This window comes from Eublepharis macularius, chromosome 7 (genome assembly GCF_028583425.1).
Source record: "Eublepharis macularius isolate TG4126 chromosome 7, MPM_Emac_v1.0, whole genome shotgun sequence".
NCBI classification, from domain to species: Eukaryota; Metazoa; Chordata; class Lepidosauria; order Squamata; family Eublepharidae; genus Eublepharis; species Eublepharis macularius.
The window spans coordinates 63,166,947-63,311,125 of NC_072796.1; positions in this window are offsets into that span (position 1 = coordinate 63,166,947).

Genomic DNA, 144,179 nt, shown 5'->3' on the forward strand with positions numbered 1-144,179 from the left:
AAATACTAAATCAAGAGTGTAGAAATGTACAGAACCAGTTATTACCTGAGTCAGATCCATAGTTGTCATGGAGGCCATGAAACCCTGATTTGTTCCTGACAAGACAGCTTTCAGCCTAAATGTTAAAGTCACCCAGAAAATCCAGCCTATGGGTCCTCAACATCTCCCCCGAGACCACCTCTGTCAGCTCAGACAGGGAGAATGTTAGGAAGTCAGGTGAGCAGTACACTAACAGAAACTTAATCATGTCTCTCAGTCCCAACACCAGGTACACACCCTCAAAACTGAAACTGTCTCATCATGCTAGGGTGACATCGTCTTTATAGATTAATTTGACACCACTGTAGACATAGTTGGGTAAGACTGACCCCCCCCCTTCCCCAGGCAAATCTCAGTGATATATATATATATATATATACATGTGCAAGCTAACATGAATATCATGAACTTAAAACACCAAATGATAACACTTTTTTTAAAAAATACGGTTCTTATTTATAATCACTGTCTGATTGACTTGCTCACTATTTATATGATTGACTTCCAAGCTGTGTGCAGTGATGACAGGTTTGTGAGGGAGGAGTAAAGTAAACCTCCTATAAGGCTGATAACGTGCATGGGTAAACCATTGCTAATTGCACTGTACTGAACAAATATGTGAAAGTAATCTGGCCAAGAGGTCTGAACTGTCTGCAAACTGCTGAAGAGATTGTTGAACAATCAGCTTCCTATTCACAACTAGCAAACAGACAGTGAGCCAAACCACTGCGCATCTGAGCATCCCTATATCTTTCTGCAGCTTCATTAGCCTCTCTAAAAGCCACTACTGAGGGTTAGGTACTCTTGGTGATCACAGTGTGGAGAACTGTAGTGAGAAGGTGGGTTTCTGCATAACCCCCTCACAATCATGCATGCTTGTTGCATAACTTGCTATGTTGTTCACACAAGAGATCACACAAGAGATTATGCAGCCTATTGCAGCTCCCAAGCTGGTATACTATATCATATCCTATATTCTGAAATGTTTACACTTGATAGTAAATCCAGATTTAATGCTGTGTAAGATGTAAAATAACCTCTATGTTAAAAATTGAAAATAATAAATCAGTCCCACTGTATGGAAAGCAATGCATAGGCCTCGGTAATGGATTTGTGGTCACTTGTGTCTCTTTCTGTATGTACATTCAATGTAAATTCTTAGTGAAGAGCACTGAAGTATCTAGGAAAAAATGAATGCAATATTTTGAAAAGGTTTTGTTTAATTTGGAGAGCCTCTTTTATAAGCTCTTGATAAATATTCATGCAACCTGTATCTGAATTGTCCTGCTTACTTGAGCAGTACAAAATCAACTCAGAAACCAGTCTTCCTGAGAAGTCTTGGACCCAGGAATAGTTGTGGTATGGTGAATTGAATTGCATTTCACTACCTAATTTGCAATATAGCAGTGTCATTCTGAATAAAAAATAACTCTCAACTATTGCATCAGTATCAGATCTAACTTTCTCCATTCTTGCTATCTTTACTCTCTTATTCTGAGTTTCCATGGTACCTCGTAACAGTTAAAGTGCCTGAAGATGGTCATTTCCTAAGTGATTAAGAAGAGTTTCATACCAGTTTACATAGATATGTGTGAAATTGTTTATTTGCTGTCTCCCAAGGGTTAACTGTCTTACCATTAGTATAATCTTGAGGAATATAGCAATTACACATGGGAAAATCACCATACCCTGGGGTTAAAATTGCAGAAGCATAGTATGTGTTCAAAGCTAGAAATATACTTCCACAGTTCAAGGTGAAATTCAAGCGAGGAGAACATAAGCAATTATCTTTTTCTAAAATTCATTTGATCTCCAAGGCTACATCATTATGTTACATATCCACACACATCAGCTATTGAAATCAATAGAAAATATGAGGACAAACATCCCCATAAGTTGTATGCAGGTGCTACCTAAAGCTGACCTATTCCTTCAGTTTTGTTTTTCATTGGGCTTCATAATAACTATGCTACAATATCATCCTTTAATAATAGATCAATTGATCTTGTGGAAACTGGTAGAGTAGGGGGAAAGCTAAGACCAAAGAAAGCCTGGGTCACCTCCTGGTAAGCTGTGCCTGAGTGGGATTCTGGAATGATACACTGCAGATCTTCTTCCCACTGGGGCCATTTTCCTTTATCACCTTTGAGGGATTGGTGATACAGCAGGGGCTAGAAATCTTAATTGCATGAAATGGGCTGTCTAATCTGCATTCAAAGTCTTTAATATCCTTTCCAATATATTTTTAGATCTTTGGTTGAAACCCATTATTAAGGAGTCGAATCTTCCAGTCTATTTTGTGGATGTTAATTCTTGTCTCCACAGTTCAGCTCTATTTCCAGTGATTTCCCCCCCCTCTCTGTTAAATGGCTACATTTCAATATAACATTTTGATGATTAACTGATTCTGGTATGTATATTTCCACCCATCACTATGAGTAGCACCAATTACAGTTACTCATAAAAGATTCGGGAGGAAGCTTCAGTTCACCAACTAATCTTGTCACAATTTTATGCTAAACTAAGAATGATATACAATAAAAGAATTCTGATGTATGCATCATAATGTTATGTTCAGAGATAACTGAACTTTCTACTTCAGCATCTGCAATGAGTGTTTTCAAAATAAACTTACAGGTAGAAATGTATTTTAATTAAGGTAACCTTTAAAAAAATATCATGCATAAATCTCCACAGACAGGAGAGGAATTATTGTTGAACGCATGCTTTGTAGAAATATCATCCAAACTTTAATAAATGCATGTTTAAGCTGGTGTTGAGGATTGGGACTTGCATCTCTTTACTTTCTGTTTTAAAAAATAATTAGAAGTATACTTAAAAAAAGAATAGCCTTTTCATGGTAAACTCATGGATTTTGCAACAACTTACTTAAAAATTAGTTGGACAAAAATAAAAGATACCATCATCCACTGGACAGATACTTTTCACAGGAGCTGAAGAGGGATAGTGTTTTCATTTCCTCTATGTATAAATCATAGTTTATGGTTTTGCAAGGATCTGCTGAGATAAAATATAAACAAACCATAACAAGCCAGCCAGTTACGCACCCACATCTCCATTTAGTGGTTTTCTGATTTGTGACTTCAGTTTGCATATGCAATGCTGAAGTTATCAAAAACGAGACATTGCAGTAGCATCCTCTGCTTTGTGCTTTAATATACTGAGCTCCTGTGCTAAAAAAGTTTTTCTAATAAGCACTTCTTACCTATATAGTACATTATTATCCTGTCCTTTATCAAAGAAACTCAAGCATCATAATGGTTGTTCTTTATTCTCACAATAACCCTGTGAGGTAGGTGATGACAAGATTGAGTGACTGATCCCAGGTCACCCTGGGAGCTTCATGGCTGAGAAGGGACTTGATCATGAGTCCTCTTCATCTGAGTCAGATACTACAGATACCACTACATCACACTGACAGGACTTCCAAGTCAGAAGGCACTCAGTTGGCTACTGGGGAAGAACAGAGGACAAGTACAATGGGTTACTGTTAGGACAGAATACGGGGAAGGAACATTCATTAATTCAATTTTCCCTAGCCCTACATCAAAGCAAATGGGACACGAGACGTTACTGGGTGAGGGCTAAAGGGTCTCAGCCAATTAGGGGAAGTCAACAGAAAGCTATTTGCTTACCTTTGTCTTCTCCCCGGCAGGCATTTTGCCATTGTGACTGACCCACCCTCCCTCCCAAGGTATAGCATGGGACTATCTAGTCACCATTATGGGACTGAGCAGGAATTTTGTCAGTGGGGGAGGACATCAGATTGGCATTGGTGTAGCCTTTTTTTTCACCTGCTCCATGCTGCAGCATGGGTTGGAAGTCATTTCAAATAGGCCTGGTTGAAATAGTGGTTAGGCCACAACTAGTTGGCTAGAATAGGGCAGGTTGCTCAGGGTAGGTAGGGTTAATTGGCAAACACTCTGAGGCATCACAGTGATGGGGGGGTCAGAACAGACCATCACATGTGGGGTGGCTGGGTGGCACTGTGAAGGAGCACCCCAGAGGCTGAGTGGCGTCTCTCGAACCTGGTAGGTGCCTTGTGGCCCATAATGTGAAGTGGATGCAGCTGGGCACCTCTTGGCACAGAATGGCTGTGTAGGCTGGGATAAACAAGGCCAGCGATAATTGCTGGATGAGTTTGGAGCCAGGGAACACCTGTTTACTGTGTGCCCCAAGCAGTTCCCTAGTACAGCCCCACCTCAAAATGGTTGGCTTATTTAAATAAGGAGTGATGTAGATCGGCCATTTAAATGCATTTAAATAAATGAGCAAAACTAGTTGAACCACACTCAATTTGTTTTTTACTTTATTGTCTCGTATTTGAGGGTGCCAGGGCAAACAAAATAATTTCCAGTTGACAAAAATGTCAATCAAGTATATCTCCCTATCTTTTCAACATTTATGCAGAAAATATCGTAAGGAAAGCAAGATTAGATTTAGATGAAGGCGGAGTGAAAGTTGGTGAAAAGAATATTAATAATTTATGCAGTATCACCACATTACTGGCAGAAAATAGTGACGTTTTAAAATGACTACTGATGAAGGTTTTAGGAGAAATTGCCAAATCAGGCTAACAGCTGAAAATCAAGATGACAGAAGTAATGACTACCAAGGCATTACAGTTTTAAGGTTGGCAATGAAGAAACTAAAATGTTATTCTATTCCTTGGCTCAATCATCATCCAAATGGGAGTCTGCAATCAAGAAATCAGAAAGGGATCGAGACATGGGGCAGCCATGGATCTAGAAAAGATCCTCAAGTATAAGAATGTGTTGTTGAGGACTAAGACAGTTCATACTATGGTATTCCCCATTACTATGTATGGATGTGAAAGTTGGACAATGAAGAAAGCTGACAGGAAGAAAGTTGATTCATTTGAAATGTGGTGCTGAATGATATCATGGTATTAAACTGCCTTGTTTTTATACAGTTAAGGGGTAGAAATGTTATAACACATAGAAATAAGGAGGAAAAGAGACTCAAAACTCCTTTTTCAAGCAAGTTTGTTCCAGTCATTTGGGTCAGAAGTCTTAATTTTCAGGCTGAGGCAAGTCAAGAATGATATGGCTAAAACTGAAGCATTTTATAGTTGTCACAATAAACAACATGAATGATTTGACTATTCATTAAAGGAAAAGTGTGAAAAAAGTCTTTTGCCACGTTAACTCACTAGTAAGTAGCTGCAAAGATCAATGCACTTGATTACAGTTGGTGCATTCATATCACAAACTCCATTTGACATAGTTAATGAGAAAAGCCTGAATTTGCTCACTTAAGAAAAGCAATCTCTTAAGACCCCCCCCCACACACACACACACACGCACACCCCCTTTGTTTGCTTCTTAAGTGCAATAGTCTTTCCTATGAACACATTCTCTGGGAGCCAGGAAACTCAGCAACACTTACCTAGTGTTACTCTGCACACGCTTCTCTCCAAGAGTGTATCTTTCTTTATTAATGTAGTGCAAAAGCTGCAACTCACTGATGGGGGGAAATATGTGGGAATACCATTGCTAATAAGATACTAAGGGTCAATCTCTATTTAGCATATTAACTTTTCACAAAGAGAAGTATTTCCATACTTCCCATTGAATGTATTAATACAAACAGAGCCATTTATCTTATTATTGCCTGACTGGCCCTAGCTTTCCACAGACTCAGAAGAAGATAATTCCTGTTCTCTGAAATCCTTTAACTGGAAATGCTAGGGACTGAACCTAGGATTTGAGAATGCAAAGCAGCTACTATACCAGTGAGCTATAGCCCTTTTCACATAAATGCTTCTTTTCTCTATAAGCAGTGTATATGGTTCCACTCCTCCATTTTGTCTTCATATGAACACTGTAAAGTTAGGCTGAAAAGGTGCGAGTAAACCAATATTGCTCACTAACCTTCATCTCTGGGAATTTGGATCCAGGTTGCCAAATTCTGATGTATACAGCAAAATACGTATGGAGAATTAGTACCAATTCATCCAATTTCCTTAAAGATATCTTATGCTAGCATAATCAAATACTGTATGTCATAAGAAGGGCCGGCACGCCCATTGAGGCCAGGTAGGTGGTGGCCTCAGGATGCAAGGACACCGGAGAAGTGCCGGAGGGGGTGTTGGGGGCAGAGGCGTGCGCCGCAGAGCTGGTGTGGCTGGCCCACAGCTGCTACCACCAGCCAGCCCCATGCCACTGCCGCTGCCACCGCCACATACCCCCAGCTGGACGCAGCAGCCATGAGCTACTGCCAGGGCAGTGTGCGGAGTGCGGAGCAGCCTCCGCGCACCACCCCAGCCATCCGCCAGCGAATGCCCTCAGCTTGCGCTGCGTGATGACGTCATCGCCTGATGACATCATCCTGCAGTTCATGGCGCGTGCACACTGCGCGCATGGGGGGGTTGCCAAGGGTGCCAGAAACCCTGGCGCCGGCAGTGGTCATAAGGTTATTAGATAATGCACCAAACAATCTTCCGTTCAGATCTTCTGGTTATATGCCACTTGCTATCAAACTTTCCCTTCATTTGGTATTGTTGTCTGAAGAAGGAAACTTTGGCCCACCAAAATGATAGCTAGGGCAAATAAATTAGTTCATGATCTCCTTGACAATACTGGATGAGCCTTTGTATCCAAGAACTTCTTCTCCAGCTTTTTCCCTCATGCTTCACTACTTAGCTGCATCACTGTTTTCCGTGCATAGCCTACACATTTTAGGAGAAGTATATCCTTTTTCTTTTGACCTTCAAAAGTTTTATATATGGGAACAAAGAAAAGCTATGTATTATCTGTTTATCATCCACAAATTGATATGTAACTGTTTTGTATTACAGACAATTTTTTAAAAAAATCTGGAATTTTAATTTTGCTGTTAACTGTGGAGATATGTTTCTTGAGGGTCTTTTTTCCCTAGCCATTTCCCCCTCCTTCCCATCTGTAGTGCAACATATCTCAGAACATTTCAGCCAGGAGGGCTGGAGAACAGCTGTCTCTACAGTGAAAGCCTGTGGTCTGCCAGCAGGGCATGCTTCTGCATGGTTTCATTGGTTACTTCTTCCATTTGCTTGGGTTTGACATTCTTTCTATGTTATATATAGTCTTAGACTGAGACTCATATAATTATGTCTTCCTGGTAACCTGGTAACGACAGTTGTCTTTATGACAATAATAATGTAGTAAAAATGTGTGAATTTAAAATATATATATATAAGTTATAATTTCCCAAATGTACAAATGGCCTGATATGAACCCTGTTAAACCAACTGGCTGTAATTCAACTGCAATTTAGTGCTGCTAAAGCCAGATATTCATGTCCTACATGCTTCACAGATTTGTGGCTCAGGCTGGAGACTGAATGAATCAAAAGGGGCAAGAGAATATATTTGAATTTTTTCTTGACTTTTCTTGACTATAGGCTAAAGGGAGTCAAATTAAAACAATAAATTTAATTTTTTTTTTAAAAAAAACCTAGCCAAGTGTTTCCATGGGCACAAGGATTACTGCCCAGAGAGCACAGATTTCTTGGCTTGTACAGCAGTCTGAAATGTCATCTGAAGACCTGCTGAAGTCCCTGAAAGTCCTCAAAAAGAAAATCTGAAGAGAATTTTGGGCTGCTGTGGGAGCTGAGAAAATCATGCTCCATGGAGAGAAGTCCTTGTGCTCACAGAAGGGCTGTACTGGATCCAATTTCTACTAATTAGAACGCCCACCCAGCTGCATCAATCAAAGCTCAAATTCCATAAAAGTCCTAGCAAGTAAGGCTTACTTCACATTTTCAGAGGATGAAAATGGCTGTTGTTGAGTGCCAACCCCAACCTTCTGGCTCAAATGGGGATATACACCAGCAGGGTCAATAGTGTACCTTTTTCTGCTTTGACATATTTGAGGAAAAGTATAAGATTAGTTCAAATCCAGCAATCAGACTAACCAAAAGGTACTTTAGCCCTATTTTTGAAAGTCTTTGTTCAGTTTTACATAATCTGTAGTCATTGTGATTGTGAACCCATGTTATCAATGCAAAAATCTTTGCACATCAAAATACCATTTCTATGGTGATGCCATTTATTTCATTTACTCAAGACTTTCCTTAGTTCAAGTCTGTAATCAGTAGTGAGGCAGGAATTCCATCCATTTCGACAGGCAACTTGCTTGATTAAGGGGGACTTTGGATAAACACTGCTGATTTTAACTCCCATGTTTCATATTTGTTTTTCTGTGCTATTTCTTTGCAATATGATTCTGCATCTGTTGTCCCATGCTCACATATGTTCCCTTCTCATGAAGGTCCAGTGGAATGGCCTAAAGAAAAGAAGGAAAAACAAGGACTCAACCATAAGTTATTATAGTAACACAAATCAATGTCATCTTCCATTTTTCATTCTGAGAGGCTACAAGACGGTGTATATCCTACATAGGTCTCAGTGAATTGTCCTCAAATGCCTTTGTAGTCTACAAGCTAATTTCTGACCTTTCCAATGACCTTTTCATTATTGGCAAGTTCTCCAGTGCAGCTACAACCATGATTTCTTGATGTCTGGACATTTCCCCATCAACTCTTCAATTCAGCCTCCTATCTCAGATTTACATCTGATTTTTCCACATTTTTCTGTAAAAGCACCATGATCTAGCAAAAGGAAACACTTTAAATACATATCAGCTTGCAAGGGAGAGAGAAGGTTATACATATGCTTTAGTTTCCCACGACAATCAGTGGAACAACGCACTCACCAGTTGGAAGACAGCCAGGGGAGGGAGGGGGGAGGGGGTGTTCTGTAACCATGGGCACTCCAAACATTTTTTGATTTTTTAAAAAATGGGGCTTTGTAGGAGGAGTGGCTGTTTTTCTGTCTGTCACTCTGTTTTAACCTGCTTTTAAAACACTGTATTCTGTCCCTGCTTTTTTTAAAAAGCTGGCTGAAACATGTTGACGGGGTGTCTCTCTCTCTCTCTATTTGGAGAGGCAGGGACGGGTTAAAAACTTTTCCCCCCCTCTGCTCTAAGTGTGTGTGTGTGTGTGTGTGTGTGTGTGTGTGTGTGTGTGTGTGTGTGTGTGAATGTCCCCTCCCTAAGGGGAGGCCGCTTGTCGCCGAGTTAAAAGCTGCCCCCCTCTGCTCTAAGTGTGTGTGTGTGTGTGTGTGTGTGTGTGTGTGTGTGTGTGTGTGTGTGTGTGTGTGTGTGTGTGTGAACGTCCCTCCCCATGTTCGCCAGACCTCGTGGTCGCTGCCACCACCCACCTTCCCACATAGCTGGGAACAGTGGGGCACCCCTCTGCTTTGGCCTCCCCGATCCCTGATCCCCAATCCACGGATCGGAAACGGGAGATGACCGGTGTGGATCGGTGATTTGGGGTCGTCGCCGGCACCGATCCTCAATCAGCTTGATCGGTAATTTTTTGGGGATCGTGCCCACCTCTACATACAGCGATGAAAAAAATTAAATATTGCCTTTCTTTCTAAGAGTAATGGTTAGATTTTATACTTCTTTCATTTTCTCCAAAGCTATCAATTTATAAAATTTTAAAACTAATTGGAAACATTAGTCAGACAACATTAACCATCACTATTAACCATCCCTACTCCTCCACTTGAAGCCAGCTGAGTGATCTTGGGCTCATCACAGTTCTCTGGAGCTCTCTCAGCCCCACTCACCTCACAGGGTGTTTTGTTGTGAGGATAATAGTAACATACTTTGTAAACCACTCTGTGTGGACATTAAGTTGTCCTGAAGGGTGGTATATAAATCGAATGTTATTGCTATTGCTATTGCTATTGCTATTGCAATACAATTATTAAAATAGTATTGTGTTACCTTTAGGTTAATGTTGATGATATACATATTAAAAGTTGAGTATTAATTCTTTGGAAAGATTCTAATAATTATTAAATCTCTCTAACATAAAGAACAGCATAAGAAGCCAAAATATGGAACAAGTCCACTATAGCTTCCAAAACAATGTATTTTAGAGTAGTCATCAGTCAGATGAGGTTCTAATGAAGACTTCGATATATATTTGTATATACCAGAAATATTTGATCATATTTTCTTCTAGTTTCCAGATCTGTCTTTATGTCCCTATCAGGTTACCCTATCAGTATTCCAGGTAACCTGACCAGATGTCTCAGTTTGACTGCTCAAACTCCAATTTTTAATGGACTGGACAAGTACCCAACAATTTATGCAGAAACAGTCTATTGTTGTTCTGCCACAGATACACTCTTGGTAGAGAAATGGCTGACTCACAGCCTTTGTTCCTCCCACACTGTATGTTGTCTCTCTCGTGAACAATTAAATGGTCATCAACACATGGAAAAAGCTCTGCTTTGTACCTGCAAAACATTTTAGATGCAAATGTTTAATGTCTCTTGGCAGTACTGGTCTTCTGGAGGAAGCCAAATGTTGTTGTAAGCCAAGAATTTATTCAACAAGATCTCTGTCCTGAAGCAATTTTATGCGGATATGAGGATGAGGCATAAAGCTTGCTTGCTTGATCTCCCTTCTTGTTTCAGCTGGCATCCATTTATCCATTGCCACATATGCGTATTCATAGCTCAACTCATCCTTTCCTTTTCTGCTTCCAAATCTTACCAGATGGAAAGGTTGGTCTCATTTTTTATCTCCACATTAAGGAAAAGAGGATCAGGGAAGAGGAAGTGTCTACTACATCTAGATTGTTTTTCTTTTTTCACAGGTATTACACTTCAAATAAAAATTGCTCATATTGGGATTATTCTCAATTGTTCAAATTGCCATTAGGTGGAGGTGCAGTGGGATAGGGTGAAGCCAATCAGATACCATTTTGTTCTTCACTTCTGATTTTACAGGGATCATCATCAACTAAAAGAGATTTCAAATAGGACAATAGTGTGATCAAGGACAAGCATTTTGACATTTAGAGTGGCTCAGTACCTAAAAATTGTATCAAGTAGTGAAATCTTCTACTCTCAGTACATAATTCTATGTGCAGGTCATAGATATAAACTGAATTCTAACCACAGATGAACCTTTATAACCATCTTTGCTTCTTTTTGATTACATGTAATAATTGTCATCTGTTTCATCAGTTTCAGTCTTTTTTCCTTTTTTTCTCAGTGATTAGTCTCTTTTTCTTTTATACCATATAAGCATCATGTATATGAAGATATAATTTTACACATTTTATGTGCAATTTATATGCATTTGATGCAGAAATGATATTAGAAATGCCTACTTCTTTAAGAGTGAAATGATGCAAGGGAAGAGAAACTGGTCCAGATTCAAGGGAAAACCAAAATCAAAGTTGCAGGTTCGTGAAAATCATTCTCATGCCTAATTCTAGCACCCTTTATTTCCTCTGACCCTGTGGATTTTTACTGTCTGCTCCAAAGAGGAGGATACAAACACAGTGCAAAATCTCTGCTGACATAAGGGATTTCCATTAGCTTGGCATGACTCCTTCACCCACACTCCTGCTGTAGCCCAAAATGCCCCCCCCCAATGTTGCTACTGAGGAATGGGGAGCTCCCTGGAAAAGCATGAGAGGTGAGCTGGAGATCTGTCAAAAGTTGAGAGAATCAGAGTCTCTCTATACGTTACTAAGTACCTAGTGCAGGATTGTATGTCTACTCCTCAATTTATGCTGAGGCTGTTCTTGCTCAATGCACATGAATTCCATGGAAGCTCCCTTTGTGTGACTGCATCTGCAAGTTATTCTGGAGGGCAAAGCGCGAATTCAGCTCTGTTTTCCCTGGGAGAACAAGTATTGTAGACGCCTTTGAACTGCCAGTTTGCATTTCTTTAAGATGTGAGAAAGTGTCAAGATCTGCATTTCAATAAAAGGATGTGGGAGAAACAGATACTTTTAGCATTTGAAGAGGAACTGATCAAACATATGACATGGAGCAAATTGAAGTATGACTGTGTGCTCAACTGCATGGAAAGTTGGAGGGGGGGCATGGAGAATGAGGTTCACTTGAGTGTCTCTAGGTACTTAGTAACATGTAGAGAGACTCTCAGTACCCTCCCCTTCAATAAGAAGAAATTTGTGGCCAAGAGCTTCCCCTTGGTACAGAATTTTTCTATGACTACTAGTCCATAATGAAATAGTTTTTTTAAAAAATACTGTTTCCGTATTTCTTTTAAAGAAAAAACATGCTGGGGGATATGGGAGGTAGGACTGTTCTATTTTGTGTTTGAATTCTAGATTTAATTGTTTTTTTTATTCTTCTAGCTCTGTGATTCTAACACCACAAATGTATACAGAGTTACCCCATTGTGTGTAAATGTCTGTAATGCTTCTTCCATAATTTATTTCAATGAACTTATTCCTATGTAATGTGTTGAGGCTCAAATGTACCTAGACATTGGAAGTTTTAAAAGTTCCAATGAAAACTGGGGGAACTTATATTTATGTAATATATTGAGAAACAGAATGTTAATCAAGTGTTGCCCAGTTCGAATAAATAGACTTACTCTCTAGGCAAGATGCTTAAGAATAGCATCTAACTGTAGATTTAGGATTGATTTACACCCCTCCTCCCTGAAAAAAATGATTAACATTTATACTCTAATTGTATATGGATACTGTTTATTATTTTTAATAAAAAAGAGAAAAATAATATAACTAATCTGGGAACATGATTTTGAACTTTTCTTTTGGTAGGACTGGCACAAAAACAAACAGCTTGATAGATTTCTCTTTCAATGTTTAAGATAGGGCGATAAAGCAAAATATAATTCAGCATTTCTAGGAAACATCTGTCCTCTCTTCATTGAAAAGAAGGAAGAAGTTACAAAACTCATACACTCCACAGACTGTAGGGACATGCACCATTAAGAAAAAGTCATGACATCAACCCTTAGGCTGAGAGCTACCCTGTGCACGCCCTAAAGCTGTAACTGATATTATAGCCACTGAAGTGAAAGTTAACGCTATTTCTGTAACCCCATGCTGAACAAACATTTTGATCTGTCCGCAGACACATGCATGGATGGATGGTGAGGAGCAAAAGAGAAGAGACTCAAAATTGTGTTCAAGAAACAGCTAGCAGGCTGGCAGAATGCATTTCCAGTTCCCCGTTATAAAATCCCAAAAGGCTAATTTTGGATCTATAAAAAGGTGAGTTAGGAAATCATGCAAAAGCATCATTCTATCTGACCGTTGAAATATAATTCAGCATTATCTACATCTTGCACATTCTATTTGCATTTCTCGTGTATTACCAGTAACATCAATGAAGTTTTGTTACCCCATGTCAAAACACCATGCTATCCAGGAACACTTTCAAACCTGTTTATTAGCAATCTAATATTACATAGAAATATATGTTACACATGCAACTACTCTGAACCCCCTCCTATTACATTGTTCAATAACAATAGTATTTTTAGAGAGTAGCTATATTACTCCCAAATATTCAACTTTACTAATATTTTTGTCGGTTCCACTTATTTATCCAGTCTGCTGTTGTCTCTGTGCCATTTTCCACCTCCTGACAGCATTTTCTTCTTCCTGGATCAGGGATAAATAGGTACGGCCTTTTGGATTTCTTCTTTATTTCATATATTATTATTTCACCCATTTTCACTACTAATGTCTCTAATTTATTTCATATAATTTTTGCATCATGGTTATATTTTATATTTTATATATTATAAATTTCAGTAGCAGGTTTTTCTGTTGAATTGGATCAAACTCACAAGTTACACATCAAAGCAGAAGTTAAAGTCAGGAATTGGACCCTATGTAAGCAATGGCTATGGGAAAATATCCCTAGCAGCAAATGAAATCAATTTAGAATGAAGGCCTGATAGTTCAGTCACCTGAGTGATTCTAGCCAATCTTAGATGATGTATTACATGAGATGGTATCAAAACAATATGTAGCTAATTAGATTTGATTATATGCGGATACCCCACAAAGTCAACTCATGATGAGGCAAATGCTTTCTTAATAGGTCAACACTGTCAAACAAATCACTGAAAAATCACAGAATGGAGTGGTATTGTTCAATTTTGGTGAAAATATTTATGAAAACAATGAGTAGTTTTTAGAAGATCACTAATTATATTCTAGGAACTGCATATTTTCTGACATTTATTTTGTGCTATAGCTAGCTGATCTTGGGTTAGAAGTCCAGTGACAGATGGCAATTTTAATAGTTTGACCTAATTTCTTATCAGGGTTATCTTCAGTAGAATAAAACCTTCCTGATAAACTATTCAATCATATGACAACAACAGGAGGAAAGGCTAAATATACAGCACAGTAGCATTTGATGGTGTCAGCTTAATCTCTAATGCACAGCTGTACCCCAGAACTATTATATACCATTAGGAAAAATTGTTAGTATGAGACAGGGAGGAGGAGCAATTTCCCTAAAAATGGGTCATTAATATAAATTATTCTTGGCTGCCAAGGCTCTGTTTCTTTAAAAAATGGTACTGTGTCAATTCTGAGTAGGGGTTTCTTTAATAACCAGAAGTCATTTTGTTTTTGTATACTAGTCCTGTGACTCACCTTACCATGTGACAAGATCAGAAACACCATGCTACTCTTCCGTTCCTCTGCCCTCTTTATTAGATGGGGAAGTTGTGTTTTTGCCATGCCATATGTGGGCCAACTAATCGGACGAAAGTACACTGTCAGTTTGGGCATAACATGAAAGCATGGCTCATTTTAGCAAGGTTTAGCAAAACTAGAATTTGGTTTGGAGATAATCACTGAATCTTGGTTTGCCTTAATAAATCCTCTGTGTTGCTTTTTCCTGCTACCTCCCTTCCTGATGGCAAATCCTTGCCTTATAACCAACTTGTTTACCATTGGCTGCTGGCACCACAAAAGCAGGAAATCTTCACTTGGGAGACTTTGGCTGCTCTCAGAATGGCAAACAGCCACTACGCCATACAGCCTCTATTTACAGGTTATGTGTTATATATGCCATCAAGTCAAATGTTATGCGAATTAGTGACTTCCAAAACATTCTATTGGTTAACATTTTCACTCAGACTGAAGGCCCTGACTTGCATTATTGAGTCAATCCATCTGATGTTGGTCTTTCTCTTCTCTTATGGCCTTCAAGTTTGCCTAGCTTTATTGTCTTTTCCAGTTAGTCTTGTCTTCTCATGATGTGACCAAAGTACAATAGCCACAGTTTTGTCATTTTAGCTTCTAGGGAGAATTCAGGCTTGATTTGGTCTAGAATCTACTTATTTATCTTTTTGGCAGTCCATGGTTTCTGTAAACCTCTCCTCCAGCATTTCATTCTTCATTGTCAACCTTAAAGTTGCATAATTCCTGGATAATCTTTATTTTTGTCTTCTTGATGTTCATCTGTAATCCTGATTTGGCACTTTCTCCTTTAGTCTTCATCAATAGTTGTTTCTTCCAGTAATGTGTTGTCACATGCATATCTCAAATTGTTAATCTTTGTTCCACCAGTTCTCCCTCCACTTCCTTCTAATCCAGCTTTTCTTATCTGTTCTATATATATTCATTGAACAGATATGGAGATACATAATTGTCTGACACCTCTGCCAGTTGGAATCCATTTCGTTTTTTCCATGTTCTGTCCTAACTGATAGAGCACAGGTTGTGCATTAAGACAGTAAGATGTCGTGGCATAGGTTTTAAAGATCCACACAGTCAAAAGTTTTTCTGTAACACACTAAAACACATACTGATTTTCTTCTGAAATCCTCTTGTATGCTCCAGTAACCAATGTAAATTTGCAAGATGATCTCTTGTACATCTTCCTTTCCTGAATCCAATTTGAACATATGCCATTTCTCCTTACATATATAATAAGAGTCTTTGTTGTAAAAAATTAAACATCACTGTAATATTTTTTCTGTTTTAACCTTGCCTTGGAATTTTACTACAGTTCTTCCTTACATTACCTTAAACTTTTACCTCAAGAAGGTTCTGGTCACAACCAACACTTCTTTTTTCTCCACATACAGAACTTCAGGTGTTCTCTACCTAGGCTTTTTACATTGAGAACACCTTCCCTTTGAGGTTTGAATCACACAACATTAACAACAGAAATAAAGCACACAAACTTATTTGTATGTAAAACATTGGTCTTACAGACCCTCTAGTCCAATCCCCTGCCCAATGCAGGAACAGCTCAAAGCTTCCCCAAGAAGTTTTCATCCAGCTGCTCCTTGAAGACTGCCAATGAGGGGGAACCCACCATATCCCTAGGTAGCCAATTCCACTGCAATCACAGTGCTTGCATGGGTCTGGCTTGCAATGGTCTGGTAGTTGTTGCAATTTTGGCATCTCCTATTATTGGAACTGAAATGTAGATTGAGCAGTTCTAGTCTGTGGACTGTTACTTTATTTTCTATTTGTTGACATATTCTTGTTAAGATTATGATGGACTCACTTTTTGTAGTTTGAAATAGCTCTTGATATCTCATCTACTACTGGTAATTTGTTTCTCCCAATTGCTTTGAATGCAGCTTTCACTTCACTTTCTAAAATGGCCTGTGGCCATGTCTGCCCCTGTTGCAGCCCACTGTAGCTTCCAAAATAATATATTTTAGGGGTCTTGGGCAATGTGAGGGTTAATGGTCTCAGATACACTGATAGCTTCTTCACTTCTCAGAAACTGTTTATGTTAGGTGGGGGAGATCTACAGCTGCACAAAATGGAGACTCTGTCCCCGACTGTGACTGTAGCATGTCTCAGCTAACTTGGGGCTCAGAAAGCAAGCAAAGATTGGGATAATCTTCAAGAAGCAAGTCATTACTTGACTGACAGTTGTTGTGTGTTCCACAGTGTTTCATGGAGTGGGGAGGGGGACACCAGCCATGTCTCTATATCATAGCGTTATTCTCTGATGATCACTGTACTCGCTTGCCCCTTATTAATCACTTGCAAATAATTGAAGGAGAAAGTTGCCATGGCACAAAACGGGTGTTCAGCTTCAGGTACAACAAATGGAATGGTAACTTATTAAAACTGTTGACACGTCCTAGCAAACCCTGATCATCTCAATCTTTCCTCATCCCATGGGAATGTCAGAAGTCATTATGCCGCATCAGGAATCAACATAGGACAGAGGTTTGGGGGTCTTCAATAAACAGCTATCCCATGAAACACCATGATTCAACACTACAAGGGCTGCCCTAGTGTACTGTTCCTTCCAACCACCTTTTCAGCCTGATAGACTGTGCATCATGCAAAGCCGCTTCTTGAAATACAGATCAATGGGATAATTGGCAGACCCATATTCCCACGTCAAGGAGAAACCTAATAACCACCTTACTGGTAGCTGCAAAGAGTACAATAGCTACACTTTGGAAATCTAAGGCTATCCCCTCAATTGACAACTGGCAAAAAAAAATTGGGACCATTATATATCGGAAAAGTTGTATGATAAAATCTATCAAGTAGAACACTTCCCAAGAACAACTAATTTTATGGAGAAATGGTTTCCATTTTTTGAATATCTGGAATATAACAGCTCCGTACCCGGCCTAAAAATTTTTTCATACATATGCAAATATATAACATATCTCTTAGTTTCATTGAATATCTGGTGTACTTTGTAAGAATTCTCTCTCTTTACTAGATCAACTATAATTCCTTATACTGTAATAAGCATTACTTAGTATAATTACTACTCATTATTAACAGACTTCTTATGAGTTATAAATCTTTGTATATTTAATTGTTACTTATTACTTGCTTTGACTTTATGCATGTTTTTAAATTTTGTGTGCTTATTATTTAACAGTTTATAGTTGTGTTTTACAGTTTTAATAAAATTGTATTTAAAAAAAAGAAAAAGAAAAGAAATACAGACTCTGACAACATCTAGTATTACCTCAAGGAGAGTAATATTTTTATCTGAAACTTATTCTTCTTTCCATTTGCCAGCACATATTCATGAAGACCCTGCCAGGTTCTGGCATAGGCGTCACCCTGCGAGGCGCCGACATACCTGACTTCAGCCTTAGGGTACTGTCAGAGACTGTTGGATTCCACTCTGTGGAAGGAGGGGGGTATACCTCACCCTCACATCCTCTCAGTCCAGTCACAGGTCCATTCAACCTGACATAATCCCAGCTGTTTTTCACACCAGCTGGCCTCTTCCAGCCTCCAGACTTATTCCTCCTCTTCACCCTCATCTTCTTTCCTACTCCTAGCTGCTCTCTCTCTCTCTATTTCTCCTCCACTCCACCACACTCCCACACAACCCACCACACCCAGTGGGTGGACTTCCCTTATATCCCTTCACTCCTTCCTGGCTCCAACTGCCAGCCATGCTCCTCCTTTGCTCTCTAACCATGGCCCTGGCTGCCTCAAGCAGCTGCACCTAGAGTAGTTAGACTGTCTGCCTTGGGCAGCCCCACCTGTGCTTCCTTGTCTGGCTGCCAAGCCTCCTCTGCTCAGTGCTTCAGGTAGCCTCAGCTGGCCTCTGTTATTCCCTTCTATCCAGCGTGCAGGCTGGGGTGTGGCCCTGTGTTGCCCTAGCTTCCTTCCCTCCCATGCTGGTAAGGTTGCTGGCTGGCTTACTGGCTCACTACCCTTGCTTTCTGAGCCTTCTCCCTTGGGGCTGTTCCCTTCCTGGTGGTCCTCACTCTCCTGGCCTGTCCCTTGGGTCTCCCACTGGAGGGTGGGGCTAGCTGGCTTGTAAGGCATGTAAGGCATGTAGACTAGCTTTTCTAGTTGAGTGATTTCTTTGTCAAGCACCCTGAAAATCATATTGGTCTTTAAGGTGTCATTAAACTCAAACCTTATAGATCTCCATGTCTTTCTCTATTACCAGTGCTTGTAAAAATGAAATCAGAGAGTGAAGTACCAGAATAAATGGTCAGATCATAAGGTTTCTGGCCATATTAAATTGCTGGAAATAATATTTTTCATTAAATGTTATCTAGAACTCTGAAGTTCTGATTGAGGAATGCCAAGTTCTATATGATCTTGAAAATAAACAGTTGGTAGTAATGCAGTAGTGCTATTTATATTTTGACAACACCTTGGGTGCAATCACATTTTTTCAATACCAATTCGCTACTAAATTAGCCCTTGATTCACTTTCACAAGGGCTACTCTGAAAATAACACAAAGTTGCCACTTTGTGCAAAGATCTCAAACAAATGTTGATGGTAGTATCTTTTTCACAATGCAAACAATGCCTTCAATAGATTGGTAATAGTAGATAATTTAATTCATATAACATGTGCTTAACAATCCATGACCTGTGATTGGAAGACTGTTAATATCCTTATTAACACTATAACAAAGTTTGCAACTCTCTATAAGCACTAATAGAGAGAGCAATACTCTGATTATGCTTTATCTGACCAACATGAAAGCATCAAATATGAGGTTTATGATCTAATAGAACATTATAAAACTGAGAAGATTTTACTGTACTTTTAGGATCCTATTGACATCTTTGAAAGATGCTTGTAATTCATAGTTATTGAGGAATATAGTTATATAATACCAGTTTGCTACTTCCTTTGTCTGGATCAGTAATTGCCATCCAGTGTCATATTTGTTTTTTCCTTATGGAAAGTTAAAATTATCTAGGGATCGTATAATGTCTTTCTTTATAGGTAAAACACTAGAAAAACCAGTGAAACATATTGCTGCGAATAGAGATGTGCATACATTTTCCGTTTCATATTCAATTTATTTTAGGTTCATAAAATTTGATTTTCATTTCCAGAACTTCTCTGTTCTGGAACTGCCTTTGAAAACAACACAGAAACGTCAACTGGTCCAGAATGCAGCTGCTCAGCTGTTGTCTGGGGCTAGTCATAGGTAACATATATTGCCTAATTTGAAGCAACTACATTGATTGCCAGTCTGCTTCTGAGCTCAGTTCAAGGTACTGGTTACAATCTTTAAAGCCCTTCACAATCTGGAACCCACATATTCGAAGGACCATCTCCTTGCATATGTCCTTTTGTATCAACTATGGTATTCAAGCAGCCACCTGGAAGTGATTCCCAGCTCTTACGTTGGCTCATCTGGCATTGACCAGAGCCTGGGTCTTTTCCATTGTGCCCCCCTGCTCTGAAGAATGGGCTCCCTGAAGAGATAAGCAGAGCTCTCAGTTTGGAGATCTTCAGGAGGTGCTGCAAGGCCTGTCTGTTTGCCAGAGCTTTTTTTTTTTTTATATAAAATTTTTATTGGATTAGATTATATAGTCATAAAATACAAACATTCCCCCTTTATTAATATCTGCTTCTAACCCCCTCCCTTTCCTCCCCCCTTTTATTTGACTTCCAACAGTTTTCCAACCCTTTATCTATCTTATTGCTTACTTACATAATACCTCATGTAATCTATTAAACATACACTTAAACTCTCTTCTAAGCTTGTTGTTCTTTTTTTTTAAAAAAAAACCACAGAGCTACCATTAACCCCTCCTTTACTAAATCTTATATTCTAAATAACACATTGCTAGCATATATTAATAACCTTTATATTATTAGTATAACATTTTATCCATTTTCTATTCCCTTAATCTCTTTACTCTCCGTCATATAAGTTAATCAATTTAACTTATAGTCTATATATTTCTTTAAACATTTCTTATTCTTATTCTCAATCTATTTTAATTATATAAAATATCTGTTATACTAAGAACTTAACTACAATAAAAAATACCTAGCTAGCATGCTCATATATATTCATAATATCTATTCATAATAATACGTCTGCTATTTGGTACTGTGTGTAATAAAACAAAATTTTCATCTTAACCCTAATAATAGCTTAGAATTTGATATTTAAATCCCCCTTTCCCGATAAAGCCACTTCTCTCTTCTTTTATAAAGTCTCAGTAATTTTCAAACTGCCACAGTTTCCCTTCCACATCCCATTTTTTCTCCAAATATTGCTTCAGTTTCTCCCAATCCATATTAAACTGTCCTGGATCAAGGTCTCTGAGCTTCCTTGTCATTTTGTCCATCTCAGCCATGTACAGCAATTTATTAATTGTTTGCCAGAGCTTTTGAAGGGCGTTGAATGACAAGTGTTTTTTAAGGGAAGAGGGAGGGATTTAGGGCTTGTTATTTTAATGTTAACCCTAAATGTTTTTTATCTACTATTGTAAGTTGCCCTACCCATGAGAGAAGGTGGGGTAAAATGTTATAATCAATAGAATAATAAATAATTTTAAAACAGCCTGTCCTATACCATATAGGCCATTTCACATTTATGATTAAACCACCATTTATGAGCATTTGCTGCTATTACAATGACTTCAGCATGGCATCCCCATGTTCCACACTGTTCAAGGCAGTTTTGATTTGGCATCTTGCTTTTCTTTTTAGATGGGCTTTAAAGCCTCAGTGCATTTTCGGACTTTGGGAGGTTTGCAATTCATGTCACACTTATTTTTAAAACTTTGAGCAGGCATAGTAAAATTGCAGTGTTGAAACCCATCCCATCCCCTACCCCACCCCCTGTATTTGCTGATTGGGCCATCTCAATCACAGACATAGAGTGGTGAGGCAATTGGTGGCAGAGTTCTGGGGGAAAACATGTACTTTTTGTGCTTCTTCCACTCTCATTTTTTTTAAGTCAAGCCAGGAATGGGTTAAAATGCTGCTTCTTCATCCCCTTCCAGAAGCTTCTCTGCCACTTTATTTTGCAAACAGCTTGGGTTTGTTGGTTTTTTACATTAGCAGAAGACACCAGGAGGGAGGGGGAAGCAGCCATTTAACCCTTTTCTGACTTTTAAAGCCAGCAGGGAATAAGCAGCAACATTAGGAATCATTCTTGGGTTTGAAAAAAATAATAAGAGAGTGAATGTGTACCGGGGAGTAAGGAAGCCAATGGAAAAGCAGTCTTATGACCCTTACCTCACTTTACTGGTAAAAATGGTGGGAAAGGAGTTCAAAGAGCTGAGGAGGGTAGAAGTGGTTAATTCTGCACAGAAAAATCAGCTTCCAGGGAAAAGGAGACCAGGGAGAAGAGAAGCAGAAGGGGAGTATAAAGTTTGCACTGACATTAATTGGGCCAGATGCAACTCGGCAGTGGCTTGAAAATAAAATCACGTTATGTCTGCGGGGCGGGGAATCAGGGATACCACAGACAAACATCGGTATTGCATCCCATGACAACCTTGCAAGTGTGAAACTCCTGCAAACATGGGAAGCAGAACAGATACTGAATCACTTTAAAGTCCCAGGCAAAAAGATATAGCAAAAAAAAGCGCATAAAAACTTTTACAAGCACTACATTTAAAATTAGATTAAATTAATAGAAAGATACAGACTATATAAAAATAAAACTTAATTCTGTAATAGCTCTCCTTCCCTCTCCTTGGTTACTTATACATACATACTTTAATACCAGCTATTTTAGTTAATCATTTATCCGTGTTTTATCTTCTTATCTTTGTATTAAGTTACTTTAATTCAGGGCTTTTTTTTGAGGGGGAATGCTCCAGAATACCATTCCGGAACCTCTTAAAAATACCCAGTGAGTGGTTATTTTAAAGATTTTTTTCCCGGCCGGTTTGGACTGGTTTGGGGATGTTTCGGGCAGGATCAGGGCTGAAATGGCCTGGATTTGGTTGGTGCCAGGTGGAGGAACCCTCCCCTGCCCGGCGCTGACCCAATCCTGGCTGTTTCAGTCCCAATTCAGGCCAAAACAGGCCCAAATGGCCATTTTAAGCCATTTCAAGCCATTTTGGGTCCATTTTGATCCAGATCAGGGCTGGCACTGACCTGATCCCAGCTGTTTTGGCCCTGATCTGGGCTGGCACCAACCCAGTCCTGACTGTTTCAGCCCCAATCCAGGCTGAAATCAGCCCAAAATGACCATTTTAAGCCATTTTGGGCAGGTTTCAGCTGGGATCAGGACTGAAACATCCCATAATGGGTTGGTGCCAGGCAGAGGTACCCTCCCCTGCCTGGCACAGATCCAATCCCATCTGTTTTGGCCCCAAGCCAAGTCGAAATGGGACCAAAAAATCCAGGCTGTTTCTCTGTGATCCTCAATATGGGGCATATCCCATCACTCACCTGGTGAAGGATATACCACCTTTCTACATGTGAATGTGTGTAGCAGAGCACAAAGTGAAGTCCAGTGAGAAGAAATATAATTTAAGTTTGTTTTGTTAAAGAAGAGTTTCATTTAAGAACTATTTACAATAATATATACAATAATATATACGTTTTTCTTGTGACTATGTAAAGCAAAGTGGTATTACCAAAGAAAAGCAACAGAGTGGAAGCAAAAGACACATGAAAAATGTTTTTCTTGCTCACCAGAACAATTTAGTAATTTCAGAGTGTGGAAGAAATAAGGATATTAATACTATATCCTCTTGTTGGATTATTGATTCTGGTGCTTCCATACATATGACTTGTAATTCTGAGTTCTTCAAAGGACTGAATGAAACCTCATCAGAGGATGTGATAATTGCAAATGGTAATAAAATAGCTGTTCAAGGTAATGGAGAAGACTTGTTTAAATGTGTAGCAGGAGGAAGAATTGTCTACAATGAGGTGAAAAATGTGGTTTACTTGCCAGAATTAAAAGACAGTTTGTTAAGTGTATCTGCTTTGACCAAACATGGTTTTAATGTAAATTTTAAAGGAAACAGATGCACAATCACTAGAAATGGTGTTCTATGTGCTCAAGGTTTTGAATATAATGGCATTTTTGTTCTAGATACAAGCCAAGAGAGAGTGAATTTGGCAAAACAGAGTTCAAGCACAAGATGCATTCATCTGTGGCATAAAAGGCTGGGTCACAGAGACTTCAACATAACAGAAGAAATGCAAAAGAAAGGTTTGGTAAGAAGAATGGAAATTAAACCTTGTAACATTGACTTGAATAGGGAAAAATGTGAAAATTGGCTGTTGGGGAAAGGAACAAGACTAGGGGTGTGCAGTTCGGGTTTTGGAAACCCGAAAAAAACCCGAATCACCCCGATTCGGGTTTTCGGGTAAACCCGAATTGATTTGGGAAACCCGAATTGCCATAACCCAAATTGATTTGGGTTGATTCGGGTTGATTCGGGTTTATTCTAGGCGCCATTTTGCTAGGCGCTTGCTTTGGCAAGCATCTAGCAAAAGCCTGCAGGAAGCTAAAGCTAAGGCTTCCTGCAGGCTCTTAGAAGAGGGGAGTGGGGGAGAAGGAGTGAGTCACTCACTCCTTCTGTCTCCCCCCACCCCTCTTGCAAAGGAGGGAAGGGAATCCTTTGCTTGCCTTGCAAATGCAAGGTGCATTGCTAGCATTGCACTTTGCATTTGCAAAGCAGTGACAGGAAGCAGCGATTCCCGCCAAAATTAACAGGTAGGGGAGGGGGAGCAGGAGGAGGGTGACTGTTGGAGTGGGGGGGGTAAGGCAAGGGAGGGGGGACTTTAGGAGTCACTAATCCCACTGCTGCATCCTTCTGCCAGCAAATAGATTCAAATCTTTGGCTGAGGCTGCAGCAGGGGAAGGGGATTTAAATTTGGGGCAGGACACAGTGGTCTGAACAGTTCTGTTGCTGCTGCGTGCTGACTGAGAGAGAGGAGAGAGGCTGCGCCTGGAGGACATCTGCCTGGAGGATCAACTGTGCTTGTCTGGACATCCTGAGAGGAGACCTGGTAGGCCTTATTTTTATTTTTATAAATTTTTTGATGCTGGCTGGGCAATGTGCTGCTGTGGCGTGCCTATGCAAAATGATGCTTCAGTTTAGTCTGTCTTGGCATGGCCTGGGGGGACATTTTCAGGTTGGGCAGAAGAGGATAATGTTGGGGGGGGGGTTCAGCATTGGTTGCTGTGCTTTCTTTCTTTAATGTTTCCTTTGTTATGCTTGAGTGTAGGGTGGTCTTGATCTACTGTTTCCCAGGCCTAAGAAATGAGTGTGCCAGCTCTGGGCCTACACAAGCTAGAAGCTCTGATGGGTGGCTTTGGGTGGCTGTTTGCTTCACAAAACTGGATTGGTGTGTCTTGCTGTGCTGTTTCTGGTCCCCTTTATCCAATTCCCATGCTTCCCACCAGGCTCTCAAACAAGTGTGCCAGCCTCTGGCCTACTCACAGCCCTGCTGCTCTGGCTTTGGTGCCACCTGTTTGCTTTTCTTTTGCTTTCACAAAAGAAATTGTGAAAGAGAAGAAGTCTTTTTGTGTTTTGTTGTTATGGAGGACTGGTGTCGAGGGGATGAGCAAATTAGTATTTTATTTCACGATAGTTGTGTTATTTTCCGACTAAGAGTCTAAGACAATGCTGTCCTGCCTGTGGGTGTGCCCTGCTGCCATGTTGCCTACATCTGTCCAAGACAGAAAGTGTTTTTGACCCATTTTGCCCCCCCCGCTGTGCAACCCACATCTTGTAATGCTGGTTTCAAGTTTTACTGATTGTCTAATATTAATTGAGTTGGTTGTGTGTTATGTTTGTGTGGTGTGACTCGCTGCAAGCATGCTGTTTTCATGCCCTTTTGTGCCCTGCTGCTGTGTAAATTTAAGCAGTTCATGAAATGAAGTGTTTTTGAAAGCTCTTGTTATAGTTTTGTTGAATCTCTGATTTGAAGTTGGTTGTGTTAATTTTGTCTAGGGGACTTCTGTTTTCATGCCCTGTTGTGCACTCCTACTGTATAACCCAATTCAGTTCAAAAAGTTTAGAGTTTGTTAAAAAAAAAAAATTTTTTTAAGATTCTCTGATGTGTAATGAATTGTGTAGTCCTTTTGTGTGGGGGACAATTAGTGTGATTTGTTGACATATTGTACTTTGAAAGTGATAAAATAAAGTTTTTTCAAACTTGAATCATTGTGTGTGTGTTCCCTTCTTTGATGTGAGGTTGGTTCCCAGCATTGGGAACAATGGGGCAGGCTGGCCAGCCTTCTCTGTAGGTGGGGGGGGGTAAGGGGGTGGTTGTCTGTGTGTCAGGTCAGGTGCTATTTCCCAGGAACAAGTTGGCAGTGCACTCAGGAGTGTTCCCATTCTGGCACCCCTGGGCTGTGCGGATTTGCCCTGGGAAAGAGAGTTTAGAAGTTCCCAAAGGGGGAGGGCTGGCCAGCCTGTTCCTGGAGTTATGGTGGGTGTGGGGCTGCTGGGGGAAGATTTGGGTCTGTGAGGGGCTAATGTGGGGATTTGGGTCTCTGTGTGGCTGCTGGGGGGGAATTGGGTTTGTGTGGGGCTGTAGGGGGTGGACTTTGGGGGCTGAGAGCACCTACTTGGAGAGGCCATGAAATGCCCCCCCCAAGTGGGAGCAGGCTGAGCCTTGGTGGGGGGTGGGAAGAAAGGTGGGAGAAGGGCCCCTGAGGGTAGGGGGGCATTTTGCATGCAAAATGCCACCCCTGGCAAGACAAGCCTCCCCCAGCTGTAAGTAGTAGAGAAAAGAGCACCTACTTGGGGAGGCCATGAAATGCCCCCCCCAAGTGGTAGCAGGCTGAGCCTTGGTGGGAGGTGGGAGAAGGGCCCCTGAGGGTTGGGGGGCATTTTGCACGCAAAATGCCACCCCTGGCAAAGGAAGCCTGCCTCTTCATTTTTTCCCCATAGGAAATAATGGAGATCAGCAGCAGCAAGCACAAAATAGGAGATTAGCAGCAGCAACCAAAAGCTATGCCCTTTTATAGGCGAGGATAGGGGGACCTGGTTTGGGGGGCCATAACATGGCCCGCCAAAGTCCAATCGGTCTGAAACTTGGGGGGTTGTTAGAGAGGAGTTAGAGGAAGGCCCCCACCAATTTTGGGTTGATTCGGTGGGAAAATGCCTCCCCCAGGCTTCATAGAAGCCTGGGGAGGCTTTTTCCCATTGAAAAAGCTAACCCGAATCATCCCGAATCAACCCGAATCGGCATTCCCGAATCGGCTGGGCGATTCGGGTTTCTGCTATACCCGAATCGGCTTCTCGATTCGGGTATACCAGACTCAGAAACATGAACCAGGGTGCCTTTGCACACACCTAAACAAGACCTTCTATCTCTAAACAAAGTCAGAGAAGTTCAACAAAACCTTTGCAGCTTATTCATACAGATATTTGTGGTCCAATTCAACCAATGTCATGTGGACAAAATAGATATATATTAACATTTATTGATTATTTTTCCAGATACTGTGTAACTTATCTTTTGAAGAAAAAGTCAGAAGCTGCAGAAACGTTGAAGAACTACATTGCAAGTGTTAAGAATCTCTTTGGGAGAAAACCACAAGCAATACTTTCAGACAATGCTGATGAGTTTGTCACACCACACCAAGTCTTATTTGAATAAAAATGGAATAGAGCACTTGCACATTGTACCACTTACTCCAGAACAAAATGGAGGTGCAGAAAGAAAGAATTGTTATCTGAGGGAAATGGTTAGATGTATGTTAACAGAATTTAACTTAACACATAAATATTGGGGTGAAGCTGTGATGACTGCAACATATTTGCAGAATAGACTGCCAACAAAAGCTACTAATAAAACAGCATTTGAGTGCCAAATGTAAGTCACATTAAAGTGTTTGGATCAAAAGTTTTTACATATGTGTCAGCACAAAAACACTCCAAACTTAACAATAGAACTGAACTAGGAATAATGATCAGATATGAGAAAGGATGTAAAGGCTATAGAATTCTTAACAAAGAAACAGGAGAAGTGAAAGTAAGAAGAGTAGTATATTTTAAAGAAGAGCAGTCTTGTACGTATGTTCCTAACCAGAAAGGTTTTCAAGAGGAACAGATTAATACTAATTGGTCAACTGAAGAGGATGGAGTAAAAATATTCTTAGAAGAAGAGAAAATAGAAAGCAGGAACCCAAGTAGAAAGAGTTCACAAACAGAAGGGGAAATAGAGACAGAAACAGAATATGAAAATTTGAAAGAGCAAGCAGAACCTTCAGATGTTCATCTCAAATGAATAAAGGAGTTCCAGCAAAACGGTTATCATATGCAGCAAATGTAGTACAGAATAGCGAACCAACAACTTGGACAAAAATAGACAAATTACTTGTGGAAGAAGCAGCCAAATGGATAACAGCAGACAAGGAAGAAATGGAAGAATTGAATAAAAATAATACTTGGACACTTACTAAGTTGCCAAAAGATAAAAAGGCTATTGGTCATAAGTGGGTGTTTAAGAAAAAGTTAAATCAGGATGGTAATGTACAACGATATAAGGCAAGGTTAGTGGCAAAAGGGTATACAAAAAATATGGAGATGATTATGATGAAACATTTGCTTCTGTAGTAAAGTATAGTACAATTAGAGCATTGCTTAGTGTTGCCACATTCAAACAACTGCATGTAGAACAATTAGATATAAAGTCAGCTTTCTTAAATGAAATGGAAGAAGAACTGTATATGCAACAACCAGAAAGGTTTGAAATAGGTCAAGGACTAGTTTGTAAGCTGAAGAAAGGAATATATGGTTTGAAACAAGCTGCTAGAGCTTGGAATAAGTTAAATAAATTGCTTGTACAACAGGGTTTTGTACCATGTCTTTTTACAAGACAACAAAATGGAAAAATAACATATACTTATTTATGTAGATGATATGATATTGTGTAGTGAAAACAAACAAGAATGTACAAAAATTGTTGCATGTTTAAATAAGGAAGTAGAAGTTAAAAGACTTGGTAATTTATCTTATTATTTGCGTATGCAAGTAGAAAGAGAAGATGATAGTTTTCTTCTCAAAAGCAGAAAATTGTTGACTTGATAGAATTTATGGGTTTAAAGGAAGCAAATGTGACAACCCCAGTGATTACTAATTTCATTTCAGAAAAGGATCAACGTGAACCTTCATCTGATAATGATTTATACAGAACTGTAATAGGAAAACTATTGTTTCTAGCTAACACATGCAGACTTGATATTGCATCTGCAGTGGGTATACTATGTGGAAGAGTGAGTGCACCCACAAATCAGGACTGGATTGCACTGAAAAGTGTAGTAAGATATTTAAAAGATCTTAAATTAAACGGTAAATTAACGGTAAAAAAATTAATTAGATATACAAATGCAGATTGGGCTGGAGACAGAACAGATCATAAATTTATGAGTGGATTTGTTTTCTTGTTAGGAAATGCAACTATATGTTGGGCTAGCAGAAAACAAAACTCAGTAGCTTATTCTACCACAGAGGCAGAATATGTAGCTGCAGCAGAGGTGAGCAAAGAAGCACAATGGCTTAGCCAGATTCTAGCAGATCTGGGAGTGCCAAATTCAGAGCCTATTAAAATGTTTGAAGATAATCAGAGTTGTTTAAAGTTAGTGCAATCAGAAAAAATAAATGCATGCACTAAACATATAAATATAAGATGTCATGCAATAAAAAAATTGTGTCAAAAAGGGTTTATCGAAATGGAAAGAAAGATAAAACTAGAAAATGCTTTTCTTCTGGAAACAGGTCATTTGTCTTGATAGTGTGTAAAGCAAAGTGATAAATATGTGTCTCTCTCAGTTTGTTGTATATGTTATTGTAAATAGTTCTTAAATGAAACTCTTCTTTAACTAAACAAATTTATCTTATATTATATTTCTTCTCACTGGATTTCACTGTGTGCTCTGCTACACACACTCCCATGTGTGGAAAGGTGATATATATCCTTCACCAGGTGAGTGATGAGATATGCCCCATATTGAGGGTCACAGAGATATCTCTCCCCCTTCACAGAGGGTTATGGGCCCAACCAGCTACCCAGCCAGACAGTGAAGAGAAGTAAATATATTTAAGAGAAACAAAATAAGAGACTTAATGGCCACATATTTAAAGGCATTGAAATAGCTAGAGCCTCCTGTGCCTGTTCTAACCTCCACTAACTATCCTTTATAGAAGTTCAGAATGGAGAATGAGCTGGTGAAGAAGGATTTGTGGAAAAGAGTGGAACAAATCCTATCAGAAGAAGAAGCCCAAAAAGTGAATTGGGAAAAACGAGACAGGAAGATAAGGGCAGAAATTGCAACTTATGTGAGTGATAGTGACTTACACCATATAAGAGACTTTAAGACTGTCAGAGAACTGTGGCTGGGACTGAGAGAATTATATGAGAGAAACTCACTGAATGAGAGACTGTACTTGTCAAGAAAGTTGTTTAATTTAAAATTAAACAAAGGTGGTCATCTAGAAAGGCATATAAGACAAGTGACAGAGTTAATGGATCACCTGAATACTATAGGCAAGAAATTTGATGAAGGGGACAAAATCATTTTAATTTTGTCAAGCCTGCCTGAAAGTTATAGCTCTTTGATACATGCACTAGAGACAAAATTTTGGCCTGATCCAGGCCGTTTTGGGCCCATTTTGGCCCAATTTTGGTTCAAAACGACCCTGATCTGGCTGCTACCGGGAGGGGGAGTGCTCCCCCACTCTGCAGCAGCCCATTCTGGGCCTATGCTGGCCTAATCGAGGCTGAATTTGGCATGATCATGGCCAAATCGAGGCCCCCCATGGAGCATGGGAGCATTCCTGGGGCAGCCACAGCCTGTGTGATGATGTTACTTCCTGGAAGTGACATCATTGTACTGTCCCGGGAGCGTGAACGCGTTATGCACATGTGCATGTGGTGACCAGGGCTCTACCTCCTCCCAGGAGTTGTCCCAGGTAAGAGTTCCCCCACCTCTTTCCACAGGAAAAAAAGCTGTGCTTTAATTAATCTTAATTTTATCTTAAGTAGTCAAAAAAATCCTTCCATTTTCCAATAGTATATAATAATCCTACTATATAAAAGGCTAAGCGTATTCAAGACAACTCATTCCCTACCCATTATATACTATTATATTATATATTCTGAAAAAAGAGTGTTTGCTACTTAGAAGGGGAGAAACTATAACGTTTTGCATATAATTTAAGTTTGAGTATTTTATTTTTGCTTGCTAATGCGGGATTTTTAAAAAAATTCTTACTGTGAGTTTAAGTTCAGGTCTTTGGGGAAAGTAGGGGGGCTGGATGGGTAACAGGAATGTAATCTAATTGGACAGTAGCTGTATCCTAGAGGTGGAGTGAACTGCAATGTTTGGAGAGTGTGCTGAGAGATAGTGTTCATTATGGTTCAGTCAGGCAATCTGTGTGGAGCCTGAACTATTTGTGTGCTTCTGAGAAAGGTATTTATTCTGTCATGTTCATTCCTGAGAAAGTCTGTGTATTTCTCAGAGAAAGAATTCTGGCTAAATCAGGCAAGCTTGTGGAAGCCTGAGTGTGCCACTGTGGGAAGGCCAGCATCAGGAGCGGAGCAGACAGAAATGCCCACCCCCCCTACACCTTCATTTAGCTGAGATCAGGAGCGGAGCAAGTGGCAATGCCCACCCTCCGCCTTCACCCAGCTGGGATCAGGAGCGGAGCAGGTGACAATGCCTGCTCCCCATCTTCACCCAGCTGGGATCAGGAGCACAGAGGCAGCAATGTCCAAACCCCGTTGTCACCCAGCTGGGATCAGGAGCAAAACAGGTGGCAAAGCCATCCCCCGCCTTCACCCAGCCGAGATCAGGAGTGGAGCAAGCGGCAATACCCACCCCCTGCCTTCACACAGCTGGAATCAGGAGTGGAGCAGGTGGCAATGTCTGCCTGCCACCCTCACCCAACTGGGATTAGGTGCAGAGCAGGTGGTAATGCCCGCCTCGGCCTTCACCTAGCCGAGATCAGGAGTGGAGCAGGTGGCAATGCCCATCCACTGCCTTCACACAGCTGGGATCAGGAGCGGAGCAGGTGGCAATGCCTGTCTGCCGCCCTCACCCAACTGGGATTAGGTGCAGAACAGGTGGCAATGCCCGCCCCAGCCTTCACCCAGATGGGATCAGGAGCAGAACAGGTGGCCAGTTGTGATTCTGGGAGATCTCCAGTCACCACCTGGAGGCTGGCAACTAGAGTTTAGAAACCTGATTTTTGCCTTTAGTAGAGAACAAATAGTACATACAATTCTTTAAAAAGCAAAGAAAATCAATCCACAGATCTTGAATACAAAGATCCACAGATCTTGAATTCATTTCATCTGACACTCAGCTCTACTGCTTCGGTTATCTGCCTAGCATGCTGTTTTACTTCTTTATTTCTCTTGATTTTATAATAAAACCATTTAACAGCTTAACTATATTCTTTGTGCCTTTGAAGCAATTTTTCTCCAGGTAGGCTTGCCAGCTCTGAGTTGAGAAATACCTGGAGATTTTTGGGGTGGAGTCTGAGGGGTGGGTGCTGCCTTCTGACACACTTCCAGTGATGTCAGGGGTGTGTGGCATATGCAAATCAGTTATGCAAATGACACACTTCCGGCGATTGCAAGGGGTGTGGCATATGTTAATAAGTTATGCTAATGATATGCTAATGAGTTCCTGCAGCTCTTTTTCTACGAAATGACCCCTGCTCCCATCCAATTACTAACCAAGGCTGACCCTGGTTAGCTTCTGAGATCTGGTGAGATCAGGCTCACCTGGGCTATCCAAGTCAGGATGAATCTAGTTTAATATATGCCTAAATAATCCATCTCCTCCAAGACTGCCTGGAACTACCTAGCCACCATCTGTTCATACATCTTGCTCAAGAACGGAACATTAGCCACTGAGCAGTAGTAGCTTCGGTCTTGTAGGTCCAGGATTTCCTTACTAAGGAAGTTTTCACAACCACCTCTTTCAAAAAGGTCAGAACTGTACCCTCCCATAGGAAGGCATTTTTATTTCCTCCTGGACTCAGTCAACCAACCTAGCCTGGCATGATACTATTAGCCATGAGGGTCAAGGAGCAAGCCTGGATGTGGTGAACAGCACACTTCAAAGTACCTTGTCCACTTCATCAGACCTCTCAAGCTGAAAGCCATCCCTAGGACCAGACTGTGCTCTCATTACCTTCAAGAGATTAAACGGATCTGACTGTGGCAAGCAATTTTATCCATAGAATATAATGCAAAGGAATCAGTGGACTTGATTTAAAACGAATCTAACATACTTCGCTATAACCAGTAACCATTGTTCCCAGGTACTTATATCTGACAGTCATATTCTGCAAATGAAGAACATCGTGGAAAGTCTTGCAGACTAGCAGCACTTTATATTCTTTGAATGTTATTTTCACTAAAACAGCAAAGCAAACTCTACATGCTATCTTGAATAAAAAGCTTTATTCTTATCATTATGATTTCCTGCAAATACCCTTATACTCAGAGAAAGCCATTTGAGACTGGGTAGGAGCTGATTAATATCCACCTTGAATAAGTTATTCACCTAAAGCTAAGTATTAATTAGGAGACTCCTGTATAGTCTATCACATCTTATTACTTGGATTCACAAAGATATGAAAACCAGGTTAGAAATGTATAAAAATAGCTAAGGCATCTTTACAGATTTGCAGGAAACAGTTACAGTCTTCTTAAGTGACAAATATACTGTAGTATTTATTGAAATATAAAATTTGGCAGGGTTTTTTGTGTGTTGGGGGGAAGGAGAGAGATCAAATAAACTATGAAAATGTTACCTTGTATTTTATTTTATTTAGAGAAGATTGCTCTACTCAATAGTTTGTAAGTTAGAGAAACTATAGAAAATTAACATGTGCACCCAGGGCATTAGAGGCGTTCTACAGAATTTAAAAATATGTTAATGTCACAATGGTATTTTATCATTTACTTTCATCTTGAATGCCAAAGACTTAGCATTAGGCAAATATCTAGAAGAGGCATCACAGGTATATACATTATAAAGCGGAGGGTATAACACCCACCCGTGGCTAATATCAATTACCTAAAGACTCAGTCAGTCAATATCTATTTTAGTTGTGTGTAATTCATCAAACAAATCAAAGTGCTCGTGTGCAATAAATAATCATAAATACTAAAAGGATATCCTCATCTGAAGTCTCCATATAACCATCATAAATACACAATAATAATTACAATCATATGCAAAATTCTCTACTGGCCACAAAATGCAATTAATGTTTGTACTGTCTCCCTTATTTACAGAATTCAGCAGTTCACAATGTTTTTCTAAAAGATAAGTGCTCCAATTTACAATCCATTTCACAGGTTTACACTTCTCTCTTTTTGTTTTGCAGGGTCATGGGAGTCTTGGTTATTCAGCTTGATCTGCCATCAAGGTAAGTGCTGAAAATAGCAGTCCATTCTACAAGTAAACACCTCTCTCTTTTTGTTTTGCAGATTCACGGAAGTAATAATATGCCCAATGAGATGCTACCTTGAATTTCTCATTTCAAGGGTGTGTTCACTTGCTGAGATTGTCAACCACTAAAAAACGAATGAATGCCAATACAAATGACTCCCCCACTAATTATTCCTCGTTGTAAAACATAACCCAGAGGAATTGTTTGTTACTCATGTCTGACATTTACATCTGATATGAAGACGGTTCCTTACTGCTCAATGGCCATTCATTGTAACAATCACATTATTAACTGAATTTAAAGAGCTCAAACTAATTGTTAACACATCATTCTTAAACCCTATATTAATCACCATTGAACCTCTGTTCAGCAGGCAGGACTTTCTTCTTGGCCTGACCACCAATCAGCTGGGTGACAAAGAAATCCTTACAGTGCACAACTGCTATCACAGAATGCTTGTTGGCAATTGAATTCCTTAATGCTGCAAGGCATTCCACATGATGTTTCTCCCTTGTAAGGGTTAGTATGGGAAAGGGGGCCTGGCAATAATGAGGACAGGCTGCAGGGCGAGATTGATGTCTTTCACTGAGAGTTTTGAATGCATTACAAATTGACCCTGTAATCTGTTTAAGTTTGGTTCTGAGGGGACCAAGTTGCATTTTAAATCCCTCTAATAATGAGACCTGCAGTAACACTAATAGTAACTGACATGGTGTTATCACAAAGGAGTGATTTCAGTGGGGAAAAAGTGATTGGTAATTTAATTTTAACACGAGACGTATGGTGAAAGGGGTGGGCTGACATATACTGTGGCTGAACATCGTTGTAATATATTTTCTAGGACATGGGAAATCTCAGTCTTTAATATCAAAGTACTACATAGAAACCCCGCCTCCAACTAGTTCTACATCAATGGTTTCTAGGTTAAACCTGAGCCTCACATCTTCCCATAGTTGCACTGATTCTTGTATGGCAGGGAGATATCCAAAATATCCAGACAATCAGATGCTATTTCATCAAAAGTTCATTTTGACGTGTGGCTACAAAAATAATAAACAGTAAATGTCTTTAATCAGGAGACTGGTTGTAAATGGGCTTCTACACAGTGAACACTAGGGGTGTGCAAAATGAAACAAAAGAGACAGAAATATGTTTGGAAATTGCATTTTGGTTTGTTTTGCAGCATTACACAGGCACCAGTCTGTTCCCCCCTCCCAACCCCATCAAGGCATTTGGCTGGTTGATCGCTGTGAGGAAAAGTGCCGCTGGGGAGGGGGTTGCAAATAGTCTGTTCAATCAATCAAACCTGATAAAATCTCTGGAAGACTTTAATCATAGGCTACAATTTTTCCCTGGGAGTAAGCACTATTGAATACATGGACCTTACATGTGAGTACACGTTTTTAGGATTGCTTCCCCCAACCATCCAGCATCTGTCAAAATATTTTTTAAAACAAATTCTCCACTTCAAGCTTAAATCAAGCCCCCTGTGAGCCATTTACCTGCTCTGCACATTCAAAAACAATCCTGCAGGCCCACAGCAAAAGGAAAACTTACGGAAAAAATGTAAGTCTCTTTAGGCAGGGTGATGGAGATCGGCAGAGATTAATCCAAGAACAGCCTGTTTTGCAATGGAATGCTGAGCTTCAAAAGAAATGGTTTGCCCCTCGTGGGAACAAAACTGGAAAGCATAAGGAAACATGGCACCAACAGGCAACATCAGGATGCAAAGGTAGTAATTTATTGGCACTTCAGAAAAAAAAAAGTGAACATAAATTGGAATTGTTTTTAATGCTGCTTCTGCTCCCCCACTTAACCCTCTGTCAGCCAGTTTCCTGCCACAGTGTGTACATGCTGACACTTGACTTCAAGGTCTGTTGTGGAATATATGAGTAGTATAATTGCAGAAAAACTCAGTGGGTCAATCGTTTAGAGGGAGTTCTATGCGATTTTGGTGCCATTAAGTACAACAACAGCTGTCTCAAAGAGCCTGGAAGCCCTCATTGCAAAGAACAGGGCCTAAACTCATGATAACCAAAAAACCCAAATGGATTAGATCCGAGCCAGCTATGCCCCACCCAGAAAAAAGCCAATAACATTACACAGTTTGTTCAGAAACCCTTGATTCAAAACTTAGATTTTTTTCAGAGCACACCCCTAGTGAACATAAATAAAGAAATAAGCTCTCTTTGGAGGCTTGTTAATATAATAGGTGTTTTCGGTAGTTTTCATGGGAATAAAATTGCTTTTGTTCTTGAGTCTTGAGATCAAAGCAAGCTTTTCTAATGAGACATGAGTGATTGCTAGGGAATTTTGTTAGCTTCAAGGCTATAAGGAAAGATTTGAAAGCAAGAACTAAGTGTTTTCTGAAGATTGAGACCTAAACAGATAATTGTGAGAACAAAAACAAACCACCATTATCTTTAATTTCATTATTTGGCAGATGATGATTCAGGATTGTTGACCATGGAATTATAGGCAACCTTTAACAAAGGAATTGAAGTAAAGGAAATATGTAAAAGAACAAAGTGCAAATGATTTGATATTCTTTTACTTTCTTTTTGATTTAAAGGACACTATTGCCCTGAACTAACTTGCCCTGTCTCATCAGCTCTCAGAAGCCAAGTATGGTCAGCTCTGATCAGTACTTCGATGGGAGACCACCAAGGAAGTTCTGGGTTGCTACACAGATGCAGGCAATGACAATTCCCCTCTATTTGTCTCTTATCTTGAGAATCCTGTGGGGTTACAATAAGTCAGCTGAGACTTGGCATTTTACATATATATTTTTCATTGCATATGTTCTGCTAAATGAAAGCTTATTTACACAAGACAAATCATGAGACTACCACTCTGTCACATACCCACAGAGGTCAGATCTGGAGTTCTAGCAATCCATCTTAACCAACCCTGCGCAGTGGCTTGTTGTGTCTCTACTGGTTCTTCTTCTTACTCTGCCATATTCATCTTGCTCGTCTTCTCTTCAACACTAATCAGCCCTTAATTAGCAATTATGTGCTGTGCCTCAACTGGTTCTACCTCACAGAGAAAATCCAACATGGCCACCATTTTTTTGGTCTGGCTATTTGTTTCCTTCCTATTGCATCATTCCTTTCATATGTTTTTCTCCATCAATTAGGCCCTCCCAGCCAGCAGTCTGAGGCTGCCTAGGATGGGGAGAAAGAGGAGAGAAAGCAGCCTTTCCTCTCCTTCCTGTGTGTGGGCTTTTGGGGGGCAGAGCCAAGCCTTTGCAAGGCAGCTCTGCCCCCTCAGCCCCACAGTTGGGTTCAGTGTGCTCAGGAGGAAGGTGGCACGCCTTGCTTCCCCCCGAGAGGCATTGGGCCTTGTCAGTGGCAGCAGTGGCGGCACGGCGGCGGCTGCTTTACCTGCAGCTGCTCAAGCGGCTGTCTCCTGGAAAGGTGTTTCGGAGCTGGAGGCGAGCCAGCGCGGCTCTGAGCGGCCCAGCGCAGCGTGGTGCGGCCCGGTGCGGCCAGACATGGCTCACTGTGGCGCGGCGCGGCTGGAGGGGCACGGCGCGGTGCGGCCTGGTGTGGCTAGCTTGGATGGTGCAGTGTGGCGCAGCACGATGACCCCTTGATTGGAGCAGGCGTGGGATGCGCGTGGAGGGCGGTGGTGTTCTGTGGCGCCCTTTGGTTTGCCCAGTGGGGCAAAGGAGGGCGTTTTGCTGTGTACTTGGGGGAGGAGTGGGTAGCGGCGTTTGGACCCCCCCTTTTTCTCTCAGTGCGATGCTTGGGTGTGAGTCTGCGGCGGCTTAGGGTAGTATTACCCCTCCCCCAGCTTCTTTTGCTAGGAGGTGGCGCAACTTTAAACAGCGTTGTCTATTGGCAACGGCTGGTGTGAGGAGTTTGCCTGTGCCGGTCTTTGTTCAGGCGGTCACTTGGGGCTTTCTCTAGGGTGGCTGCTCTATACACCTCCTGGGCACAGAGGAGTTCCAGTGGCTTGTAGCCCCTGAGGGAACTGGGCGCATTTTGTTCCATATTAGGAGGAGCCCCTTGGGGTGACATTTTGTTAGGCCTTCCCTTGGCGGCCATTGTGCCCTGTTAATTTTTGGTGGCCATTTTGGTTGTCCTTATACGGTGGCCATTTTAGATTTACAATGTCCAAGGGTAAAGCCAAATGCCCGTCTAAGGGCAAACAGGCTGCTAAAAGGCCTGCTGCAAAGCGCATTGCTCCAGTTTTGTCTTCCTCAGATGAGGATGACGGGGGGGTGCCTATGTCCCAGATTTTAGCACGCATTGCAGCACTGGTAAAAGCCAGGAGTGTTCCTCCTGCAGCAGCTGGGAGGACAGGGTGTCAGAAATCAGGTAGGTTGGCCGCAAAGTTGACCTTCCGCTGTGATATGCTAATGCGTCTTTCTGCTCTTGAGGAGTCTGAAGGTGTGACAGCTGGCTCTACAAGCAGTGATGTCCAGGTGGCTGGTGAAGTTTTGAAGGTTCAGCTGGTGGCACTGAGCAAGCTTGGCCAGATGAAGATGGGCTGCTTGCATTGGCTGTGGAACCTCCAGTGGCTGAATCCGCTGAAGATGCTGGTAAGAACACTCCCACACCACAGAACTGCACATGGCCTTGGGGGCCTTGGCCTCAAGGAGCTCTCCCTACATTACCTGGCCAACCACAGGCACTAGGTTCACAGGCTGGTTCCTCTCAGGCCTTGGCCATGGCCGCTGTTCAATCACCCTGGAGTCAGCCTAATATTTGGGGGCAGTTTGGGGCCAATGCACATTCTGACCAGGGGCAGTCTTTGGGATCCCATGTTAATTGGTATGGGGGTGTTACCCAGGGGACAGCTGGGCAACCTGCAGCATGGCAGGCCTAGCCCCCTGGTTATTGGAACCCTCAAGTGGGGACAATTAGTTATGGCATGGTCCCCTTTAATGTGTTGCCATTTGGTGATACAGCTCTCCCCCTGGGAGATCATTTGACTCCGGCCACCAGGGAGAAAATCCTGTGTGGTGAATATGTTGATATCTTTACCCTTCTCTTTAGGGAACTAGAGAAGAGGGATAAAGAGGATTTAGATTAATGCGATAAGGAGAAGCTTAAGCGCAGAAAGGTTGATAGGAATTGGCATAATTGGCTGCCTGGAATGTTCATTTACGCGGGTGTCATTGCTCAGGCGCAGCCCTGGTGCGCAGCTCCACTCTTTCAATACATGGACATTATTTACAAGGGCTATACGGAGTTCTCGAGCACAGCTTGGATGCAATATGACGAGGAGTTCCGTATGAGGGCGACCTTCAATCCAGCCATGCAGTGGGACCGTATTCACCAACAGCGGTGGCTGCAGGTTATGTTCCCTGCAAAACCCAATCTGGGAGACCACTCTGATAGCGGGCACTTGCTACACAAATCCCAATCCCCTTCTGGCCCCCGCGCTGCTGTGGGGCAAGCAGTTCAACCCCACTTGCTCTTTTGGGAGTTTGGATCTCAAGGGGTGTGTTCAAGGAAATCTTGTTCTTTCCGGCATCAATGTCCCTTCGGTGGGGGTCCTCACCCCTTCACGGCATGCCCCCAGCAGCCCAAAAAAGGGGGTAGGCACGGTGGAGGCAGGGGCGGTGGTTCCCAGCAGCCTTTTAGTAAAGGGCCCCAGCCCAATAAAACTGAAGGCCCTTAGGCAGCTGCTGGAATGTTATCCCAAGCGCAGTGATGCATTGTTTTTGTTATAGGGTTTCCAGTTTGGTTTTCGAATCCCATTTCAAGGCATTAGAGCCCCCTTCATGTCATCCAACCTGAAGTCTGTGGTTGGCATGGAGCGGGTGGTGTGGGCAAAAATTGCCAAGGAATGTGCGGAGGGCCAGGTGTTGGGCCCATTTTCCTCCCCACCGGTTCCTTGTTTGCAGGTTTCTCCACTGGGTGTTGTGCCCAAGAAGGAAGCTGGTGAGTTCCATTTGATCCACCACCTGTCTTATCCCAAGGGTGGCTCTGTTAATGACACTATCCCGGAGCATTTATGTTCAGTGCGCTACACTTCATTTGACCAGGCGGTCAAGGTTGTGCGGCGATGTGGGGTAGGTGCGAAGATGGCAAAATGCGACATTAAGTCGGCATTTCGCCTTCTCCCAGTTCACCCTGATGATTTTGAGCTGCTGGGATTTTCCTTTGAGGGTCAGTACTACATGGATAGGGCACTCCCTATGGGCTGCTCTATTTCTTGTGCTTCATTTGAACGATTCAGCTCGTTCCTTGAGTGGGCATTGAAGCATCGGTTGCGATGCTATGATGCCTGCCATTAGTTAGATTATTATCTTTTCGTGGGGCTGGAGGGATCAGGACAGTGTGCCCACTTATTGGTGGGCTTTATTGCCCTAGCGGATGAACTGGGGGTCCCTTTAGCCCATGAAAAGACAGAGGGCCCAGCTTCGGTTTTGACCTTTCTGGGCATTGAGTTGGACACCAGGTAGCAAACCTCACGTTAGCCTGTGGAGAAACTACGGGACTTATATACCCGGCTGGCATCGTTTCAAGGGAAGCATAAAGTTTCTCTCTTCAACAACTAGTGGGGCATTTGAATTTTGCCTGTCGGGTGGTAGCTCCTGGAAGGGCGTTTCTTAGACGCCTGTGTGACGCAATGAGTAAGGTCCGTAGGCCTTACCATAGAATACGAATTACTAGTGACATGCGAGCGGATATCCAAGTTTGGGAGGACTTTTTGGGCTCGTTTAACGGCATCTCTTTTTGGAGAGAAGATTTATTGCTTGAAGCTGAGCTTCAAGTTACTTCAGATGCATCCGGGTGTACCGGTTTTGGTGTATATTTTCATGGGCACTGGTGTGCGGAGCAATGGCCTGCCGATTGGGCAGTTCAGGGGATCACCAAGGACCTGACGTTCTTGGAGTTCTTTCCCATCCTTGTAGCGGTTTGTTTGTGGGGGAGGGACCTTGCTAACCACTCAGTGCACTTCTGGTGTGATAATATGGCTGTGCTACAAGTTGTTAACTCCCTTTCATCTAAATCGGGCAGGGTGATGACGTTGGTCAGGGCTTTTACCCTTCAGTGCTTGCGATTAAATATACTGTTTAGGGCAAGCCATGTTCCGGGGGTGAACAACTGCATTGGGGACGCTTTGTCTCGCTTGCAGATGACGCGATTTCGACAGCTTGCCCCCGAAGCCGATTTGCAACCGGCTCTGATGCTGCAGTTTCTATGGCAGATTGAAGAGCAGAAGCATGCAGGGCGATTCGTTTAGCTATCGCCCCCAGTACTCAGAGACCTTACAACTGGGCAGTGCGACAGTTCACTACTTTTAGGCAGGCGGCCAGTCTGCGGCAGGTATGGCCAATTCCGGCTGTTCACCTTATGCAGTTTTGTGTCAACCGCAAAGGTAAGGGACTGGCAGTCAAGTCGATTTGGAGCCAGCTGGCAGCGTTGGCCTTCGCCAGTAAGGCTCGGGGTCTGTCCGAAGCCACTGGGGATTTTCGGATAAGGAAAATGTTGGAAGGGCGGTCCCGAGAGAAAGGAGCATGGAAGGATGATAGACTGCCCATTTCCCCTTCCATTCTCCGGGGATTAAGTTCCGTCTGGGGGGAAGTTTGCCACTCTAGTTTCGAGGCGCTCCTCTTTCATGCTGCTGCCTTGACTGCATTTTTGGAGCACTGTGGGTGATTGAGCTTGTCTCACTTTTGGCCAAGGACACGTCTGGGCGAGCGCTTCTGGTTCAGGACCTTAAGTTTAAAGGAGATGCGGCCATACTCAGGGTTCGCCGTTCCGAAACAGATCAAAGAGGTCGAGGGATGGACATAACACTTGGTCCTTGTGCTGAGCAAGAGTTGTGCCATGTACGTGCACTGCATTTGTATGTTCAAGCCTGGGGAGAGAGCCCTGGGGTCCTCTTCTGTCATAGTGATGGTGGTCCCCTAATGAAATATCAATTTTGGATGGTAACTGGTAGAGCTCTTGGCAAATTGGGTTTTAAAGGCGTCAGATTTGCGACACATTCCTTTAGGATTGGTGCTGCCTCCACGGCAGCAGCTATGGGTTATCCTGGGCTGGTTATTCAGAAGGTCAGGCGTTTGCGTTCTTCTGCGTACCGGTCATACATTCACCCTCTTCCTTAGAGTGAGCATGTGGTTAATGCTGTTCTTTCTTTTAGGTGTTGTGTCTCGCCGTGGGAGGCTTCAGATCCTCGACTGCAGGCACAGCATGGTGTTCTGGGTGGCCCACCAAGCCAAGAGGACACAGATGGGGTCCCAACTTGGGCTCAGTGAGTGGGCCACGGTGGAATGGCAGGGCCGGCGTGGCCTCACGTGGCTGGGGTTGCTGCCACTGCTGTTTAAGGAAAGGAGGGGGCTCCCTTCTCATATCCTGGTCATCCATCTAGGTGGGAATGACCTTGGCTTGATTAAGGGCAAGGCTCTTTCTTTGCAGGCACAGGCAGATTTGCAGCAGATATGCAATGCATGGCCTGGTGTCCTGATCTTGTGGTCGGCAATTTTGCCACTTCGCAAGTGGCGCGAGGGCCTTGATGCCCGGGGTATGAATTAGGCTAGGCGCAGAGCTAATAGTGCTCTTTTAAAGGCCCTGGGTGATGGGCTGGGGATTTATTTGCCTCACCCGAGAATACGGGCTGCTGCTGCCCACCTTTATAGGGGTGATGGAGTTCACCTCTCAGAGGCAATTAACGAATTATTTCTCGATGATCTATGGCAAGGGCTCAGGATGGCTATAAGCCACCTGTGGGGAGCAAGGGTCTAAGCAGAGACTTGGCCATGCTCATGGCAGGATAGAGTTGGAAAAAGGGAGCGGGCCGGTGAGCACCTTTGGCATATCCCCACTAGGGGGATTGGAGTCTGTCAGGATTGGCTGGTGGGCTTCACGGCGACCAGCTGAGAGGGCAGACTGCTACTGGGACCCCCCAAGTTAAGTCCTTCACTTGGGCTGTATTGCGTAGTGGTTGGAACTTCAAAGGGGGAACCATTTGGCTGGCTGGCCAGGTTGCAACCATGCACTGGATGGTTTGCATCTGGGGCAACAGGGCTCACCCAGACAGGTCAGGGCGGCAGTCCTGGCACAGACACTGGGCCTGACCTGTCCCGCAGTTAGATCCCTTGCTGTATTTACAGTTTGTTAATTGTTTAATAAAGTGGCCCTTCAAATACCCAAATACTTTGTGTATGCCTCTTTATTACTGACTGGGGGGGGGGCAACTAGACATGTTACAAAGAACATTGCAGAATGTTTGAGACTAGAAACCGGAGGCTGGGAACTTAGGCATGAAGCATTCTTTCATCAGTAGATACTCCAGCTGCTTACATCAAGCAGGAAGTGGACAATACTGTTCAGTAGTGGTTCTAGTCAAGAATGACCAGTCTGGTTCACAGCTTAACACTGAGTAAGTGATCTCTGCCAGCCAATCTGCTTATAAGCCAAGACCAGATCCCCAGAGCCAGCAAAGATGGAAGGGGTTCAAGAACAAAATAAGCTTCTGAGGGCAACAGCCCTTGCACCTCAGGGAGGAAACTCTACCAGCAGGTCTCTTTAGCTAACCCTAAGCTTAGAGACTGAGGAAAGCAAGTCTCCATACATATTAGCTGTTAAGTAAGAAGTCAACCCTACAAGGTAGGCCACCTACAGATGGAGTTCCACAAAGACAGTTGTTTGGTAGCTGGGGATAAATAGGCTAAAACACTGGATTCAGATTTAAGCCCAAAACCTGATAACACCACACAGGAATGTAATTAATATTTTTCTTAAGAATTATGCAAAAGATTACATATATAAAAATTGTGCAAGACAGGAAAGAAAAAATAAAATCTAAATAACTAAAGTCTAAGATACTTAACAGGTTTCTGTTATCTCAAACCAGATATTTTCCTGTCAGGTCTAACCACAAAGTCCAAACAGAACTCCAGGGCCCACAGTCACACAAATGCTGGTCCAAAATATCCAAGTACCAATGCCCAGACCAGATGATGGTCCAAGAACAAGACTGCTAAAGGCAAGAGCTGAGAGCCAATGGCTAACTCAAAAGCCCATTCTTATTTCACTTGTATAAAAATTGTAACCCTAAGGATCAATGATGATGGGTGTTGCTAAGTCATGTGACATGACTGAAGCTGCAGCATTCCCCTCATCAGAACAACTAGCCCCCACCTGAGCTCTAAGTGCTAATGGGATGGAATGCAGAGGATGAACCTCGTTCTCCAATTGTCCTTGATGATCTCACTGATACCTGGGTTCGTGAACACCATATCAAAGCTTTCTCTCTGGGAACAGCTAGCTCCAAGTTTCTTTAAGTTCCCAGAAATTTCTCTTGTGGACAGACTAGGCCAAAACCCTGAACCAAAGCTTAGCCAAGAAATAGGCTAGAAAAAGACAGATTCTTGACAGACCATCCTGGCATTTAACAATACAAAATGGTGTGGAAAGTGTCCAGTCATGAATGAGTATCCCAGTCTTCATGTAGCAAAATGGACTTCTTGCCTACCAGTGAATCTACTCATAATTAAATTATTCTCAGTGTAATCCTAAACAGAGTTACATTGACATTGATGGATTAACAAGGGTATTACTCTGATTAGGATTACACTGTCTGTCACTTGACACAGCCAATTGAATGGTTTAAGCAAAGTAATTCTACATGTGGATTGCAGATGCATAAAAGCAACCTGAATTATCAAAGTGTGGGGAACAGGTAAAACAAAACTAAAGGATAGAAGAGAAAGAGTCTTGGTGCTAACATTGCCACAGGGCTAGAAAAGAAAATTCCCAACTTCTGTTATTGTAGAGAAAATTGTTCCTGAGATGCCTAATAGAGCTGAATCTGAGTTCAGAAATGCCCTCTTTGAATAGAAATAACCATCCTATTCAGTAACAAGCATTAGAAATTTTTGATCCTCCCTGCCATTATGTCAGCTAAATATAAAATTTATATATGATACAGATTTACCTGAAACGCTACCCATTCATTAGCAGTGGGTGGTCTTTCCAATATCTAAATGCAATTTTAGTTGCCAGCATGATATATTTTTTCTTATCCTTCCTTACTTTTCCCAGACATTATTATTATTACCTATTGTTAGATTTATTAAGTGACGTCCATATATCACAGTTACTTAAAATCAAACTTGTCAGAAAGGATAAGAGAAAAAAATCTATTTTGATTTTAAAACATGAAAACAAGCTATATTGCCATGATTATTTCCTTTTCACATGGTTTTGTGTCACATACTTCTCCTTTTTGGCTATGTAAGGCCCTACATCAGCCCTCTGCACTCACAAATCCACTAGTCTGAATAGTGCCAACACACATACTTGTAACGAGGATTTCTGCAAATGATATGTTTTAGGTCTGACCTGAAATGTGTCCATTTTCTTAACTTCCCCTTACAAAACGCACTCCCTTTCAGTGATTTTTTGGAGGATGGGTAAAAGGGGGTAAATGGGTTCACATAGCCAGAGTGCACCTCAATACAGTCAATACAGTCAAACAGATCCCCCCCCCCCATAAAAGTCTGTGAGAAATAGTGGTTACAGTGTTGGATTTAGCCAGGGAGACCTAGGGCCAAGCTACACATGACGAATGACACTTGAACGGCAAGTGGATTGAGTGGAGGGCAAGTGAACAGGGAGAAATACACTTGCTGTTCAAGTGTCATTCGTCATGTGTAGCTTGGCCCCTAGATTCAAATGCCCCCTCAAACATGATGCTCACTGGCTCACTGGGTGACCACAGGGAGGCGAGACAGTAGCATTCCCATCTCTCACTGCCCTGGCTTGTGATATATGTGAGGAGTAGCTTGATGAACAGTGCTGGGCCCCTCATGGACCCCCTTTTTTCGAGAGATCAGCTCCCTGTTCTTCCTGGGCAGGTAGGGTGTGAACCAAGTCAGCAAGTATTTAAGCATCGATAAACAAATTATCAAAAATACACACCAATCACATTTCATTTATTTACTTCATTTACTTCATTTTTATTCTGCCTTTTCTCCAAGTAGCTTAGGGTGGCATATATGATTTCCTTGCCCCATTTTATATTTACAACAACCCTGGGTGTTAGGTTAGACTGAGTGGAAATGACTGGTCCAGGATACTTATCAGAAAGGTGATATGAATCTGTTTTTTCCCAATCTAGTCAAACATCCAAACCACCATACCATTGAGCCTCTCAACCAACTTTGACAACAATTTATATTGGTTTCTTCACACTTTTATCACCCTATCACTTAATTCAAATTGATATAACAATCCACCTAACTTCACTCCCCAAAACCATAACATCATTATGTTAGATATTGTATTGTGAAATCATCAACAAAATCACCTGAATGTCCTTGGCCAAAATAAATAAATGACTTGAGAAAAAATGAAGAAGAGGACCATGAGCACAAACACAGAGGGAAAGAGTACCAAAATGAACAGCATTCTAAAAGACTGTGGCCGTTTCCACATGCTGTTAAAGCAATGGTCTACTTACTGAAGGCTGGCTTTTTTTTCACAGATTCCAGATGCCTCCGATTTCAAAGCGGAAGCAGGCAGTTTGTCTTGTGTCTAATCAGCGTCTTTTCTGAGACCGGGATTTCCCGCTCTTTCCTGTGCCGGGTCAAGGACGCTGATCAGACGCAAGACAAACAGCCTGCTTCTGCTTTGAAATCGGAGGCATCTGGAATCTGTTAAAAAAAAAGCCGCCCCTCAGTAAGTAGACCGTCTCTTTAACAGCATGTGGAAATGGCCATAGTTGCTCATAAGAAGTGCCAAAATTCATTGAAATCTTTTGCTCTTCATTGAAAAGAGTAGAGGTGAATTGTTTCAGATCAGTCCTATATGCAAGCGTGAGTTTTACATTCAGAGTATTATTTGTTGCATCATCATCATCTTGGGTGTGTCCCCTATGTGGTTCTAGCTGCCTTCTCTGAGCATTTCCCACCACCAGAGTGAAATGCGGTGCACTCCAAGTGAATATATCAGAGACATCAAAAGCAGAGTCTCACGTTGCCCATTTTATCCTCTGAGTTATGGGCACTTTGTTTGTTTATGTCATTTATAGTCTGCCTTTCTCACTGAGACTCAAACTGGATTACACAGTATGAGATTAGTACAATCAGCATACAATATCAAGGACATTTCCATACAGTGTTAAGGAAATTTCCATAACAATGTCATTGGATTTTACAAAGACACTTTGCCTTTTCTGTTCCATGATGCCTACACTGAGTTTTTTGTTGGTATAATTTTATGCTGGCTGGTCATCTCCCTGAGCAGGATTGCCCTGCTAAAAAAGGTTTCTCACTCAAAGCAAGAACTGGTGGGGCTGGCTGGCACCCTCCAGGCTACACAATCGGGCTACCACATCAGCCTTTTCCTGCTGGCTGTGGAGGCTCCATTCCTGAGAGCAGCTTGCTGCTGCACCCACTGCCAGGAAAAGTGGCCCCTGTCAGCAGTGGAGCACTTTGAGTGGCCCTAGCCTGGTCACAGGGCTTAGTGCTCCACTCATTGAGTGGCTCCTCCACTGCTGGCCTTGGATGTGGCTCCGGTATGGCAGCAGCATGGCTGTGGCCTTTGGGGCCCTGCTCGTGGGCCAGCTCCTTTGGTGGGCTCATCTTGACAGTGGCCACCTTCTCCCTTGTTGAGAGACTCTCCAGTGGTGGTGGCAGTAAGTCTGGAGAGGAGGAATCCGCACCTCCGGACAGCCCCCTATGTGAGGTCATAGACAGAGGGGGGTCTGGCTCGAACAGCCAGAACATGAAGTTTGCATTGGTATGCTGGGGTCCTGCTCAGTACTGGGTATAGAACCTGAAGGGCAAGAGGGAGAGGTACCAGCATAAGACCCAAGGGTTGTGGTATTTAAATGTCTCTTTTCCCATAGATTGGTTATGCTATCCTATCACAGCCCAGATTGTAAATTTACAGCAATAGGGTTCCATATCCAAAGGTGCCCCAATAAGAGTATGGCCGAAAGATCAACAATAGGTAGATAGAATTTTCTGAAGTTTTAGATTTGAGCTCAGATCCTAGTTCTGCTCTAAAAAAGATTTTTTTTCTCCATTGCCATACAGGTAAATTCAGGTGCATAAGAAGTACATCACAAGCCATCCAGTTTTGTAGCTGTTTCTCCTCCAGAACCATATCCTATCATCATGAGCATGAAATCACTGGACACTTCATCTTCAGGATAATGATTTCTTCTCTCCTATTATTCTTCCTTTCCCAAGAGTAATCCTTTATACCCTGTTTCTTTTAGCTTCTCCATTTCTCACTGAGAATTGGTTTGTCTTACCATCTGCCAGCACTTCTTTATTGCATTCATGTTAGGGACTCCTTTCCTTCTATTCCAAGTTCAGTTCCAGTTTATCATGCTCCTTTGGTCCTAGTTTGGGCATCTCCTTACCTATTCAGTTTCTCTGGTTTGATTTGTTCTTGACTTGCCTATTGGGAGGAATACAATCTGGAGTAAAACAAAGCCTTAATTGGCATGAAGGATCTAGCTTGAAGTAACACAGCTATATTTTAGGTTTGTGTGAAATAACTGCTTTGTATTGGTTTCCATGATATAATTGCTTTGCCTTTTGCTTTTTTACCATGCTGATTCCTCCTTGTATAGTCTTTATCTTGGTAAGAATAACAAAGCTGGGTAAATGCTTGTCTCCCTTCCACCTTTACTTTATCTGAGATTCATTGTGTCAAACTGGGAGTCATGTATGCAATGGTCTAAGATACTCCTTTTTGCCCCTGTACTTGTATCTTGGGTGTATACTTGGAAGGAATGCCTCCAACCATAGGTCAGGATTCAAAGACATCCTCAGGCTATGGATCTGCTTGTTCTAGGGGTGTGCAATTCCGGTATATGATACCCGGAAAAAACCCGAAACAACCTGTTTCGGGTTGTTTCGGGTTCTCCTGAAACGTTTCAGAAAACCCGAAATGTTTCGGGTAATCCAAAACAGCGATTTCCGAAACGTTTCAGGTTGTTTCGGGTTTTTCAATGGGAAAATGCCTCCGTCTTCCCGGACGCCTGTGGGAGGCATTTTCCCACCGAATCAAGTCAAAATTGGTGGGTACCTTCCGCTACCTCCTCTCTAACAACCCCCCAAGTTTCAGACCGAGTGGACTTTGGGGGGCCAGGTCCCCCTATCCTCACCTAAAAAAGGGAAACGTGAACGTGTTTTTAGCTTGCTGCTGCTAATCTTCTTCATTATTTCCTATGGGGAAAAAATGAAGAGGCAGGCTTGTCTAGGAGGGCACAACAAGCAGTGTACTACACAAATTAATACAACCCACTTCACCGTTTTTGACAGCAATTGTGTTTGGGTGATTCTCTGATATGAAGTGAGTTGTGTTATTTTTGTGTAGTACACTGCTTTCATGGCCTGCTGTGCCTTCCTACTGTGTAACCTTAAGCAGTTAAAGAAATAAAGTGCTTTTGACAGCAATTTTTGGGGGTGATTCTTTGGGGGTTGTTAGAGAGGAGTTAGAGGAAGGTCCCCACCAATTGTGGCTTGATTCAGTGGGAAAATGCCTCCCCCAGGCGTCCGGGAAGACGGAGGCATTTTCCCATTGAAAAACCCGAAACAACCTGAAACAATACCAAACTGCTAAACCAGAAACGGCTTGCTGTTTCGGATTCAGCTGTTGCCGAAACAGATTCAGCTGTTGCCGAAACAGATTCTCGTTTCGGGTATACCCGAAACAAGAATCCCGAAACAGTGTGCTTTTGCACACCCCTAGCTTGTTCAAAGGGAATGCATCCCTTTCCAGGATAGGCTGACTCCTCAAACAGCTTTGTCTTTGCCCAGCAGCACCTCTGTCTCCTCTGGACTGAGCTTCACTTTATTGGCCCTCATCCATCTTATTACCATCAGGATTCCACAGACCCACCTGACCTGGCGTCATCTGCAGATTGATGGCGTCTTACTCCAAACCCCCTGATGATCTCTCCCATTTGTTTCATATAGATGTTAAACAGCATGGGGGATAAAGTTAATCACTCCATATATGATATATGTGGATAGAAATGAATTTCGTATGTTTTTGTGGATGACAATGTGTTTTTATTGTTCTTCATGTTGATATGCTTGGTAAGCAGTAGACCCAACAAGAAAGCGGAGGGGTTCAAAGCAATCAAATACAAGTAGGGAAACCTCCCAGAACCCGACAAAGCACACTACCCGGTGTGTCAATTAATTATATCATTATATATGTACCAATACATGCAATAAATAACTTATATACCAATACATGCAATAAATAACATAATATAATAGTCCTCCTCCTACAAAAGGCAGTCCATAGCTCGGTAGTAGTTGCACTCAATTTGAAAGCCAGTTCTGTGCTTCCTTTTTGCTCCTCAATATATGTAAATTCCTTCGGCTGAACCTCGCCCACCAAACGGCCAATAATGGCCGGGAATGCCGGAGGCATTTTAAGACCTCCTGATCCAATAGCATCTGATGCTATTGAAATTGACAACTAATAGGGAGACCCATGGATCAGGTATTACGTGGGCGCTGGATCACTCACAGCACTCAGGAAAAATAGTGAATATCATCAGAAAGCACTGGCATCTTTTGAGAGATGTGCCAGGTTGTGATGCACCGTTAAGAATAGGTTATAGGCGGACGAGTAACTTTAGAGACCTTTTGGTTCATTCGGACTATAGGGGTAATAAAATGAAAGAAACCCTGCCGAAAGGACATTTTGCGTGCGGGCATTGCAATATTTGCGATTTATCTGTGTCCATAACATCTTTCACACACCCGATAACAAAACGACCACTCTACCCACGCAATTATTCCACATGTGCATCTGCCAACGTGGTATATATTGTTAGATGCACATGTGCCTTATATTATGTAGGGTGCACTTCTCGACCTATTCGGAAGCGCATACAGGAACATCTTTCTAAAATCCGGACTAAGACGATGACAGCTCCCTTGGCCGAACATTTTCACGAATCCCATACTAGTGAACGAGAATTAAGTTATTCTGTTTTGGAGGTCTTAAAATCTCATTGTGATCGAGCAGATTTGTTGAGGGCTGAGGCCAGGTGGATATACAGGATGGACAGTCTGGCTCCAAAGGGTCTCAACAGTGATATCAATTGGGCGGTGTTTCTGTAATGTACCTTTAAGGTTCAATTACCTCGACTCAAGTATCTCGGGCAAATTGATATTGCCAAAATGGTATTTAGCCATATGACCCCAACAGGTGTTACCCATGCTAAACAGCAGTAGCAATTGCAATGGTCAAGAGCTATTTTGGATATGGACTTCTGATTGTGAGTAGATATTCTGTATGGCGGAATTTTGGAAATATTTTGTTGCAATGTGTAGTGGCTCCTTGTATGTTTGTTTATTGCAGGTATTACTGTGGCTGAATAAATAATTGGCCATGAGGAAGAATTGCCGAAACGAGCACATTTGAAGCTGGCAGGCTCGTTGCCAACTTCCCGGCCATTATTGGCCGTTTGGTGGGCGAGGTTCAGCCGAAGGAATTTACATATATTGAGGAGCAAAAAGGAAGCACAGAACTGGCTTTCAAATTGAGTGCAACTACTACCGAGCTATGGACTGCCTTTTGTAGGAGGAGGACTATTATATTATGTTATTTATTGCATGTATTGGTATATAAGTTATTTATTGCATGTATTGGTACATATATAATGATATAATTAATTGACACACCGGGTAGTGTGCTTTGTCGGGTTCTGGGAGGTTTCCCTACTTGTATTTGAATGCTTGGTAAGCATCCTTTCATAAATCACCATGGGTCCACAACATAGAGAAAGGTGGTCTATAAATATTTAAACATACCATAAAATGCCAAGGAAATGCAACCATTTTCTTAGAGAACTGCAGGGGATCAACAACAAATGCTGGGCATGTACTCAGTTCTGATTTGTTCTGTTCTAGCTCCTTATTGAGGCTAGTGTCAGATGCCTGATGATAACATTGCACAGTTCAAGACTTCACAACACTGTAAATCAACCAGATGTTCCAATTAATAATATCATTTCACCTGTTCCACAGGATATGAGTGGCATGGCTATAAGGAATATTGTCGCTTAAAGAAGAACTGTAATGAATTATAAAGAATTTCCTTCTTTCCAGACATTATGTTTTCATTAAAGAAAAGTGAAATGAAAATATTCCCATGCTGGAATGGCCTAAGTATATTGCTTTTATCTCTCCTGGCTGGAGGATTTAGAAGTCTGCAAGGTCTCTAATATATTTCAGAGAGGATCTCTGAACATCTTACACATACTTCATTGGGTCAAGTTTGGAGGGCATCTTCCAATTAACTAAAATGAGATGCATAGGATATTCCCAACAAAACCTCACACAGGGCTTCATTATTCCTCTGAATAGCAGATGGGGCAGAACTCTGCTGCTCTAAAATGCAGGGTTAAGCACATTCACTGCTGACATATTTTCAGGGGGATGCAATCTGCTTTGCCCCAGATGTGCAGTCAAATCCCTTTAGCTTTTTACAGGAGAGGAGAAATGAAGGCCTAGTGCCTTTCATCACAATTTGGTAGAGTCGCTGTCTTCAACTGTGGCTTAACAAAGCAGGAGGTAAAGCAGATGGAAACTTGCCTCATTCTCTGTTCTTGCAAAAACTATTTAGTAAGCAGTCACAACTAGATTCATAAGCAGGCAGAGTTTTTTTAATACGAGATTTTTAATTCACCAAAGGGAAAGTCTTGTCTCTTGACTGAAAAGATATTCATGCAGGGATTTATATTGCTTAGAATCTGTGTCTATTAAATGAAAATGGAACTTGATCAAATAGGAGTGCATACTTAATGTAAATATGAATATAGGTATTTCTAAATAAATGGTTCTGATCTGTGGTGGAAAAAGAATGCTCAAGCCATAAAGTTAGTAAAATATACTAGGGTTATATACCAGGGCTATTATACTATATGTTACTTACTAGGGTTTAGGTTAGGATTAGAGTAATTCTTTGCTGAGAACACATTCTTCTGAACCAAAATACCCCCATTGAAGGCAGCAAAGAGAGAATGTATCTAACGTATGCTTCTAATTCTTAGCATGGTTACAGCAGTGGAAGGATCATGGGCTTTCACTACCTTTCCCTCCCAGAAATCCCTTTCTGATCCTAATAAAGATTGTTCATGTGAGTCCTTCAGTCCTGGGAATCAACAGCCTCATGGGTCAGGGAGCTGTAAGGAAGAGAAGGAAGGGGACTAAATTGTCTCATGCTCCCTCTTCCATAACTGCTTCTCTACTAATGAATGTAGGGGAAGAAATTATTTCCTCCTTATTCTCCAGGCCCCTACCCTGTTTATTTGCTGTCCACTAGGTCCTGCAACCCCAGGAACCAACTTTCTAAGGGTTGGAAGGGGCATCTGTCAGATGCATCTGACAAGGAGAGCTGTGGTTCTCAAAAGCTTTTGCTACAATAAAGTTTGTTAGTCTTAAAGGTGCTACTGGACTCTTTACTATTTTCCAACTACAGACTAACATGGCTAACTCCTCTGGGTTAATAGAAAACTGGACTCTGTTTCATCTTTTCATAATTAAGCTCTTAATTAGTCTGGAGAGTCGGGAAGAGCAGGGCAATTGAGAGGCCCCTCGCTCCCCTTGACACCTTTCCTTCTGATGCTTAGGGAAACTGGCACCATGGAATGAAACATTGTGCTGTTCTAGCCTTTTGGTACCTTCATAAAAACCAGAGTCTTGTGAGATGTGAGACCTACATGACATGAGAGCCACCTAGCCATGGACAGCTAAGGAAGAGGCTAGTTTTAGGGGGGGGGGAACTTTCCCCACCACCACCACCTGCAGATGTTTAGCGGTTGTCAGTCCCTGGCAGTTAGGTCCCTCAAGCCCTCCACAGTTAACACACAGGTGTTCCAGTTGAAGTAACTTTATTGAGATCTATACAATACAGGTGTTCTGTATTGAGATCTATACAGTACAGGTGTTCTTTATTGAGATCTATACAGTACAGGTGTTCACCCGAAGGTACAGAAATTGGCAGAAGTGAAAATTCAAACAAAGGTCTGGTTCTTATAGGAAAATTTCCCTCCCTCCTGGGTCCGTTGATATTCTGGCGCGAAACCCCAAAGAGGTTGCATGGGAACAAAGTAATTTAGACTACATGAAGTACAAAGGAAAACTGTCTCTGGGAAAGTTACAATGTTTTCTGCTAGCAGCTCTCTCCAAGCACACTTGCTAGAAAAGAGAAACTACATATTTTCAACAGATAATGGAGGGCCCCACTGGCACTCCTGCAATTAATATCAGAAGTTAAGACACTGTCAGATGATCACCCAGAATTATACATATAATTCTGGCAAACAGTACAAAATAGCATTGACCATTATAAAATGCAAAATACAATCATGGCATGTATGCTGGCATACATGACAGCTGTGCTGCCCAGGTGAGTTTCTAGGATGGTGGGGGCAGGGATGCCAGGCTTGCTCTCTCGTAGGCACTGGGCACCCATCTCCAGCAGGAGACAAATAAGGCACTCTGTAGTAATGCTGAAAGTGACAGAGAGTAGGAACTGCATTTATTTTCTTTTGTAGTTTCAAAACTTTTGTGCAAGAATTCTTTTCCCTTATATTCTTTTCTCTTTATATTCTGTAGCCTTTAGTAGTTCAATAAATACCTTCCTTGGTTAAGAAAAGTTGTGTCAATCTTAACTGCATTTTTAGTGACAATGTGAGTTTTATAGGATGAGTCAAAACATTTTCTTCAAAGAGAAATCGAGCCTTTTTATAACTTCAGCCCTTGCAGTTGTTTTATGTTAAACATCCAGGAGGCATGCCCTACCAGGAGGACATTGGCTACTCCTGAGCATCTATAGACAACAATAAAGGGGAAAGGTCTCAGCAACCAGTAGACTGACAGGACCAAAGGTCCAAAGAGACCAATAACAATTTTTTTTTAATTTTTCTATGAAAGTGCAAGTGCTATAGTGCAGTATATTGAACAAAAATTTCTTATAGATTCTACTCCATACATATACACAGCAAACTCAATGCTGAACCATACAAATTGCACAATGGCATCATATGAACTAATGAAGACCAATAATATGTGTCTCAAAGTCCAATGATTAATCTGTTATTTCTTCTTTTTTTCTTTTTGCAGGCTGGAGAAGACAGAATGATCGCCCTGCGAGCCAAGGAGGGAACAAAGGTCTCCCAGGCAGTTGGCAACGGGTGCGCCAGCAGTTATAACAGCCTGTTTTGCATTGTCTCGCTTTTTCAAGCCATAAATAACAGCATCCTCTTCAGTACAAGAATTTACACCTCAGCATTGATTAGTTTCTTCCTCACAGTCATGTAACCATAAAGGTCAACTTGATTATATACCAATTAAGGAACCGGCTACAGAGCGAAATTCTGAAAATTTGCAGAACCTCCCTTCCTGCTCCCTTCCTGCTCCTCCTCTCTATGAATTTATCTTTGATCAAAAAGGAATTGATTAGGACTGATTCCAAAATCTTAAAAAGAGGGAAAGGATTGTTGGAACTCAGAGAGAAAGTGGGTAAACAGGAATAAGGAGAATTTCTCCTAACAACCCTAGTCCCCTTTCTTTTGTCCAAAAAAAGATGTTTCCACATGTATGTACCAAGACTGAGGTATTCTATGGACCAAACAAGAAATTAATTAGTAAATATATAGCTGTCACAAATCTACTTCTACTCATCCAGCTTCCAAATAGATTTTGTCTCATATCATGTTATTAAAATATTTCCATGCATACTTTCATCAGCAAATAATGATGTTGAAGGGAAATGTGGAATTTTATAGATTACAGCAAAACTTTTGACTGTGTGGCTTATGAAAAGCTATGGATAGTGTTGAAAGAAATTGGGCTGCCACAGCATCTGATTGTTTTGAGGCACTATCTGTATGCTGGACAACAGGCTACTGAATATGGGGAAACAGAATGGTTTCCAGTTGCCAAGGGTAATTGCCACAACATCCAGTTTACAAGATCTGAGCAAGCTGGTTAACAATAGGATATTTTGGAGGTCTTTCATGCATAGGGTTGCTATGAATGATAAATTGATAAGGTCCTCAATCCAATAAGTTATGTGACATGGGCGTTTGTCTTTTCAAAGTTTTTAGCAATTGTAAGGGCACAGGGGGTCCATTTCTGCTGACCATCAGTTAGGTTCCATGAAACATTTAAAAGTACATAAACATCTTCAAAAATAAATGAGTATTCTAATACAAAATTAATATGTAATAACTTCTTCCCAAAAGGACTGAGTAACTGTACATGTCCAAAGCATATGCTTAAGAGATGCATCATGTAAGTTACAATGCCAACAATTGGACATTGTACTTAATCTTTTTCTTAAAAGGCACTGTGGGTCCAATATATCCTGAACATAATCTTTTGCTGAATAAGTTACAGTTTACAATCCATAGAAACAAAAGGTATGAGGCTTAAAGCCATGTCCTTAAAGCTTTAGCAGAATTGGACGATTTAGCTCACTATTTCATTCATCTCTGTGATTCTGCATATATTTATTAATTGACATAAAATATTTATAAACTCATATTGTATATTTCATTTTATGTGTTGATTCAATAAGAATTTACAAAAGTGGAAGACGATATATTTTTGGGGGATGGAAAATAAGGTCTAAAGCGCAGCAGGCAAGCAGCAAGAGTGCAGACTGCAAGGGAAATTTTGGCACAGCAGGGCAGGCATTGAGAGCAAAATCCAACCCAGAGCCTGTATCTTTCCCTTATCCTAAGGAACACTGCACTCTTTCTAGGGTTTTTTTCACATGGGATTCTTCTGTCAATTCTAGCCCCATACTGCTTTGATTTATACGTTGACTTCTGAATGTATTTTTTTTTTGCCTTTGGTTTTCACTTCGAGTTTTTGGTCCCCTCCCCCCTCCCTCCCTGCGTTCTTTTGAAACCACTTTACCCACAATCTTTTTCTGTAAGCCTATTTTGAGTACTCCCCCCCCCCTTTCTGTATAATGTTACTTTCAGTTTTGTTTGTCCCACTCATATCCACCCACCTCCAATCCAGTTTCTGATGACTGGACATTCATCATTGTCAAACCACTTCTCCCCTTGCCTTCCTTTCCCTCCTTCCTGGCTTTGTTTTGATCTTTTAAAATAATCAATTCCATATGTATAGATAAGCCTACAAATGTAATAAAAGGAACTGCAGATTCTCTGAATTCCCAGCTTTAAAAAAAAACAAAAACCTCTAGCCCTTTCCCTTCTTGACATATGCCTTTTTCCTTATATCTCTGCAAGGGCAGGGGCTAGAGATTTACTTTTAAAAAAATGAAAAGAAAGCTGAGAATTCAGAAAACCTGCTTCAGTTTTTATTAAAATTAAAGGTCTATCTATCAATATGAGACTGTTTTTTTAAAAAAAATGCAATAGTGCTGGTGGCCCATGGGAGACTGTGTGTGGGGTCACTTCTGGCATCAGTAAAAGCAGCATGGTTTGCTGTTGCTCTGGGCTCCAGCTGAACAGAATTCAGTTTGCCCGGCTGGTGCTGGCCTTCTGGCTCTTGGTCAACCTGGAGAGGGCTCTCTACTCTAGTTTAAATGGAGTAGGAACTTTGGTATGGGTGGCAAAGCTGTTCCCATTTTCTATCTTTTTTTTAAAAAAATGGCCCTTATATCAATCTAAGCATGTGCAAAAAAAATAAAAGTGTGTGTGTGCTGTGATGCCAATGACAAAAGCACCCAGACTTGAAAATCTTGATTATTTAATGCATGTGAGGAAGAAAATAAACCATCTCCACAACTGTAACAATGTAAATTGGGTGGGTATGTGGGAAAGCCCAATGCCCTTATTAGGAGAACACCTTGTAAAGGTGAAACTAAAAGAGACTAATAGACTAATATGCAATAACAAAAACAAATTGGAACAAAGCTAAAATAAATAATTTTCCTCAGTTTAAATGAGAAATTTGTTTTGTTTTTATGATAATTATGAAATACTCTATTCTGTAATTATTATAATTAATAGTTAAATGCACAAGTCTAGAAATCATTTACTAGTCATTTTTCAGTAGCTCAAGCACCACTAACTATCACCAGTATTTGATCTTTGAATAAGCCTGCATTGTAAACTTCCTACAGAGTTACAGCACTTTAATCTCATTGATTTCTGTAAGTGTAGATTGCTATATCTCTGTATAGGATTGCACTTCAAATTTTCTATACAGTAAAATGGAAGGGTAAGGGAGAAAAGTATGTTCTATATGCTTTCTTATGGCTTTCACATCTGTAACAGAATTTATTTTTGAAACATGAGACTCTTTTTGTCACACATTTCATTTCAAATTGTTGTATTGGCTGTAGGGAGACAATAAGGCACCATTTTTAGTACTGTTCTCTTCTCGACAAATGTATAAAGCACAGTAGAGTTACGAACAGTGTGTGACTGACAATCTTTCTTGATAGACAATCTGTGATCCATTCTGCCTTTTACTAATAAGCTCATTAGGGTAGCAGGGATGACAATACTTTCTGGGATATAGCAATGAAGCACAGCGAATTCAGTGCATGTCTGACCACTCAAACTTTAGAGAATCAATCTTTCTTCAATCAAAACTTTACCAGGTTCTGCTGAATGTCTACTGAAGGTTACTGCTTTTTATTTAAAAATAATAATAATAATAACGTTTTGGGAATAAACCCAACAAACCTTTCTCATGAATGTAGGTCAATGTAAAGAGGGTAGAACCCTTCTTCATCCCTTTTTACCACCAACATTTAAGTATTATTTTTAAAAGTATGCATTCTTACGTTGGAATTGGAATTCACTCTGTTTTTCACAACATGATCAAAATTAATTTCTGATTGGCAGTTTTGATTCTCATATATATTGAACTAAGGCATTATCTGGAGAAAATCAAACACTTTTAAATCTCATTCATTTCAGTGGAAGAGACTTAATCAGGCATTTCACTCTTCTCCTGAAACAAGAGCTATAAAAGGGTTTAGCTTTTGCTGGTTTTGCTGGTTTACAGTTGCTTTGGAAATACGATGTTTCAGTCATTCTCTCCATTTATTTACTGCTGAAAATTTGCTTGCCATTTTGGATTTAAAACAATGTGAGGAGTCAGCTTTTCAAAGTACCCAGGGTGCGTATGAGGCCCCACATAAGGTTGAAACCATTTTTACCAGAGTCTAGGAGTAAGCAGCCCTGACCGGGATAGCTCCAGCTAGACTGATCTCATCCAATCTTGGAAGCCAAGTAGGAAGAGCATATAGGACAGAAGTCTAGGGTTGCTGTGCAAGGACGTCTAGGGTTGCTGTGCAAAAGCAGGCAGTGGCCAGCCACCTCTAAATACATTTTGCCTTGAAAACCCAGTGGGATTGCCATAAGTTGGCTGATACTTGGCAGCAAAAAAACATGTTTTAAGGAGTGAGTAAAAGGAGTTGGAAAACTCAGCACTTCACACTGATCGGAAGAACTGTTTTAGGAATGTGAAGTGTGAGCCTAAGATTGGTTTAGGATTGGCACCATCTGCTGTCTGTAGACTTGTTTCGGTGTCCACATAATGATTGCCTATGCATATGTTTGCAATAAACAGAACAGCGCAAGGGATGGTGAAGAAAATGAGCCATGCACCCCAGGACATCTCTTTTGTTAGTTAAGTTTTAACAACAAGAATTCGACAGAAGGGAATGTATGGGTTGTAAAATATCCTGTAATTCCCATAAGGCAATGTGAATTGATCTAGACCTGGATAGTTTGCATTCTTTGCCCTAAGGAACACAGGGAGACACCTCACTACTAAAAGTTAACTGGGATGTGCAATATGAGATTGTGCACACACAATCATCCTTTTTTACATGACTGAACATATGCAAACTATTTAAACATAAGCAAATAGGTTGTTCACAGTACTGATAGCAACAGGCAAACATGCTGCAAGCTACAGTAATGGGTGATCAAGCATCCTGTTTGATCGAGTGACCAGTTTACTGGATTGGGGGAACTCTGTTGACGTGATTTATCTGGATTTCAGTAAAGCTTTTGATAAGGTCCCCCATGACATTCTGATGGGCAAACTGGAAGACTGGGGACTGGACTATAGGACAGTTCAGTGCATAGGGAACTGGTTAGAGGACCGCACCCAAAGAGTGGTGGTCAACGGCGTTTCATCAGATTGGAGGACAGTGTCCAGTGGAGTGCCGCAGGGCTTGGTTTTGGGCCTGGCACTTTTCAATATTTTTATCAATGATCTGGATGAAGGAGTGGAAGGGTTGCTCATTAAATTTGCTGATAATACCAAATTGGAAGGAGTAGCAAACACCCAAGAAGACAGAATTAAAATTCAACAAGACCTGAATACTCTGGAGGTGTGGGCAGCTGTGAATGAGATGCAATTCAACAAAGACAACTGCACACTATTACATATGGGCCACAAAAATGGGAAGCACAAATACTGGATGGGGGATACACTTCTGGGCAGTAGTATATGTGAAAGGGATCTTGTGGTAAGAGTGGACTGTAAACTAAATATGAGCAGTCAGTGTGATTCGGTGGCAAAAAAGGCTAATTCAATCTTGGGTTGTATCAAAGGGGCCATAGCGTCAAAATCGCAGGAGGTCATAGCCCCTCTCTATACTGCCTTGGTCAGGCAGCTCCTGGAGTATTGTGTACAGTTCTGGAGGCCTCACTTCAAAAAGGATGTGGACAAAATCGAGAGGGTGCAGAGGAGAGTGACGCGGATGATCAGGGGTCTAGAGACTGAGCCCTATGAGGAAAGGCTGAGGGCCTTGGGAATGTTTAGTTTGGAGAAGAGGAGATTGAGGGGGGACATGATTGTTCTCTTTAAATATTTGAAAGGCTGTCATTTGGAGGAGGACAGGGAGCTGTTCCAGTTGGCAGCAGAGGGTAGGACCCGAAGCAATGGGCTTAAATTACATGCACAAAGGTACCAGCTGGATATTAGGAAATACTTTTTCATGGTCAGAGTAGTTCAAAAGTGGAACCAGTTGCCTAGGGAGGTGGTGAGCTCCCCCTCACTGGCAGTTTTCAAGAAGAGGCTGGATGAATATTTTTCAGAGATGCTTTAGGCTGATCCTGCACTGGGCAGGGGGTTGTACTCGATGGTCTGTATGGCCCCTTCCAACTCTATGATTCTATGATCCCTGTGCTGAATACATTTGTGCATACTCTTATAAAATATTCTGGGGATGCAGCAGAAAGATGTATTCAAAGAAGCATCATATAAATGGTCCCAACGTTGCACATGGGGTCAGGTAGCATCCCAAGTCAACTTGACTCAGGCTGCTATAGTTTTGGAGTGTAATACTAGATATGTTCCTAAAAAACAGTCCAAAGCACATGCTTCCTACTGGATTTAGTTGCACTTACCTTCAGCAAACATACTTGACATTGCACTGCATGCCTTGAAGTTTACATGCTGACTCTACATTCATTATGCCCTTAATGCATATTGTTACTTATATATATGTTCCATATTTCCTTGTGGCTCAAGCTGGCTTACAAATCACTGAAAATTATAAATTTTCTGGGGAAATTACATGAGTATGTACCTTATTTCATCTTTTTAATGCTACCACTCACTTTCTCACAAAGCAAATGCAAAAAAAAAAACCCTAGAAAAAGATAAAGCTAGTATAATATAAAAACAAGCTCACCGAATGATAGTTTATGAATAGTCTCTTCCCCACTTATAGAGTCCACCTTCCGAAATAGCAATTTCCACCAGGGAAACTGATCTCTGTAGTCTAGAGATCAATTGTAATTCTGAGAGAACTCCAGGATCCACCTGGAGGTTGGCAACCCTGTCTCCCACCTTGGAATTGCTTGTGCAACATGCACCTTTTCCCCTTGCTCCTGTGGCATTCTTCACAAGAAAATCAGTTTGCTTTTAAAGCTCTTCTCACACTGAACCAGTTCCACACTTTCAGCTCTAGGCAGTCAGCTGATTGGATCTTTTCTGCCTAAATTATTATTGTATGTTCATATTAAACTCTGAGGAGAAAGCTATTACAAACTTGGGTAAAAGGATCACTAAAAAAAATGGTGAAGTGCTTTGGGGATATTGAAGCAAGGCAGTCATTACAACACGCCTCAAATTAATTGCCAGGGCAATATAACCTCCCTGGGTGTGTGCTTTTAACATTTAACAAAATCACTTCTGGTAATTGAGTAATAAGGGCAGCAGATGGGAAGTAGGGGGATGTAACCTTTCCCCAGCACAGCAGTTCACTTATCTCATGCAAAGATTGTTCTTGCCAGGTGTATGGAAATGTTTATTGTACTGGCTAGATTTTATCCTGTTAAGATGTATAAATCTGAGCATTAATTGTTCAGTTAATTACTAATAAAAAGTATCTTACTGATACAAAGACAGGCAGGGTTTTTTGTGTGTCACCAACCTGCATATTGGACTTCCTCAGCATCTATCTCACTCTGAGTCAGAGAGATCTTGTCTATTGTCCCCGAATATTATGTTAGACTCACATGTTCTCAGCTCTATCTCCGAATGTATTTATTATTTTATGACCTACTTTTCTTCAATCCTAGAACTGTCAGTAGCTAAAAAGATTCCTAGAAGGTCTTTTATGCAGTCCCTGAACAGACCCAGATCTGCTTAATCTTTGCAAGGTTCCTGTATTATATGCTTTCCCACAATACCCTATGATCACTAGTTCTGTCATATCTACAAAATATGCCCCCCCCCAATTTTTTATTTTTATTTTTAGCAAAGAACATAAATACTTCCTGAATTGTGAGAATGTTTACTCTTTCCCCAAGCTACTTGTTATCAGTGTTGCTATCTGCTGGTGCTTCTGCATTATCTTTTTCTGCTTATGACATTCCCACCCACCCCCCAACACAATCAGAGCCTCTCAGTAGTTATGTAGTAAATGTGGTGAATATAATGTGGTAAATATAATATTATCACAGTTCTAGGTACTGAGGATAAATAAAGCCAATTTAAAGTGAGGGCATGCTCTCTGGACTGTTCATAAGGGTAATTCTAACAAATCAAGGTCCATATAATGAACATTACCAAATTAATCATGTTTAGCTATGTGCAGACTTCACTGAGGGCAAGCAAAACTTATTCAGAGGTTAGACAAACCTATTCATTTCTTGAGTAGACAAATGTTCACAACTGTTTCCAGAAACTCCTGCCTCCTCATCTTTCTGGCATGTATGCATACACATGTGCCATTTGTCACAGATAAAAATTGTTTGCTTAAATTGCTCTGCTTTTCATCTGTACTAAATTGAATATCGTTCAGTAATTACTTTTTATATTTGAAAACATCCAAGGAATTCTCCAAAATGACTTTTCATTGTCTCATACAACGCAAACACCTAATGATGATTTTTTAAAAAAGTTTCCTGAGGCAATGAGAAAAAAAAAATCCCCATTCTGTTACAGCATGAATCAGAAGTAGCCCAAGCTTGTATTGAAGGACTTTCTAATAAATAGCATATCAAAGCATGCTGGAAACACCAGCATCTATTAGAGCTATCCCCCCCAAAGTAAAATGAGCTGGTGATAAATTGGGAATTTTTCAATTTTAAGTATTTTTTAAAAAATATTTGCCTTTAAAAAGAAACCCTTGGCTTATGAGTGTATAGCTTCAAGAAGTATTGGCATATAATTGCTTGCAGATCATGAAGAAAGCAATTCATTATGGATGTTTGCTGTGGACAGAGATAATTCAGTGGTTGAATGAATGCACCTCTTCCTTTTTTCTCTTCCCCATGCCAATATAGTACATTTGTCTGGTTCAAAGATACAGAGTAAGTTCATCCCATTCATCCTCTTTCTCCACTTATAACAATCTATGAGCAAATCTTTTAAGTGCTAAATTCCCCCAAAACATTCTTGTCAATTTAGCTACTGTAGGAACAAAGCTTAAAGATCCTGAATAGGCTGTCCCATATATCTGGCCTGAAAGGTGGGTCATCTTTTATATGTGTACATTGACTGGAGGAGAGGATTGACACTGTGGTGCGTTCATCAGCTTATCATTGTCACTGAGGACTGGTCTAAACATGCAGGCCAATGAGGTGGTTGAACCATGGGATGATAGAATAGGGTCCACCACTTTTGACTTCAGGTAGAAAACGATTTTTAACACAGATACTTATACTAGGTAACTGCACTTGAAAAAAAATGAATTTTTCACATTCAGACTTTGGGAAAGGTATCTGTACCAGTATTCCAGAGTATTTTTGTTACCCAATACTGTTTTGGGATAAAGAGATGTGTGTGTGTGTGTGTGTGTGTTTTAGAACTGTGAAATTTTGGGGCTCATTATTTCCTATAGAGGACTTGCATGGAGGTGGGTGGGAGTGGAGACAATTTCAAACAAATGACACTAAAGAGCTCCAAGTTTCAAGCAAATAGGATTAAGAGCTTTAATTCTATAGTCCTCTGAACATGTTGTCTTGTCTCTGTTACCTGGGTGGGAGAGGGGATTCATGCTTTCTTCAGGGCAAAGAAGCCAGTAGCCAAAAACACAAGTGAAACCACTGGCCCAAATCCTCCAAATGCAAACAGTATCAACAAGCACAACAGAACTAAAATCAAACCAGAGAATCTCAACAGAACCACAAGCCAATGTGGCAAGCCCAACACAACCAATGTCAAACCAGAAAATCTAATTCAAGTCAATTTATACACAGGACACTGTTGTCAACCCCCTCCTCCAATATCAGACCAGAAAAACCAAGCAGAACCCAGGGCCAATGGGACAATACCAACAGAACCCTTGTTAAATCAGACAATCCAAGCCAAAACAACCTGGCAAGACTGAAACAAACACATACAAATGTCTCTTCCCCAAGGAAGGCCTCGGAAAGCAAGAGGGAAGGGTTTCTGGGCACCCAAGTCCCCCTCTCTGTGTAGTCTGCAGCTTATACTGTCACTGGCTTGCAGGAGGTGCCACAAGAGCTGCAGCTGCCCTTCATTACTGGTATTCCTGTTCCCTCCCACTTGTAAAGGAAAAACTCAACAGCAATACAGCATGTACAAGCTTCATTTTAGGAGATTCTGAGTACTACTTGTTTTAATTGACATATTCATCTACTTTCCTAACATCTCAAGATAATGCACAAAAGATTTCCATGAGGTCTCCCATCCAAGCACTGTCCAGAAAATATGTACTGCCATGGCTGCCCACATTGGTTGAATCCTTTATATTTCAAACCTTGATTATTTAATGCCAGGGATGCATGTGTTAACCTTACACCAACCACTTTTTTTTGCATTATGATATTAATGAATATTTCTATTTGTTATAAATGTCAGGATGCTTGCAATGGCCTTTTTCTAGAAAGCTCCAGGGGCTTGCTATTTCTTTTCTGTCCCTGCTTTCCCTTTCTAATTGCAGATATGGGAATGTAACTATTCCTTTTTTCTTTCACCACCAGTTCCTTTTTGTATTGTGATATTTATTCCTTTACTTCATCTGTACCTGTTGTGTACAAAAACTGCATAGGACATCACTATCTATCTGGCACTATTGTCAGTGTGTGAAAGTAATATGAAACGTGGGAGATGTTGAATAGTCAAGAAAAACTTGACTTGTCAAGTGAGTCTTACTAAATGACTTACATGATTAACAACAAATGTCATGCAGATGCTCTTAAATGAGCACTTCACATTGGACTTGTTTGATCAGGAGCTGGGATACCAGGTCTCAGGTTTTTTCCTGCCCAGAGTAGAGGAATTAGTAAATGTTTTGAAGGGGGTTGGACTAGAGGACCCTAGAGGACCCTTCCAACCCTATGATTCTATGATTTTATGATTGCCCTAAGGCTAGAATATGCAGAACAAAGGAAAACACTGGTCCAGCCCACTAGTGGCATGTAAAATAACTAACTGGACTATAGCAAGGAGGGAATGGTAACACTGGTCTTCATGCCATGAGAGACCTTACCTGCTCCTTTATGCAAATCAAGCTGCTTCTGGCAGTAGGAGAATGATTTGTTTCTCACTGGTTGGCAGTCACCATGGCTTATGACCTTTTGAGGCTGCTGGATCCTGCTTTGGGATGTGACATACATTTTGACCCAGTCCCTGGATATAGGACCTCATCCTTTAGGTCAGAATGTCGGGCTGAGAGCAAGATTCAAAAGAAGATACATCTTCTTTCACTGCCAATAGTTTTCTAGATTTTGTAGAGGCTGGATATTCTCATCTAGCTATTCCCAACACTTTTGGCAGTTACTGTACATCATGCAGGTACTACTAGTGCATGATATAGACTTAAGAGGTGAAATAGACAGGCGTATGCTGAAAGTCCTGGTGGGAGACATTATCCTTAACTACTGTCTCTGCATGAGTCAGACCAACCAGAAACTGGGATGAAATGCTCAAAAAAATACAAGAGGTGCATGCCAATATTGCAGCAGTCAAAGGGGAAGATTACTGTGAAGGCCAGAATGTTGTGGGAGAGGCTTTTGGCATGCCTTCATTAGCAATAAGACTTTATGAATCTCAAAAAATGAAATGGAAGTTAGTATAGTAACATTGTGCCATTGATTTTGCTGAGTAGATTTCCTAGGAGGGTGGCTGTACAGTAGCCATTCAACAGAACAGGCTGTACCATAGGTTCAGCTCTGTTGTTCTTATTTAGCATGCTGTATAGGATACTATTGCTTGTATTTTTATTATTCTAAAATGTGAAGCACTAGCTCAAGATTGCCAAAGTTGTTCTAATTCAGAACATCTTGCTTTAGTTTGAACAAATGACAGCCATTGTAGTTTAACATTTTACCAAAGTGGGATTTGGGCAGCTAACTTAGTTTAACTATTGACAAATATAGCACTTGTACATAAGAATCCATCCTGGGATAGATGGTATAAAAGGTATAAAAGGTTGATGAGTTGAAAGCTTGAATAATTCATAGTGTATGTTCTCTTTCCAGTGAAGTACTTAGGCCTATTTTAGATCAAACTTTCCACTCTGGCAGAGTGTTGTCGCCTGAAATGATTGGAAATGTTTTCTGTTACTTTTTAAGCGTGGATGGAGTTTGAAATGAAAGTTCGACTTCCCTCTGACAGCAAAGATATGCTCTTCTATAATAATCCTAGGATCATGAAAAATATGCACAAGATATTAAAGGTGGGAGACAGGGACCTGAACTATTTCCTAAAGTCATTTTTGCTAGTGTTGGGTAGGTGGACGGTTTTGCTTCAGACGCAGAGTCTGAGGACTGGTTTACACACTGTACAACATATTTATTCAGGCTGATGATGATATATTTGGGAAGGTCCATGAAGAAGGGGTTATTGGAATGTTCATTATGGCCACAAAACACATTAAGGACATCAGAAGACCCTGCAGGATCAGGCCAAAATTCTTCTGGTACAGCACTCTCTCACAGTGGCCAGGAAAATTCTTTCAAGCACAGTGATGTACAATTGATCTATGGAGATGAGCACTGCAGACTGATGCACTAAAGTGGCAGTTTTGTTATTCACTACAGTGTATGCACTATCTTTGACCTTTCTTCCTCTTTCCATTTTGATAGAGTTATATGGCTATCAAGGGGAGTCATGCCCTCTACAGATTTTTCTTAAGCATACATTATTATTATGTTCAGCAATGCCCCTTCCCCTCAGTTGCTTCTTGGGCTAAAATGCATTCATTTAGTGCACTGAGACTCAGTCTAATGGATCCAGAAACTATCCTTGTAATCCTTGAAGAAATTGCAGTCCATGCACCCATGATGTTCTCAGGGTTTATTGGAAGCTACTAAAATATGTCCCAAAAAACTTGTCTGTATGGTTAATAGTTTAAAAGTTTTGTTTTTAGGTGTAGAAAGATGCCTGTAACTTGATACTTTTAATTTGTGCAGAGTCAGTTCTTGACTAACTACAAGGAAACTGCTGTTCTGAAGGTGTTTTGACCAGGCCTTCATTTATCCTTGAAAGGGTAGGCAGGGTTCATTGATGCTGGCTAGTCTCCTTCTAGCTGTGGAACCAAAGAGCCAAGTTGTAATGTAAAGAGTAGAAACTGCTAACAGCTTGGGAGAAGAGCTTCAAGAGCCACATGGCATTCCAATTCTCCATGCGTGACAGCAGTCAAGCTCACCTTTCTCATTATAGCAAATGTTGAATGATATGTAATGTTACCACTTTATGACTGAAGTAAGTTATATGTGCTGTGGAGGTGAGGCAGGAAGAAGTTCACAATATAGTTTCTTCACGTGATATTTCTGAGAAAGAAAGAACAAAAGGAAAATTACTGAATCTTCTTTTTTAAATCCTCCTAAACCAAACTGAAGACAAAGAAAAGAAAGGCCCAACTGTTAAAAATGTTAAGTTCAGTGGAAACTGAATATGCAAAATGCTAAACACAGATAAACAAAATGCAAAGCAATATCCTTTCTCTGGACAAACAATGCACACAGCACAAAATGCTATTTTAAAAAGACTAGACACATACTGTTATTACATCCACTTCTCATTGTTCTGGCACAGGGCCTGTTTATCATGGGTATAATATTTTATGCTTTTAATTTTGTTTGTCAGGCTGAAAACAAGGAAGAGAGTAGTTATCTTCAAATTGCGTATCTTGAAGCACTTGATGCTTGCTGTAGAGATGACAAATGAGAGAAATTCCAGTGCTGCTGTTTGGAACCATAGGATATCATTAGCAGATCTCCATAACGCTTTCTGAGCCATGAGCCCATTCTGTTCTTGTACACCTGTTGGACTCCATTATAGTGAAACTCATCTTCCACCAAAGCACTAATCAAGTACACCACAGGAGCTGAGAAAATGTGTTTCCGTTATCTGCTCCACATAAACAATAAAGCCACACAAATGGGAGCAAAGTGTGTCTCTGTGAAACAGATGGCATCTGCTGCTTCTTTAAACAACCACTAGTTGCCTTTCATTCTAGAGATACCGTTCATTTTCTTCAACAATATTTACAATACTAGAACAAAAAATAATGTTGATATTTAATGCAATCAGCAAATACAAGGGAGTTGAATATGAATAGGGTTTATCACTTAAAAGAGCATGAACAATGATGATCATTTACCATGGCGTTAACTAACCATAGATTAAAACTGCTTCATTCCTTTGTCCTGTAGACAGTTCAGAACAAGTTTTGTCGGAGCCATGTAATCCTAAACAGCACTATAAATGAGGAGAAGCTGAGAGAGGGTTCTCTCTTTTCTGTGATTAGGAGTCTCTTGACTCAGCTGTACAGGTCCCAGATAGTCATGCTGGAATAACCACTGGCTTGGCTCATGTCCAGTTTGCCAGTTGTGAGAAGGGAGCCAATTTGTCTAGTAAGCTGTTGGGATCTCCAAATGAATTAAGGTGTGTCCATTTGCATGAGTATAACTGTTTTCACAAACTATTAAACTTTCTTGTCACTATTGCTGTCAGTGCTAGTCATTGGGCATGTCTACCATCTCCAATATTATAGGGCACAGAGTTAGTTTTTTAAAAAAGTTTGACATTTTTGAGTTGAGACTTACATTTGTGTATTCCTTCAGTATCTGCCCATCAATACAACTAATCTCAACAGTTTGCAGCATGCCTAGTCCCATAATATGTGAGGAAAATAATAAGAACAAGGATACAGGAAAGAAAAACAAGTTTACCTATTTCACATTAAACAACCATTAAATGAAACTTACTTTTGAAAAGCCCTGTTTAGGAAGGATAGCTCCCTCTACTTACAATGATACTGGAAGTTCCATAGCACAGTTTTCAGCATTCTAAGATTTTGTTTCCAAGATCTGTAGAATATTGGAACCTATTTCTTGGATCCCTGAGATCCTATGAAACAGTGATTAACTGCAGGAGCAGTTCAGACACCATTTAGACTTGATTTACATATTATTTTTTGACAAAGTCAACTCAAGCTAGGCTTAAGAAAAATTCTCTTCATTCCTCTTTACCCAGTTTCTCCCTGAAATCCAACAATCCTTCCCTCTATTTAGGAATTTGGAGTCAGTTTTGAATCAATTCCATTTTTAGCAAAGATAAATTTGGGGAGGGGCAGGAAGGGAGGCCTGCAAAATTTTAGAATTTCACTCTGCAGATGCTCAGAGGCAGGCACTGTCTTCTCAAATCTTCCTACCATCCTTCTAGAGGACCACCATGTGGTGTGTAATATAAAACTGCTTTGCCCCAGTACTCAAATAGGACATGAGACAATAATATCACAGATAAGTATGTGTGGGTTCAACTAGTTTGTATTTATTTGACCATTTAATGTTAAACTGCTGATCTTTGTCAACACATAACATAAGCTGACAATTTGAGGGTGGGCTGCACTAGGCATCCTCCTTGGCGTGTCCACTAGGCAAGTCAACCTCAGCTCCAAACGTGGCTGGCAGTTTTGCCTGCCATGTTTATCATAGCCTGCACAGTCCTCCTGTACCAAGAAGTGCCCAGCTTTATCCACCTTTCCTGATGGGCCTCAAGACACCTACCAAGTTCAAGAGATGCCATTTAGCACCCGGGGTGCCCCTTCATAGTGCACCCAGCTGGCCAGCATGTGATGGCCTGTTCCAAATACGCCCCCTCCCATCACTGAGATGACTCAGAGTGTTTGCCAATTAATCCTACCTATCTTGAGCAACCTGACCTAGTCTTGCCAAACAAGGGCAAGAATAGCCTAGCTTAATACCCCTTGCCCCAGATGCTGACAATTATGTCATGCAAGCTATGGCAAATATCAGCCCAAATAAAGGTCACATCTATCCTCAGAAAGGTGAACTCTGTCACTTCTATACAGGTGCGGCCTGTCATACCTAATCAAAGGTAGCTATCTTTGCCTCTTTATTTGCCATAACAACCTTTTCAAAGACCATGTCAGCCTGCCCCCTGGCCTTCTCAATTCTATCCAGTTTGCTTGCACCCCTCCAGATCCCCTCTGAAGGAGTTCCTTCGAAACCAGCAGCAGTCCAGGGCATAAATGTCTAATTCTTTCTAAATCCTTCTGCGCACCCTAATTATAAGTGCAGCCCATTTTGTCTGTACCAGAACATTCTCACCTAAATTAATAGTCAAGACATTGGGACATCTGCCCTCTCTCAAAACCTGGTGGAGAGAGGGCAGGAGCTGCCCAACAATATCCACCATTTGCCACATCATCTGATACTCACAAGAGGGAAAAGGCCAAGATGTGACCTATCGATGCTGGCTACAGCCCAAAAGACAATCAAGTGGCCCAAAATGAGGACTATGATGGGGCTTTATGATATGCACACAAGTGCAAGACAAAGCATATGTATTAGCCTCAATGCTGACCCAGGTCAAATTAGCAAACAGGCCCTGTGTTACCTAATGTAACTCTTGAAAATCCTGGATCACCCCTAGCCAATCTGCTGCATAACCTGGCCAGGGAGGTCCAAACCTGCAGCATTTGAAGCAGCTCCAATCTGTTTTTTTTTTTAATTTTTTTATTGGAATTAGAAATATTTTGTCATTTATAACAATCAAATTACTTTAATATTCCAGTTCTAACCCCCTCCCTTCCCCCCCCCCGTTTGTTGACTTCCAACAGTTTTCCAACCCTTTGTCTATTCTTCCCCTACTCATTTCAACTTATTTTGTCAATTAAACATATACTTTCACACTCTCCTAAGCTAGTCTATTATAACACAGTGCTAAGTCAATTTCCCTTCACTTATCAACTAACTAATACATTCCTGGCATGTTATTCAATAGTAATAATACTGGTAATATTCTCAATATCCTGTACTCTAACTTATTCATTCTAATGTCATCAATATGGGACAAACAATTTATCCCTCCCTATACATAACTTGAGTACTCATAAGTGATGAATACATTTATAAGTCAACCAATTTAACTTATACTCTATATGTTACTCTTTACTTCCTCTTATATCTCTTATTTTTATAACATAAAGTCAATCAATTTGACTCGTATTCTACACATTTCTAAATATACCTATAAACACAATATACATTCGACATGTCAATCAATTTGACCCATGTTCTGCACATTTCTAAATATCGCTATAACCAAAAATACCTTCAGCATAAGTCAATCAATTTAACCTATATTCTATATGCTACTTCTCATTCCCCCCTTCTTGTATTCATGAATTTTAATTCTGTTAATTCTCACTTACACCCCTATCTGCCAGCAACATAATTAATTAATTAATTTCTATTCTTATATATCACATAATAACTATTACTTAATACTGTATAGAATAATCAAATAGAATAATTGCTTAGTAATTCTTCTTTAACTCTCCTCCCCCCGGTATAGTCACTTCTCTCTTCTTTTGTTTTTCTTCAATAATTTTCAAACTGCCACAGTTCTCCTCCCACCTCCCATTTTTTCACCAAATATTGTTTCAGCTTCTCCCAATCTGTGTTAAACTGTCCTGGATCAAGGTCTCTTAGTTTTCTTGTCAGTTTATCCATCTCCGCCATGTACAGCAATTTGTGAATCCAGTCCTCGATAGTTGGCACTTCTTGTACTTTCCACTTTTGCGCATACAAAAGTCTAGCCGCTGCTGTCATGTAAAAAAGCAATGTCCTATGTTGTGCTGGAATATCTTCCATTCCCAAGTTCAGTAGCAGGAGTTCTGGGTTCTTATTAACTTGAAACTGTAAAATCTCACTTATTACTCTTATTATTTCCCCCCAGTACTGCCTGACTACCTCACAAGTCCACCACATATGGTACAAAGATCCTTCATGCTTTTTACATTTCCAGCATTTATTAGACGTGTTCACATTCCCTAGCGCAATTTTCTTTGGTGTCAGGTACCAACGATAGATCATTTTATAGACATTCTCTTTAATGTTAGTGCATGTCGTAATCTTCAAAGTATTTTTCCACAAATATTCCCACGCCTCCATTGTTATTTCTTTATTAAAATTTATAGCCCACTTCACCATTTGCACCTTAACTACCTCTTCTTCAGTATACCATTTTAACAACACTTTATAGACCTTTGAAATTTCCTTTTTGTCTTCTTGTAAAATTACTTCCTCCAAGTCCGAGTTCTCCATTCTTATCCCTCCCTTGGCACAATCCGATTTATAAAGGTCTCTGAGCTGTCTATATTGAAACCAGTCATAATTTGGAGACAACTCTTCTTGCGTCTTTATTCTTAATTTAGAAAATTCTATTCGTGTTATCTCCTTATATGTTAAACACTGTTGTTCATTATCAACAGTTCTCGGGTCTATCGCTTCATAAGGAACCACCCAGGAGGGAATTCCTTCTTGTAGGTAATCTCTGTACTTTTTCCATATTGTGAAGAGGCTTCTCCGAATGTAATGGTGTAAAAACATAGAGTCCGCTTTTACTTTATCATACCATAAGTATGTATGCCATCCAAATATTTTTTTGTATCCCTCTAAGGCCAGCAATTTGCGATTTTTAAGCATCATCCAGTCCTTCAGCCAAACCAAGCAGATTGCCTCATAGTAAAGTCTTAGGTTGGGCAGTTGCATTCCGCCTCTCTCTTTCGCGTCCTGTAACACTTTCATTTTCACTCGAGGCTTTTTGCCTGCCCAAACAAAGTCCGATATCTTTCTCTGCCATTTCTCAAACTGCTTGGAATCCCGAATAACTGGTATTGTCTGTAACAAAAACATCACTCTTGGCAGCACATTCATCTTGACTGCTGCAATTCTTCCCAACCATGACAAATTCAATCTATTCCATTTAATCAAGTCTTGCTCTATTTGAGTCCACAATTTCTCATAATTGTTCTTGAATAGATCTATATTCTTTGCAGTCAGTTCAATTCCCAAATATTTCACCTTATTTGTTACTTCACAGTCTGTTATTTCCATAAGTTGCTGTTGTTTTTGTTTAGTCATATTTTTACACAGTATCTTTGACTTCTTTTTGTTTACAAAAAAACCTGCCAAATCTCCAAATTCTGTGATTTTTTCTATTACCCTTGGCATGTTTTCAATTGGATCTTCCACAATTAACATTATATCGTCTGCAAATGCTCTGACCTTATAGGAAAAGTCTTTTATCTTTATTCCACGGATTGCATTATCTTCTCGGATCTGTATCATCAAAATTTCCAAAACCATTATAAACAACAGTGGAGACAACGGGCAACCTTGTCTTGTACCTTTGCCTATAGTCAATTTCTTAGTCACCTCGTCATTCACCACAATTGCTGCACTCTGGTCTCTGTAGATTTCTTTTACTGCTCTGATAAATCTTTCTCCCAACTGTAGCTGTTCCATAGTGGCGAACATAAAATCCCAGTTCAAATTGTCAAATGCTTTTTCAGCATCCACAAAGAAGAACCCAACCTCCTTATCACAACGCCTATCATAATATTCAATAGCATTTATAACTGTCCTTAAATTGTCTCTGATTTGTCTATTCGGTAAAAAACCAGCTTGTTCTTCCCCAATAACTTCGGATAGCCATCCCTTTACTCTTTCCGCTAAGATCTTCGCAAAGATCTTATAGTCATTGTTAAGTAAGGAAATAGGTCTGTAATTTTTGACGTTAATCAAGTCCTGTCCTTCTTTAGGGATCAATGATATATTAGCTTCACTCCAAGTATCTGGAATTCTTTGGTCTCTCATAACACCATTGATCACTTCTTTTAGGAATGACACCAGTTCATTGACCATTACCTTATAAAATTTAGCTGTGAGTCCATCAGGCCCTGGCGCCTTACCCAGATTTGTTGACTGTATTGCCTTCCTTATCTCTTCCTCTGTCACTTCACTATTCTATTTATTTCTCCAATCTTCCGAGATCACTGGGAGCCTCATTTCCCCCAGATATGTCGCTATTGAATCTTTATTCACCTCTTTTTTATTATACAATTTAGCGTAAAATTTGTAGAAGGCTCTACTAATAGCAGTCTGTTCCAGATATACTTTATTATCCTCACATATTTTATTTATTGTCTTCTTCTCCTTTCTCTTCTTCAATTGCCATGCCAAATATTTCCCAGGTTTATTTGCTCCTTCAAACGACTTTTGATTCATTCTCTTCAGATTCCATTCCAGTTCTTTATTATTCATTGCTGTCAACTGTTCTTGTAAAATTTTAATGTCTTGGTAAACTTTCTTCTTCCCTGGTCTTTTCTTTAGTAGTATTTCTTTGGCTTTTATTTTCTCTGTAATCTCCTGTCTCTTCTCCTCTTGTTTTTTCCTGGCTCTTCCGTTTAAGTCCATTAGTATGCCTCTAATTACTGCCTTATAGGTATCCCATACCTTGTTGGTTGGTACTTCTCGATTCATGTTGTATTGTATGAAGAACTTAGTTTCCCTTCTCAACATCTCCAAGTTTTCTCCCTCTTGCAACAAGTCCTCATTTATTCTCCATCCTTTCCTCTTAGTTCTTTTCCCAAACTTCCACATAATTGGATTGTGATCTGAGCCTACCATAGGCATTATTTCCACCTCTTTAGTCCATAACACTAAGTCCTTTGAGGCCCAGATCATGTCGATTCGTGATAAAGTAGAGTGTCTTGCGGAGAAAAATGTGAATTGTCTGCCCTTGGGATTCTGTATTCTCCATACATCTTCCAAAGTTTCCTGCTGCATTAATGCAAAAAAAGTTTTTGGTAGTAGTCCTCTTTTCTTTTGTGCAGTTGCTGATTTCTTGTCCTGCTCCAAATTTGTAACTCCATTGAAGTCTCCTGCAAGAATTATCTGGTCGTAAGAAAGTTCATCTAATTGCTTCCTCAAATCCTCAAAGAAGCTTTCTTTTGCTCCATTAGGTGCATAGATTCCAATCACCAGCACTTTCTTTAAATTCCATGTACATTCCACCGCTAAAAATCTGGCTTCTGGGTCCTTAAACACTAACTTTGGCTGCAGCTCCTCTCTAATATACAAGACCACTCCCCTTTTTTTCTTTTTTGTGGCCGCTGCAAAATGAGTGCCCAATTTGCTCAGTTTTAGATATTTTACATCCTGTTTTCTAATATGAGTCTCTTGTAAACAAACAATATCACATTTCTGTTTTAATAGCCAGTGAAAAGTACTTTTTCTCTTATTGGGTAAATTAAGTCCATTTACATTCCAAGATATAACCTTACATTCCATATTCATAGCCTTGTTGCTGGTAAGTCCTTTTCATTGTCCCTCATAAACTTTTCCATTTCAAATTCAGATCTGATGCGCTTTTTCACTCCTCCAAACTCAAATGCCAGTCCTTCCGGTAATTCCCATCTATACCTTATTTTCATGTCCTTCAAAATTTGGACTAAGGCTTTATATTTTTTCCAATCAAGCAACACCGATCTAGGTAACTCCTTCATAATAATCACCGTCTTGCCATCAACCTCCAATGGGTCTTGGAATTGCTTGCTCAAAATCATTTCTTTCATATTTCTGGTTGTAAATTGCACAATCACGTCTCTCTTCCTCTGGGTCGCAAATCTTGAGTTTATACGATACACCACATCTAGGATAGCCACGATTTCTTCTTCTTCCTTCCCCAGGTATCCAGCTAACACTTCAGCAACTTGCTCTTGAGCTGTCTTTCCCTCCATCTCCGGCAAACCGCGAAACCTTAGCTGCTTTTCAATATACTTGCTCTCCGCAATAGCCATTCTGCCCCTCATCGTCCTCATATCTGTCTGTTGCGTGTCTGAGAGATTCTCCATCGCCTTCTCCACCACGTTAACTTTTTGCTGTGTTGCTTCCATTCCCTTTTTCATTTCTGCCAATTCACTTTTAACTGTCTCTTTAACTTCTTTGATCTCTTTCACCAGCTCCTGCTGGACCTTTAACATTTCCGAAAATCTTTTGTCTAAATTTTCCATAGCCGTCTGCTACTCTTTTTTCGACATCGTGGGGCTTGACTTGCCTTGCTCCCACGAATCTGCTCGTTTCCTTAACTCCGTGGCGCTTGGCTAAGTGTCCCTTTAATTTAATTTAATTCAAATGTCCCGGTTTCAAAAGGAAAAAAAAAAGCACTTACAAAATCCAAAATGCCGGGCATCTTTTCTCTATGGTTTTTCTATATTTTTGTAATCCAATATGGCATACTTCCTCTTCTGCTGAAGCCCGTGCCCTTCCCTTTCAAAGATGGCGATTGCCCTCTTCCTGTGTGCCTTAGGGCCGTCTCTCTCCAGCAGCTCTATCACAATTACGTACTTCCTGTTTCCCGTCACCTCACAGCAGCTCTCGCGATGGTAGAAGCTTTCTCACAGTCTATTATCTCCTCACAACCACAGGTATGAACAACAATCCTCCAATTTCTCTAATTACTTCTTTTAGCTTAGTCCTTTTACTAATCTGTTTCTTGCCGAGTCTTCCTCTACTTTTAATCAAACTGTTGCAGTTTAAAAGTCCCTTTCAATGCTTCTTTACTTTAAGTAATTCATCCCGTTTCAAGAGATAGTGATCTTTACCTTTTCAAATGTCTTTCTGGGTTGTAATCACTGCTTCAAACTCAGGTTCTCTTTCACCTTCTTTCCTCCTGTTGATGCTTGGGCATGTAGATCTTATGCCAGCCGTCACTGGCCCCAGAACTGCCGCAGAGATATAGGCCGACCTGTCTTAGGGTGGGACCTCAAGGGACGGGGGAGAGTCCGTTGCGCAGAACCCCCCCTCGCCCGAGATCAATGGGCCCTGAGGTACTTGAGCGTTCAAAGCCTGTTCTCCGCTTGAGAACAGGGGACCGCGGGCTTGTTTGCCCCCGCCGGTCACTAAAAACGGCAGCCCGGTCAGCTCTGCTCCCAGAGCTGTGTTAGACCTCCATGGATCCCAAACAGGAAGTGCGAAGCAGCTCCAATCTGGAACACTCCCCAAACTGCCTTGGATCACCAATCCACCATGTCACTTGGCGTGACAGTCCGCAAACCTCCTCAGATTGCCACCTGGCCAGGTCGCCATGTCACTTGGCCTGACAACGCCCCAAGTTGCCACAGATCACCACCTGGCTGATCGACCATATCATACAGCCTGAAAGGTTCCAACTTTCTCAAGCCATCCCCTGCCAATCTGCTGCTTCTCTTGGTCACTAATAAAGACAAACGTCCCCGTATGAAAAAATAAACAAATTCAACCACTATTTATATCAGGTGTGAAAACACCAACAAGATCAAAGTATTGTAATACATAAACACCAATTATGCCCGTATTTGGCATGCAATGGAACTGTAAGGATGGAAACACTCTCCTCCAATTACAGATTAACCTGTCCATAAACACAAAACACCATCATTAGTCCTGGTGTGACTTCTTTTGTGGTGGAATTAGTCCTGGTGTAATTTCTTTTGTAGTGGAAAATATTTGAATGGTGATCCCCACAGAAGCGGGATGAAAATAAATGATGATAATCTCCCAACAGGATTCCGGATGCCTTCCTGTTTCACTGCAATCTTGTTCATGGGAATTGCTTCTCTGTAATAAACATCAAGAACATAATGACCCCTACCTGTCACCTTTTTACAACAGGATTCTAAGTATGTGTTTACTCACTTGGTTCCAGCTGACAAATTTCACGACCGAATCTCGTGCTTGGTCAAAGGCTGGTGCGGAAACACTCTACAAGCTGAGTATTTAACGTAAATCATAGAATGAAATCTTAAAGCTACAGTTCCCATTTGCCACGGCTTCAATGACTTACACTGTTGCAATTCTCAAGTCATTAACAGCAATAGCTCAAAATGATGTTACTACACAAACCCTGAATAGTCAATGAGAGTATTCAGACCAAAAGGTCCTAAACAGTCTAGCTCAAAGGTCCAGTATGCCTCCCTTCTCATTAGTTCCTTATTAAAGTCCCTGAATCTTTCCTTTTGTATGACCTGTAGAACCGAGAATCTGAACTGTCTTTCTGTGTTGTGATGGTCCACAAAATGTTGTGTGAGGGTGCATTGAAACATTTGTTCCTTATCCTAGAGATGTGCTCTTGTATGCGCACTTTAATCTGCCTGCTTGAGCTTCTGACATAAATGCGTGGGCAGCTGCATTCAATGATGTACACTACCCCACTGGTACTACAGGTGGAGAAATGATTTAAAGGTATCTCTCGGCCCAATGTGGAGACCCTAAAGGTCGCCCCCGTGGCCACCAGATTACACACATTACACCTCCCGCACTGGAAGTGCCCTTTAGGGCTGGATTCTGTAGTGCTGATATTTGTAAAACGGGAATGGACCAACCTATCTTTCAAATTGGCTGTGCGGCGAAAACCTACCAATGGTGGGTCCAAGCACCCAGGTAAATGACACACCAGGTGCCAATATCCTACTGATGTCCCTAGCCAAATGTGTATAATCAACTGCCCATCTGATGGAAGTTTCCGTTTGTTTGTATTTCTCCCTAAATAATTCCAGTCGCTGCCTGTGGGCTGCCCTATGTATTGCCGTGCTGATCACTTGTTCCGGATAACCCCTCATTTGTAATTCTCGGCTCAAAGAATCTCTAGCTTTATAATAATCTGCTGGTCTGGTGGAATTCCTTTTCAAATGAAGGTACTGGCCATATGGTAAATTGTGTCTCAAATGATGAGGATGATGGGAAGAGAAATGCAGGTATGAATTATGATCCATGACCTTCTTAAAGGGACAGATACCTATGTGGTCAGAATCAGTCCTGTAAGTGACCACATCCAAAAAATTGATGGAGTTGTTACTACTACTGGATGTAAATTTGATATGACGGTGAACGTTGTTCATTCATTCAATGGAGCATCATTTATTTTCATCCTGCTTCTGTGGGGATCACCATTCAAATATTTTCCACTACAAAAGAAATTACACCAGGACTAATTCCACTACAAAAGAAGTCACACCAGGACTAATGATGGTGTTTTGTGTTTATGGACAGGTTAATCTGTAATTGGAGGAGAGTGTATCCATCCTTACAGTTCCATTGCATGCCAAATATAGGCATAATTGGTGTTTATGTATTACAATACTTTGATCTTGTTGGTGTTTTCACACCTGATATAAATAGTGGTTGAATTTGTTTACTTTTTCATACGGGGACGTTTGTCTTTATTAGTAACGCTACCCGTAATTTCCCTTTGTTATTTCTCTTCTCTTGGTCAAGCAGGACTAGAGATGGGCACGAACAGAAAAAAAAGCCCGAACATGATGTTCATTGTTCATTGCCATCCATGAACAGGGACTCACGAACAACCATGAACATGGCCCTGTTCACGAACATGTTCATGGTTGGCTGTTCTTGGGGGCCAGCAGGCTCTCCTCCAGCCACCAACCAAGTCAAGATCCCTACTGCACCACTCCCAGAAACCTGACCTGAACAGGCACCAGGAAAGGTACCAATAATAAATAATAGCTTGGCCCCAGAGCCTGGCAGCAGCCCTGGAACTTGAAGGGGTAGATCCCTACCACATCAGTCCCAGAAACTTTACCTGAGCAGGCAGCAGGAAAGGTACCAATAATAAATAATAGCTTGGCCCAGAGCCTGGCAGCAGCCCTGGAACTTGAAGGGGTAGATCCCTATCCCACCACAACCAAAGAAAACTCAAGCTCCAATGCACTATCTCTGCCAGCAGCAGCTGTCTCTCACTCTCCAAAGCCAGAGCTGGGAGCACCCTCAGCCCTGGTCTTTGTTCCCTTGCAACAAATTTGGAGCTCCACACTTGAAAGGAAGACCTGCCTACCAAGCTAAACTGGGCTTAGATTGGGGTTTCCAGGGCAACAGCAGGAGTTCAAACAAAATTCAGACAATCCCTGCCTAAGTTGCCAAGGGAATTGATTGCAGGTGCCAGATTGTCTGGCTTGACGAACAGCAATGAACAGCAACGAACGAGGCTTGCAACAACCACCTGTTCATTTAGAATGGGGCCTCATTGACAGCTTGTTCGCGAACAGCAGATTGGGCTGTTTGTGGCTTTTTTTTGTTCGTATTGCTGTTTATGCCCATCTCTAAGATGGACTCCACTTTACATCTATCTCAGGTACTTTACATATCTCCAGGGAAGGGGTAGAACCACTTGTGTCTCTCTTATCCAGGCAGGCTCTCTGTCCTAAATCAGTCTCATCCACTTTGCATCTCTCCAGGCCAAAGGAGGGACACTTTGTATCTCTCTTAGCCAGACAGCCCCCCCCCCCATCTCATATCTCTCTCAGTCAGGCAGGCCCCCATCTTGCATCTTTCTCAGCCACTTTACATCTTCCAGGCCAGGAAGCCCTATCCATTTGTGTCTCTCTCAACCACTTTGCATTTCTCTGGACCCAGAAGTCCAGAGGTGACTTCTGCTGCTGCACAAGGAAGCACCCACTGTTTCCCTTATCTATCCACCTGATGGACTCCATCCTGTCTCCCATGGCAGGCTTCCAGGTTAACTGTAGGGGCTTTTTTTCCATGTGGGCTTTTTTCTTGTGAGCATTTATGGCCATGGGTTTTTTCCTGTGGGCTTTTTTCCTCAGAGCTTTTTTCCTGGAATCAAATGCACATATAATCAGTGTACAGCGAATATTTGATTATTCTTTGCATATGATTTGTTCATTTGGCAAGAGTTTTTAGAAAGCTATAATGGGCTTTCCTTTTGGAGGCAAGATAAGTAACTGGAAGCTAAATTCCAAGTCCAGTCTGAAGCAGCAGGCACCCTGGGATTTGGAGGATTCTGCCTAGCGTTGGCCTCAAGATTGGCTTAAAGCAGGTTTGGGTGGGAAACTTACAAATTTAGAATTTTCCCTTTAATGGTCACAGAGCATCTGTGGGCTGGGCTGTTTAGGAATTCTACAGTTAAATTTGGGTGCCACAACATGGCAATTGTCCAGGTCGTTAATTCTCAGTCTTCCAAATCTCCCTTGATTATGAGATTAGTTTGTAAGTTTGTTCTCTGCTGTTTGAAATTTAATGTCTCATCAATCAAAAATGGGATGGGATGCTGGACTAGATGGATGACTGTTTGGATCCAGCAGGGCCCCTCTTATGTTCTTAATCAGGGATATATTATAATTACTGAGGCACACACAGAAGAAAGTTAACCTGGAAGCCTGCCATGGGAGACAGGATGGAGTCCATCAGGTGGATAGATAAGGGAAACAGTGGGTGCTTCCTTGTGCAGCAGCAGAAGTCACCTCTGGACTTCTGGGTCCAGAGAAATGCAAAGTGGTTGAGAGAGACACAAATGGATAGGGCTTCCTGGCCTGGAAGATGTAAAGTGGCTGAGAAAGATGCAAGATGGGGGCCTGCCTGACTGAGAGAGATATGAGATGGGGGGGGGGGGCTGTCTGGCTAAGAGAGATACAAAGTGTCCCTCCTTTGGCCTGGAGAGATGCAAAGTGGATGAGACTGATTTAGGACAGAGAGCCTGCCTGGATAATTTTTCATTCCAAATTAATCAATAACCTTACGTAATAAAGTTTATCTTCCACCTGTTCATATTGTTGCACAGAAGTGGCAACCATGTCATGTAGTGCCTCATAGTGTTAGTTTGTGGCAAGCCATGTCCCTCTGCAGTCCATCAAATAGAGGCCACACACTGGGATGACTGAGGTGGAATAGGGAATTAAGAGCATTGTGAAATCCCTCCCAACAGTTTGTAGTTTTTGGTGACTGTCCCAGGCTGCATCATGGTGATTCCACATTCTTATAGGAAACAGAGGATCTCTACCTGCTGCACCCTCAATATATGTCAAAAAGAAGTATGTGAGCTCCTCGTTGTAGCTGTCTTCATCTGGAAATGTGGCAGCAAGCTCATCCAAAACAGTTCTCACATCATTGGTTGGGACAAAGGCTAATGCAGCAAGAAATTTCAGTGTAATTTTTATGTTCATATTAGTTTCATATTCAGTCTTCAAACCAATACTGTTGATTTTCCAGATGAGACTCTCTGACACAGGTGAAAATAACACCCTTTGACCTCAGTGTGTGGAAAGGCAATCCTCACTGCATTCATACAAGCCTTCTCAAAATCGACCAAAACCTTTTGAAGTGCAAGTGTTCAACTAAAAGATAAGCACCTTCCAACTGCAGAGACCGGTCTGATCCAGCAGGGTTCTTCTTATGTTAATCACATTACCCAACCCTCTCAGCTGCTGCCGCTGCCTCCTTCTCCTTGTCTTTCTTGACTAGAAAAAGTAGATAAGGCCTCATAGATCTATGAAGCTAAGCCGGGCTGACTCTGGCAAGTATTTGGAAGGGAGAAATCAATAAGCATAGCTGTAATTAATAAAAAATGTATTTGTTATTGTAATTAATAAATATGGTATCATTCAATGTGGGCTTCTTTCCATGTGGGCTTTTTTGTGTGTGGGTGGAATGAAAAATTATATCTTGAGTATTTATCGTTGCTGCTGTTGTTGTTGTTAAATAATTGTTGCTTTTATTATTAAGGTTAGGTAGTCTTTTATTGTTGTCACTGGGTGCACCGCAATGTATTTTTTAAAATGCAAGTAAAGGGAAATCAGGATAGGAAATTGACTTACTTTAATGTTGCTGCACCAAACAGCATATATCCCAAAAGCTCTGCAATTCAATTTAAAAAGGTGTAATTAATAAAAAATATTATTTCCATGTGGGCTTCTTTCCGTGAGGTCTTTTTTGTGTGTGGGTTTTTTGATGTATGGGCTTATGGGCATTTTTCCATGTGGGCTTTTTTCTTGTGAGCATTTATGTCCGTGGGGTTTTTGGGGGGGGGGCTTTTTCCTGTGGGCTTCTTTCTGGTCACCGCACATTCACTATAACTTGTGAACAGGGCCTCTGTTCTGTGCCCTTACTTCACTGAGCTATGAAACTGATGAAGATAAATGACCAAGATGCCCCACCTCACTGTAACATTGCCCTCCTGGTGACTTTTCCATTCCAAAACAAGAACAGATGCCATTATTTCAACAGAATCAGCCCAAGATGGAGAAGTCTTCAAAGATGTCTGAAGCTGGAGATATACAACAAAAACACATTTACCTTACTTCATATATTTATTAAACATAACAAGTAACTGAAATAAAGATACTTTAAAATCAATAGCAAAATATGCAGGACAATATTATATGCTCTTGAGATATCCCTCTGGCTATAAAAATCACCCCACCTCCAAGCAAATCTTCAGCCACTGAAAATACAAGACATGCACCACAAGATCCAGTGGAAGGTCTCTTGTCTCAGAGCTCAACATTTGGCATCTCAAGTTATAAAACAAAAATAAGTTTATCAAGCAATTGTTGCAATCGAAGGTGTTAAAAATCTTTCTGAGTGAAGAATGATGCTGTTAGCACTGGTTTTTTCAGACAAGATAAAACCCCAAAGCATGGGATTCCTTATGCCACCCTTTTTCTCTGTATGATCCCTTGTTTATAACATGACTATATTTAAGATACACTTTCACACTTTCTCACCCACTATCAAATAAAAAGGTATTGTAAATTTTATTGCAGTACTTCTAAACCTGACATTGCAATATGGAAGTTACCCTCATAGTTCTCTACTTTATATATTATTTTTATGGTGGGAATTAAAGGTTTTATGAGGCTGTAATTTCTGACATTACCATCCATTCCTAGGAACTTAGTACTATCCCAGTTCCACAAAGTCCCTCTGTAGGAGAAGCATATCATTTCAAGGTCATATGAATACTTCAAACTTAGAAAGGCAAAAATGGATGAACTCTGAACGGAATTATGCTATTTAATGCTAGTATGGTGTGGGATGCTTTGGAGAGTAAACAAGAAACTATATGGAGTGTTTTACAAACTTTTTTTGTCTATACCCCTTGTGAAATGTATTCTCTGTTTTTCTGAGTGTGACGGGGGTGAAATTATTTACCCCATATTCCCATCCCAAATTATTTCTTTACCACATATTATCCCTCACATATTTTCTTTCCTGACACTTTTGTTTGCCCATTTGCAGTGCTGATAGGCTGTAGCTTTGGTGCCACTTACAACAAAAACAAAAACTTGCCTTTCTGCTTCAATAACAACAACAACAACAACATTCTATTTATATACCGCTCTTCAGGACAACTTAATGCCCACTCAGAGCGGTTTACAAAGTATGTTATTATTACCCCACAACAATCACCCTGTGAGGTGGGTGGGGCTGAGAGAGCTCCAGAGAACTGTGACTTGCCCAAGGTCACCCAGCTGGCTTCAAGTGGAGGAGTGGGGAATCAAACCTGGCTCTCCAGATTAGAGTCCTGTGCTCTTAGCCACTACACCAAACTGGCAAATAAGTCAGTTTCTCACATAACAATCTGATTTGACTAAAGGTGTCAACATCATTAAAGGATGATAGCGCTCTTATTTAACTTGGCTTGGCTTCAGCAACATACCTTTATCTCTCTACACAATGATCTCATGGTTTCAAGTAGGAAGAAAGTCAGTTTAAAATATTGCATTGAAGTAGCCATTTTGAAAGGTAGTCTGAAAAACAGCCAACTGTTCAGGGAGGGGGGGGGAGATTGGGCAGGGCTTTGATGCCAGTTTTCAGCTCACCACAATTCTCTTTTTCCATGCCGAATTCCATCTCTGAGAAAACAGCACAAAGTATACTTGTCCAATATTAAACCAGCATTGCCAATTTTTAACTGAGATTTTACAGAATTTGTACAAGTTCTGGATTTGAAATTTCACAAATACTGGGATATTTTGCATACCAGGCCTTTAAAGCCATTCCACCATCAAACTTGCTGATTCACATATGAAAATATTGGGATCTTCCCAACTTCCATTCATATCAATGGTTATGCAAGGAAATAGATGCAGAGGAGTTAGCCGTGTTAGTCTGTAGTAGCAAAATCAAAAAGAGTCCAGTAGCACCTTTAAGACTAACCATCTGATGAAGAGAACTGTGATTCTTGAAAGCTTATGCTACAATAAAGTTGTTTAGTCTTAAAGGTGCTATTGGACTCTTTTTGATTATGCAAGGAAAGTTACTGATGCAAAAATTATTAGCAGTATTTTCTTTTAACTCATAATCAGCTTTAACGCAGATACAATAGGACAATACAAAGTAATGGGGATGATGGAATAACGGAAAAGGCAAAAGCATGAAGTGCCTGTGCCTCCCTAAATGCATCTGCTCTCCCTAAATACACCTGCTAAATGCAAGTTCCTGGAGTTTACATACATTTTTATCAGTATATATTATATTATGATGTAAACTGGCCTATTGTAAATTAAACCCACAACATGCTAGTAATTTTATGTGGGATAATCTAGACATTATACCAGATTCTAACAGTGTGTCATATATTGTTTGATCTCATCAGATCTCAGAAGTTAAGGAAGGTCTCCCTTGGTTAGTAATTGGATGGGAGACCTCCAACGAAGACCAGGGTTGCAGAGGCAGGCAAAGGCAAACCATCTCTGTTAGTCTCTTGCCATGAAAACCTCACCAGGGGTCACCATATGTCAGCTCTGACTTGAGGAAACTCTACTGCACAGTACTTGATGATAATAACATGGTAAGGATCCAGTACAAACAAGTGAATAGAAGTATATGCTCTCCAAATGTCCCTCATTGTAAATCTATCAATGTATTGCAAAGTATGGCTTGTCCTTCAATGACTGAGCATAAGTATTTAGGAGATTGAATGCCAGCAAAAAGACAGCTTATATCAGAAAAATGGTATGCTACCAAATTTCTTATTTAAGTTTTATTTATTTTTATTTATTAAAATATTTATTATGTGCCTTTTCTTTGGTCTCAAGGTAACTTTTATGGTTTTTTTCCATCTATTATATAATTGAGTAAGCGTGTTTCAGATGACTCACTTTATACCCTGGTGCACCACCAGAGGGCAGATAACTCACCATATTGCTCCAGAAAACATGGTGTGGTGGGAACCCCAGGCAGGGAACAGAAGCGGAGCAGGTGGCAATGCCCTTCCCACGTCTTAACCCAGCTGGTATTAGTACCATAGCAGGTGGCAATGCCCACCCCTCTTCAGCCAGCTGGTATTAGAAGTGAAGCAGGCGGGAATGCCCGCCCCCTGCCTTAACCCAGCTGGTATTAGGAGCAGATCAGGTGGCAATGCCCACTCTCTGCCTTAACCCAGCTGTTATTAGGAGCGGGGCAGATGGCAATGCCACCCCCCCCATCTTAACCCAGCTGATATTAGGAGCGAAGCAGGTAGCAATGCCCTCCACCCCTTAATCCAGCCCGCCCCCCTTAATCCAGTCAGGAGCAGAGCAGGTAGATATACCCACTCTCTGTCTTAACCCAGCCAGTATTAGGAGCGGAGCAGGTGGCAATGCCCACGTCCCGCCTTAACATAGCTAGTGATAGAAGCGGAGCAGCTATCGTATACCCTTGACCGAAGAACGGTACACTCCTATCTGGGATGGTCGTCCTCTTCCACCAAGCGCGCAGCTTCGGGAGGGATGCACATGGAGTGGTGAGGGAGGAAGGGGACACCCACTTAGCCAGCCAGATCAGCCTAATCAACCCTGTCAATCAATGGTGTGACAGATGTCGTAGCCAGATCGCCAACACATCCAGACCAGATCAGGTGGAAATTCCCACCCCTGCCTTAACCCAGCTGGTATTAGGAGCAGAGCAGGTGGCAATGCCCACCCCCACCTTATCACAACTGGTATTAGGAGCGAAGCAGGTGGCAATGCCCACAGCACCTTAACCTAGCTGGTATTAGCAGTGGAAGAGATGGCAATGCCTGCCCCTGCCTTAACCCAGCTGGTATTAGGAGCAGAGCAAGTGGCACTCCCCCACACACCTTAACTCAACTGGAATTAAGAACGGAGCAAGTGGCAATGCCCACCCCTACTGTAACCCAGCTGGTATTAGGAGCAGAGCAGGTGGCAATACCTACCCCCCCCCTTCACCCAGCTGGGCTCAGGAGCGGAGCAAGTGGCTATGCCCTCTCTCTGCCTTAAGCCAGCATGTATTCAGAGCAGAGCAGGTTGCAATGCCCACACCACCCAGGTGAGATTAGGAGCAGAGCAGATGGCAATGCCTGCCCCCTTTACCCAACTGGGATCAGGAGTGGAGCAAGTGCCAAAGCCCACCTAGTGCCTTCACCTGGGTAGGACCAGACACAGAGCAGGAGGCAATTCCCTTCTTCATTCACCCAGCTGGGACAAGAAGTGGAGCAGGTGGAAATGCCCGCCCTATTCAATCTACTGAAAGAAGGCACTGAACATGTGGCAATGTCCACCCCATCTTCACCCTGTTGGAATCAGGAGCCAAGCAGGCAGCAATATCTACCCCCCCCTTCAACCTGCCAGAATCAGGAGCAGAGAAGGTGGCAATGCCTGCACCCCTTTCACCCAATTGGGATCAGGAGCGGAGCACGTAGCAAAGTCCACCGTTCACCTTCATCTGTCAGGATCAGGCAAGGAGCAGAAGGTAGTGCTTGCTCTTCCCTTCATCCAGCAAGGAACAGGTGACAATGCCCACCCCCCCCCTTCACCCAGCAATGCCTGCCCCCCTTCATTTAGCCATAAACAAGTGCAGAGCAGAACACAGTGCCCTTTCCCCCTTCGCCCGGCTGGGATCAGGAGTGGAGCAGGTGGCAATGGCTGCCCCCTCTTTACCCGGCCTGTATCAGACGTGCAGCAGGTAGCAAAGCCCACCACCCCTTCATGTTGCTGAGATCAGGTGTGGAGCAGGTAGCAATGCCCACCCCACTCCTTCACCAGCCAGAATGAGTGACAGAGGAGGAAAGAATGCTTGCCTGCCCGCTCTCCCCTTTCTAGAGCCCATTGTATTTTTTACCCCAACAGGCTTTGTTTCTAGTTTGGAATAAAACTGTAGTCAGCCTTTCCCCAAACATAACAACTAAACTGAATAGAAATATTTCCATTAAAATGGATGTTTACTTCGCATTGATTAAAAGGCATAAAATTGTGTAAATGTTGTAATTGTTGTCATATATTTATTTCTATTATGTATGGGACTTATTTTTTTATTTTGAAATAAAATAAAAATTTTAAAAAATCAATTTAAAAAAGAACAAGAAGGAACTCTGTAAAATGGTAAAATTGCTAGACATAGGCAGGATGAAAAAGGTTTCCCTAACCATGCATGATCACATGATTGTTAAAGAAAGAATATTGAATAGTGTCACAACTGCAAAGATATTTTTTAAATGTTCAGACAATGGTAAATTGTAGTGAAGAAGGCATGTATTGGAACAGTATAAAATAGATTTTTAAAATGAGAAAAAGTATACCACCAAAATATGAAATTTCACTTACAATGATATGAACTGGGAGTGCCTCCTTTTGTACTGCTCAGCTCATCACGAGTAAGAAAATAGGAGCTTATTCCATTAACATATTCCTGTATTCTTTTAAAAATGTATATCATTGAACAGCCACATGTTTTCTTTGTACTTGATTCCTAGACACAGGATAATAGAATGACATTTACATTATGATTAAGTGGTGCAGCACTGCAGTAAGCAAAACAGATTTTACAGCAGAATCTACTAAATAACATTCTACAATAGTATGTACAATAATTAAAATATAGAAGAATTGTAGGAGTGGAGAAAGCTAAAGATGAGGAATGGTTGTATAGAATATTCAAACACTGATGCCTAGTGGAATATTGGGAACAAAGTGACCTTCACTAAATATATCCAATTCAACATTTCAGAAAAGTACGATTCAAAGAAAGGTTTATAGTTTATATTTTAGGAAATGGCCAGAAAATGTACACTAATTTATAAAGAGCATGCTGCATGAAGTTTCTGCATTGAGGTTAGGCAAAGAATCTTAAAAGAACAGTTTGCTCTTTATGAAACAGTGTACCAATGAATGTGCATTGATTTTATTTGAGCTCAACTATTGTACCTTATTTAGGATATGTGGAAGCTTGTGTTTGAGTTTTTTTTCTGATTATGAGAGTTCTGTCAAATAAAGAGTGACCTTTGTTAGGAGATAATATTTATAGCCAAACCAATTCAATCTGTGACACAAAGTTTAAAACGGAACTAATGCTTCCTATGAAATCCTAATATTTTAGCTGAATCTGGAGAGTCTGCTTGCAAATCCAACATGAAAGTGAGTGTGTGATAGGCAAGTCAAGGGCAACACCGTTTGCTTTGCATTCGATGAACACGTTGAGTTAATGTGGCTCTGACTTTGGAAGGATCCACATAATGTTGGATATTGCACTACTCATTCACCTTTTGGATTGTTCTGTCTGCATAGGAAAATCCAGATGAACAATGATGAAATCACAATATTCAATAACGTATGTATCCAGATGAATGGATGTGTGTATCCAAATGAATGTACCCTTTATATCAATGTATTTACTTAGAGAATGTATTTGTAAGCTCTTCAGAAGCTATTCAAGTCTGCTCAGGAACTGCCCATCAGCATACATAGGCCAGATCTAACTCCAGAAACCAGATAAAACACATGCATTCAGTTTAGATGCACAGCTCAGGACAGATACACAGGAAGTCTCAGAATTAAGCAAGTAAAGTAGGCACTGTGACAAACGTGCAGAAAGACTTTGTGAGCTTTCCGAACAACAGTAGTATGGTACCCAAATATTTGCTTCGAGGACTGGAGCCTCATTGAGATGTAGTGTGACTCCATGACACACTCTGCTTCACAGTAAGGTATAAGAGCTATAGCTCAGAGGTAGAACATATATCTTCCATGCAGCTGGTCCCTGGTTCAATATCTGTTTCTGAGACCCTAGTGAGGTGCCCATAGATGCCATGGTGCCCAATGATGTATTTCCTAGCACCCATTTGCTTCTTCTCCAATGTGTCTTCCCCCGAAGTATAGGGCAAATCCTGACTTTCCTCCACCTCACTGGAGCAGGACATGCTTGAGACTCCAGATTGAATCATCCCATTTAAAAGCAGCTGCCCCATCATAGGAGGGTGCTTGGCTTGGCACTTCCCACATTTTTATTGCCTTCCATGGCAGCTACTTTGTGATTGGTCTGGCTTCCCACGGACCCATTTTTATGAGGTGCTCACTACCTTTCTTAAAATCCCCAAAGTGCCCACAGATTCACAGACAGGGAGAACCTTGCCCTTGAGAGCCACTGCCAGTCAGTGATGGATTCAATAGAGCAACTGTCTGATTTGGTAAAATAGCTTCCTATGGGCACAGGCACAATAAGGCTTAGAATCAGAGTACTGGGATATTTTCAGAGTAACAGTAAACTGTCGAAATCTCTTTAAAATACAAGCTGCAGATGTAGAAATTCCAAAAGATTCATTAAGTTGTATTAATCATGATGAATGCAGTGAAAGACAATAAACAATTGCACATGTTCAAAGAAAAGAATATGTAGAATTCTACGAGTAATTAAACACAATGTTATTGTAAAAATAGAAAAAATCTGTTTTACTCTTCAGAGATGACAAAAATAAAAAAGTACATCAGCTCATTATTTTTCTGTTTTGTAGAGGTACCTTCTAGTTCTCCTTTGTAAGGACCACAGGTGGCTACAGTACATAAGGCAGTCTTTTCTGTTCTCTGCACCTGAAATGTGCCTGGAGCAGCCAATTAAAGTCAACTAGAGTCTTTCTATTAATTTAGAAAGGTTTGGGGTCAGAGTCTTTGATCATGCATAAAACAGTTTGACCCATATCCTCCCTGCAGTATCTTGTTATCCTGGCCAACTGATGTTTGCAATTACATCATTACCAACTTGAAAATGTGGGCATGGTGACATTGTTTATTTCAGAAGATTCACTCTTGGTTTCCATCTTCTGTATGATCACATTGAGGCTCTTCTGTCCTGCTTGCTTTGTAAGATTATATCAATAAAATGTGAGGTTTTGCCCTTGGTAACATAAAATGTCTTTTTAAAAAGCTTTATACCATCTAGTTTGTTTAAAATCTGCAGCTTTTGAGAGAACTGTTTAATTAGTGCTTTGTGAATGCTCAGAGTTAAACCTAAACAGCCATCCCAGGCAGGCAAAATCCATGGAGCAAGTTTTTTAGCTAGCTGTTAGTCTGTCTGAGTGGGGAGGATAGCAATTAATGTATTAATGAGGAGTAACAAACAAAACAATAGGAGGCCCCCTGCATGCATATATATATATGTGTGTGTGTGTGTGTGTGTGTGTGTGTGTGTAATATATATATATATATATTACATAACCCAAGTGCTTATATATAGATTACATAACCCAAGTGCTTATAAAAACTAATTTTTGTTTGGGGTTGGGAAAGGGGGAAGTGCACCCATTGGCTTTGGCACTTCCCTGGCTGGTGGCCTAGGTGAAGAAAGAAACAGGAACACGATGATAAACAGAGAGCCATCACACACTAAAAGGGAAGCCTAGAGTTTACTGTTTCAGTTACAATGATCTAAAGGATGTAAATAATAGGATCCTATATGGCCTATGGCAGATCACTGTAGTGGCTATCCCAGCAGCCTCCACTTGCCTAACTGGATATCTACCATGCTGTACTTTGGATCAGTTTCTATCCTATTACAGAGTAAGAAATTTGTATTAATTTCCAAGCAAAAAATAAAAATAAAAAACATATTTGCAGTGCATTCCGGGGGAGGGGGTATTTAGGAAGCTGACTAGCCACTACACTGGCATATCTCCAAGACCTGCTGGCCTCAGCAGGAGCTACACTGGCACAGTGCTATGGAACCACCATGTGGTGCATACATCCCTGCACCGGCATGGAACTGGGCAGGCAGGGGGCATGGTGGGAATTAGTTAGCTCCCTAAGGTGCTCTAATTGCTCCAGGAACATCTCCCATGCTGGCAAAAAGTTATGCCAGAAAAAGATATGGAATAGCTTATAGACACCCATGCACTAGAAAAGGCCAAATGTCCCCCAACAGGCATAGCCCCAGCCCAAAGCCCTAGCAGAGAACAGGATGCTTACTATAGCAGCAGCCAAATCCCTTCCACCTACAACTGCTTCCCCCAGCCTGCATAAACCCCAGCCAGAAAGCCTTACAAATCATTGGCAGGGGGTTCAGCATGGGACTCTGCTGCAGGGACCTGTGCTGTGCAGACTTACAGTGCACAGCATTACACTTGGGTGGAGGTAGAGGTACTTAGTGTAAAGTGAGGTAATATCAGTAAAGTGAGGTAATAGTCATAAGGCTGCTTCTCCGTTGGCTTCCTTCTTCTGGGTTTGTATGCACTCTCTTATTTTTTTTCAAAGCCACGGACTATTCTTAACCTTGCTGCTTATTCCCTGCTGGCTTTAAAAGTCAAGAAAGGGTTGAATGGTTGCTTTTCCCTTCCTCCCTCTAGGATAAGTGCACTCTCTCTCTCTCTCTCTCTTTTTAAAGCCGGGAATGGTTTGTAATGCTGCTGTGTAGAATCATCATAGAATCATAGAGTTGGAAGGGGCCATACAGACCATCGAGTACAACCCCCTGCCCAGTGCAAGATCAGCTTAAAGCATCTCTGACAAATATTCATCCAGCCTCTTCTTGAAAACTGTCAGTGAAAAGGAGTTCACCACCTCCCTAGGCAGCTGATTCCACTTTTGAACTACTCTGACCGTGAAAAAGTTCTTCCTAATATCCACTCGGTACCTTTGTGCATGTAATTTAAGCCCATTGTTTCAGGTCCTACCCTCTGCTGCCAACTGGAACAGCTCCCTGCCCTCCTCCAAATGACAGCCTTTCAAATACTTAAAGAGAGCAATCATGTCCCCCCTCAACCTTCTCTTCTCTAAACTAAACATTCCCAAGGCCCTCAGCCTTTCCTCATAGGGCTCAGTCTCCAGACCCCTGATCATCCTCGCCGCTCTCCTCTGCACCCTCTTGATTTTGTCCACATCCTTTTTGAAGGTGCGGCCTGACCAAGGCAGGTGCAGCCTGACCAAGGCAGTATAGAGAGGGGCTATGACCTCCTGCAATTTCGATGCTATGGCCCCATTGATACAACCCAGGATTGAATTTTTGCCACTGCATCACATTGACTGCTCATATTTAGTTTACAGTCCACTCTTACCCCAAGATCTCTTTCACATATACTACTGCCCAGAAGTGTATTCCCCATCCAGTATTTGTGCTTCCCATTTTTGTGGCCCAGATGTAATACTCTGAACTTGTCTTTGTTGAATTGCATCCTATTCACAGCTGCCCACACCTCCAGAGTATTCAGGTCTTGTTGAATTTTAATTCTATCTTCTTGGGTGTTTGCTGCTCCTCCCAATTTGGTATCATTAGCAAATTTAATGAGCAGCTCTTCCACTCCTTCATCCAGATCATTGATAAAAATATTGAAAAGTACTGGGCCCAAAACCGAGCCCTGCGGCACCCCACTAGACACCTCCCTCCAATCTGATGAAACACCGTTGACCATCACTCTTTGGGTGCACTCCTCTAACTACTTCCCTATCCACCAAACTGTCCTATAGTCCAGTCCACAGTCTTCCAGTTTGCCCACCAGAATGTCATGGGGGACCTTATCAAAAGCTTTACTGAAATCCAGATAAATCACGTCAACAGAGTTCCCCCGATCCAGTAAGCTGGTCACTTGATCAAAGAAGGAAACCAGGTTGGTCTGGCAAGATCTGTTAGGGACAAAACCATGCTCACTTCCACGGATCACTGAGCAGTCCTTCAGATGCTTACAGATTGATCCCTTTAAAATCTGTTCTAATATCTTCCCAGCAACAGAAGACAGACTGACCAGCCTGTAATTTCCTAGGTCATCCTTCTTCCCTTTCTTAAAGATTGGGATAACATTTGCTCTTCTCCAATCTTGTGGCACATCTCCAGTCCTCCAGGAGGCCTTGAAGATGATGGACAGGACTTCTGCAAGTTCTCTAGAAAGTTCTTTCAGCACTCTTGGGTGCACTCCATCCGGCCCAGGGGATTTGTATTCATCCAGTGCAGCCAGATGCCTCTCCACAACCTCTCTGTCAATGTCAACTAGCCACTCAGGTGTCCTGTCACATTTTCTACTATCTCTAGATGTGCCTGAGTTCTTCAGGGAGAAAACAGAGGCAAAAAAGTCATTAAGCCTGTCTGCTTTTTCTCTGTCCTGCATCAGAGTTTCTCCATCTACTGTCCTTTCCTCTGGTTTTAAAAGCTAGGATAGGGTTAAATGGTTGCTTTTCCCTCCCTCCATGCATAAAAAACAAGCCTTATTGTACAGCCATTTGCAAAACAAAGCAGCAGGAAAGCTGCCTAGAGGGAATAAACCAGCAGCATTTTAACTTTTTCCTGGGCTGACTTTAAAAAAAAGAGAGAGAATGGCACAAGCAGGAAAAGTATGTTTTCCCCCAGAACTCCACCACCAATTGCCTCTCTAGTGGGCATGGGACAGCCCAATCAGCAAATACAGGTGGGGGATGGGTTCCCAAATTGCAAAGCTCTGAAAGCCTGAAACTTCACCAAGGCATCAAAGCCAGTCTAAAATGAAAAAAAAAGCCCAAATCAAAACTGCCTTGGACAGTGTGGAATGTAGGAGTGCCATGCCGAAGCCATTGTGATGGGGGCGAATGCTCATAAATGGCAGTTTAAACCATAAGTGAGAAAGGGGCCTGAAAGAGTTCACATTTATGACAGTATGATCCCCCTTTGTGACACTTGCACTTATGAAAATACAATGAACCAACTTGAAAAGACATCCTATTTGGGACAAAAATTAGTCTTATACAACAACAACTGTCGTGTAACAATTTAGGTCTGTTGTGTTCAAGCAGACGTGGGTCTCAGTCTTCCTGACTTCTGCCTATCCAGTCCCTTGAAGATGCACCAAGATGCAGCTGTGTTCTGCATTGGGAAGTCTTCTATTCTTTATAGGAGTTTCTGGTATCCGTAAAATATTAATGTAAGTTATTCACAGAAAGGAGTGGAACTGAAGTGAGAGTGCTCCCTGCAGCTTCTGTTCAATCTGTCAGGGAAAATTTATATATAATATCCATTTTAAATAGCCCCAAGAGGTGGGCACAGACCGGGAAAAAACCACGGGGCATCTGGCCGTGGTCCATCGCATTTCACGGACCACGAACCACAAACTTTTCATGGACCCACCCCAATTCGTGAACTGGTTCGTCAGTTCATGGTCCATCATGTTTAAAAGTTAAAGTGCCCCTTTCCATACAGCTTATGAGCCGTGGGGAAAGGGATGCTTTGCAACCTCCATAGGCTTCCTCAAGCTGAATCACAGAGGAATTCCCGTAGGTCATCTGGAGCAAACCAAGCGGGTTTAAATATTAAAGTGCCCCTTTCTGCACAGCTTGCAAGCCATGTGGAACTGGGCACTTTGAAACTCGGCGTGACTTGTTTCAGCTAGCCAGCCAGGGAGGAAGCTCCCCACCCATCAGCTGAAACCAGCTCTGTGGAGAGCACCTGTTTCTGTGCTGCTTGCAAGCGAGGGGCACGAAAATGGGTGCTTTAAACCCCGCGCCTTGCTGCAGCTGCCTTGCAAACCACATAGAGCTGGGCGCTTCGCAACCCCCCTCGGCTTGCTCCAGATGACTTGTGTGGGAGTCCCTGCGGGTCAACCCAGCGCAACTTGTTTTAGCTGGCCTGCTGGGGAGGAAGCTCTCCACCTGTCAGCTGAAGCCAGCCCCATGGGGAGTGCCCGGTTCTGTGCTGCTTGCAAGCAAGTGGCATGGAAACAAGCTCTTTAAAGGCACAGACCAATGGACCAATGAACTGGACCAAAAGTCATCAGGTCCATAGTAAATGCACGTCTCACAACCCTCCGGTTTGCGAACGCTGAACTGGGCTGGTCCGTGTGACATTTTGGTCCATTTTCCCATCCGTGCCCACCTCTAGTCCCGACAACAATCAAAATACAGACTAACAGCCAATTAGTATAAACAAAATCTTCCCTCCCTCCCTCCCTTCCAGTAATTAGTATAAAAATTCTCATACCTAAAATATTCTGAGGTGAGAGTGTTTCTTCCTGCAGTTTCAGATCCCTCAGGGAAAATTGTACCTTATAAGGAATACCCAACACTTTAATTCATTTGGACTAAGGGTTACATTAGCACTACTGGGACGCACTAACAACCAAGAGAGAGAGCCAAGTCCATATTGTGTGGCTGATGTGTCTCATTTCAGAGCACTAACAGGAACCCCTTCTCTGGAGTCTAAAGCTGAAGGAGCAATCATGCACTGGCAGGTAAGCAAGGATGGGAATCCAGCCGTCCTGGCTTTGAAGTCTGCAGGTTTTCCCCTATTCACTTTGCTGGAGGATTGACACCATCTCAACAATACTGGTTCTCACACCTAAGGCCGACATTGTGTGCTTTTAGGGGTGACCGAAGCCAGGCTCACCCAGCAGTATGCCCAATGTAAGAGAAATGTCAATTAAAACTTGGTGGCACATGCTTATGAACTAGCTATATCTCCTCCATGAGCAATCCAAAAAGATCAATTGAATATGCCAGCATTCACTCAGCTATATGCATGTGCTTTTCCATGCTGCCTTACTTCAACATTTCTTGTTTCCATCTATCTTCCAGCATAGTTCTTCCACTTTTTTTATTCTGAACTTCTTATCCATTACCTCAAACTCTATTTTTATTTAAATAAGTATGATGCCCTTCATAGGCACAGCATGCATTTCACCCAGCCAAATTTCATTTTAAAGAATCCAGCAGTAAGAAACCATAGATTCAAAAAGGTGTTAACAAATATTGCAAGAGACCTTTGGCAACAAAATGGAAAGTACAATCAATTCCAGGCTAATAGAAATGAAAGATTTCCCCATACGAACTCCAACTGCCTATATTAAATGAAATACACTGTGGAACTTCAACTGAACTTCCTACTTTTAAAGGATACCTGGGTTGTTGGTTCCAAACTCAAACAGTATGAGGCAATGTGTTGCTGTGCTGCCACCCACAAAACTCAATAGCTAGTGCCTGGCAATTTTTATATATTTAAATTTTTCATTTCTAGACCACATTTCCTCATTGCTCAAAGTTCTTTTACAATAAGTACAGATTAAAAACTAATCACAAACCTGAAAAATTACAACATTAACACAATTTAAATGAATCCAGGAAAAAAGCTTGCCCAAAAAATACAGCTTAACACTTTGGTCAGAAATAAATGAGAGAAGAGGCGGCCCTCACTTCCTGATATTCTATAAGGAACCTTATAGAATATCAGAGATGATTTTTAACCCTGGCAAATCACAAATCTTCTTTCAAGGAGGAAAGAGAGAGCAAACCTTGTTATGTGAGGTTCTTAAAGCCCATCCAGTGGTCTTTCAAACATGAAGGACTCAAATGTCGTTATAGATCAAAACCTTAAATTGGTAACCAATGAAGCTGCTTTAAAACTACTGTCATATGGGTAGTCTGACTGACCTTCATTAATAATCGGACTGCTGCATTCTGGACCAAATTATGATACCCAAATTCATTAATATCTCATATAAAAATAAATCATTATGCATCTGGTTTCAGCACTTGAAAAGGTAGAGGAAGGGACAAGCGTATCTGGTCCTGGCTGAGCTGTTGACCCTCATAGCATTTTTCCTTTCCTTTCCTTTCCTCCAATCAAAGTGTTATGATACAATGACTTTGAGCAGTATATAGTTGTTCTTAATAATTTATTACTCAATTGACAAAAGGAGTAAAAAAATTTGGAACTGCTATGGTCTTTTTTGGATCCTTATCAGCAAGTAAAGGTGTAACTATGGTTGTTTCCTCGTGTCCTTAAAATAGCACCCCACTCACTGAACACTGGTGGCTTTTCCACGCAATTTCTGACATCACCGTTCCCAAAACTTATGCAGGAAGTTTTGATTCCATTTTCAGGGCACCACGAAAATGGAATCAAAACTGCCTGCATCTGTTTTGGAGATGGTGACGTCAGAAATCGCGTGGAAAAGCGTTCAGTGAGTGGGGCGCTATTATTTGGATGTGGTAAAACAGCCTATGTCATAGGGATATAAATCAGAACAAACTGACAAGCGTGGTGAAATATAACTTGTGGCATTTCTAATTCAACTGTAAAATGGTAGCAGTATCCAAAAGTTGAACCCATGGATTCTGTAATGTCTTGCTCTCTTCGAGCCCCAAAAGAAACACAAAGTGGATTTTTCCCTGCCTAATTTTTAGCTCTTCCCAATAACTACAACATGACCATTGCTACAGGTACTCTAACTCTCCAGTATGGTGAGAAGCTTCCCACTGGCAGTCCTAATTACCCACCACTCCAAGTGGTGATGACATTTTTTTTTAAAAAAGCCATTTTGTCTGAACCACTTTGGGTAGTTGCCCTTCCCCAGAAATGACATAGTGACACAAATAAGGTCATAATTACCCTTTATCTGCCCCAACCTTTCCATCAGTAGCCAGGCCTGGCCTGGCAATCCTATTCTCCAGAGTGTTGAAAGAAAACTCTGTTCCATGGATTTTCATCACTCAGGCAAGAGGAGAACATACAACATTAACTTTCAAGAGAGCTTACAAATACCCTCATGTCATTGGTTGTGCCTAGACTGTGCCTCCAGCTACACATTAGAAAGTCCTCGTGTTTGTTGGGGAACAACATGGCAACTTTGATTTGTACATGCAATAGGAATTTTGTGCCTCCCAGATGCATACTGGCTGTTTTCTCTTTTCAAGCAGTATGCATCTGGGAAGCAAAAGAATCCCACTGCACATGTGATAGGAAGTCCAAAATCCTCATGTTGTACCCCTACAAACACATATTTGTAATATGTAGATGGAGTGTGTGTGTTTGTCACTCTTTCATCTGCCACAGCTCTCAGTAAGAAAGACAGGAGAGAGAGAAAGAGAGAGAGAGAGATCAATTCATAATTACAGCAGAGTTGTCAGCAAGAGAAGCAGACTCTGAATGAAGCCAGGTTCTTATCATCATCATCATCATCATCATCATCATCATCATCATCATCATCATCATCATCATCATCATCATCATCATCAAATTTATGGCATTCACTCATAGCCTTAATAAACAGCACCAAGAGAAAACCACAATACAAATAATATTGATACCAATTAAAATCCATAATTTCTGTTTAAAATTAAAATACATAATAATAATTAAAATCATAATATTAAAAGAGAAAATTAGTGGCAACTAACTGTTCCTTTGGTAACACATCAAACCCAGCATACTACTTAAAGTTTATCCATCAACCAAACTACCAATAGATTGGTTGTTGTGGATTTTCTGGGCTGTATGGCCGTGGTCTTGGCATTGTCGTTCCTGACGTTTCGCCAGCAGCTGTGACTGGCATCTTCAGAGGTGTAGCACCAAAAGACAGAGATCTCTGAGGGCAAAGCTACAAGTGACAAATGACACTTGAATGGCAAGTGTATTTCTCCCTGTTCACTTGCGCTCCACTCAATCCACTTGCTGTTCAAGTGTCATTCATCACTTGTAGCTTGGGCCCTCAGTGTCACAGTGACAATAGATTGTTTTGATAGAGTTTTTAATCACCTGAATGAAAGACTTTGCCATTTGTGATATTACACATTTATTTTTATCAGAAAGCAATATTATAAGTCTGTTCTGGTCCCATCTCCTAGATGTTATAATAAAATAGTCCCAAGGTATCATTCACTTTCTATTACAAATCTTGGGCACCAGAAAACTACATGGTCTAGGTCTTCAGTAGATCTCCAGTCACAAGGACAGACATGCTTGTTATATGAGATCCCATGATTAAGACCTTAACTTTGCCAGTTGTAAAATATCCAAATGTGGTTTGGCGAATGCTTTCCTATGCCTGAAATTTAATAGATCAGATGGAAGGTTTAAAGGGGAGGATGCAAGTTGCCTATAGATAGTAGCTGTTCTTAGGGTACCCAATAATGTAACATCCACTTGAACATTTATATTCAAGTGCCTTCTGAAAATCCAAGTTTGGCAACTAGATTTAGTGTATAACTTCACCATGTAACTCATTTCATTTCTTTATAAGCCAAACTTTCATGTCTTTATAAGCCGAAGTTAAGAAACCTGAACTTGGACCAAAGAGAATTTTCATCCAAAAGTTAATAGCAGCTTTATGGGCTGAGGAAAATATTGGAAGCAAGCTCTGATCTAGCTATAACTGTTAGAGTTGAGTTATGACTTGCTAAAACATGTGAATAAATTCATTTTGAATAACTTCTAATAGTTGCAGATTTCCAAACCCTGTGAGGCCAGGTTCATCTTGCCCTGACATGCTTGGTCTTCAGGCCAGTAACTGTGACTCAGATTGTTCTTCTATAGCCACAGATCACAGAGATGTAATTTCTTCTTCTCACTGACTGGTAATCCATTTTTGTTTTAAATGGCATAGTCCTCGTTTTGATGGATTTTTATGACATCTAGCATAACCATGCTTTTTCATATGAGCTTCTAGTAAATATCGAACATTCCTTTTTCTTAAAAGTACTGTTTTAAAGAAATCATCTTATTGACCTCTCTATTTTCTTCTTTTAATTATACATGCAGCAAACAAAGGGATGTCCCGGAGCTCATAATAACTAACTCCTTCACAATAACAAGAAAGAAATATGACATATGCACATCAAAAGTGAACCTGACTCTTATATGAATATTAGGTTGTTATCTATGGACATCAAGGGCAGATATATTCCCTTGTATCTTTTCCTTTCAAATCTCTCTCTATCATAACTTATTCAAAGATACAGTTATTATAGAGCGGTTTCTCTAACTTCTTCTATCCTCATTGAAACATATACTAAGATTCGATGTGAGCAACTTTTGAGTGTGCCAACCCTGTTCGCAAATGCTAATTAGCTACCAAATGTTGCTTTGAAGTATATATTTGACTATAAAAGGAGAAGTGCTGACAATTACCTTTTTAAAACAAAATATACGTTTAACACCTTAATCTTTTGCACCTGAGCAAAGACTTGGCCAAATGTTGCTAAACTGCAATACATCTGCTAAATAGGTGTTACATTTACACAAGCCATCAATCAGGATAATTAACCATGCAATTAACCTTTATAACCATGGAAGTATTTATGTATAAGTAATTGGTACATTTCTTTTGTTTAATTTCAGAGGCATTTTCATTCTTTCATATCAACAAAATAATTCACATAACATTCTAACGCAGGAACTCCCAGTATGTTTTTGTGATAATTAGTAAACAGATAGAAAGGATCAGCCATCCAGTAATAGTTAAATGAACTTTGAAGACCAATTCTTCAATCTACTAAAGACTGGTCACTATTTAGGCAGAGTTCTGCCAAACTTGTATAGATTAAAAGCAAGGCTGTTTTCATCCAAGAACACATATTTGGGTTTCTTCAGTTGCTGCCCTTCCAACTGAACTGCTCAGTCAAATTTTCTTCCTCTGGTGACCTTCCTGTACCCTTTCTCTGCTTTTTCTTAGTTTGTATCTTGGGTTTTCCATTACACATGAAACTGATGAAGATTTGCATTATTATACAGGGTGGGGGCAGGGCATTTGTCACCATTGCTACACTACCTTTCACTTAACAAAAATGTGCACATGCGCTATATCAATATAGTGGGATACTGTGAGGCAATGCCTTCTGGACCATAGAGCTCCACCCTGAGTAATGGGACAATTCCTTCTGTCCCACCCCACAAGATAAAGTTTGAATTCATACAAGGCAAAACTATAGAATGGCTTCTTTCCCCTGCTGTGGTGATTATAATAGTCAAGGAAGTGCCAATTGCTATCTACTATATCCTCACTTAATACTGTACTCCTGATGTTGGTTCAGGTTATCTTTCTGATCTCCAAAAATTCTGTGGTTTTACATGTTGTGCTTTTTCAGAACCTCTGGGGTTTTAAAACGTATGACCCAAGAAGGCTAATATATGGGGTTCTTACCAGAAGAGCTTCAAAATAAAGAATTTTAAGACTATAAGAATCTGACATCACAATGGCTGTTTTCACACGGCCAGGTGCTGGGAAGATTGCGTGAAACTCACGGCATAAAAGCATCTTCCGAACACAATTTCTCAGCACAATCCCATTTAATGGCCCTTTTCCTGACATCATCGGGCCATTAAAGGGGATTGTGCCGGGAGATAGTGCTAGGAAGATGCTTCATGCTGTGAGTTTGCACAATCTCCCGTCCCGGGGCGTGTGTGAAAATGGCCACTATGTGTCAGAATATTGTGTTGGATCCAGACAGTTTTCCAGTGACAGAATGAACATTTTCTGCTTCCCTTCTCTGACTGCAGCACACTAATCTCCACAAAATGCTGCTTCTGGGGGACATAAAAACCTGAAGAATGAAATGGGGGGGGGGTCTGCAGTATGAAAAACAGATCAGTGGAAACTACCAATTTAGCCTGGATCCAATCCATTATTTGCACTTTAAGCTGTGAGATTTAGCAGATGTAGTTGTTTCTTCTGTTCTATCACCACCACTCTCTCTATAGGTTTACAAATGAGCTCTATGGTATGATCTGACTGCTTTGGCTTGAGTTCTCTGACTAGTGCTCCAATTGTTCCCCTACCGTCTTTACCTCCCTCTGCTCTTCAGTAAGTCATGGGACCTGGGTGATTAAACCGCAGGAGAGGGTGTTAAGGAGTGATTCTATTAATAGCTCTTCCCAACCTTTCATTCCAAGCCTGTGCCAAGGCTACTGGAGAGTTGCTTTCCAGATGTTTATCTCCAAGAATATTCTGGAAATCAATTATATTCCTTTACAAAAAGACAGCCTGAATACATCATATTTAGCTTAGAAGGAATGATTTAGAGTTGCAGCTCAAACATATGAAGACTTTTAGTTGCTTGATACCTTCAGATCTAGCCAATGCAAGGTTTGCCTTGGTAGATTTTACCAGTGCCTTTTAAAAAGAAGTATTAGTACTTCTTTTAAAATCCATTTCAGTTTTGATTCTGGAGGTTCTGAACCAAACATATGCTGCTGTTAGTTTTTTCCAGGTGGGGTGTGGCTAGTTTGGATCTATACAACTTGGGGATTTTTTCATTATCACGAGTTTCAGCCCTTTGCAATGAGAGCTTCCAGGCTCTTTGGGGCAGCTGTTTCTGCACTTAATAGCACAAAAATCACACAGGTCACATACCTCCCTCTAAATTATCAATCCACACCAAAGAAGGCACATGTTAGCGGTCAGACATACACTATGTCAAGAAACTGGCTGGCAAAGGGGTAGCAGCCACAGGGCAGCAGCAATATCCAAAACAATCCTGCTTTATGTTCACATAGTACCAATAAATTATTACCTTTGCATCCTATTGTTGCCTGTTGGTTTCATGTTTACTTATGCTTAGTCCCAGGCAGGTGTCTTTAGCATTGTAGCCTATGATTGAAATTTTCTGGGCTTTTATCAAGTTTGATTTATTGAACAGACCACTAGCACCCACTCAGTGGCACTTTTCCTCATTGCAACCGTTGATGGGGCCTGATAGGGGTGAGGAAGACAGAGCAGTGCCTGGGTAGCACCAGAAAACACACCAAGATTCACCCTCTACACCAACAGCTCTGCTCAGATATAAGTTCCATGTTATTCAACAGTGCTTACTTCCAGGGAAGGATCTTTTGAATTGCAGCCTATGATTGAAGTCTGTACATTCCTCTTTTCAAACATTTCCAGAACTGATATGTGGGGAGGGATCTCCCTTTTTGACAACTAAATTTGTAGAGAGACAATGCCATTGCCTTGGTAGTGACAGGGGGAGTGGAGGAATCCATTATGCCAGCATAATAGACACCACTGACTGTGCAAACACAAAGCAGCATGTGTTGTTGGTCTTAAATAGTGTATGATCAGCCCATGAGAATCCTGCAATAAATGTAATCTAAGCATGCAGCAACTTGTAAGCATGTATCAGCAATGGCTATCTGACCACCTGCCCTGATGAATGCTGTCACTTTGCAGACACAAAACTACTTGAAATGCTGTTAGTTTTGAATTACAAGCAAATCATTGCAGCACTCCAATAAAGTGTTTGACTCAACACAAAGTAAGCACTGTGGGTAAGGTAAGTTCCAATGTCAGTCACATTTTTTGCAAAGTTCTCAATATCCTCTGTGACAAGCTATACCCTCACACTGTTACTAGTATACTCCCACCCTCTGGTATACTTCAGATGGAGAGTGCTCCTTTATAGGACTCTCAGATGTGCAAATAACTTCCCTGTTATGTTCGTAATCATCTGCTTCACACTGGGCAGACTTTGACAAAGTCAGTATCTAAGTTCTCAATCTCCAACCCAGAACTTAATTTTTGTGTAGGTTTGAGACAGTGGGAATTCACAGCAGGCTGTGAATACTTGGCAACCTTAATAACAAAGGCAACAATGTCAGGGTAAAAGAATCATGAACAAAAGAAAGAAAAAGAAAATTAAAGCCAATTCTTTACCAACCCTACAATGAAGATGTTCCTGAAGCGATATTTACATTCAAATGAATATAGTAACATAAAACGTTTTCACTGAAGCCATTTACCCATCAGGACTATTGGCCCATAAGGGCTCATCCATGTTAAGTATTCCATTTCTTTCAAATGGTGTCTAATTGTTTCTTGAATGATCCTTGTGTTTTGCCTAAGCAATAGTGCCTGATAGGCTATTCCATATGTTTATTATGGTCTAAGTAGAAAAAAAGATCTTACTAACATCTGTTGTATGCTAGCTGCTTTTTAATTTCCATTTATATCTCTTGAAATTCATGCTAAACAGGAAACAGCAATATACTATCAGCCCAAGCCACAACACAGTTAAATTAAAAGAGCTAGATTTGATCCCATTTAGACCCTAGTGATATCTGTAGAACTCTTTTGGCTTAATTCCAAGAAATTCAGTTTAACTGGTTTGGCAACTTGTAGTTTCAAAATGCTGTGAGCTCTTTCTGTTTCTGTTGTTGTTCTATTTCATCTATTATTTCAAAGTTTTGCCAAGTAATTTTAATATTTTAGCATTACAGCCATTATTGATATTACAATAGGTGGATAGAAAACACATTGAACACATAGAAACATATTCTCATTCACTGTGAATGCTTAAATTCATTTATATTTCCCCCCCAAGACAAAGCTATAGGGGCTGCTGTGATAAATTTCTAATTGTTATTCTTTTGATTATCAGTTTCAGTGTTTCGCAATGCTGCTTTTCTGACATATCAGTGATGTAGCAAGTGCTTAGTGCACACTCCGAAATATCCCAGTTTTGCATTATTCACATGATGGACCATTATTTTCAACCACCTTCTTTTCAGTCACCAATCACACACACTGTCTTTTGACTGAACACAGCCAACAAAATCATCACTGTCCTGTGCCCCATGGATTTCACTGCTAAATTCTGCTGAGGTACAGAGAGCAAAGTCATTATGTTCTGCATACAGGGTAGATAAACAATACTTTATGTATCCCCACAATATGAGCTGGACTGCAATTCCATTGTCATTTCTGAGCTGTGAAGAAATATAATGAACCCTTACCAAGTGACCTTGCTAGTTGGTAGTAGGGGTGGGGGGATGTTGAGGGACTATAGAAAAATATTCTGTGATACAGTCTTTCCCAGACTGTACCACTTTATGCTGAAGGGGTAAGACTACATGCTTCTCCATGTAAAATTCCTTGTACCTGAAAATGAACGTGTTATAGAAAAGGTTATGCTCATCTCACTGGAATGATATTTTTTCCTAGGCAAGAAGGCTCTCCGCCCTGCAAAGAAATGATCATCAGGATAACATGTATGGGTGTATCTGCAGCCAAATCGCAACTGACTTATGGTGACCCCAGCAAGGGGCTTTCAAGGCAAGTGAGAAGCAGAGGTGGTTTGCCATTGCCTGTCTCTGCAGAGTCCTCCTTAGTGGCTGTCCATCCAAGTACTGGCCCTGCTTAGCTTCTGAGATCTGAAGAGTTCATGCTATACCATGCCACCTTCCCCCTCTGTGGATATATCACCAACATGATTATCTCTAACTGTCAGAGAGAGATTCTCATCTTTCTGTGCTATCTTTCACTGTATAAACTGCCTTGAGTCTCATTGAGCAAGGCAAACTATAAATAATGTAAATAAATAAAAATAAATTTATTCTCTTAACAGCAAAGGCCCCAGTTGCAGCGCAAGGGCAGACAAAGAGTTTCCAGTATGTAAGCAGTTCAAAAGCAATTAGATGCAAGGGTTATAAATAAGATACTCACTCATCTACAGTTCCATATTGGCATATTCTGAATGATGACTACCTTTATCACATTTTCAGAAATGGGAGTTGGCCTCCACCTGCAAAAAAACACCTTATTCGGTGATTATGAGCATCAAATAATGTTCATTGTTTACTTTTAAATAAGATTTCACTTTTTCAGGGCTTTTTTTCTGGGAAAAGATGGGGTGGAACTCTCTATTATCACATGTGTGCGCGCTCCTGGAAATGTGTGATGATGTCACTCCCGGAAGTGATGTCACTCCCAGAAGTGATGCCACTACCCGGAACCCAGCACAATGCATTACAACAAGATAAATAGTAAACTTGGAAAATTACAATATTATGAGAAAGAGTTTTTTTCCTTTCTGTATCCTCTACAAAATGTGAAATCTTCCATTCCCTTTCCCAAACATTTCATTTCTTTGGAATCATATTTTAAAATATACAAGAAGGAGGGGGCCTCTAAAAATCCAAAACCCATCTCACAAATCTAAATTCTAACAGATTCCCTCTGCCAGCATAGAAAAAAAAAATTCTAAAACTCTTTCTCAAAATTCCACAGAGTCTGAAATTCCTAATCTAATGAATACTGAGTTTTCAAATTTCCAGGGAGGGTTTTGCTTTACTGGAGCAATTCAAAATTAGATACTCAACTTTAGCTGCATTAGAGTTATACTTCGTTTAAAATGGCTTTTTTTGTTGCCTGTCAACTCTACCTTCCCAATGGCTAAGCTGTTGTGACATTGTGAAAAGCTCATAAATATTCCAGCATCCCACACAAACAATATTCATAAAAACTTCCTTAACATCTATATGGCCACTGCAATTTCAGTGATGTTTATCAGTTGAGGGTGGGGAGAACTATTTGAGTTACAGCTATTAAGACATAAGAACACCTATATGCTGATGATGAATATATTGATGAAAGCCTTCTGTGACTTGGACACAACTATCTATTCCTAGCATAAAACTGGAGTTACTATAACTGATATTTTAACTAATACAAATAATCATAACTGATATATTTAACTAACACAGAACCAATCTGCTTTCAAAAACTGTGGGAACCATAACAATGTCAACTTCAGTGAACAAAAGAATGAAAGCAACACACACATACAGCCTCACCCACCCCTGAATAAAAAGAAAGCAGAATGAACTCAAAGCAGCACACACATACACAGAAACCCCTGAATGAAATGGAAAGCAGAATGAACTCAAAGCATCTAAAGCCTCTTCTGCAAAGCAGACCCCAGCTGCTATGCTTGCACTCTCTCTCTCTCTCTCTCTCTCTCTCTCTCTCTCACTCATGAATGAATGAATGAAAAAAGAATGAACGCAAAGCAGCTAAAGCCTCCTCTGCAAAGCCGACCCCAGCAGCTATGCTTACTCTCTCTCTCTCTTTCTCTCTCATGAATGAATGAAAAAAAGCAGAATGAATTCAAAGCAGCTAAAGCCTCCTCTGCAAAGCTGACCCCAGCAGCTCTGCTTACACTCGCTGTGTCAGTCCCTGGCAGTTAGGTCCCTCAAGTTCTCCACAGTTAACACATAGGTGTTCCAGTTGAGGCAACTTTATTAGAGATCCATACAGTTCAAGGTGTTCACACAAAGGTAGCAATTGGCAGAAGTGACTATTCAAAAAAGAGCACTACTAATTATAGGTAAACTTCCCACCCTTTGGGTTCATTAACATTCTGGCACGAAAACCCCAAAGAGTTACATGGGAACTGATTAGTTTAGGCTAGAAAGAGTACAGAATGAAATCATCTCAGTCTCTGATGAAATATACATTGCTTGCTGCCCGCAGCTTGCATCCAAGGACACTTGCTACAGAAGTGAAAGTAAATACTTTCAGCAGATAACAGTCAACCTCCACTGGCCCAGTACATTATATGTTAGCAGTTAACACACTCTCAGATGATTTTTACAGTATACAGAATACAACCTTAGCAAACAGTTATGATCAACACAAAATGCAAAACATATTAATGGCAGGTATGCAGGCATACATGACACGCTGTCTCTCTCTCTCATGAATGAAAAAAGCAGAATGAACTCAAAGCAGCTTGCCCTCCTCTGCAGAGCCCTGCCGGGCCCCAGCTTACTCTCTCTCTCACTCTCACAGAGGAATGGAAAAAAAGCTGAATGAACTCAAAGCAGCTAAGTGTTCTCTGCAGAGTCTGCAGGGCCAAAGGAGGAAGGAATCACGTGGGCAGATTCTAGAGCTTCCAGAACAGCGTTCCAGAGCAGTCCCCCTCAAAAAAAGCCCTGCACTTTTTTTTAGTCCTTCGTTTTCTTTTTCTTCTTTTGATTAAGTAGTGAATCTGTTTGGTGTTTGGTGTTTGTCTAATTCTGTTTTAAATATTAAAAATTAAAAAATGTAAGGATTGTAAAAAGCCAAGCATTCCAATGTACAGTGCTTCATCTGAAATCATATGGAATATTATCATAGAATTCCACAGGCCAGATTCACACTTAAGCTCTCTGACTAATGCAGCATATCAATGAATTTGTGGATGAAGAGGTTGAGAACACACCTGCTGGCCCCACTTTTGACCTTCATGTACACCAGAACTTCTGTTCAGAAGTGATACATATTTAGGCTGTATATGTACAGGCATTCTCTACAGACCTCTCAAATCAGCAAAGCTCTGCCACCTCATAATTTTAAGCTTGCATATAGAATTACATCTGATTAGTGAAGATCCTTCAAGACTTGGAAGATGGCTTATAGTAGCTAATGGCACCCTGAATTTTTTTCTTAAACTAAACTTATGTCTCCTATTCCTATGCCTCTTCCTCCTCCTCTTCCTCCTCCTCCCTCTTGGATAGACAACTTAACATGGTGAGGGGATTTGAGTGTGTTAGTGAGGCTGAGAGCAATACCATGAGAAGGGCAAATTTGTCTAAACTCCTAGTAGAGTCTAAATATTGCTGGATGACAGGACCCTCAGGTTGGAAGACACACTGGCTACTGGGGAAGAGCAAATGATAAGTGCAAATAGTGCTGTTCTTAATTATGGGACTGGATTAAAGCTGAAAGGACATCCAGTTGCTGATGTGAACAGATGCAAAAGGAAAGTCAAAAACTGTGTGATACATAAAATTGGAACATGGAAAGTGAGATGTATAATTCGAAGTAAGCTCAATATTGTAGACAAAAATGGGATTTTAAAATATTATAATCCTGGGTGTGAGTGAACTAAAATGGATTGGATTAGGATATTTTCAGTTAGAAAATTACAAAGTGCTTTACTGTAGAAATGGCAAGCACAGAAGAAACCAGAGACATTATCAAGGAAGAACATGCAAAAACTATTCCTGTAGCTAAAAGAAAGGAGAAGCCTAAATGGATGATGATGAAACTCTTAACGTTGCTGAAGATAGACGAGAAGGAAAAGTAAAAGGTAACAGAAATAGAATGAGAATTCGAAATGCAATTTTTCAGCAACTTGCATGCAGAGGTAAAGAGATCTATTATAATAATCAGTGCAAAGAATTAGAAGAGAACAATAAAAAAGGAAGACTAAGAGATCTGTTCTACAAAATCCAGGAAATCAAAAAGAAATTCTAACCATGGAAAAGGATGCTGAAAAATCATCATGGAAATACTGTATCTGATCAGGACAAAATAAAGGAATGATGGAAAAGTACACTGAAGAACTATACAGAAGAGATGGAAGGATGACAGGTCTCTTCAAAGAAGAATTTTTTGACAAAGAACCTAAAATCTTAGTAAGTGAAGTAAAACCAGCAAGCAATTGGGAGAAACAAATCACTTTATTGGTATGGAATACCAATAAAGCTATTTCAAGTTACTGGAACTGAGTCCATCAAAATCTTAACAAGAACATGTCAACAAATCGAAAACAAAACAATGGTCCACAGGCTGGAAACGCTCAACCTATATTCCAGTGCTGAAAAAGGAGATGCAAAAGAGAGCAGCAAGTATGGGACTACTGCATTAATTTCCCATTCAAGGAAAGCAATGCTCAAAATTTTACAATGAAAACTCTTACAATATATGGAATGAGGAATATCAGATGTTCAAGGCGGATTCAGAGGCACTAGAGATCATATTCTAAACTTATGATGGCTAACAGAGCATAACAGAGAATTTCAGAAGTAAATCAGTCTGTTTTATAGATTACAGCGAAGCATTTAATTGAGCGGAACATAAAAAAAATGAATGGTGTTAAAAGAAATGGATGTGCCACAACATCTGATTGTTTTGATGTACAACCTGTACTCTAGACAAGAATATGGGGGGGGGGAAAGGTTTCCAAATGGCAAAGGTGTCAGACAAGGATGTATATTATCTCCCTGTCTGTTTCTACATATATGCAGAACATAAGGAAATCTGGATTAGATTTACAAGAGTGAAAATTGATAGAAGGATCATTAACAATTTGATATATGCAGATGATACCACATTACTAGCAGAAGATTGTGAAGGCTTGAAACAATTACTGATGAAGATTAAGGGAGAAAGTGTGAAAGCAGGATTACAGATGAACATCAAGGTAAAAGTGATATGACTACTGAGGAATTACACAAGTTTAAGGTTGACAATGAAGAAACTGAATTTGTTAAAGGTTATCTATTCCTTGGCTGAATTATCAACCAAATGAAGACTGCAACCAAGAAATCAGAAGGAGATTGAGACCTAGAAGAGCAGCAGGAACTAGAAAATACCCTTAAAGATAATGATGTGTTGCTGGGGACCAAGATAATCCACACTATGGTATTCCCCATGTCAACGTGTGCATGTGAAAGTAGAGCAGTGAAGAAAGATGGAAGAAAGAAATTCAATTCATTTGAAATGTGATGTAGGAGGACAGTTTTGCAGAGAGCCAGTTTGGTTTAGTGGTTAAGAGCAGCAGGACTCTAATCTGGAGAACCAGGTTTGAATCCCTACTCCTCCGCTTGAAGCCAGCTGGGTGAGCTTGGGTCAGTCACAGATTCTCATAGTTCTCTCAGCCCCACCCACCTCACAGGGTGATTGTTGTGAGGATAATCATAACACATTTTGTAAACCATTCTGAGTGGGCATTAAGTTGTCCTGAAGGGTGGTATATAAATTGAATGTTATTATTATTACTATGGACAGCCAAAAAGACAAATAAGTGGGTTGTAGATCAAGTCAAGCCTGAATTCTCCCTAGAAGCTAAAATGACGAAACTGAGGCTATTGTCCTTTAGTCACTTCATGAGAAGACAAAACTCTCAGGAAAAGTCAATAATGCTAGGAAAAGTGGAAGTCAGTAGGAAAAGATGAAGACCCAAAATGAGATGGCTTGACTCGATAAAAGAAGCCACGACCTCCAGTTTGCAAGATCTGTGCAAGGCTGTTAATGGTAGAATGTTTTGGAGCTCTTTTATTCATTGGGTCACCATAAGTCAGAAGCAACTTGGCACTTCGCAGCGTAAGTTGGAAGTGACTCACACACCTCTTCTTTCAATGTTATGTGACATAAGAGCCTTGTCTCTTATGATGCAATGTCCTGGAAACTGGGAGATAGCTGAGGGCAATTCTCTTGACTAAAACATAGCGATGGACGCACAGATGCCTTTCTTTCACTTTTTACTGACAGTTAGAGGTACACCATGCATGATACTATATATGGAGACATGAAATATATTACTAAAGTTTCTGCTGCAGCCCATATATGAAAATCTATGATGTGTATAATTGACTTTTCTTTGGAAAAAAATACATTGTCTTATTATATGGTAAGTATCCTAAATCTACCGGTTAACAATACTGTCACAGGAAGAATACAGTACTATAAAATTTTTAAATCTCTTTGGATGTCAGAATTGTGTATGTAGAGAATTATAACAAATTCAATGATGTCTATTATTCCACTTAACTCTATCCTGATGTCCCTACCTGCCATTTATTCACTCCTTATCAACATGAATTTCACTCTGCCTGTTAGGGCATGTCAAAAGTGAAATGAAAAATCCAGAAAAAACCACTAAGTGCTCTTAATTCCATTGAAATAGGAAAGCTTCCTTTCTTATGGGTGACACTTCCTGGGATGCATTTCAATAAGTCTGGCAGACTCTTAAAAGCTTGTGTTCACTACTTTGTGACTTTTTGCTTGGTGATGTGGTGACCTTTTGTTTGGTCATTGGTTGGGGTCCTCACAGGCAGTTAAGGACAACCACAACCCACCATTTGACTAACCTCTATATATCAAGCTGAGAGCCCTGACACAAATCCACGCTGGGTCCCCTCTCTCATCTTTCTAGAGGCTCCACCAGATAGGCAGCCCATTCCCTATATTTACTTCCCTTCACCTAACTACTGCCTAGGGCTATTGAGGAAAGGGAACTCAAGAGTTTTACTTTCCCTATATACACTGCCACCATTTACTTAAACTTGGCTGAATGCTTGTTACCAGAGGGTTTGAGGGTTTTTTTGTGGGTGTTCTGTTTCCCCTCAGCCAACAACTTCACGTCAGCCAGGGTTAAAACAGAAAGAATAACAACTTTTATTTATAACATAGAACATAGGAGAGAATGGTTGAAAACTCATAGATATATTGTAGTTAAGCAGGGAATGATTACTCTGTTCGTGTGTGCGTTAGTGCCATCAAGTCACCTCCAACTTATTGTGACTCTATGAATGAAAGATCTTCAAAGTGTCCATTAATTAACAGGTTTGCTCAGATCTTGAAAACTGGAGGATGTGGCTTCTTTTATTAAGTCAAGCCATCTCATTTTTTGTCTCTTCTTTTCCTGCTGCCTTCTACTTTTCCTAGAATTATTTATTTTTCCTATCTTCTCATGATGTGACTAGAGATGGGCATGAACAGCAATACAAACTGAAAAAACCACGAGCAGCCCAATCTGCTGTTTGGGAACAAGCTGTTCATGAAGCCCCGTTCTAAACAGGTGGTTGTTGCAAGCCTTGTTCGCTGCTGTTCGTTGCTGTTCGTCAAGCCAGACAGTCTGGCACCTGCAATCAATTCCCTTGGCAATTTAGGCATGAATTGTCGGAACTCTGTCTGAACACCTGCTGTTGCCCTGGAAACCCCAATCTAAGCCCAATTCAGCTTGATAGGCAGGTCTTCCTTCCAAGTGTGGACTGGAGCTCCAAATTTGTTACAAGAGGAAAAGACCAGGGGGAGTGGGGCTCCCAGCTCTGGCTTTCAGGGAGAGACAGCTGCTGTTAGAGAGAGAGAGAGAGAGTGCATTGGAGCTTGAGTTTTCTTTGGTTGTGGTGGGATAGGGATCTACCCCTTCAGGTTCCAGGGCTGCTGCCAGGCTCTGGGCCAACCTATTATTTATTGTTGGTACCTTTCCTGCTGCCTGCTCAGATAGGGTTTCTGTGAATGGTGCAGTAGGGATCTTGATGGCTGGAGGAGAGCCTGCTGGCCCCCATGAACAATGAACATGTTCGTGAATAGGATCATGTTTGTCAATGTTCGTTGTTTGTGGATGGCAATGAACAACGAATACCATGTTCGTTTTTTTCCTGTTCGTGCCCATGTCTAGATGTGACCAAATCACAATAGCCTCCGTTTAGCTTCTAGGGAGAATTCAGACTTGATTTGATCTAAAACCCATGTATTAGTCTTTTTAGCTATCCATGGTATCCACAAAACTCTCCTCCAACACCACATTTCAATAGATCTTTAAGGATCTTTTCTAGTTCCCTCATGGCTGCTCTTCCAAGTCTCAATCTCCTTCTGATTTCTTGGTTGCAGTCTCCCTTTTGGTTGATGATTGAGTCAAGGAACAGAAAATCTTGAACAATTTCAGTTTTGTCATTGTCATCTTTAAAATTGTGTGGTACCTCAGTAGTCATTACTTTTTTGTCTTCTTAATGTTCAATCCTGCTTTGCCACTTTCTCCTTTAAATTTCATCAGTAGTCATTTTAAGTCTTCACTTGAACATGGTATCATCTGCATATCTCAAACTGTTAATCTTCCTTCCGCCAAGTTTCACTCTACCTTCTTCTAAATCTAATACCACTTGCCTTATAATATGCTCTGCATATTCTGTATATTCTTTTGAACAGGATATGTATTCTTGTCTGACACCCTTGCCAATTGGAAACCATTCTGTTTCCTCATATTCTGTCCTAACTGTAGCCTCTTGTCCAGAGTACAGGTTGCACATCAAAGCAATCAGATGTCATGGCTAGAGATGGGAACGATCGGCATTACGATAGAAAAATACCCACAATAATAGCGTTCGCGCAATAGGGACCTGGCGGATCCGTGCTGTCCACAGCAACCGATCCAACAGTCGGGGGGGGGAGCTTGATTGGGGCTTGATTGGGGCGATCGGTATCTGATTGGGGATCCAGTCAGTCCAGCATCAGCAATCTATTTCCCTGGCAATGGAGCCAGGGGAGTGCCTGAGCTGAGTTTGCCCTCCTTCTGTCGCCCTGGAAATCTGAACGGAAGCCCAACTTTCCTTGATCAGCAGGGTTTCCTTCCAACCATGGAGTAGCAATGCACTCATTAGTTGGGAGAAGACAGCCATGTTGACGGGGTGTCTCTCTCTCTCTATTTGAAGAGGCAGGGACAGGTTAAAAACTCCCCCCCTGCTCTAAATGTGTGTGTGTGTGTGTGTGTGTGTGTGAATGTCGCCTCCCCGTGCCCGTCGGGCCTGGCAGTCGCCGCCACCACCCACCTTCCCACATAGCTGGGAACAGCGGGGCGCCCCTCCGCTTTGGCCTCCCCGATCCCCGATCCACGGATCGGAAACGGGAGATGATTGGTGTGGATCGGTGATTTGGGGTCGTCGCCGGCGCTGATCAGCTTGATTGGTAATTTTTTTTGGATCATACCCACCTCTAGTCATGGTACCTCCATTTCTTTTAACTCTATCCATAGCTTTTCCATGATCTGCATATTCAAAAGTTTTGCTGTAATCCGTAAAACATAGGCTGATTGTCTTCTGAAATTCCCTTTGCAATTTGGTCCCTAGTGCCTCTTCATTTTCTGAATCCAGCTGGTATTTCTTGTTCCATATATACAAAGAGTCTTTGCTATAGCATTTTGAGTATCACTTTGCTTGCATGGGAAATTAATACGAGAATCCAATAATTGTTGCATTATTTGGCATTTCCTTTTCTGGAATTGGAATGTAGACTGAGTGTTTCCAGTCTGTGGGTGATTGCTTTGTTTTCCATATTTTGATGGACTCAGTTTTTGTAACTTGAAATAGAAATATTGGTATTCCATCTATTCCAGGTGCTTTGTCTCTCCCAGTTGCTTTAAGTGCAACTTTTACTTCACACTTTCTAAGAGTTCTAGTTTTTTGTCAAAAGATTCTTCTTCAAAAGTGTTTGTCATCCTTCCTTCTCTTCTGTATAGTGCTTCCTGATCAGATACTGTATATCCATATTGCTTTTTTAGCATCCTGAGTCATGGTTTGAATTTCCCTTTGATTTCCTAGATCTTGTTCTTCCTTTTTTGTTTTTCTCTTCTGTTTCTTTGCTCTGATTATTATAATAGATTTCTTTGTCTGTGAAAGATCCTCCACCAGTGACACCTTTCACTATTGTTGCAATCCAATAGCTAGCTTTCAAGAATTCCTCCACTCCCATCATCATTGGAATAAATCCTCTTCTGCTGATATGATTGTTGATTCCTGAAGAGGGTGGGTGCATCTTCAGCTTGTGTCTCAGCTTTGATCATTCCGCCTTGAGTGACTTTTCCAGGAGTTCAGGCTCTTGACCAAGTCTGCACTACGGATGGTGTTGCTCTCAGCTTCACTGACACATTCAAACTCCCTCACCACATTGAGGTGTGTATCCAAGAGGGCAATTACTATGTAACAGAACAGATTAACAGCCAGCTATATCTATGCTGCCTTTCCTTAGCAGCCTCATAGTCTTCTCTCCTCAGTAACTTTCTTCCAACAGACTCCAACTGTCACTAGCCCAGCATTCCTCCACCTCTCATTGGCTATTTCTGAGGAGAGGTGGAGCTGGAACCAGTCCCATCTGTCAAAATAAGTATTACATTATTAATGTTTGTGTGAGTGCGTGTGTGAATGGAAAAATATAAGTACTTACAATTTTGGACACTTCCACTGAAGTATGCATAGGATTAGTCAAAAAAGCTTTTTGCCTCTAACGGTGATGGGGTGTGAATGAAGACAAGTGATATAACGGAGACAATGATATTGCCATTTTTAATTACCATGAAAGTGGCTAGTCATAAAATTGCCATATTTTTAGATAGTGTTAAATTTAAATGAATGGATATGACTTTTCCTTTTTCTGGGAACAGATGCAGTCTTAAAGAGGTGCATAACCACTACAAATTGCCTTTATTTTGCCACAGAGAAATACAGCATCTGACCTCTCCTTCTGGGAGGTAGGACGTTTTCTGCTCCATAAAATCCTTACATGTTCTATAAGGGTGACAATGGCATCATCACTAAACATGGTCAGTTGAAAAGCCAACCAAAATGCCCCATCTAGGCTGTAATGCTTTAAGGAGGGAAGGAACAAAACAGGGATCAACTAATCAAGCAGAAACGCTCTGTGAGCATCACATTATTGGAGCGATACTATTCACATTGCCCCATGGTATGCAAAAGTATTTAGAAGTACAAAGAGAGATTAAAGGTTAAGTAAGAAATGAGTTGCTATAAAGCCAGCTGGGTAAGCCTATTGCAGAGGAGCCTCAAGACTTGCTGACTCTGTATGGATCAGAGCCAAGAATCAGGTCATGAGAGGGCAGAATGCTCAGCGAACCAATGTGAGGTCAGTCTCTTTTCTTGGCACTTGTTCTTTGTTATATTCTTTGATTATGCTTGTGATTGTTGGGTACTAAGCTGGGATGTTACTAAGCATTGAGATGAACAGCACATACAAGCATTCTAAGGCATAAATAGAGGCCAGCTGTTTGTCTTATGAAGGCAGTAATGGATTCTGGGTACATAGATAGATCCCACTGATCACTGAAAGGAGCAACAGTAAGATGTGCCATGAGTCTTTATGTCTGACTCATCAAATGCATAAAGTCAAGGAAAATAATGTCATCCTTATATTCAGCAGAGAACTATTTAATTTAATTTATCTCCTCAATGGTGACCCAGACCAGCTTACAACATTGATTCCACTCCTCTATTTTATTATTAAAATAACAATCCTATGAAATAGGTTAGGCTGAGAGTGAATGATCTAAATTCAGCTTGCAAACTTCCACAGCAGGGTGGAGATTCAAACCAAGCGTTCCCATATTCCAGTCTGACACTCCTAATCATGCTGGATGTCCACAGAAGCCCATTTTCTTCTAGTTTTTCCCCAAAAGAAAGCATTTAAGCATATCTTCTAGTGCTGCTAGAGGGTTCTGCATGCACATCCCTGCCTGGATATGTGTGGTAAATCAGGTTGTTCACATGAAGCATTTTCTAAAAGACTGAAATCTATATATGCAACATTGAGCCAGCTTTTTAAATCCAACCCCACCTAATTCGCCTCTTTAGTAGAACCCCCATCCCACATGACTTTTGACAATGCAAAATGTGCCAGATCCCCAGAACAGCTTTTTGGGTGGAAAACTAATCCACTGTATGTTGGGCAGTTCTTGCTACATTTAAATGACTTGTTTAATTTCTTAATCTCATGTTATATCTATCATCCTGTATTGTGACTAAGAGATGCAATTATCTTCTATCAATCTTTTCTAAAGAATGTCATGGCAAAGCTTAAAGAAATGGTTTAAATACACAAAACCCCTACTGAACAACAGTTTGAAAGAAGGGATGGGGCACAGTTTATATATACTTTATTAGATCAGAGTGATAGTTTATTGGACATTAGTTACACCATCTGAACATCATAATTTGCATTTTCATTTGGAAAATGGATGAAGCCAATGGAATAACTGTCAAATCTTATAAAGAATCAATCTTGAATTAGTTCATTTAAAAAAAGTATCAGATGACTTGTACCATCTATAGATTTTATTTTGAATCACATTGTGTAACAAGGACCCACACTGTTTAAATACACAAATGAGAAGTTTTCTAATGCTCACCTAGCATACAGAAAGCTTAATTTAAGGGCCAGATCTACCCCCAGTTAAATAAATGAGAATTTAACACTAAACTTCAACAGTTCCAGATTGAATCCTAAGTGCTTTCTGGGCCTAGTGCCATATTATAAATTGCTGCAGGTTACTCTGCTCCTTACAGATATTTTCCTGATATTCATTACAGAATTAGTAACAACCTGCAACAGTTGTTCCTGAGATTGCTCTTTTCTGGTTAGTCCTTGTTCTCCCTCAGGAATGGGTTCTATCTTTGGTAGTTATACGTGACAAGTTATATATATATATAAATAGTTTTGTGTTGTTTTTAGCATGTGAAAAATTGACAGCAAGAGTTACACAATATAAAGTATATACCACCTTTTCCTTTCTTCTATGACACTTTTCCTAAGCAGTTTCCCCCTTTTAACACCAGTAATTTCAATGACATAACTCTGCTTCAGTTTCAGTAATAATTCCAACATTTTACTTGCTTATTAGAAAGCAGTACTAGCACCAAACTTCAAAATAGAAGTTAGTTTGAAATAGCAAATTCTTGCCATTATCATGATTGTGTGAACTGGCTGTCTAGGCGGTCTACCCCCTGGAAACCCTTCCAAGTGCTGCTCACAGCTACTCAGACCCCTAGCAGCCCTCCTGGAGGGTTGAACTACCTGGGTTTGTTTGAGACTTCTCAGCCTCTGGGTTCTTTACTCTGGGTGGATTTGCCCAGAGCTGGTCAGAAACTCAAGACTCAGGCTTAAATATAATGGTTGTTTATTAGCTTAGGAGAGTGTATGCAGGGTTGCAGGAACCACTCTATAGGCACTAGCAAAGAGCCATAAAATAACAGACAACGTATCTATTTCTGGCTAAAACTATCCATCCAGACATCAGCTTGCTAACTTGCATTTCTCTGAAGAGGCTTGAGGCTCATATACACAACAAAGTCCATAAGCCATGCCAGGTAGCTCTGACTGTCTCAGGCCTGACACGGAACAAAGTCTCCATGCTAATGGAACAAGGTAGCATAGAATGGCCAAACAAAATCTCAGTGAGAGTGTGTGGCATGATACAGATGGCAATGAGGAGCCATCTTTTTCTAGTAGTGTCAGCCAATCAGGGCACACTTCACTATCAGTGTTGCTAGCCTGAGAACAGAGAAGAAGGATGTGTGGAGCCAAGACTCTCTTGTGCCTCAAGGACACCTAGTCTGAGCAACAGATCACAGGTGCACATTCTACTCCCAGGGTGACATGCCAAAACTGGGCCTGTAAGATCTTACAAGCCTGAACCAATGTACTCAAATGGGCTTAATGTGACTCTCCTAGACACCGGCCTTATAGTTGGTTGGTGTATCATAAAAATCGGCATATCCAGCTATTAATGCATAGAAGACACAAAATTTTCCCATGTTCCTCTCTTATCCTGCATCTCCTTCTGAGCCTTGGAAAGATCATTCCTAGGGTTGCAAGGTCTTTTGGAGGAGGAGATTCAGAGCCTAGAGGAGAAGATCACCACCCTTCAGGAAATCAAGAAAGGGGAGGATTTTATTGACAAGATCCTGGGAGCTCTGCACAAGCATGAAGAAGTAAGTCAAAGAGAAGAATGAAAAGTCTATCTTCCTTCTGAGCCTCCTCTCAGTTCTGTAGTACAAGCCGGAAGATGTAGACTAAGATGACGCTCTGGTCCACTGGAGCTCAAGAATTGTTTTGAGGTTCTTGAGATGGTGACAGAGATGAGAGTGGAAGGAGAATCACAAAGATCTGGAGGAGAGAGTGAAGAGAGCATGGGGCCACATGGAAGTGGAAGAAAACAGAAAGTGGTGGTCATTGGGGACTCTCTGCTCAGGGGTATGGATCATCATGAGTCCAGGCCAGATCCCCTACTCCGAGAGATGTGCTGCTTGCTAGGGGGCAGAATTCAGGCTATTACAGACTGACTGCCAAAACTGATCAGACTGACTGATCAGTACCTGTTTGTGCTGGTTCACCTGGGAACCAATGACATGGCCATTAATACCATCGCAAGAATTTAAGAGGACTATGAAGCTCTTGGAAGGCAGTTGAAGACATTGGGGGCACAAGTGGTATTCTAGCCTTCCTGTCAAAGGAAGAGGAATGCAAAGGGAGAAGACGACCGTACTCAAGGTGAATTGTTGGCTGAGGTGGTGGTGCCGGCAGGAGCACTTTGGGTTCTGGAACTGCAGGATAAGTTTTCTCATAGAACGCCTTCTGGCACATGATGGACTTCACTTCTCAAGGTCAGGGAAGAAAATGTTTGGAACCTGGAGAGCTTCATCAGGAGAACTTTAAACTGATGCTGCAAGGGGAAGGGGATGATCAACATGGGGATTTCAATGAAGAAGTGATAACAGCGGGGGCCCACCGGGGTAGGATGGATCAATCAAAGGTACAAGGCTACAAGTGCCTTTATACCAATGCCCAAAGTATGGGTAATGAGAAGGAAGAGCTTGAGCTTCTCTTGCAAACAGAGGGCTACGATATAGTAGGAATTACTGAGACTTGGTGGAATGATTCCCATGACTGGAATGTGGTACTGGATGGGTACGGGTTGTTCAAGAAAAACCTGAAGGGTAGAAGATGATGTGGACTGGCATTGTATGTGAGAAAATGGCTTGATTGTCAGGAAGTTCTGGAGAATGTGGTAGACAGCCCAGTGAAAAGTATATGGATGGAAATAAGGGGAGGAAGGTCAAAGGGTATTGTTGTAGTCTGCTACAGACCACCTGACCAGGGAGAGGAAATGGATGCTGCCCTCCTTGAACAGATTGGTAGAGTATCCAGACATCAGAACCTTATAATTATGGGTGACTTCAACTTCCCCGATGTGTGCTGGGAGACAAGCTCAACAAAGCGACAAGAATCATGCAACTTCCTGACCTGTCTGACCGATAACTTCCTTTTTCAAGTGGTGGAGGAAGTTACAAGGGGCTTGGCCATATGTGACTTAATATTAACCAACAGGGAATAATTGGTAAATGAGGTAAGGGGGTGGGGACCTTAGGGGGAAGTGACCATGTCCTCCTTGAATTCCAGTTGATGTGGGGGGCCAAGGTAGTTCATAACCAGACTCGTAGGTTAGATTTTCATAGGGCCAACTTCAATGAACTCAGAGGTTTAATGAAAGTTATTCCATGGTGGAGTGTGTTGGAACGGAAAGGAACAAGTGAAGGGTGAGCTCTTCTCAAACATGAGCTTTTGCAAGCCCAAGCCCTCACTATTCCAGCAAGATGGAAACATGGTAAGGACTCCAAGAAACGGATGTGGATGAACAGAGAGCTCCAGAATAAGCTAAGGGAGAAAAAGGAAATGCTCAGGAAATGGAGAGAAGGACAGGCCTCTAAAGAGGAGTATATGAGTGTTCCTAGGTAGTGCAGATCATCCATCAGAGAAGCCAAAGCTCAGTATGAGGTGGGTCTGGCCAGGGGGGCTTGCTATAATAAGAAAAACTTCTGCAGATATGTGAGAAGCAAACACAAAGTAAAAGAAGCAATTGGACCTCTGTTGGGAGTAGAAGGAGAAACTCAGATGGAGCTCAGGGGAAAAGCAGACAGGCTTAATGACTTTTTTATCTGTTTTCTCCCTGAAGAACTCAAGCCATCTATAGATGGTAGAAGACATGACAGGACACCTGGGGGGCTAGTTGACATTGATAGAGAGGTTGTAGAGAGGCACCTGGCTGCACTGGACAAATACAAATCCCCTGGGCCGGATGATGTGCACCCAAGAGAGCTCAAAGAACTTTCTAGAGAACTTGCAGAGCCTCTGTCCATCGTCTTCAAGGCCTCCTGGAGGACTGGGGATGTGCCACAAGATTGGAAAAGAGCGAATGTTCTCCTAATCTTTAAGGAAGATTACTGTGAAGATATTCAAGCAGATTTTAAAGAGATCGATCTGTAAGCATCTGAAGGACCACTTATTGATCCAGGGAAGTCAATATGGTTTTGTCCCTAACAGATGTTGTTAGATCAACCTGGTTTCCTTCTTTCATTGAATAACGAGCTTACTGAATCATGGGAACTCTGTCGATGTGATTTACCTGGATTTCAGCAAAGCTTTTGATAAGGTACCCCATGACATTCCCCCCCCCCCGCCTATTTTATTTTTGTTTATTAATAGAAATAAAAGCCCATAGGAAGGGCAGAAAAACAAGGATAAGAAAAGAGTAAACAGTTACAGAATTTGGAGGTTAGAAAAAAAAGAACAATAATACGTATTTCATTTCCATTCTTCTCTACAACACTTATCTTTTTTAAAAAACAAAATTATTGTCTCTCCAAAATTTTCTTTTCCACTACTGTCTCCCTTCTACTTGTTTTATATTCCCCCATTATCTTCTTAATGATCAAAACCACAAATCATCAAGTCACTATTCCTCATTTCATGCAGGAAGTCAATAAAGGGTTTCCAGTTGGCCAAAAACTGTGCATATAACAACCTAGCTGCAGTAGTCATATACAGAAATAAAATCCCATGCTGATTTTCCAACTGTTTGTCCATTAAATCAAACAAAAAGGCCTCTGGTTTAAACTATACTGTAGTCTTTAGTATTTTTTCTATGGCCATATGAATCTGGATTCAAACATTTTTAGATTTACGGCAAGTCCACCAGAGATGAGAAAATGTTCCTTCTTGTTTCTCACATTTCCAACACTTATTTGACATACCTTTACTCATTTTGGCTAATCTATCAGGAAATATATACCACTGATACATCATTTTATTAAAAATTATTTAAGTCTAACACTCAACATAAATTTAAGCCCCTTTACCCCCATATTTTCCCATTGGTCCATCATTATATTATACCCCCCAAAATTTGCCCATTTTACCATACAATTTTTCATGGATTCTTCTTCCATTTCAAATTTCAGTAACAACTTATACATTTTGAAAAGGTTCCCCATGACATTCTAATGAGTAAACTGGAAGACTGTGGACTGGACTATAGGACAGTGCAGTCGGTAGAGGTTAGAGGACCACACCCAAAGAGTGGTGGTCAGTGGTGTTTCATCAGATTGGAGGGAGGTGTCCAGTAGGGTGCCACAGAGCTTGGTTTTGGGCCCGGTACTTTTCAATATTTTTATCAAAGATCTGGATAAAGGGGTAAATGGGCTACTCATTAAATTTGCTGATGATACCAAATTGGGAGGAGTGGCAAACACCCAAGAAGATAGAGTTAAAGGAATTACTGATCAGATGGGAAAGCTTATGAAAAAGCATAACCTTCAAGCAGTATTCAGACCCACCCAAAAAATACAACAGATGCTACGATCAGCAAAAGACAGCAGAGACTCCCTCACCTCTGCAGGAGTATACCGTATACCCTGCAGCTGTGGACAAGTTTACATTGGGACCACAAAGCGTAGCATCCAGACAAGAATAAAAGAACATGAAAGACACTGCAGACTTGGACAGCCTGAAAAATCAGCAGTGGCTGAACATAGCCTAACTCAAACAAGGCACAGTATCTTATTCCAGGACACCAAAATACTGGACAACACTTCCAACTACTTTGTCAGACTGCACAGGGAAGCCATTGAAATTCACAAGCATAAGCAAAACTTCAACAGGAAAGAAGAAACCTTAAGAATGAACAGAGCATGGGCTCCAGTTCTGAAAAACACCAGGCCAACAAAACACTCCACACCCGACAATAGCCCTGCAGAGAAGATTAGCACATCAAGCACCAATCCATATGCAAAAGAACCTCCTCAGGATACAGTGAAGCCTCCCGCCATTAGCATTCCACACCCTGGGAAACTCTTACAGAATGACTCAGCTCAACCCCACCCCTCCTGAGTAGATACAAATGACCTACATCTTTTCCACACTGTGACACTGAGAGATCTCTGTCTTTTGGTGCTACACCTCTGAAGATGCCAGCCACAGCTGCTGGCGAAACGTCAGGAACTACAATGCCAAGACCACGGCAATACAGCCCGGAAAACCCCCAACAACCATCGTTCTCCGGCCGTGAAAGCCTTCGACAATACATAGATAGAGTTAAAATTCAACAAGACCTGAGTACTCTGGAGAAGTGGGCAGTTGTGAACAAGATGCAATTCAACATAGATAAGTTGAAAGTATTACATCTGGGCCACTAAAATGTGAAGCACAAATACAGGATGGGGGATACACTGGGTATGTGAAAGAGATCTTGGGGTAAGAGTGGACTGTAAACTAAATATGAGCAGTCAGTGTAATGCAGTGGCAAAAAAAGGCAAACTCAGTCTTGGATTGTATCAAAAGGGCCATTGCATCGAAATTGCAGGAGGTCATAATCCTTCTCTATACTGCCTTGGTTAGGCCACACCTGGAGTACTGTGTTCAGTTCTGGAGGCCCCACTTGAAAAAGGATGTGGACAAAATCAAGAGAGCAACGAGCAGAAGAGAGCAACGAGGATGATCAGGGGTCTGGAGACTGAGCCCTATGAGGAAAGGCTGAGGGCCTTGGGAATGTTTAGTTTGGAGAAGAGGAGATCGAAGAGGGACATGATTGCTTTCTTTAAATATTTAAAAGGCTGTCATTTGGAGGATGGCAAGGAGCTGTTCCAATTAGCAGCAGAGGATAGGACCCGAAACAACGGGCTTAAATTACATACATAAAGGTACTGACTGGATATTAGGAAAAACTTTTTCACAGTCAAAAGGTGGAATCAGCTTCCTAGGGAGGTGGTGAGCTCCCCTTCACTGGCAGTTTTCAAGAAGAGGCTGGATGAATATTTGTCAGAGATGCTTTAGTCTCATCCTGCATTGGGCAGGGGGTTGAATTAGAAGATCTGAATGGCCCTTTCCAACTCTGTGATTCTGTGATTCTGTCTGTGTGGAAGATTATTTATTAATCAAAATAGATATATCCCTCCGTTTCTTGTGACTCGAGATGGTTTACAAATAGAGATGGGCACAAGCAGAAAAAAAAAGAACATGATGTTCATTGTTCATTGCCATTCACGAACAGAGACTCACAAACAACCATGAACATGGCCCTGTTCATGAACATGTTCATGGTTGGCTGTTCGTGGGGGCCAGCAGGCTCTCCTCCAGCCATCATCCAAGTTTGGTCAAGATCCCTACTGCACCACTCCCAGAAACCTTACCTGAGCAGGCAGCAGAAAAGGTACCAATAATAAATAAAAGCTTGACCCAGAGCCTGGCAGCAGCCCTGGAACTTGAAGGGGTAGTTCCCTATCCCACCACACACAAAGAAAATTCAAGCTTCAATGCACTCTATCAAAATGCCAACAACAACTGTCTCTCCCTCTCCACTGTCTGCAAAGGCAGAGCTGGGAGCCCCCCTCCCCCCTGGTCTTTGCTCCCTTGTAACAAATTTGGAGCTCCACACTTGAAAGAAAGACCTGCCTATCAAGCTAAATTGGGCTTAGATTGGGGTTTCCAGGGAAACAGCAGGAGTTCAGACAGAGTTCAGACAATCCCTGCCTAAATTGCCAAAGGAATTGATTGCAGGTGCCAGACTGTCTGGCTTGACAAACAGCAACGAACGAGGCTTGCAACGACCACTTGTTTGTTTAGAATGGGGTCTCATGAACAGCTTGTTCACAAACAGCAGATTGGGCTGTTCGTGGCTTTTTTTTTGTTCGTTTTGCTGTTCGTGCCCGTCTCTATTTACAAACCAAAAATTAAAAACATAGAATGAAATAAAATATCAAATAACTTACTCCTCACTTAAAGAATCCTGTAAATCCTTTAAATCTCATTTAAAGCCCTGGCAAATAGGCCTTATCATTGCCTCCTAAAAAATTCTATACATGGTGCCCCCCACCCACCCACTAAGGCATCCTGTTCCACAAAGTGGAAGCCACAATAGAAAAGGAATGGGGTCTAGATGATGTCAGATGGGCTATCCTAATCAGGGAATAGCAAGTGGCTGTCAGGGCTTGTCACTGCCACTGCTGGGCGGGGCCCCAGGGCAGGGCGGGGCCCCAGGGCACCAGGGCAGAGGGGCAGGGCAGAGGGGCACCAGGGATGCTGCAGGACCCTGCTCTGTGGAAGGAGGGGCGGTATACATCACCCTGACTCCCTCTCAATCCACTCGCTGGCCTGCTCAACCTGGTCTGCTTACCCTCTGCATCCTCCATCATCTCCTTTTCCCAGAACTCTCCTCCAAGCCTCCACACTCACACTGCTCTGCTCTCACTCCACACCATCTCTCCTTACTCACACCCACCACCTCAGAGCTCTTCCTAGCCACCTTATATAGGGTTTCCTTTCCCCACCCCGCCCTCCTTCTAGGCTTGTTCCCTCTCCTGACTTGGCCCAGCTGTGCATTACCTCAGGTGTCTCCCTCCTACCACTAATCCCTTCTTGGCTTCCTTGCCTTGCTGGCAGGGTGGGTTTGAATGCGAGCCATCCCCAGCTGAGGTCTCCTTGGCCTTGCTCATGAGGAGCTGCCCCAGTAGGCCTTTGAACTGCTGAGCTTGCCTGGCCTTGCTCACGAGGAACTGCCCCAGCCAGCTTCTGTGCTGCTGAGCTTCCTTGGCCCTGCTCGTAAGGAATTGCCCTGGCCAGCTTCTGGGCTGCCTGCTCATTGCTGCTGGGTGGGGCTGCCCATCTCCTCCCCCAGAATGCCTGTGGCAGCTCCACCTGGAGGGCTTGGCTCCTAGCAACTCCTGAGCTAGGCTACTGTCCTCTCGCCGGGGCGTGGCTCTGGGCTGTAGTGGCTGCTTCTCCTCCTTGGCTGGTAAGGGCTCTGTTTGGACTGTTGCTGAGTCCTTATTCCCCCTGCCTTGGCCCTTTTCCTCTAACCTGCTTAGCCCCCTCTCTTCCCCCTGGAGGGTGGGACTAGCTGGTCTCTCCCTGCTCCCTCCAGCCTTCTGAGGCTTTGGCCTTTTGCCTCTTCCCCCTGGAGTAGGCTGGTTCTGGCTCTGTTTGCCAGTCAGAGTGGTTGAACTGCTGTCTCCCAGCTGCCCCCCGCCGCTGCCTGTCAGCAAGTCCGGGGGCTGGGCTGCTGACCCCGGACAGTGGCAACCTGAGGGTTGCTGGTGCCTGAGAATATGAAGGGCTTTAAAGGTCATAACCAGCCTCTTGAATTGAACTCAGAAACACACTAGTGGCCAAAGTAGCTTTTATGGAGGCAAGATATATTCCCATTGGCTAGCCCCTGATAATACCTAGGCTGCCACCTTCAGAACCAGCTTTAGTTTAGAAGTTATAATCCCCAATGCAAAGTACATTATCTTAATAAAAATGTGAGATTATTGGAGCATGGATCAGCATGATCAGACCAGTCCACGAGTACATCCTAGCATTTAATCCTGTGGGTCAGTTTGAAGAGGGACAAGGGGATGAAATCAAACCATTTCCTTAGCGGAACTGCAATTGGAGGAAGAGGAGCCATTTGATTCCCTTGTTATTCCTTACTCTAGCCCCTTCCCCCCCAAGCTGCATGGTTATCCCTGTGGTGGGTCCTGCAACCCTATAAATGATCTTTCTGGAGATCAGAAGAGAGAAGAACACGGAGGAATTCAGGGAAACTCTATGTTCTCTGCATGGAATGGTAAGATAGACAATACTGATTCTAACCCTGGCCTATCAGTCCACAAGATTGTCTACTCTGATTGGCAGCAGCTCTCCAGGGTTTCAGGCAGACATCTCTCACACTGCTTTTAACAGGAGAAGTTAAGGGTCTTCTGCATGCAAAATATGTGCCCCCCATGAAACATGACCCTTCACCGAACTCCCTGAACTAGACCCAAACCCTTTGAAGTTTGTCTTGGATCAAGCCACTTTCATCTTGAATTTGTGAAAGACAGTGATGGGAAAACTTGCGGAACTATGAAATTGAAGACCTGGACGCTACTGAAAATGTTCAGCATCTAACTGGCACTAAAACTTCTGAGGTTAGGTTTTCACACCCCCACCCCCCATCATGAGCATTTGCTTGAGAAAAAAGGGCTGGCAGCAAGATGTCAATCAGGAAAGCAACAGAGCCTAGTCTGAGTTTTACTCAGCATTCCTGAAAATAATTCTTTTTATTTAATCCAGATCATGCTGGAAAGGGGGATTTCTCTCATCACTAATTAAATACCATTAACACATATTCACTTAAATCAATCTGACATAATTATTAAAGTATCATCCACAGTTTGCATTGAGTTTATATAATTAATTTAGCTTTTGTTAACCTTTTTATTTAGACTGGTTGATCTTTTCATTTTTAACGTTGTCAAAGGAGCTGTAGTAATCAGCTCTTTGTGAATTCAGGCTCTGTTTTTCTGGTCCTGCGTCTGTGATTATTTGTCTTAGCAGGCAGTCTTTTTTGTACGTTAGGTAAATCATAAAATCTAGCTGGTGTCTTTAGAATGCTATTGCTTTCATCAAAACCTTGATTGAAAAGCTTCAAGTCCCTTTACCAAACAGTATGGTTTATTAACTGTTGACAGAAGTGGTTGGCCATTTGTTTCTCACTGAAATATTTGTATTCCACACATATGTGCAGGCTGTCTGGTGTGTTCATGTTGTTTTAATTCTACATTTGTCCATAGCTAAAATAATCTCTCTTCCTTAGCCCTGTTTACTTATAACAATGCAGTTTTCGCTCACTGGAAAATTATTTCTGGAAGCTGGAATGTATTGTTATACAAACATGATTTCTTTGAGGTTAAAAATGGCAACTCTCTTAATACATTCTAATGCCTGTTGAATAATTTTGTAGTTATGTAGAATTGTACATGTATAACTAAAGCAAAGGATCTAACATGGGTTACAATAACACAACTAAATGTTGTTCTTAATTGATTAAATATGATGCCATTATGATGTAGATTCATTTAGAATAATCTCTTTTCTTCTCAGCACTGTGTCAAGAAAGCAATTGGGTGTGTATAAGGCCTGTTCAGAATATAGAGCAATCACATCAGTGCTAATATTCTGAAGCATAATTCTCATCCTCTTTAATTTACATATCATAATATGCTATTTGCATGGCATACGTAATTTTTTAATTACAACAAAATAAAGAGAAGAGTCAGTTAGAAGTATTTACCATACCCCTTTGATTCAAATAGTTTAGATTGTTCGTACCTATAAAGGCCCCTAAAAGCTACTAACCCAAAATAGTCAGGAATATATGAAACTGTTTGCTTTGGTATCATCAATGACTATCAGCATTAGAAGTGGGCAGACACCAAAAAATGGACCAAAATTTTACATGGACCAGGTCAGTTCGGTGTTTGTAAGCCAGCGGGTTGTGGGACACACCTTTTTTCATGGACGCGATGAACTTTGGCTGGTCTGTCGATCTGTTGGTCCGTGAAACCAGACATCCCAGCACCAAGCAATCAATTGCCTAGGCAAAGTAGGAGCTGCCTGCAGACTTTCTGCTGCCCTTGAAACATACCAATCTTACCCTGAAAACCTTGACAGGCAACTCTGGCTGCCAACCAGAGAGCTCCCATTATTCTCTAGGTGAGTGTTTAGTATATAAGACACAGTGCAGTTTCACTTTCCAACTGGTTACTGGCTTGGAGGAACTGCTTGTTGTGGGAGGTTTTTTTTTATTGCATCAGAGGGAGGCTTGGGGCTTGTGTTGCAGCAAGACTCTGAGTGGGAGCAAGCTTATTGGGTTTCCTCAGCTGAGGGCTCATTCTTGTTTTACTTTTTTCTCCTTTCAATTCTTATTTGCTTTATAGGAGACTTCTGGTTTGGCTAATGGTGACCTGACGTAGTCTAGGGAGCTGGACCATCAAGAGTGACTATTTTGGGCAGGCCAGGTGCTTAGATCACCTGCTGCCACTCCTCTACAGGTAGAAGAGGAGCTAGAATGCTACGAGACCCGGAGAGCGAGTGATCTCAGCGGTGGGGGAGGTCCTGGACAAAGGATTTTCCTCATCGCCTTGAGGTCCCCTCAGAGAAGGACGAGCTAATATCTCTGCAGTACTCTTTGAGTCATTTGTTTGGTATAAGATCGCCAGAAACCAAGCTTCAGAACCAGATTTGGCCAATTTGAAATGAAAGAAACAGCATGAAAGACCCAAATGGAACAAATTGAGGTAAAAGATCTTTATCTTGCTTTCGGACTTGAAATGAGAAGAGAAATTTAAGTAAAAGTTAAAATTGTGAACTGTGCTGATAGAACAAGAAAGGAGCAAGGCATTTTGAAGAAAAAAGTGAAATTCGATAGACTATAAAGCATAAAAGAAGTGAAATTAATTTTTGTTTATGTATACCTGCGGTTTTGGGAGAGATAACTGGCAGTGAGAAAAGGGGAGGAGGCTGAGAAGCTGGGGAGCAAATATCACGAGAGGCTAGAATGCAAGGAGAACAACGAGTGACACTGCCTAGAGAGGCTTAATCTGGAGAGTAAGAAGGAAGTGGAAACAGCAAAGAAGACCTTGGAAGGAAAACAAAGGGAAAAATGTGAGATATAGCAACGAGAGGACAAAAGGAAGTGGATACCCATCATTCCAGAAGGGAAGAGGATGAAGCAAGCTACCATAGAGACTCTCCGCCCGATATCTGGTGAGATTAAAGTAGTCTGAATTTTTAAAATAAAAGAAAAAAAGATATCTGGGGCGGAGAAGAATCTAGTGTAGAAGCATGAAGAAAGTAGAGAAGTAATGGCTGGTTGCCATAGGAACGGCTATAGAATCGCTGGGAAAAAAGTTACAGAGGGCTATGAAGAATTGAGCCAATCTATGCAGAAAATGGAAGAAAGGTTGATTAAAAACATAAAGGATTTACTAAAAGCAGATGAGGAGGTGAAGAATGAACTACAAGTAGGGGTGTGCAAAGGCACAGTGGTTCGGCTTTCCCGATTCGGGTATACCTGAATTGAGAAGCCGATTCGGGAATCGCTGTCCCCGAATTGGCAAGCCGATTCGGGAATGGCGATTCGGGGCGATTCGGGGCGATTCGGGAGGCTTTTTCAATGGGAAAAAGCCTCCCCCAGGCTTCTCTGAAGCCTGGGGGAGGCATTTTCCCACCGAATCAAGCCAAAATTGGTGGGGGCCTTCCTCTAACTCCTCTCTAACAACCCCCCAAGTTTCAGACCGATTGGACTTTGGGGGGGCATGTTATGGCCCCCCACCCAGGTCACCCTATCCTCGCCTATAAAAGGGCATAGCTTTAGGTTGCTGCTGCTAATCTCCTATTTTGTGCTTGCTGCTGTTGATCTCCATTATTTCCTATTGGGGGGAAATGAAGAGACAGGCTTCCTTTTCCAGGGGTGGCATTTTGCATGCAAAATGCCCCCCAACCCTCAGGGGCCCTCTCCCACCTTTCCTCCCACCCCCACCAAGGCTCAGCCTGCTCCCACTTGGGGGGGGGCATTTCATGGCCTCCCCAAGTAGGTGACCTTTTCTCTACAACCTACAGCTGGGGGAGGCTTGTCTTGCCAGGGGTGGCATTTTGCATGCAAAATGCCCCCCAACCCTCGGGGGCCCTTCTCCCACCTTTCCTCCTACCCCCCACCAAGGTGCAGCCAGCTCCCACTTGGGGGGGCATTTCATGGCCTCCCAAAGTAGGTGCTCTCAGCCCCCAAAGTCCACCCCCTACAACCCCACACATACCCAATACCCCCCCAGCTGCCACACAGACCCAAATTCCCACATTAGCTCTTCAAGGACCCAAATCCACCCCCAGTAGCCCTACACCCATAACCCCAGGAACAGTCTGGCCAGCCCTCTCCCTTTGTTCCCTATGCTGGGAACTTCTAAACTCTCTTTCCCAGGGCAATTCTGCACAGCCCAGGGATGCCACAATGGTGGGCACACTTCTGAGTGCCAGCTTGTCCCTGGGAAAGAGCACCTGAACCACAGACACCCTCCCTCAAATTCCCCCACCACCTACAGAGATGGCTGGCCAGCCAGCCCCATTGTTCCCTATGATGGGAACCAACTGCACAACAACGAATAAAACACGAACAACACAAAATAAAGTTTTAAAAAATATATTTTCTCCCTTTCAAAGTACAAGTTGGCAAAGCATTATGACATATTACACCAGCAGTCCCCCACACAGAAAAATTAACACAACTCACTTAACATCAGAGAATCACAAAAACACAATTCCTGTCAAAAACACTTTATTTCTTTAACAGCTTTAGGTTACACAGCAGGGGGGGGCACACCAAAGGGCATTCCAGCATTCCACCTCACGAAGATAACACAACTCACTTAACATCAGAGAATCACAAAAAAAATCCTGTCAAAAACGCTTTATTTATTGAACAGTTTTAAGTTACACAGCAGGGGGGCACACCAAAGGGCATGGCAGCAGTATCTTTCACAAAAATAACACAACTCACTTCACATTAAAGAATCACCCCAAAAATTGCTGTCAAAAGCACTTTATTTCTTTAACTGCTTTAGGTTACACAGTAGGAAGGCACAACAGGGCATGAAAGCAGTGTACTACACAAAAATAACAACTCACTTCACATCAGAGAATCACCCAAACACAATTGCTGTCAAAAACGGTGAAGTGGGTTGTATTATTTTGTGTAGTACACTGCTATCATGCCCTGTTATACCTTCCTACTGTGTAACCTAAAGCAGTTAAAGAAATAAAGTGTTTTTGACAGGAATTGTGTTTTTGTGATTCTCTGATGTTAAGTGAGAATTGTGTTATTTTTCTGTGTGGGGGACTGCTGGTGTAATGTGTCATAATGCTTTGCCTACTTGTACTTTGAAAGGGAGAAAATGATTTTTTAAAAACTGTATTTTGTGTTGTTCGTGTTTTATTCTTTGTTGTGCAGTTGGTTCCCATCATAGGGAACAATGGGGAGGCTGGCCAGCCATCTCTGTAGGTGGTGGGGGTGTCAGGGGGTGGTTGTCTGTGTGCCAGGTCAGCTGCTCTTTCCCAGGGACAAGTTGGCACTCAGAAGTTTGCCCACCATTGTGGCACCCCTGGGCTGTGTGGAATTGCCCTGGGAAAGAGAGTTTAGAAGTTCCCAGCATAGGGAACAAAGGGGGAGGGCTGGACAGCCTGTTCCTGGGGTTATGGGTGTAGGGCTGCTGGGGGTGAATTTAGGTCTCTGAGGGGCTAATGTGGGGATTTGTGTCTGTGTGTGGCAGCTGGGGGGAATTGGGTTTGTGTGGGGCTGTAGGGGGTGGACTTTGGGGGCTGAGAGCACCTACTTTGGGAGGCCATGAAATGCCCCCCCAAGTGGGAGCTGGCTGCACCTTGGTGGGGGGTGGGAGGAAAGGTGGGAGAAGGGCCCCCGAGGGTTGGGGGGCATTTTGCATGCAAAATGCCACCCCTGGCAAGACAAGCCTCCCCCAGCTGTAGGTTGTAGAGAAAAGGTCACCTACTTGGGGAGGCCATGAAATGCCCCCCCCCAAGTGGGAGCAGGCTGAGCCTTGGTGGGGGTGGGAGGAAAGGTGGGAGAAGGGCCCCTGAGGGTTGGGGGGCATTTTGCATGCAAAATGCCACCCCTGGAAAAGGAAGCCTGTCTCTTCATTTCCCCCCAATAGGAAATAATGGAGATCAACAGCAGCAAGCACAAAATAGGAGATTAGCAGCAGCAACCTAAAGCTATGCCCTTTTATAGGCGAGGATAGGGTGACCTGGTTTGGGGGGCCATAACATGCCCCCCCAAAGTCCAATCGGTCTGAAACTTGGGGGGTTGTTAGAGAGGAGTTAGAGGAAGGCCCCCACCAATTTTGGCTTGATTCGGTGGGAAAATGCCTCCCCCAGGCTTCAGAGAAGCCTGGGGGAGGCTTTTTCCCATTGAAAAGCAAGCAAAATGCTGCCCCGAATCGCCCCGAATCGATTCGGGGCATGCTGATTCGGGATTCCCCGAATCACCCCGAATCAGGGTGATTTGGGATTGTTTCGGGAATCAGATTCCCGAACTGCACACCCCTAGCTACAAGTAACAAAATAGACAGCTCAAGAGATGGAGCAAAAAACCACTGATTTGACATCGAGTATAAAAGTTGAAAAACAAGTATTTCAAGATCGTGTGGTAGAAATTGGGTGCAAAGCTACAGGCATTAATCGGGGAATTCGTGATATGCTGAGGGAAACAGAGTGTGCAGAAACAAATGTCAGAAGTTTTGGCAGAATTTTTAAAGAAGCAATCAGAAGAGTTAAAAACAAACATGGAATACAGAATTAACTCCAGTTATGTACAACAGAAGAATTCACCAAGAGATAATATCATTCAAGTGAAAGAGGAAACCTGGAAAAGAGGCACAAGTACAAGATTCAAGTTACAAGCGGGAATTACTTAAAGGACTAAGCTTTTAGCTTTAAGCTACAAAAGCTTCTTAGGGGATTGAATGCATGGTTAAAATGTAAATTTAAAGCAATAAATTGACAATGTAAGATAAATGAACAAATTGCAAAGTGTTAAATGTAAAGTTAAATGAACTAATTGATAAGAAAATAAGGAGAACAAAATTTAAGAATTTTTTTCCCCATGGACTGGGAAAATGTAAAAGTAAAATGTATTTGTAAAAGAGGTGGAAACTACAGATGGAATATTTTGAAGAAATACGTTTTTAGATTCAAGTTAAAAGTGCTATTTAAGGGATTGAAGTTAAAGCAAAAGTGTAAAGTTATATGTAATTGGTTAAAGAAACAAATTGTAATAGGTTGAAGATTGGATTTAAACTGTTCTATATGGTGGAAATGAATAGATTGATAAGGAAGTTATGAGATAAACTTAGGTGAAACTGCTTTTAGAATGGGGGAAATTTAAAATTAAATCTATGTGGAATTAAGGGGATTCTGATAGAATAAGAGTAGTCTATTGAGAGTTATAGAAATATAATAATAAAGAATAAGTTAGGAATTTGCCTTTAATTATACGGACAAATGAAAGTAACATAGAGTTAATGATAAGAAATAAAGGAGTCATAGTGCTGTTGGGAGTCAACATAGAAAAGGGGGGATGGGGAGGGGGTGGGCTGCATATATTAATATATGGGGAAAATGTATTGTAAAATTATTGGTAAAATGTATGTCAACCCATCCAATAAAAATTTATTTTTTAAAAAAATTCTTATTTGTTTTATTTATTTTTATTTATTAATTTGATTTTTAGCCAGCCATCCCTGCGAACAGGCTCAGGGCAGGGTACAATAAAATGTTCAATGAGCATTTAAATTATAAACATATATAAATAAGATTTAAAACGCTAAAACAAAAATACATAAATACTTAAAACAGCATATCAGATGGTGGCCCCCTACAATTTCCCCAATCTGAACATAACAAACCAAGAGGAGTAGGTGGGGGTCAAAGACTGGACTCAACCATATGCATGGTGGAACAACTCCATCTTACAGGCCCGCCGAAAGGACATAAGGTATTGGCAGGCCCAGGTGTCCTCCAACAGAGAGTTCCACCAAGTTGGAGCCAGGACTGAAAAAGCTCTGGCCCTGGTCGAGGCCAGCCGGGCCTCCCTGGGGCCGGGGACCACCAGTAAGTTCTTATTTGCAGATCTTAATGCTCTCCAGGGTATATATGGGTAGAAAGGGTCCCACAGGTATGCTGGTCCCAGTCTGTTTAGGGCTTTAAAGATTAAAACCAAAACCTTGAACCTAATCTGAAACTCCATGGGGAGCCAGTGCAGCTGTTGCAAGATGGGAGTAATATGAGCCCTGTACGGTGTACCTATCAGAACACGTGCAGCAACATTCTAAACTCGCTGTAATTTCTGGGTTAAGCCCAAGGGAAGCCCTGCATAGAGCAGTTACAGTAGTCTATTCTGGAGGTGAACATTGCATGGATCACTATAGTTAGGACATGGGTCAACCGATACGGTGCAAGCTGCCTGGCCTGTCAGAGATGGAAAAATGCAGACTGGGTAATGGCCGTGACCTGGCCCTCCATCGATAAGGAGGAATCCAGTATCACTCCAAGACTCCAGACCAATGAGACAGGCACTAGCAGCGCCCCATCAAAGTTTGGGAGCTGGATCCCCAAATTTGGCAATCCCTGGCCCAAGTACAGGACCTCCATCTTTACCAGGTTCAGCTTCAACCAGCTCTGCTTTATCCATCCAGCCTCAACCTCCAAGGCTCTCACTAGGGCATCAGGGGCCGAGTCAGGCCGGCGACCCATCAACAGATACAACTGTGTGTCATCTGCATATTGGTGACAACCCAATCTGAAACTTCGCACCAGCTGGGCAAGGGGGTGCATATACAGATTGAATAGCAAGGGGGAGAGTATTGCCCCTTGCAGGACACCACACACCAAAGGCTGGCATGTGGATAAGCTCTCCCCAAGCACCGCCCTCTGTCCCCGATCATGGAGAAAAGAGACAAGCCACTGCAAGGCAGTTCCTCGGATCCCCACCTCAGCGCGGTGGTGGGTCAACAGTTCATAGTCAACCATGTCAAATGCTGCTGAAAGGTCCAACAAAATCAGCAGCACCGACCTGCCTCAGTGCTTGTGGGGCAATGGGCTAGCCTAGGGCTGTGCCACAACCTAGTCTCAGAGCTGCAGTCAGGTTCTGGGTGCAAGCTTACTGGGTTTCCTTGGCTGAGGGCTCTCTCTTGTTTCTCCTTTTTTTCTTTCAATTCTTATTTACTTGTGAGGTGGTGGGATAGCCTAGGGCTGTGTCCCAACCCAGTCTCAGAGCTGCAGTCAGGCTCTGGGTGTAATCTTATTGGTCTCCTTAAAGGCTCACTCTTCTGTCTAATTTTCCCCCCTTTTAATTCTTATTTGATTGTGTGGTGTTTGGCTAGCCTAGGGCTCTGCCAATTGCTGCAAGCCAATGCATGCCAATTGGTGTTTGCAGCTCCTATTCTATGTACTGGAAGTTTCCTGGGGGCAGCCAGTTTGGGGGGGTCTGTAATTCGGACATCCAAAATGCAATCTTGGCCAAACTTGGAGGGTGGCTGTAGGAGAGCCTGCTGAAGACATACTGCAAATTTGGCATCTCTGAGTGTGAAGGGGTGGTGCTAGGGCCTCTTCAAGTGATAGACCATGGACTGATTAACCGGTCCACAAACCGGGGCTGGTCTGTGAATGGTCTGTGGTTCGTAGTCCACAGTCCGTGCCAATGTCTAACCAGCATCAAATAGTAGGTGTGAGGATCAAGCATCAATTGCTATCAAATCTAGGAGGCACTACTGATGAATTTTTTCAGCTTTGTTTGCTGACCCTAAGATCTTCCAAACCTTTACTGAATGAATAACCTTATATTGTTATTCCAAGTAAGATCAGTATCAGGGATATCTCCCCCATTCCATTCCTTTATTGTTTCTTTACTTTCACTATACATAATTTTTTTGTGCAGTACTTTAATGATGCATATGCACCCTCCTTAACATTGGAAAACAGCATACAAAAAAGGCTTCAGATATAACCTTGCATAAGCACAGCTTTTTTCAGGGTTCTATCAATGTACTCATGCACATTGGTAAGGAGGAAGCAGGGGAAGACATGAATAGCAAGAGAAACTGTAAGCTATGACTACATTGCTTTAGTTTAGAAAAATGAAGATAGTAATTTGGAGTACCAAAGCTTGAGGAGAAGAATCTCCTTCTGATGCAACAACCAGCAGCGTTTCCTTCACAGTCAGGCTGGCCTGATTTCCTCAGTCCATTTTTTCCCACCTTTATTTTGCTACTGAACAGATATCTGTCCCTGCTTCACTTGTCTGGTTTGGGCAAGCTGTTCAGCTATGGGAAACCTCCTTAGCCATATTGGCCTCTCATCCCAGCTGCAGTTGACACTGCTGCAGAAAGGCCAGGGTTACAACTGAGCGACCCTTTCCTCACCTCCTCGCCCCAGCCAATTATGTTTCATACTTCCCTTCAATATGCTTTTTAGTTCCTCTTGAACAGTCTGGTGGCTCCACTTTTGGAAACACTTTCACACTGAGAGGTTGTGCCACAGTTGGAGCCACTTTTCTAAAAGGCAACTGGTGAAGAATAGTTGCAACTCCCAGAAAAAAATCCAAGGGAATCAATGATGAGAATGGGCATTGTCCTCATTGAAATACCCTAAGGAGGAGTTGCACAAGTAAATAGACTGGAAAATATTCCTGTATTAAACCAACCTAATTTTCTTCTCCATTTAAACTAATTGCATATAAATAAAGTAGCTGTTAAGGCTAATTCCGCTAAATCCACCCTAAATAGATGCCATTGATTTGCATTACAGAATGGATCAATGAGAAAAGTAAAAGTAGGGAGTAGGGGCAGTGCACAATTAAAAGGACTTCTTGGAATTCATTTGCAGATGGGACCTCCGAATGAGCAAGGGCTTCTCTGTGTTTTTCCAAGAACACTGTACTGAGAGAATCATATTACAGCTTTATGTTCTACTATCCTTTTTCTTTGTAAAATGCTTTCACGAATGTATTCTGAAGTTGCTTTAAGGTACACAGTGCATTTAATAATGAGGTTTTTGAATCCACACTGTAGAACAGCTTACACACATTTGTTTATCAGATATGTATCACATGCTTTCTCCAAGCATCATGGAGAGAAAAGGAGTCCCCTTTATCTTCATAACCAGATCAGTATTTCAAGCCTGATGATAATGCCTTGTTTACTGGGAAGATTTTGCATTTCTCATCCCTGTAGCTTCAATGCTCAAATCTCCATTTTTGATTCCAATACTCCATTGTGCAAATTGAACCTGGAATTTTCCCTTTTCCTTTTGTGGAATTTTTAATGCAGAATATATGTACTTTTCAATGTATTTGTGCATCAACATTATACATATATTATACATATAAATGACATATATTGAATATAAAAATACACTATTTAGAAAATAATAAACAATTAGAAGAATGGTTCAGCTACTCCAAGTTTACTGTATCAAAATTTGCTATAAAACATTAAAATTTAAAAATAAATATAAAAAAGAAAAAATAGGCAATATGTGTTTATTTTGACATGATGAATTTCATGCCTAAAAAGAGATTTGGATACAGGCTTACCCATTCAGTTCAGTAGCACTTGCAAATGAAATAGGACAGAATACACACACAAGCACACATTTTTTTTTAAAAAGACTGAAATCATTTTGGTAATAGCACTGCAACCAAGTGGAAGTATTCTCCTTAAGAAATTAATGGTAATAGCAGAATATTTCAACTATTTCAAGTTCACTGTTATCAAAATCTGCTTGCTGTACACTGATATTCTACCAACACTGATGTCTCATTATTCTAATTTAAAAATTCATGTTCTGTTTAAATGAGATGCAGATGATTGTAAAGAGGGATGAATGGATAAGAAGGCCCTTGAAATCTTGAAGTGCTATTTAACTGGTGAGAAAAATTCAATATTGTCACAGGAGACCTCTAAAGCCAGAAACACTACTAAACATATAAAAAGGTTTTTGATTTTAATTCTTATTAACAACTTTGCCTCTTACTGTTCCAATCTCCATAAAAAAATGTTCAGATTAATGAACACATCTAATTTTATCATAAATAATACACTGAGAATTATTTGTGCTGTCCTTTGTTTCTAAGCAAAGTAGAAAAGGAAGGACAATTAGCCCCCCCCCCCCCCCCAAGTAGCTTCCTTTGAAGAATCTTCTGAACTGGAACACTTTTCTCAGGAGGAATTGATGAGAGAAGCAGAAGCTGGAAGAGCAGTCCTGCCTGTGGATCAGAATTATTAGGACACCACTTTCATACCTGCATTGAGAGTCTGTGAACACTTCTTGTTTTCCTATGACGATCTTAAATAGTTCACATTTGGCAGGCCTGTGTTCATCCATCCACTCATGGGAGAAGAACATAGCCATTTTTGTTTTAAATCACCGCCAAACTACATGAAGAGGTTGACTTAACAAAACTCCCAAACCTACAAAAATAGATTGGCTTTCTCCACATGGGATTTATCACTGGTTGGTTGATCTTTTTTTCAGTTTTGTTCCTTCTGATGTGGAAGCCTGTCTTCCTTTCTTCCTTATGGTGCATGAAATGATGTTTTGTTGCTTTGAGGGTTGTCCTGTAATTTTAAATCATCTTTGCCAAGTAGCCCTTCTTTTTTTAAAAAATAATGTATTTCTTTTGCAATTCTATGTGATAAAGAGTTACAGGTATGCTTAATTAGAAAAGACCACTTGCATATACACAATGGACACTGATATGAATTATGGACCTCAGACCATAGCTGGTGGCAGAGGACTGAGAAGTCGGTCATCTGCTGGGGCCCAAAAGCTGCCAATGGGCTCAGTCATAGGAACAGAAGAGGGTGAGAGCAAGGATTCCGCCAGTCTCCTCCCTCCCCCTTCCTTCACAGAAGCAGAAGAGATTGAGAGGAAGTGATCTGCCTCCCTCCTCCTTCCTCGTTCTCCTGGTAGTCCCATGTATGCATGTGCTGCAGGAGCAGCCAGTGACGCTTCTCTCCAGTGCCAGGTAGGCTACTGGGAAGGGAAATATGTGACTATGCCTTGTGCAGGTAGGAGCCAAGAAGTAGGGCTATACGTTTAGGCAGGTTGGGGCTAGGGAAGTTGTTTCTGAGGAAGGAAAGGGAGGGAGGCTGAAGGGAAAACAACTGTCTGTAGTGTGGGGGAGGGCTGCAGAGTTGGTAAAAGTGTGTGTTGCACCTCTTATGCTCCTAAGTTTCTGCTGCAGCAGCTGCCCAACCCCATCTGTCCCTCAGTCCTCTTCCAGGAAGTTAATTAATATAATTTACTTGGCAGCTGTACTGTCATGTATGAGGCTGTTGTTGTGGGAAATAACTCACTTCCACATATTAGCTTGAGAAAAAATGGGCCACAACTTTATTGATTACAGCCATTAGAACTTTGGTGCAGCATAGGGCACAGATCCCTAGCACTGACTGACCGTCTTGCCATTCGATGGAGCACCCCCAGCCTGCCTGGCTGGGCTCCAAATGTGGGATGGCTGGAGGTGTAACACCTGTCCAACACCTGATGATCCCCTGACACCCACAGAGAAGCCTGCCATCAGCCTTGAACTGGGTATGTTCCCTTTGACTTCCCCTCAGATCCCTTAAGGAGACCCTCAAAGGAGTGAGCCCCCCAGCAGGTGCAAACTCACCCTAGTGGATCCAGCCAACTACCTTGAAACCACCTAAAAGTTCTGGCAGGCACCCAGCTGATGCTGACAACCACAGGATGGGAGGAGGGGGTGACTGTATTGTCACCAACACCACACAGATTGGTGACAAGACCCAGGACAAGTTGAGTGGCAGCAAAAAGGCTCCACTTCTGCCTCAAATGTCCATCACCCCGGTAGGGCACCTGGTGGTGCATGGGAGTCTGGGAACTTCCCCACCTCACCCTGCATGATGGTGGTCATCGTGCCTCTGAAAAAGATGATCTTTTACCTCACCTTGCCACCTACTTGTAAACTGGCCTGCTGGTAAGTCAGGTGGCCCCTTTGATTTATACCCTACCTTTCTTCTATTGGGGACCCAAAGCACCTTATATTGTTCTCCTGTTCTCCATTTTACCCTCACAACAGCCCTGTGAGGAAGGTCAGGCTGGCCCAAGATCACCCAGCAAGCTTCCATTGCAGAGTGGGGATTTAAATCTGGATGTCCCAGATTTTAGTCTGACATGTTAACTACTAATCTCACTGGCACACCAAATCCCAGGACTAGATATTTGGATGTATGAGTGTGTGCGTGAAAGAAGAGTGTCTTCTGAGAAGAGAGAGGCCGTCTATTGGGTGGGGGATGTTGCAGGTGGGAATGAGCACATGTGTGCATGTATGTGTTGCTCTGCCCTTCAGCCAAATCTTGAGGATGGTTGATTACCATGGCTTGCATTTTGAACTTGAATGCATCTGTGGCATGAGAGGAATCTGCTTTTATTAAGCAGTTTCCATAACAATTTCATATTTTAAAATTACCTATGTATCAGGATCAGTGTCAGCAAACCCCAAGTTAGGACAAATTCTACCCTTCCCCTGCTCACTACCCCACCCACCACTCGTGGTTCCAGCCACATGCACTTCCCAGAGCTGTTAGGGACAGGGTATGTGTACAGTTGGGTGAGTGGGTGGCACTGGCAGGTGGATCAGTGAGCAGGGTAGGGGGTGAGTAACAGGGCCAGATCTAGGGTTGCTGGCGCCCGGGGCAACCCTAGTCCAACCCCTTGCATGCGCACACAGTGTGTGTGCACTCCCAGTGCTGCATGATGACGTCACTTCTGTGACATCATCATCACACAGGGAGGAGTGTGCCACCTGCACGGTGCACTGGCAGAGGCAGTGTGCAGGGCTGGGAAGCTGCCTACGCCATTTGCCAAGCTGGCCACCCCGTCCTGCGAGGCAAGCGAAAGGCAGCGCGGGGGGCTGGGAGGCTGCCCGCACTGCCACCTGCGTGCTCCCAGCAGCTGGCAGCTGCTCCCAGCACCCCCTCCCTGGCGGTGCTGGGGGCAGACTACCCCCCATGCCCCCCTTGATCTGACCCTGGAGAGGAACATATAGGTGGTTGATGGGAGAAGGATGGGTGGGAATGTGGTGCAATCTGGGGGCACATTTGCAGAAGGGGACAGCACTCTCTGCCCGCCCTTACCCCCAAACTCTAGAACCAGCTCTTCCCTATATACTAATGTGGGTTAAATTAAGGTTTATGAAAATGATTAAACTGCTGAACTGCAACTTATTAATTCATCCTCTCATCAACACAGGTTTCCTAGAGACTATCCAATGAGTTTGCTCGCATTTGAGCAGAACCAGTCTGGCCTAAAGCCAAGAACAGTAATATAGCTAAACCGCATTCTTCCTGTCCTGCATACCTAAACATGCTGAAAGGTGTTGTTCATCAACAATACCATTCCCCTGTGTTGGTCCACATGTGGATTGAGATAATGGCCAGTATGAGAGGTTCTTCCTTAGGCTCTCGGCCAGTCATCCTGAAATGTTCTTCTTGTCCATATATGTGTTAGGGAACTTGATAACTTAATTAAATTAAAGCACCTAACTTGTACTAATTCTGCCAACAATTAGTCAAGATCAAACCAATCTTACCAAGCCTATTTATCATACAAGAACTCCTTAAATGCAAGTAGTGGGAAACTAGCAAAATCGAAGAATTCCTCCCAACCAATCAGAGAGAATTGCAAAACCTTGTCTCTCCGCTGTGACCTACCAGCTAAGGTTGATACAGTACATGAACTGGAGGCCCTTTGTCCATCTTCTGGGCCAGTGTTAGACCATTTCAGTCCACTCTCCCAGGATGAGGTTGACAGAATCCTGCTGGTAGTGAGGGCCACCTCATGCCCTCTGGACCCCTTCCCATCATGGCTGATGAAGGCTAGTGTTGATGGGCTTCGGGCTCCTCTGGAGGCTATTGTTAATCTATCCTTGAGCTCTGGACTTTTTCCTGGAGCGTTAAA